At 32.7% G+C, this 121896-nt stretch overlaps 2 protein-coding genes across 7 annotated transcripts; one reads left to right on the top strand and one right to left on the bottom strand.

Moving 5' to 3' along the window:
• Positions 1-41364: 41364 nt before the first annotated feature.
• Positions 41365-83679, bottom strand: LOC118201385 (uncharacterized). Of its 5 annotated transcripts, XM_035373483.2 has the most exons (9): positions 83596-83622; positions 83347-83451; positions 78494-78876; positions 76441-76631; positions 59293-59459; positions 56372-56603; positions 51986-52108; positions 48977-49129; positions 45934-46648 (listed from the first exon to the last, which is right to left on the bottom strand). In XM_035373483.2, the coding sequence occupies exons 3-9, from the start codon at positions 78666-78668 to the stop codon at positions 46073-46075; spliced, it is 1617 nt and encodes a 538-aa protein (XP_035229374.1). In that variant the 5' UTR covers positions 78669-78876; positions 83347-83451; positions 83596-83622; the 3' UTR covers positions 45934-46072. The 5 variants fall into 5 exon arrangements, with proteins under 5 accessions (XP_035229379.1, XP_035229374.1, XP_035229376.1 ...); XM_035373488.2 differs by lacking the exons at positions 45934-46648; positions 83596-83622 and adding an exon at positions 41365-42403 and having other exon boundaries at positions 83347-83588; XM_035373485.2 differs by lacking the exon at positions 78494-78876 and having other exon boundaries at positions 83596-83679.
• A 267-nt stretch (positions 83680-83946) lies between these two features.
• LOC118187105 (SH3 domain-binding glutamic acid-rich protein homolog) lies at positions 83947-121618 on the top strand. Of its 2 annotated transcripts, XM_085813906.1 has the most exons (5): positions 83961-84200; positions 108269-108451; positions 112374-112535; positions 118520-118562; positions 120261-121618. In XM_085813906.1, the coding sequence occupies exons 1-5, from the start codon at positions 84156-84158 to the stop codon at positions 120263-120265; spliced, it is 438 nt and encodes a 145-aa protein (XP_085670032.1). In that variant the 5' UTR covers positions 83961-84155; the 3' UTR covers positions 120266-121618. The 2 variants fall into 2 exon arrangements, with proteins under 2 accessions (XP_085670031.1, XP_085670032.1); XM_085813905.1 differs by lacking the exon at positions 120261-121618 and having other exon boundaries at positions 83947-84200; positions 118520-119174.
• The last annotated feature ends 278 nt before the right edge of the window (positions 121619-121896 follow it).

A 121896-nucleotide genomic window follows, 5' to 3' on the forward strand; every position in this document is an offset into this window, starting at 1 on the left:
TTACGTTTCCGTCTGTGTCCGCTAGGGGCGGGGCTAGCGCGGCCATCTTGGGGTCAGAGCGTTGCGCAGCTCAGTCTGCATCTAGCCGTGCTAGTGAGAGGTTCGTGCTGTGCTCCGTTCAGATACTGTGACGGTTTGAAATGTCTGCGTTAATTGAAAATCCCGCGAGCTGCGAGGTGCGCTCAGTAATAAGGTTTCTGACTGCAAAAAACTGTAAACCGATAGAAATCTATCGGCAGCTTCGTGAAGTGTATGGGAACAACATTATCACTGAAGGTGGAGTGCGTCAGTGGGTCATAAGATTTCAAAATGGCCGAACCAATGTTCACGACGAAGATCGAAGTGGGAGACCCAGCATAGTGACCGCCGAACTTCTCGAAAAAGTCGATGCTAAAGTCCGTGAAAATCGAAATTTCACAATAACGGAACTTTCTTTGAGTTTTCCACAAATTTCGCGAAGTTTGTTGCACGAAATCATCAGCGAAAAGCTTGGTTACCACAAGTTTTGTGCAAGATGGATTCCAAAAATCTTGACAGAGGACCACAAAAATCAGCGAATGGCTGCAGCGTTGAACTTTTTGGACGCTTACCATAAGGATGGTGACTCTTTACTCGATCGCATCGTTACTGGTGACGAAACATGGGTGAAACATGTGAACTGTGAAACGAAATTGCAATCAATGCAGTGGGGGCACACAAGTTCTCCCCAAAAACCCAAGAAATGCATGCAAACAATGTCGGCAAGGAAGATGATGGCGACTGTTTTTTGGGACAGAAAAGGTGTAATTTTGGTGGACTTCCTGGAAAGAGGCACTACAATAAACTCTCAAAGGTATTGCCAAACTCTCCAAAAACTCAGAAGAGCAATTCAAAACAAGCGCAGAGGAATGTTGAGCTCTAAGATCTTGTTGATTCACGACAACGCCCGGCCCCACACGGCAAATGTCACTCGTAAAGTTCTTGAATCTTTTAAGTGGGAGTTGTTTCCTCATCCGCCGTACAGTCCCGACCTGGCACCGAGCGACTTCCACCTATTCCCAGCAATGAAGAAGTGGCTGGCTATGCAGCGTTTTGATGACGACGCACAGCTGCAAGAAGAGGTAACGAAGTGGTTGAAGGCGCAGGCGGCCGAATTTTTCGACGAAGGAATTTCCAAGCTCGTACATCGCTACGATAAATGCCTTAATTTGTATGGTGACTATGTAGAAAAGTAGTATTTGAGTGTGGCTTTCATCTGTATATAATAAAATTTGTTTCCTATACTTTGTTTATTTTTTTATTCCAAAACGTAATCTACTCGTATAACCTATCTGAAACTATTAGTTGTTTGAGGGTCTCGAAGTCAGTTACCTTCCTTAATTTTAAATAATAATCCCATGCAGTTACTAAGCGTGAAGCAAACTGCACATGAGTTTCATGTGGTTGTTTAACAGTTTTTCTGAAGTTTTCTAAACACGAATATGGTGTTGGCTGAAACTCCTTCAGAACTACTTCTTTTACTTTTTCATGATTCGCGATATCCTTATCATGTAAATAGGTTATTATATTCGAAGCTTTGTCTCCTAACAGATTTAACAGAATTTCTGCTTTATAGTCCTCCGAAACATTTTTTGTAATAAACGCTCGTTCTAATGACGAAAAGAAAAATCCCCAACTGTATGCGTGGCCGTATAGGAATTTTTACAGTTAAGGTTCTGATACTTTTTATTAATTGATCTAGTGACTCTGATTTTGTCTCGGTTTCGCTTACACCACCAAGTTTAGTTTCTGCTTTAAGCTTAGCCAACTCTAACTCATTCTTTGATCTCTCAAGTTTTAATTTTTCTAACTGGACAAGTTTTTGCTCTTCCTGTTTTCTATTTTCGATAATAGAGTTTGCTATCTCTTTTACTAAATCTTGTTTAGTTTTAAAAATTTCACTATTCTCAATAATATCAGTAAAATCTGCTATAGTCATTTTTTCTTCAACATTTAGATTTATTTCTAAGGCAATAAAGCCTTAAATCTTCTTTTTTAGCACCCTTAAATAACATTGTTATTTATAACAGAACAAGCACAGAAAGCACAGAATTAACAAGAGAGGAATCTCTTACCTCTGCAGTGATTCACTTTTGATGAATATCCGTATCCAAAATCAGCGATATTCGTTGAAAAGAACAAGCTTGGAATACTGGCAAACACAAACACTCCTGTGTTCTCAAAAACGAAACACTATTTACTCACGCTCCGGTCGACTACGACCAGATATGTTTGGGTCTCGTCCCAAATAACACACACTAAATAAATTCGCTGGTTCGATTCTTTATTAAATCTCATAATTAATTACAATTAACTTATAGCTGTGACCAGCCCTCTTACACCGTCGATGGCGATTCTCAAACTCGTCTGATCATCACATTACAGATGCGCATGCGTGGATTACATTACAGATGCGCAGGCGCGAACAATAAGGGTATATATAATCAGGATTTTGCGGCCAGACATTCCCAGCGAAATAAATTACAAAAAATTATCTATGTAGAATTAATGTATATTCCGTTTAGTATTTTAATTTATCAGTGTTATTAGAAAAAGTAAGTGGACGACACTCGGAGATCAATAAGGAGAAGATTGACATCCATGAAACCTCTAACTTGGGAACAATATTGACAAAAACGAATGACGGAGTTTCAAGCATCGAAAACTCAAAGATAAGTTAAAACCTTCTATAATTTTTTTTTTCTCTTTTGTTTCGAAATGTTATGCATAAGTACGAAGTTCTATGTTTTGACGAAAGTCAATATGTCTCGGTTGAGACTTAGTTTTGTTTTACTTTATTTAGCTAAGGCAAAAGTATTATTTTCTTTAAGTGTAAAAGCTAAAAACAAGCATTTTCTGTTGGTCGAAAGACTAATTCTGTTATGTTAAAGCCAAAATTTGGCCGAAGATAAAAATAACTTCGTATTCTTGTATTAATAAGAATTTTAGTTTCAGTGCCGCCAGATTGGCGAAGAATGAGTAAAGTAAAAATTTATTTTCTCTTATTTATTTTATGGTAAATTGTAAAAATCATATATATTAAAATTTTGTAAATGTACGTAAATACTTGAATGTTATGTAAAAGTAGAATTTAGTCTAGAAGCATAAAATTGTAGATGCTAAAAGTGAATGCTTAAAAGCAATGAAGTCAAAATTTAAGTATTAAATTGTAGATAAAGTCATGCTTTAGAGCGAAAGCCTGCATGTTTAAAGATGAATGAGGGGGAAGTTAGAATGAATGTGTTTTGTAGGGTTCTCCACCTACATTTGAATTTTTAAGAATATTAAAGTAGCTCATTGAGTTGTAGAATGTCGAGTAAGGTGTGTCTATTTGGTCGTTGAATTCTAACAAATCATGGTGGTTAGGGGAAGTGTTGTAAGACTAAAACACGAATATTCCCGTTTGACACCACACACGGTGGAGAGCCAGGGTAAAGTTAAATTAATGCTTGAAAAATTGAATGAATGTGAAGTAAGCAATAACTAAGAAAAACGAATCGTTAAAAACAAAAATTTATTGTGTTAAGAAAGTGTAAATTATAATGTATGTACAAAGATACTGATACTTATTCCTTCCAGATGCTGGAAGGAAAGACCAAGATTGATTGATGAAGTCCAGGAAAAGTTGCTGTAAGAAGAGAGCTTTATAACGATCAACAGAATTTTAGTATACAATTTGTTACATAAGATTTTTTTTTTTTTTTTTTTTTTTTTTTTTTTTTTTTTGTGTGTGTGTAAACGAGGTTCTCGCCAGTTAGTTCAGAATTAGAGAAACTTACAACAGGTCGTTTGTAGGACCTGCTTCCAAGTTTTCCAAATTCTGGGAGCGGCAAATGTAGGGTTTATATTTATTTTAACTAACATTTATTTTAAGTTTAAACTATCTTTCCTGTCAAGCCTTACTTTCCCCTGGAACTGCCAATGCCAGAATATGTAAATTTTAGTAGAACGCGCAAGGATTCAAATTATCAGTGGAAGTATTATGATTTAAATAGGAAGGAAACGAGTTCGGGGTGTGATATTCTTACTTCACGAGCGCGGAGGTAGTTAGCGAGAAATTGAAGAACCCCGCGTTTCGGCCTATGTGCTTGGCGGGAAGTAGTGTTAATCGTTCAAGTGAGCTTCAAGTCTGCTGAATTAGCAGCGGTATTGTAAAACGCGGTGAGTTAGTTATTTTAGAGAGCTTCGTAGTTAGAGTCTTGTCTTTAGTTTCTTTTCAGGTTATTATTTTTATTTGACCGCCGAGTTGGCGCAGTCTGTGAGCGTCAAGAGCACGCAATTGTAATTTTTACGTTGAATAAAAAGGGACTTAAACCCTTCACAAGACTCTGTATTTTATCCAGTTTTCACAGTCACCTCTTGGTTGCGTGCAAGTTGGAGGCGCGCAACGTTACAAGGAAAGCAAGAATTTTTAATTTGAATCCATAAATTTATGATACACTGAAAACGGTTTCATGTTATAATTCCCTTTCTGAATATCTTGAATGTATATGAAAATGTAAAATGCAAATTTAATATTAATATTACCACCCTTAAAAACACCCAAATATTTCGTTTATTACTCTCTTAAAACTACGTAATAATTAAGGAAAAAGAAATTATTTAAAATAATTATTAGTTGCCTGCAGTTGAAGAATATAGGAAAATGCAGAAGGTTTTAAAGATTTTTAATTAATGACAAAAATACAGAAAATCGGAAATAATACGAAATGTTTCAGCAATATCTCAGAAGGAATGAAAATTGCACCAGATATTTGTCAGAATATAATTTTTGTGATAGCAGTTTAATCAGTCTGCATCGAAATTCCTGTGATAATCAGTGACATACAGATTTAGGTTACTTAGGTTAAAAATGCGTAATAATTTAAAATTTAACCGGGTAAATTTTAAAACCAATTTGTTTGAAAACTATCAGCTTCGCTGCGAGCCTTCGTCTGGCTTTTAAATGTACCGGAAAAATGGCTGAAGGGAACTCCAAACGTTAAATTTAAAATCTGCGTAGGATTTTACTCTGCAGAACAACTTCATAAAAAAAGTTATTACGTATAACAAAATTACAATGAAATAAGCAATGTCCCTTAATACAAATATTAATTATCCTAATAAATAAATTAACCAAATTCCCTTTGCAAAATCTTAAGAACTCAAATAGTATAAAGGAGGTTAATAACTTTGTTTCCTAAAAAAATCAGTCAAAACTTTTCAATATCTTAAAAACAGTGAAATGAGCAATAAATAAAATAAAGGAATGCAAAAAACAAAAAATTCTGAAAAGCAAAGTATAATTAATGATATTTTATCTTATGTTTTCAAGGAAAAAATTACAATGAAATAAGCTATATCCCTTAATACAAATATTAATTATCCTAATTAAAAAATTAACCAACTTTCCGTAGAAGAACAAAAATCGTGTAAAACTTTTCAATATCTTATAAACAGTGAAATAAGCAAAAAAAATGACATGAAAGCAACTCAAAAAACAAAATTCCGCGCAGAATTTTACTCCACAGAACAACTTTATCAAAAAAAATCAATAAAAATATATTATATTTATATAAAAATGACAATGAAATATGCCAATCTCTTAAAAACAGTGACATAAGAAATACGATGAAAAATTGTTGCCAAACCCATATTTCTAAAAGAATGAAATTATTCAAAATGATGCGATTTCTTCAAAAATCTATCAACAACAATAAGACAGGAAAATTGTTGCCCAAATCACATTTTTAAAGATGTGAGATGTGAGAAATGTACTCGGAAGCTTCATTTAAAAAATCTTTTAAAAATACAAAATATTATCATTTTTGCAAAATTCTTTTTGTAAAAGCATTCGCAAGGATGAAAGTTTAACGTGTCCAAAAATCAAAGAAAAATAATCTGTACATTTTTAAAAATAAACTTTTTTAGAAAAAATCCCATTGAAAAAGTGTTAAGCTCCCTTTGTTAAATAAATTCGTATTTAATCGATTTATTGAAACACGAAATTTATTTTAAGTTCGTAAAATAGCTAAGTGCCTACGTTTCATGACGATTTGAAAATGGAGTCTGTAGAGTAAAATCTCACTTTCCTATAGCCCATTATGTTTCAAAATGACACGATTTCGTTACAAAACATGAAATAAAAAAAATTCGAATTCGAATTTCGAAAAAATCGCTTCGAAGTGCACTGGCTCTTGTGTAGATGTACCTATGTACCAAATTTCGTAGCCGTGGGTCTATTAGCTTACGCGCAGCGCGAACGAAAGGCGCGCACCCACAGACAGACTCTTTCTTTTATTATATGTAAAGAAGATATGTAGAGATAAGATTGTTTAAGAGAAGGAAACTTTCAAGTTTCGCAGCTGTAGCCTGCGGCATTAAGACGATCATCATGGAGAGTCTAGCCTTTTGCAATTCTCTTGAGAGCTCACAGGTACTGAACAATATATAGCAATCAATCTCACTTAGCGGAATCATTGAAGTAAAATTCTGGGAGGGATGGGAAATAACAAAAGAACTGCTTGACAATTTTCAGAGGTTTAGGGTTATTTTCGCGACATTTTACGGGAAGTTCGGTCCAAAACTAGCGACAGTTTTAAAGAGATTCGCAGATAATCACTCGACAGGCTAAGGGTTAAATACTGTACTATACTCATCAAATTTATTTAATTTTCTCAATTTTCTCGTAGTAGCAAAGAGCCTCTTTTCTGCAATATGCCAGTTAGAGGGAATATCAGGAGGGAATTTTAGAGCCCAAGGTAAACTCACGCAATATCTACCATCTCCGGTTCTGCGAAGGCCCCTAAGAAACTGTTCTTTCGCTGCTTGATCTTCTGCGACCTTGGAAATGCTTTGCGCATCATCTGCAATGACGAAAGTTTCTAACTTCCACATAAAGGAAGGTTCCATGTCTTGAATAAGAAGATTAGTTACTAACATAGATGGGGTACCCTCAAAACTTTGGATAATCGTTCCTATCAATTCCCCGCACAGCGTCCATCCCAGTTTAGTATTTATGGCTGTCAAACCACCCTCAAGCTGAATTACTTCACCAGTAAGTATTTGCCCATAAATATCACTCCCTATGAGGATTTCTATTTCCGGGTGACCCTCACCGACATCTGAAATCCAAATTCTGTGTCTTTTTAATTCCTTCAATAACGGTCCTTTAGGTATGCGTGGTATGCCTCAACAAATGGTATTTTGATCCAGAAAACTAAATTGGTACACTTTGTTTTTCCCAACCGGGCTTAGACCTATAGAATATCTCTTGTGAATTTTTGACACTGTCTTTGTTCCGCCAAATAACGCGTGAGTTAAAGTATCAGAGGAAGTGCTTTTCAGATTTAAAGCTTCAACTGTGGATTGTAAAACGTAAGATCGTTGGGATCCACAATCCAAGAGGCACCTGGCCACCTTCTTTACAGTGCCTACAACTATTTCAACCATTAACGTCATAAGAGTGACTTCATTCATACATAAGGGAGAGGACATTGTACTTTGTACCATTACTGACTCGTTTCGTTTTTCCTTATTGTCAGCATTGTTTTCTGATACCTCCGGGCATAAAATTATAGGGTGAGATCGCCTACACAAATAGCATTGAATAAATTGTGGACACTTCTTCGCAAAATGCCCTGGTTTAAGACAGCGGAGGCAGCATTTTAATTCCCTTAATTTGTCTAATCTTTCCTTTAAGCTCATCGATCGAGCTGTAAAACATTCTTTGCTTTCGTGAGATTTTCCGCAAAAAACACATTTATGTTCTTTGGCAGCAACTAGACTTGCTGCGCTAGCGATTGGTTTTTTGGTCTTAACTTTTACATCTTTAGAATGTTCATTGCGCGAAGTAGAAGAAATTTCAAATCCAGACCTAGCTAGTTTAACTCTCTGCTCTCCTTCGACCTCTTTACGCAAAAATTCAAGGAGATTTGTGAGACGTGATCCTTCTTTACTGAACAAAACGCTTCTCTGCCATACTCGAAGCATCTCAGCAGACAGACAAGACTCGACCATGGGATATAACCAGGAAACATTAGTATCCAGGGCTAAGCCTAAAGACTTTAGAGATCTGAGATGGAATTCGATTTTGTCAAACAGTGACACTAGCGGCAACCGATCCTTCCCTTGTGAGCGTACATTTTGGATAATTAATTTTAACAATTCCCTCACATATATCTCAGTTAAAATTTCCTTGTTTCCAAAACGCTCCTCAAACGCAGAAATGGCTTTCGGGTAATTTTCAGCCGTTAAAGTTTAACTGTCTATCAACTCACTAGCCCGAGTTCCGGATAACATTGATTGAGCTAAATAATGGAATTTGTCAACGTCATTAAGCTCCTTATCCTCATGGATCTTTTTAAATTGACCCCAAAATGTAAGGTAACTTAATAATTGTCCATCGAATTTTTTAATTTGAATTTTCGGCAACTTGTACCGTTTTCCATTAGAAGCACTTATGCTACTATCCGTGTTAGAACTCGTATTGACACTACGGTCAACCGCATTATCTATATTCTCTTTCACCCGACGATTAAGTGTGATAAACTCATCTGAATATTCTTCGCAGCCTATGACCTCTGTTTCCATATCATCTTCAGCGGCTTTTCCCTTAATCATTGAATCTAGTATTTCTGAATCGCAAGATCTCAACTCAGCAATTATCATCTGCAACTTCAAAATTTTGTCTTTCAATACATCTCTATCCGCTTGAACATCTTTACAAAGTTCGGTTTTTAGAATCTTAGCCGTCCTAGTAAAGGCATTGCGTGCCGTTGCACGCTTTTTCTTCAACACATCAACATCCATTTTATCTTTAAATGCAGACCCACTCAAAACTCAAAATCTGTAATGTTATCACCAATCCGACAAATCCTCAAAATTCGTCTTCCAATTCCAAAAATATAACTCAATATAATAAAAATGAATAACAATATGTCATAACATTCATAATACTGCAAAACAAAATTATTTTGAATATCACCGCAGAAGATTTAACGCATAACCTTTTCTACGTTTACACTGCAGACGATTTAACGCATAGCATTTCGATTGAAAATTGAAACTAATTCGAATACAAATACGAAATTCAACATTGCAGACGATAAAACGCATTACGTTTCCAAATAACACTTAAATTAATATTTACTTCTACAATAATATAATATAGCAAACACAATACTTTCTCAACTATATTAATATAATAATCCCAACACATTCGAATCAGGATCGCAATCCTGGCTGGCTCGCCATTTTGTTATGTCGTGGAGCAAAAACAATTTTACTTTACACCTGACTGCCACTGGCTCCGACATAGCAATGTGAATATTCTACATCTAAAATTTTAAACACCATTCCAGAATTTTAAATGTTTATTTAATAGAATTCTATTCATATATTTGCAAGTTATACACTATAAACACAAAAAACAAAATTTGAACTTATCTGCACCAGCGTGAATAAGCCTGGCATAATATTTTGAACTCGACGCAACTTTAGCAGGAAAAATACCGCAAATTCAAACACAAGGTTTCATCCTTTCCAACGCAGCTAATTTTCTAAATATATTTTATTAATATCCGCAGCGGGACAGCGGATTCATTTCATTCACCCAAAACTCAAATGTTTTAACGCAATAGTATCGCAAAGGAAAACGTCGACTCAAAATCAAAATATTAAAATCTATAGAATATCATCCGCTGTTGCCATTCCAGTACTGCCAAATTTTTCTTCCTGCAGCTGTTGCCAGACTTATCCTCGCTGTATGATGAGAGGTACAACAAACGTATTCAAATTTTATACGCTGGCCATTTTTGGACGAGTTATCGCTATTTTTGTGATTTTTCCTTAATTTTTGGAAACCAGTGTAATTTACTTTCGTAAACCAGTGTAATTTACTTTAAGCGATATTTGGTTTCATTATTATTATTAATAATGCTTTAGTCTGTTCGACAATGTGATCATTATTTACAGATTAGAACGCTAGTGTTTTAGAGGGGCGTTTGCATTGCAGAACTGTTAGCAGACTGATTTGCATTTAGGTTAGGTTGCGTTTAAAACTGCCCATTGAACAAAAAACACATTTATTATGAATCTAAGGGAAGCTCTATTACAAAGCGGGTAAGTCTCTCTAGAAGAGAAATATTAGAGAGTTGTAGGTACTTGCTCAGTTTAGAACATTTTGCAGACCGAACCAGTCCGGTCTTTTAAATCCTTCGGTTGTATTTTAAGTCCTCTGATTCGTTATAGTTGAAGGTGATATCAGAGGAGCTGAAGAATTATTGGTTGGTAAGCCCCCTGAATTCGAAACGCTTTATTGACAGGCGCAATGCAAATCGTTAAAATTTCTGACACTGATCGTGAAGTCATGGCTTTTATAATGTCAAATGGAAGCATTACTGAACAAGTTATTACTTTTGTAATGTCATCTAATCACACCTAGTCATAGTTCGAAGATTGCAACTTGCAAGGGGACAGCATACATGAATTCGTTATCTTTGTGTGGTCCACCGCAAGATAAAACTGATTTGTTTCTCCCCAAAGTTTCCAGTATTAATTTTAGACATTTTAAATTCTACTCACTTTTCGATAGCACTTCGAATTGAAAATTCTATAAAATTAAATTTTATGATTAAATATTGTTATGAAATGTCCAAGCGCAGTAAGATAGCTTTCCCGCAAAGCAGGTTTAGGGTTGCCAGAAAATGGCAAAGGAAGGCAGAGTTGCCACATTTCGCGACAAAATTGGTGATATGCTATGGACGGATGGAGAACTTCTGGAACGAATTCTTACCGGTTTAGCCCAGAATGTTCTTGAACACAAGCCGAAAGCTATATAAACCCTGCTGGTACATCGAGTTAAATAGTCAATCAGTTAGTTAGTGCCTCGTCTAGCGAGTTGACAGTCAATCATTGAGCGAGTGTCTCCAAGTCTAGCGCCGAGTTGGTCGTCGAGTGCATTGAGAGAGTCTTTTAGTGTATCGCGAGTTAGTGCATCGTCGAGTTTTTTCTTAGAGTGTGCTGAGTCGAAAGCTGTACTCTTGTGTATCGTCGAGTGCATCGCCAGTTGTAGCGTGGAGAGTCTCAAGAGCACGTGGAGTTCCGAGAACGACCGACCAGAGTCGGGAGCTGTACTCTGGTGTTTTGCAGTGAAGCTGCCTCGACCGTTATAGCCTTATAGTGTGAAGGCTGTGTCGTTGATTCTGTCAGCGTGTTTATAGTAGTTCTTCGACGACTGTGAAACGTGATTTTGGAGCTGTCCTGATTAATATTGGCTAAATAAAGTGTGTTTCGATACTTCATTAAGTGTCGTCGTAATTCACTCAGAATCTACAAACCCCGTACGAACGTGAAGGAATAAAATAACGTAACAACTGATGTCAGAAGTTTGATTTGAGGGTGAATGGCAGTGACAGGTGCAATGGAAGAACTATTAAGACAGCTCGTGACTGCCTTTGCTGAATTCCAAGAAAAGATGGAAGCTGGACAGTAGGAGTTAAAAGCCGCATGTGTTGAGATAAAGGCCGGATATGCTGAGATAAAAGCTGGATATGAGGAGATGACGGCTGAAATAAAAGCCGGACCGGAAGAGATGAAGGCCGGACGAGAAGAGATGAAAACCGGCCGATAAAAGGTGCTAGAGCAACTACAGAGGATGAAAAGTCGAGCTTGCACAAGAAACTGGATCCAGAAAAGAAGATCTGAAAATGACAGTAGTGGTATCTGGAGAATCCAAGTATGAAGAAATGAAGGAAGTAGCTAAAGAACTGCCTGAGAAAGATCCAGAAATGATCGATGAAATATCAAACGGGATGAAATATCAAACGGGAGAAAAAAAAAAAGAAAATGAAAACATGAAGAAATACACAGAAAGTGAAAATGCGACTGTCAAGTTCGTAGAAACTGATAGTGAAGTTATGAAAACGCAGTCAGCAAGTGTTGAACCATCTGAAAGTGTATGTGATGCAGAGATGGGAGAAGTTGATGTGCAGCTTAAGCAGTGCATTCCAGTATTGCAAGAAAATTCACCCACTTCACAAACTCCGTGTGTGCCTCATAGTGCAAGTTTTGCTGACAAGAACTTGATTCTAAACCTGGATACTTCTGCTTGTAAAGGATCGGACTCTACCCTGGTGCAAACGTTTGAACTTACTTGGTGCAAACGTTTGAACTTACTTGGTGCAAACATGGAACATCTTGGAAATAGAGGTAAATAAACATACAGCATCTGCTAAAAATACCGAGGTGAACTGTATACATGGTGCGAATAAACTACAGAGTGGAGAACGCACTGTTTTAAATCTTTCAGTGGATGAAAAATCTGAATCTTCAGAATGTGATATGCAAAACAGAAATGCGTCTGAGAACTGCAGTGGAAAAGTATTTGACCCCGATATAAATTAATGAAAAGACTGAAACTGAAATTCATTCTGAATTTTGAGGGGTTCCATAAGAACTGCATAATGCTTGAGTCACAAATCATGACAGACCCCTTTCGAATCTATAGAAATTAAAAATTGTTATGTATTTAATTTGTGTCTATAACTTGAACATAGTGTAAATATTTCTTTCTTTAGATATGTTATTTGTTTATTTATTATGCTTTGTTTGTATCGAATTTGGCTTCTGACCAAGGGTTGTACTACCCGGGACGTGCAGTCCTTGCGAGGGGGCAGTGTTACGAAATAAGGCGCGGTAAGATAGCTTCCCCGCGAAGCAGATTAGGGTTGCCACATTTGGCGACATGCCATGAACGGATGGAAAAACTTCTGGAACGAATTCTTACCGGTTTAGCCCAGAATGTTATCGAACACAAGCCAAAAGCTATATAAACCCTGCTGGTACATCGAGTTAGTCAATCAGTTAGTTAGTGCCTCGTCTAGCGACGAGTCAGTCGTTGAGCAAGTGTCTCGAAGTCTAGCGCCGAGTGCACTGAGAGAGTCTTTTAGTGTATCGCGAGTTAGTGCATCGTCGAGTTTTGTCTTGGAGTGTGCTGAGTCGAGAGCTTTACTCTTGTGTATCATCGAGTGCATCCCCAGTTGTAGCGTGAAGAGTCTCAAAAGTACGTGGAGTTCCGAGAACGACCGAGCTGAGTCGGGAGCTGGACACTGGTGCTTTGCAGTGAAGCTGTCTCGACCGTTATAGCCTGATAGTGTAAAGGCTGTGTCGTTGATTCTGTCAGCGTGTTTATAGTAGTTCTTTGACGACTGTAAAACGTGATTTTGGAGCTGTCCTGATTAATATTGGCTAAATAAAGTGTGTTTCGATACTTCATCAAGTGTCATCATTATTCACTCTGAACCAACGCACCCCGTACGAACGTGAAGGAAGAAAATAACGTAACAATATCTTTTTTAAGTGTGCAGCAAAAATAAAATTGCTTTTCTTTTTATCAGAGACACTGAAGCATCCTTTGAAAAATGACAATTGTCACTGAAATTCAATATGGTATAATCATCTTAAAAAATAAGTAAAATTAGCAAAAGTTATAAAATATTTTTAATGTACCAATGTGAAATTTATCATATTCAGTAATTCTGCCTTAGAATAGCAACAGTTAAGGCTCAAAACGTGCTAATTCCAAGCTCTAGTTTCTATTCATGACTGTAGACAATGAGTAGTGGCTGACGTGACGTATATTCCATCTTATTTTGTTGTTTTTCTTATATATTATTTTTTCCACACAAATAAATCATGAGTAGATTAAATAGATTGACGTTTTTCATAAGCTTCAAGCACTCAAGGCCAACTCTTTTAAATAAATTCTATGAAAAGAAAAAATAAATAAATAAAAAGAGGGGACTTTGGAAACTACAAGATTTATCATCAAACTGAATCCCGAAGAACATTTTAAGAACAATCTGATATACTTCGAGAGAAAAAAGTCGTGGAAATAATGGTTAAAATGAACTAGCGAGCTGGACATCTAATTGATGGGCTGGTTTCAGAACAGTTGTACATTCAGCATGGCTGCATAACATGAATAATCTGACTTTGGACTTGGCATTATACTCGCTGCTGGAAAAATGGGTAACGTAATATCAAAAATAGTGCAGAATTCTATTTTCTCAAAACTACTTGTCAGGTTCACGTGTGTCTTGAACTCACGGTATTTCTCTCTATAGCTGTAAAGACAGCACCAGGCAACAAAAATGTCTAGCATCAGCCCTGCTAATCTGAACAGATAAACAATAATAACATTCCTGCTAATCCCTATTCCTGTTACTCCTCCTAATGACGACAGTTGCTGTGGTTGGCGGAGGTAGATATCTCAAGATAAAATTTCTTCAAATTTAATTTGGAACTATTCAGTTGTTTCTTAAACCACTTTCGAATTTAGGTAATACCATCTTGAAGTGCATATTTCTTATAAAAGAAATCAAAACTTACAATCCAATCAAACATTCATAAGGTACAAACATATTCTTGGAAAGCTTAATAAAATGACCTTTCAGTATAAATGATAAAAATGACATTTGTTTATTCATTTATTTTCTTAATATTTTTGTGCATGGATATAGAACTCAAAATTAATTCTATTAAAATGACTAGCTTATATCATAAGAGTTAAATAGAAAACCCATAGGTGAATCTATTTACTTAATACATTCACTATCGGATTAATTAATTAATTATTGACATGAATTCCAAATAATAATCCAACTTAAGTTTAATATATTCAATTTAACTTTTTAAAATCAAAGTGTAACTTTTCCCCTTGCATTTTGAAATTAACATGGGTTATCCCAGACAAAATAAGGTGGAGATAAATATAGACAAAATAAAGTGGAGATTTTTGTCCCTAAAAAAAATTTAAGTGAAACGTTTTCGACCTAAAAAATTCTAAATGAATTTTTTTCGACTTTTTTAAAATCAAAGTGTAACTTTTTCCCCTTACATTTTGAATTTAACATGGGTTTTCCCATAGACGAAATAAAAGTGGAGATTTTTCTCCCTGAAAAAATTAAAATAAAACTTTTTCGACCTAAAAAAAAAAAAAAACTACATTTTTTTCCACTTTTTAAAATCAAAGTGTAACTTTTCTCCCTTGCATCCTGCCTAAGGGTTTTCCCACAGATAAAATGAAAGTAGAGATTTTTCTTCCTAAAAAATTAAAGTGAAACATTTTCGACCTAAAAAAAAATCTAAATGTATTCTTTTCAATTTTTTAAACTCAAAGTATAATTTTTCTAACTACATTTCTTGCATCCGAATGCATTTCGTATCTCACATATGCTCGTTACTTATGATTTACCAAAATTACAATCAAGTTAGAAGTTAAGTGAATACTTCCTGAAATACTGTACATTACATTCCGGAAAGTATCCTCATTTTGAATCCTCTAATGTGTTTTTCCATGCATCCCAAGTAAATTTTGCACATAAGATGTTTAGTTTTGATGGAAGTTATTTGCGAATGACTGTGATGTTATCGTGATTTCATAAACCTTTTGAACACTTTGAATATTACCAGTTTTTACGTTACGGCGACTGCAAATCATTGAATTTTCAAGTATTGTCTTATTTATCTTTTACAACACCTTGTAAAGATTTGGGAACAAATTTTCATCAAATAGTTATATTGTTTGATTTAATAACGTTTTACACGTTTGGAAGATTTAACTTCTATAACACTACAACGCTGGATCAGAAAATTAAGAAAAGAAATGGAGTTTTTATCTTAGTATACTATGGGAATAGATTAATTTTCTCTGACACTAATGTATTCGAATGTAGATAACAGAGACTTTTAACCCAGCTCATACAGACTTGGAATATTTTCTCTAAGTCACCACGATAACTGACTTGTATTGTCATAGATTTTCTCGTGAAGTCTATTTTTTTCTTAAAAGTTTACATACTAATTTCATTAGAAACATGCCTAAGAAAATCATCTTCATAAGAAACATCAGCACTTTGATTTCAATTAGTAATAAAATATGAATCATTGTTTTGTAAATATGTTTCTCTTTGACTCAAAAGTTTCTTCTTTATCATATTCGAAATGAACAATTAACTGTACATAACTAATATATTGTATTGATGAACCAGAGTTATATTTTAACTCACTGCATTACATTTCAAGTGAATGTGTTTATTGCATCTGTAGCGAAGCGGTATCTTAACTTTAAATTAATAAACCTAAGAATACATCACTGCGAGTGGACTGTAAAATTAACCTTTATTCGGCGGTTTGAACTTTCGAACACAACACAGCACAAAGTAAAACGACAGAGTTACAATGATCGGTTTTAAGAATGCAAGAACAAAATGTGAGCTACGCATACAATCTGCGCATTGCGAAATAATATCTCACAGACTGGCAGAGAGCTCTGGTGGCCGAAACATTCCGCCCGGCGTTGAAACATCGTTTCAAACTAAATAGCTAAATAGCAATTTCAAACTAAATAGCTTCCTTGCCTAGATAACCTTAGGTGTATAAGCTTACTTCCTGTTTTGGGTAAGTGCTTGGAAAAACTTTTTATTAACAGAATTTGCTGGTATCTCCGCCATAGAGACCTTCTTTCTAGTAATCAGTATGGTTTTACACCTCAAAAAAGTTCTGAAGACGCTCTTTTACGCTTGAATGAAATTGTTGAGAGAGGAAAAAAGAAAAACTTGAACACTATTTTGGTCTTTTTGGATATTAAGGGCGCCTTCGACTATGCGTGGTGGCCTTGTATTCTCAATCTTCTCAAAAATGTGGAACTTCCAATGAATATTTTTTCACTTGCTGCTGATTTTTTAAATGATCGGGCGGCCAAATTGCAATTGGGCTCGGCTTCTGCAATTCGTCACCTTGAAAGGGGTTGCCCTCAAGGTTCTGTTTCAGGACCTACGTTTTGGAATATTATTATTAATGATCTCCTATTAAAACTGGAAAATCTTGCTTGTTGTGATACTATAGCCTTTGCGGATGATGTTTTGTTTTGCTTCCAGAGTAGGGACCTTTCTGCTACTTTTTTACAGGCACAAGAGACTTTAAATTTCTCCTCCAACTGATCAAAAGGTTTTAAATTAGATTTTAACCCTGATAAAACCAGGGTTATGATTATTGAAAAGCGAAACATCTGTTATGATGCATTTCAGTTATCTCTCGATGGCACCCCTTTGACTGTGGTAAAGCAAATGAAATATCTTGGGGTTTTTCTTGACTGTAAATTTTCTTGGAAACAACACTTAACTTATGTATCAGAGAAATGTGATAAATTACAGCGTGGATTAAGTCGTATTGCACGCAACACATACGGTATTAATTACAACGTTCATTCGCTCATCTATAAACAAGGAATTGCCCCCTTCATTATGTATGGCTCTAGAGTCTGGGTATATCGCTCAAGAAGAAGATAAATTATAGATATTTACGACGTGTTCAAAGGCGAATACTTCTGCGGGTCATATGTGGATATCGTACCGTAAGCTATGAGTCTGTTTATGCAATTTCTGGCTTTCCTCCAATTGACATTGCCATTCTTCATTCTATTGCTTATAAGGAAAATATTTCTGCTTCTACTGTCTCTCAGTATGATTGTATATTACCTCTATCTGATCTCCCTCATCCTTCAGAAAGAAATGCTGTTAATTTTATTCACTTTAGCAATAAAGTCGTAGATGATTCGCCTGTAACTTGCTATACTGATGGCAAGGTTGGTCTCGCATTTGTTGTCTTCAAAAATGGTCTTGAATTTGAGCACTTTCAATTTAGAATCAGAGATGAATGTACCGTTTTCATAGCTGAACTTTTGTGCTTAAACTTCGCCCTCTAAACAAAACAGTGCTGTTTCAGACTATCTCATTTGTACTGATTCCCTTTCATCCTTGGAGATCTTAAAATGTATTTCTTCTTCTAATAATATCATTATTGAGATTCAAAAAGAACTGAAAAATCTAAAGGATAAAAATATTTCGGTTTCATTTTCATTTGTTCGTGGTCATACAGATGTTGTTGGGAACGAACGAGCCGATTTCCTTGCTAAGACTGCGACTAAGCAGGAAATTGACACTTTTGTCAATATCCCTAATTCCTTCTATAAGAAGTTCATGTATAAAAGCATTGTGGAGTCGTGGAATCACGAATTCATTAATTCAAATAAAGGGAGTTTAACTAGAAGATTTTTCCCTTCTATTAAAATGAGATTGTTGTGTCATCATTTCTTCACAAATTATAAATTAACCCAGTTTCTTACTGGACATGGGAATTTTAAAAGTTATTTGAACAGATTTAAGTTGAGTCCTGAGTCTGTCTGTGACTGTGTCCTCGGCGGCGAGGAGAATGTAGAACATGTGCTTCTTCTATGTCCTAAATATGAGAACGAAAGAAAAGTCTTGAAACTGGGACTGAAAAATTTTAATATTAACTGGCCTCCAGAGTTTTACCAATTTATTTCCGAGAGAAGTGCTTTTAACACTTTTTGTCAATTCATTGTAAAACTGTGTAATCATCCTTAATTTTATTTCAATTTTCTCTTCTGTTTAGTTTGTATTGTGTTTCTTACTTACTTCTGTAAGCCCCATGTGATACTATGTGGTATATGGGGAACTTGTGTTTCTTTTAATAAAAAAAAAAAAAAAAAAAAAAAAAAACTAAATAGCTTTTACAAAATGAAATTATCATAATATTAAATTATGCAAAAATGTATCATTAAAATATTCACAAGAAAACATACTATGAAATTATGCAATGAAACTAAATTGTTCTCAAAACAGATGCACAGAAGCCTTGATACAATTCAGGAACTTAATTATAGCTAAAGCAAAGTACAAAGTTATAATGCTTTAGGAAAAAAATTTAATCAATGATAGGCAAAACACTAAGTTTGTGAATTGGCCTTTTGAAAACTCCGTTAGCAGTTTTGATCTTCACGATACGCGCAATATTATCTGAGCTAGGAAAAACTTCCAGCACCCTTCCTAATTTCCATCGTAGCGGGGGTAAATTGTCTTCCTTTATGATAACTAAATCATTAACCTTTAAATTAGGTTGCACTTTCAACCATTTTGAACGTCGTTGCAAATTAGAAATGTATTCATTGGACCATCTTTTCCAAAAGCTTTGAAACATTTTCTCAACAAGCTTCCAACGTTGCAATATAGGAATTTTTTGATCATGTAAACTTTCTTCTGGTAAGGTAGTTAGCGGGATACCAATTAAAAAAATGGCCTGGCGTAAGTGCAGAAAATTCTGATGGATCTTCAGACAGTGGACACAACGGTCGCGAATTTAAACAAGCTTCAATTTGAGCTAGCAATGTCGTAAATTCTTCTTGCGTTAGAAGTTGTTCACCTATGGTTCGCTTGAGATGTAACTTTGTAGATTTGATTGCAGCTTCCCATAATCCTCCAAAATGTGGCGCTGCGGGAGGATTAAATATCCACTTAATACCTTCAGTAGAGCAATATTTATTAACCAATTCATTTTCCTTCAAGGAGTTTATTACTCTTTTCAATTCCTTATCTGCAGCAATAAAATTTGTGCCACAATCGCTATGCACTTCTGTTGGTTTTTCTCTTCGAGATACAAAGCGCTTCAAAGCGGCAATAAATGATTCTGATGTTAGATTACCTACTAATTCAATATGTATAGCTCTTGTAGTAAAACACACGAATACACAAATGTAGCATTTCATTGGTTTTACTCCTCGACCTTGCCTGGGCTTCACTTGAAATGGCCCGGCGTAGTCAATTCCAACTTTGGAGAAAACCTTTGACGGAACGACTCTAGACGATGGTAAATCAGACATTATCTGGGTAGATGTTTTAGCTCGTACACAATGGCATTTCACACATTTCCAAAGCTGTTGTCTTACAACTGACCTAGCGTGAATTATCCAATATTCTCTTCTAATTACTGATAGCAATAGCAGGGGGCCTGCATGAAGATGGGATATATGAAAATGATTCACTATAATCTGTGTTATGTGATGTTTCTTGGGCAACAAAATAGGATATTTTCTGTCCTGCGCGATGTTGGATTGTCTTAATCTTCCTCCAACGCGTATAAGTCCATTCTTATCGATAAACGGGTTCAAAGAAAGGATCTTACTATTTGAGTTTAACGGTTGATTCTTTTTCAGAAGATTATATTCATTAAAAAACTCATCCATTTGAACTACTCTGACAATTGCATTTCTAGCGTATTGCAATTCTTCGGTTTTAAGGTAACCCTTAATTCTTGTTGCGGTATATTTAGCTGAATTATTCGCAAACCGAAAACACCAAGCGATGATTCTTTTAAGTTTCAAAAATGATGAAACTTCATTAAGGACTGGAATTTGCGAAGCGACTGTTCCAATTGAACAAGAAATATTTTTCCGTTGTTCCCTTAAAGACTCTTCTGAAAATGGTAAGTTGATAGAGAACGGAATATTATTTGAATTAAGCCACTGAGAACCTGTCCACCACAAGTCATGAGTAGAAAGTTCTGAAGGCAAAAGACCTCTTGATGCGCAATCAGCTGGATTCTCCTTTCCTTTTATATAATTCCTATGCGATGAAGGTAAGACTGATTGAATTTCTGAAACGCGGTTGGCTACGAAGGTTTGCCAGCGTGTTGGTTCTGATTGTATCCAGGACAAAACTATCATTGAATCACTCCATGCATAAATACTGTCAACATGAATTTGCAATGAATTCTGCTCAGCTTGAACCAAATGCACTAATAGAACTGCAAAGCAGAGTTCTAAACGAGGAATAGAGATTACTTTCAGGGGAGCTACGCGAGTTTTTGATGTTAGTAGCTGCACCGAAATTGAAGAATGATTTAAAGACTTTAAATAAATCACTGCGGCATAAGCTTTCTCTGATGCGTCACAGAAACAATGAAGTTCTATATTTGTAGATTTGGGCAATAATACTCTCCTAGGAATATGAATGCATTCAAGATTTGCGATATCTTCACAATAGATTTTCCATCTTTGATTGATTTCATCTGGCAAGGGATCCATCCCACGAGATTTGTAATTTCCATATGTCTTGAAGCAAGATTTTTGCTGCAACTATAAAAGGTGCTAACCAACCAAGTGGATCAAAGATTTTCGAAATAGAAGATAAAATTATTCTTTTAGTAGAACACTCTCTGTTTTCGAGATTTCCAAAGTGACAAGTAAACTCGTCTTGCGTTGGATACCACTCCAAACCCAACAATTTTATTGATTTAGTATCAACTACTGTACATGAAGAATTTGATTTCTGAGCACTCAAAGCAGTTTTCAACATCGAGCGATCATTTGTACACCATTTATGCAATTGAAAGCCACCTTTTTGTAAAAGTTCACTCAGTTGTGAAATTAACTCTACTGCGTCTTCTACTGTGTCTGAACCAAATAGGACATCACCAATATAACAATTGTGTAATATTATTTCAGCTGCCTTTGGGAATTTAGTTCCTTCGTCAATTGTTAGTTGTTTGAGTACGCGAGTAGCCAGGTATGAAGCGGAAGTAGTGCCGTACGTAACTGTGTGTAAGTTTTAATCGGCTTCGATGGATCATCTCTCCAAAATATTTTTTGGAAATCGCGATCTTCATCATGAATTTGAACTTGTCGATACATTTTCAATAAGTCGCTAGTAATGGCTATGGGATAGCATCTAAACCTCAAAAGAATAATAGTAAATAAGTCGTCTTGCACCTTGGGACCATTCATTAGCGTGTCATTAAGCAATATCCCTGATGTAGTTTTGGCACTAGCATTGAAAACGACGCGTAATTTTGTGGTAAGACTGGATTCTTTTAGCACGTGATGATGAGGTATATAATAATGAAAATTTACTTTATCTGGATTATCATCGGATAATTCTTCCATGTGTCCAAGTGATAAATATTCGGACATGAAGTCTTTATACTGTTGATATACTTCAGGAGTTTTTATTAATTTTTGTTCCAGACTAAGAAACTTGCGAAAGGCTGATGGTCTGGAATGACCCAACTCATTTCTTTTAGGCTTGAATGGCAGTTTTACTGAGTAACGACCCTTTTCACTACGCACGTGATTTTCCACGAAATGATTTTCACACAATCTTTCCTCTTTAGTTAAAGGTTTCGATGTAGGAATTTGTTCGAAATCCCAAAATGATTTAACTAATTCCTCCGTGTTTACGTTTAGCGTATTGACAGAAACCTGCTTACGGTTTGGGAATTCAAAATGTGTAGTTCCAGCAATTATCCATCCTAACTTAGAACAACATGCAAATGGAAGATTTTTGCCCCTTTTAATTACCTCGCCATTGATTAAAGTAAGGAATACATTAACTCCAAGTAAAATATCAATTTCTCCCGATTCATGAAATGTAGGATCTGCTAAAGTTAAATCTTGGAAACTTTCATATAAATTCAAAGGTAATGTTACACTTGGAATGTTTCCTGTAATTTTGTCTATTATGTAAGCGGACGTTGAAATTCTGTAATTAGTATTAAAATGAGGTGTAAACAACAACTCAACTTCTCCAGTAGTAGTTGTATTGAAAGTACCTAAGCATGACACTAATATCTTCGAATCCTTTATGCTCAATCCTAAATTGATAGCTGTTTTTCGACGAATGAATGATTTTTCACTACCTGAATCTAGTAAACATCTACAATTTATGAATTCATTTTTTGAGTTTTGAACCTTAATTAAAGCAGTACACAAAAGTACATGACTACGTTTACCATTAGCATGAGCTCCAAAATGTTGATTTTCATAGTTGTTTGCACAAACAGTTGGAGAAACCTCACTCAAGTTGTTTTCTGGTTTAATTTGCGATTTCGGAACAAACACTTGTGCTTCCGGTGAAGGGAATCTAGATGCATTTTTTGGTTTGAAATTATTTTCTAAATGCAAAATGCTATGATGATGCTTAAAACAATGCTTGCAGGTGTTTGCACTCTTACACATTTTAACTTTATGGACATTAGACAAGCAATTAAAACAAAGTTTATTAGTCTTAACAAACTCTATTCGTTTTCGAACTGGTAAATTTAAAAAATTAGAACACCTGTATAAAAAATGATCTTCTTTACAAAATAAGCAGGTAGAATTAGTAATCAGAGAAGTAACCCTATTATACACTGGTTTATCTGATTTATGCGTTTTACTAATTAAAGGTTTACTGTTCTGTAATGTTCTAGCGTAATTCTTCAAAAATTCTATCAAGTCATTCAACTTTGGTATTTCGTCTTTTTTTAATTGACGCTCCCACCACAACTTTGTCGAAACGTCAAGTTTTTGCAAAATAATATACAACAACAAAGTATCACTAAAATTATCTATCCTTTGATCTAATATTTCCAATGAGCGAGTTATTTCGTTTACGTTATCTACTAAACTTAATATCGAAGATGCAGATTCCGTTTGTAATTGTGAAACGTTAAGAATTCTTTTAATAAAGGCAAATATCTGTTCTCTCTTATTAGAAAATCTCTCTTCTAGTAAATTCCAAGCAATACTGAAATTTTGATCAGCTATGGGAATTGACTGAATAATGCGATAAGCATCATTTTTCAAAGAACTCTTTAAATATTGTAATTTTTGAGCTCCAGAAAGATTTGGATTGTTGCGAACACTAGCGTTAAATAAATCTTTAAATGTTATCCATTCAGTTAAATTTCCGCTAAATGTGGGTAAAGATAATTTCGGTAACTTTAAACTTTCAGAGATTGATTCAGGTACGACAGGTTTATCGCCATTTGCATTTACGACCTTGTAAATCTTTAAATTACGAATAATTTTTAAGTGAACCTCCTCATTTTTCTCTAAAATCGACTGTTCTTCCTCAACGAAAGTGTCTATTTTTTCATCATCACAATTTGTATAAATTTCTCTAAATAGAGATTTAAAATCTTCCTTAAAGATTTTACATTTTTCTAAGATTAATTCAGCTTCATTTATCTAAGTTATCATAATTTATTCTCTCGATAAATTTCGTTAACTGCGTTTTCAAAATTTTCTTTCGCTTTTTTTCTATATCTGACATTTTGAAAATATTCTAAATTCTCGATTTTACTAATACTTTAAACACAACAATAGTAGCAATAAGGAAATCTCAAATGCAATTAAAATGCGTTAACTATTTCACTCACCTCGAACACTGTATCTATTCCGTAACTCTTGAGAATTATAAACCGAAATTGCATTATCAACTCCATTACGGACACGTAGAATTCTTATTCACAAGCGCGGGTTTTTCTCGAAGCTCCGGCTCGACGGACCAAATAATGTAGCGAAGCGGTATCTTAACTTTAAATTAATAAACCTAAGAATACATCACTGCGAGTGGACTGTAAAATTAGCCTTTATTCGGCGGTTTGAACTTTCGAACACAACACAGCACAAAGTAAAACGACAGAGTTACAATGATCGGTTTTAAGAATGCAAGAACAAAATGCGAGCTACGCATACAATCTGCGCACTGCGAAATAATATCTCACAGACTGGCAGAGAGCTCTGGTGGCCGAAACAGCATCTTTTAATAAAATCTTAAAGGCTGAAATAAGTGTTTCATTACCAAATTTATACTTTCTGACTTCCTTCTACTGAAACGAAAACATTCATAACTTATTATGAAGAAAAATTTGTACAAGTTATACTTTTTGATTAATTTTCATACCACTTGATTATCTTTGAAAATTTGTTTCCTAGTCTAGTGCTAATATATTGATAATTTTCGCTTTTTCAATGCATTTTGTATGTGACAAAAAATCAGTTTAGAACCTTTTCTTACTTAACACCTAGTACTGCATTGCTGAATTGGGGCCATGCTTTCATTTTTATTGCATAACTTAATTTCTAGTGAAGTATCAAAATGATTATTAACTATCCGCTTTCTGCAAAGAATTTCGTAGACACATGTGTTCAGTACAAAAAATGTTTCTAACTTACCAGTATTATTACCAAAATAGAAAACATGCAAAATTTCCCTAAAAATGTATATATTTTGTTTCTTTAAAACATGTACACGAATACCCACATTTAATAATTTAATGAGTATTTTTCTATATCAGAACAAAAATTTTTAAATAATGTCATGTTCCATAAAATTTATGTATTTGTGATGTCGTTGCCTTTTTGCAAACGTTTTGAGAGAGTGTGCTCTCCGGCACTCTTTTAAACATTTCGAAACTGTTTTCTCTTTGCTATTGGAAACTATTGTTGCGTGCGTACGGGTTCGTTATGAAATGAATGCACAAGTCCGATGAAAAATGAACAAAAATTTATTATTATCACAACAAAAAAAAATGCTTAAATTTTCTCAAATTATCATGCAGTATTACAATATCTCACAGTAGTTATCTTTTAACTACTCAAATGTCTAATAGAACGTAATTCAAAACAGCTAAAGAACGCTAATCCGCGAATTCGCTACAATCAACAAGAGCAGTTTTTCTAAACAACAACAAACTGAGATGTTTTCCTCCTTTTATAAGATTTTTTAAAATCACGCGCTAGAATTTTCCAGTACTTTCTCGAAATCAAAAAGAGATATTTATTTATTTAATGCACGCGCTCTTGTATTTTCAATTTTCCGGCTTAGCTTTCTTTTAATATTCGTCACGCGCTGCACTGCGCGAGAAATAAAACCATTTAATTTATAATTGAACTAACATTAGCTTTTTAAATACCAAATTCGTAACACTGCCCCCTTCCCAAGGACTGCACGTCCCGGGCAGTACAATCCCTGGAGAGGAAGCTAAACTTACAACTGTGGCATAAATGCAACTGAGGCATAAACATTACATTACAATATCAAACAACATGAACAATAAATGCAACAACTAACTTAAACAAATCAAATGCTATCAAATACTAAATACAAAACAAATACTAAATACAAATCAAATACTAAATACAAATCAAATCAAATACACATTTAAAAACATAAAGGACCATGGTCTGATACTATTTACAATTATTTACATTACGTACTATGGCCATAGTAATGAGCTAACCTGTCGTAATGAACGACTTTAGGTTTAGAGTTCGAAGACTTACGGATCCGAACCACGACGTCATTCAGCCTGTTTAGGACTGTGTACGGGCCATCCCAAGGTGACTGTAATTTCGGACAGAGTCCCTTCCGTCGAGTCGGATTCCACAACCACACCTTGTCTCCTTCGTGGAATTGATGTTCAGTAGCTCTTGTGTCGTATCGGGTCTTCATCTTCTCCGTCGCCAAGTTGACTCGCTCTCGTGCAGAACGGTGCATACCCTCAAACCGGGCCTGGACATCTTGGGTGTGTTCCTCAGGCGATGAAGGCGCATCCGTAGGGCGACCAAACAGGCGGTCACAAGGCAGACGAAGGTCTCGACCGAAGAGCTTCTGAGATGGAGAATAGCTGGTAGTCTTGCGTTTCTTTTCGACCCTAGCATGGTTTCGGCGGCTTCCCGAGCTGGGTCTTTCGGACAAGGCGTCGGCATTTCCAAGTGAGGATCTCTTCTGAGGATGGATAGTCATGTCACCAGATGCTGAAAGCAGTTTGTTGTTTTTGAAGTCTAAGGAAAAATTGTATTTCCTTAAAAAGTCCAATCCGAGTATGCATGGATCTGTGATATCCGCCACATAAGCCGTGTGATGGTAGGCGGCACTTCCAAACGTGATGTTTACCTTTAACTTCCCAGATATGTCGATCTTATCACCAGACGCAGTCTGAAGGGTAACACAGGATGGCGTCCAAATAAGTTTATCTTTAAACTGTTCAGCTAAATCTTTCCTAATGATGGTAACATTAGCTCCTGTGTCAATGATCATATCGCAAGGAACTCCATCGATATTCCCATTAATGGACATTCCGTTACTGTTGCCACTCACTGTATAAATTTTAAGCGCTTTAAAACAAGGTTTTTCGTTATCTGGCAACCTCCGTTCCTCGATATGGTCACTAATTTGTTTACTGCGTCGTTGCTGGGAAATGGTCTTATTTTCCGTACCTCGAGATGTTCTGCAATTTCTTCGTATGTGGCCTTCAACTCCGCAGTTCCAGCATTTTAGAATTAGTTTCTTTTCCGTCCTGTTCCGTCTCAAGCCACTAACTTGTCTGGTAAAATCATCTGCTTTATATTTCGTACCCTGGGGTGTTCTGCAATTCCGTCTTAGATGACCTTCACTACCACATCTCCAACACCTTAGAGCCACTTTCTTCTCGCTCCTACTCCGTATCAAAGCGTCGACTTGTCTGGCTAAATCATCTAAACGAGCCATCAGTTGATCCACTGGCTCATGGACTCGCACAGCTCTAACTGGGTAGCGATCTCTACTAGTTGCTTGCTGGGCTGCCTCGAACTTCATGGCGTACAACAGAGCGCTTTTTATGTCCTTTACATCTGCCATTCGAACAGCTTTCTGTATTTCAGGATCCCGGATGCCGTCGATGAAATATTGCAGCGAAAGGATTTCTCTTGTTTCTGTCGGGCACTCCGAAAAGGCGAGGTGGGACAGCCTTTCAACATCCGTGGCGAGTTCCTGGAGTGATTCGGTGGGCTTCTAATGTTGACTTCTAATGCTTCTGTTGACGAGATTTTAATTGAAGCCTGCTGTAGTCTTTTAAACACTTCTCCCCAAAGCGCAGCTCCAAGACGCCGGACAGAGCTTCGAAATCTAACCTTTTGTTTTCGGGAAGAGTCTGAAGGATATCCGCTGCGTCTGCTCTCAAAGAAGCGGCGAGATGACAGGCCTTAGTTTGGGAATCCCATCCATTCGCATCCGCCACTATAGCAAATTGTGTTTTATACACTTGCCAGGATGTCTTCCCATCATATGTGGATAGCTTCAGAGATGGACGAGTAGGCATCGGTAAGAATTTAAAACCATCACTATTATTCCCTGCCGTCGCTACGAATTTCTTTAAAATATCCACTTCTTTGGCTACTGCAGAAACCCTATCATCAATTTGTTGTTCGATTTGGTGTTGGACGGCACAAACTCTTCCTTCAATTCGTTCCTCCACAGCAGAAACTCTCCCTTCTATATGTTCTTTTACAAAAGAAACTTTTTCTTCTATTTCTTCTTTCACCGAAGAAACTCTTTCTTCAATTTGATCTCTTACGGAAGAAACTTTTTTTTTTTCAATTTGTCCAACTTTATTTTCAACTGTGTCAATTCTGCCTTCTATAGCTTCAAATTTATTTTCTATTATGCAGGTAATTTCTCTTTTCATTTCTTCTTGACCAGCTTGAACGGCTTTCATTTCGTCTTTAACGGATTCCTGGCCCAATTTCATTTCTTCCTTAACGGATTCCTGGCCCAATTTCATTTCTTCCTTAACGGAGTTGACGGCACCTTCCATCTTTTCTTGGAAAGCAGCAAATGCAGTCATCATTTGCCTGAATTGTTCTTCCATCGCTCTTGTTATTGGCATTCAAACCCCACTCCTGACACCAAAAATTGTTGCGTGCGTACGGGTTCGTTATGAAATGAATGCACAAGTCCGATGAAAAATGAACAAAAATTTATTATTATCACAACAAAAAAATGCTTAAATTTTCTCAAATTATCATGCAGTATTATAATATCTCACAGTAGTTATCTTTTAACTACTCAAATGTCTAATAGAACGTAATTCAAAACAGCTAAAGAACGCTAATCCGCTACAATCAACAAGAGCAGTTTTTCTAAACAACAAACTAAGCAACAACTACAAACTGAAATCGAAATCGAGTCAATGGCTAGGCGGCAATTAGTAGCCAACCGCTACTTTAACCGTCTCTGTTGGTAAATTGCCCTAAGGCGTTGGTACTTAAGTTTTTAATTAAGGCGATTTACGCCGCGCCAACTAGGCGAAACTTGTCAAATTTTGTGAAATGTAGGTGGAGTAAGGGAGATGATTGGCAGGAGCCTGTCACGCGGGTGGTCACCAGCTTACGCGTACAATGAGAAATATTGGAAATATTAATAATTATCAAGTTTTGAAACAGGTTATCTAGATTGGAATAATTAAACTAATATCACGATCTAAATGAAGACAAATGGCACAACTAAGTGCAACAGATTAGCTAAACAAAATATTCAAATTCATCCTTTCTGTAAAACACAGATTGGACAGTGGTAGTCACCCTCCCGTGAACTGTCCACAGCCCAATGCATCTTGAAATAGTAGATATCACAATTCAGTGAAGTCTTGGTCTGAGAAATTAAACTCTAAAGTTCTTGTACAACACTGAGGCACATGAGTTACTGTAACTATACACAACTACAAACTGAGATGTTTTCCTCCTTTTATAAGATTTTTTAAAATCACGCGCTAGAATTTTCCAGTACTTTCTCGAAATCAAAAAGAGATATTTATTTATTTAATGCACGCGCTCTTGTATTTTCAATTTTCCGGCTTAGCTTTCTTTTAATATTCGTCACGCGCTGCACTGCGCGAGAAATAAAACCATTTAATTTATAATTGAACTAACATTAGCTTTTTAAATACCAAATTCATAACACTATTTTATCTTTGATGTTGGTATATGCCAATGAATTCTCGATACTTTTCCTCTTGGTTTATCTTCAGCTTACGAGTTATTTAAATACCTAAAAATATATTTGTAGATCGTTTATGTTGACACTTGTTGATAGATTTCTTGGGCGTTTTTGAAAAATGTATTTATTTTATTCACATGAATGAAACTGACATTTTCTTAAAATTTTATTAATCAGAGTATAAGTCAATTATGACAGAATGCCGGATTTGTTCCCATTATTCAACATACATATGGACTTCAGTATTTCAAATCTCTCATGTAACTTTTATTTTTCCTATCAGTAATAAGAAAACGAATGGAATAAATGCAGATTATACAGACATAAGGTAAAAATCTGGAAGTAAAAGAAATTCTTTAGATCTAGGAAATTCAATACGATGTGCAAATATTCTTTCTATTCAAAGCTTATTTTTGGAATAACATAGCATAAATAATATAAATTTACTAAAAAGAGATATAATGGAGACCAAGTACTGCAAAATCTGGACGGTAATTATGCAAAACTAGTTATATGGAAGATTTCCATAAAAAGTGATTTCAGAGAAGGAAACATGCCAGCTGTCTCCTAAAACTCTAAGTGGGCCTTTTATCTTTGCTCTTACGTAGAATTGACAATTCTACTTAACTTTTGTAAGAGCAAAGATCATGTGCTCACTTAAAGTTTTAGGTTAAGTTCTAAGTTTTCAACTTTACGGCGAGTTTGGGATAAGCGTTGACAAATCAGAGCGAAGCTAAAATTAAGCAGCTTTCTGCAGACGATTTCGCTGTCACATTGAATTTTTTTTTTTTTTTTTTTTTTTTTTTTTTTTTTTTAATATGGAGCACATTGTATCCGAATGAAATAATGAGTTGATCTCACAAGAAATCTACGATGATGGTATGCATTTTTTAATGAATTTGCACAATAAATTGAAAAATATGGATGAAACTCGTAAAGCAAAAGAACTCGAAACTCTTTTCCAATCTATCACAAGTTAAGCTCAGGATCATGCATGCTTAGTATGATTCTGTAGATGATTATTTTTCGTTTTATTATGAAAATTCTTTTGCAAAAATTTTATTTTTTCTGTATAAATTATTATTATTACTTTCTGTTTATTTATTTTTTTGTATTTAAGAACAAATTTATTGAAAGAGCTGGAAATATTGTATTGCTATTTGCTTCAAATGCTAATTTTCTTTCGAAACAAACTTCATGAATTAATTTCACTAAAATATCAAATCAATATCAAGAATCTGCTGGTTTTTCTTGGGGGGGGGCAGTAAAAATATTACTTTAAAAAAAAAGAAAAAAATATTTTCACTTATTTAAGAATAGTCACAATAGTCAATTCAATGGTGTAAGCTTTGTATAAGTAATAAAAAATTAATCTTTTGAGAAAATGCTCTTATGAATTTCAAGAAGGAAAAAATGTAGTGAAGCAACAGTCTAGACATTTTGTCTCCTGATGATGTTCTGTTCTGTTTTTCAGGGTTCGTACACATTTCTGCACACGGAAATTAACTTAAGGACTTTTAAGTTTTAAAGACTTTTAAGGACCATTAATGAAAAAAATTAAGGATCTATGAGCAAATGGGAACTGAATAAATTCAATTAAAAATATTATTCTAAGCCTAAATTTCACTTTTGTAATACCATCCTAAAAAGAAAATAGATCCCTAAGTACTATGCATTACTACTAAACATGAATTAATTAACATAATAAGTTTGAGAATAAAATAAACTTCATGCAGTTTATCAAGTAGCATTAAATATTTTACACTTATAATAGGCTGGACATATTTGAAAGAAGATAATAAGTGACATTTACGTTTTACTAATAGTTAGCTTTATGTTGATTTTTTTTATGTCTCATTTTGTCACATACTTAATCAGTCTAAAGCAGAGGTTCTTAACCGGTGGTACACAAGAAAAAAATAGGTGGTACACAAAGAAGCAAAGTATTTTTAACTATTTATTTCAAAAATTATAATCCCAACATCCTGATTCAGTTTTTTTCTCTAACACTCATAAATTTATGCAATTTGAGATTTGTTCAAGATTGGTGGTGGTAGTAGTACTTTGTAGTGTTGGTACTAAAGGTTTTCAATTTTTGTTTAGATGGTACACGTTAGTCAAAAAGTTGAGAGCTGCTGATCTAGAAGTTTAGAAAATAGCAGGTAGATTTTGTGTCAAACAGCATAGGTTAAAATGAGATGTAAGATCATAACTGGCATGATTCATAACAAAAGACTGAATGTTATCACCGCTGCTGCTTGTCTAAAGAGATTGCTAAGTCTAAAGAGATTGCTGATTAGAACTTGAAAACTTGAAACTTGAAAGGCCTGATGGAGGCACGGTTAGCAAGAGTTGAAAGTTAGTCAGGCTCTGTTTGATGCAGTTAGTGTCATAGCTTTGTGCAGAATTCCAGGGGTTGTAACCAAGTTAATATACTTTCAGGTTCCAATAAGCTATTCAAGCACCAAAGGTAATAAGTTGTTTTGTATTATTTTAAGTCTCACTAGAAGCAAAGAATAAGTTTTACTTGAATTTCTACATTTTTGTGTTTTATCTTGTGAACACAGCAAGTATTAATGAAAGGCAATAACTCGCTTTAATATGTAGAGATAATTTTTAAGGGTAAGCAGTTAGTAATAAGTAATTAAATTACATAAATAGGTAACCTTAGTCATTATGGATTTACATGGCCACTATTAAATTTTATTTTTTAACAATATTTGTTAAAAAAGCCCTATTAAAATCTAATTAAATTTCACAGTTTAAAATACATGTAATTTATGACACTGATTCTTAAACGATATTAGAATAATTACACATTAAAAACTACAAAACATTTTTGATATTTATGAATCATTTTAATTTGAAGCCTTCTCAAAAATTTTGCCTAGTTTATATCGATTTCCTTCTCTTTAAACATCTTTTATAACAATAATTAGAGATTTGCCTCAATATGCAAACCAATGCTCTCACTAGTTTCTGCGAGCTTTATCTCCTAACTTGTCAACCACTCCACAATGTACCTATTAGAGTTTACTTGACCTGGTAAAAGTTAAATAGTCCAAAACCCCCCGATATATGTGAAGCAAAATATCACTATGTCTGAAAGTAACTACAATATCAGACAAAAATTTAAATAAGCCTCTTATTGAAAAAGAACTTAGAACAAACATTAAGGCATGTTCTGATGCTAACAAAGTCAATCACGGTGACGTAATTAAACAAGAACAGTCAAGTTCAAACTAAAAATGTAAACTAAAAAACTAAAAATTTGACTAGTGGTCAAAGATTATACAATTTAATTTAATCTGGCTCAGTAACACTATCATATGAGAAAACAGAAATGGAAAATTATACACTGACTACTAATAAGTATTTGGACACCTATGCAAATGACGATACCTGCGGTCCTAAGGTAGGTCACGGACTCCGCCGGTATATATCATGTAGAAAACAGCATCGGCTTAGTCGCATGCAAGATTCCTCGCAGTTTGGAGCTCTCTGATTTCGAAAGAGGTATAATTAACGGATATCACAAGTGTGGCCGATCCTTAAGGGACATATCTAGCGATCTGAAGTACCCAAAATTGGCAGTGCCCTATGTGATTAAGAAGTGGAAGGTGAGCGGTGATTGTCGGAATGTATCCCGAGTCGGCAGACCAATGAAACTGGGAGATAGAGACCGACGAGTGCTGTCCAGAGAAATTCGGAAGAACCACCCCCAACCGATGGCCCTCATCCGCGAGGAGTTTCAACAGGCATCCGGGAGTATTGTTTCAATGAATACCATCCGTAAGGAAGCACATCTGCTTGGTTTTCATGGTCCTGCTGCTACCCATAAGCCTTTGATCACAAAGTCCAACCGTGCTGCTCGGTTAATGTGGTGCAAAGCACATCGAAATTGGACATAGATCAGTGGAAGCGTGTTCTTTGGAGTGACGAATCAAGGTTCACCTTTTACCGTTCGGATGGCAGGGTCTGGGTCTGGCGTCTACCTGGAGAACGTCTCCTGCCAGATTGCATTGTGCCAACAGTCAAGTTCGGCGGAGGTGGAATTATGGTCTGGGGGTGTTTCTCCTGGTGTGGGCTGGGACCCTTGGTCCCCATTCATGGTAAGCTCAACTCCGATGCCTACTGCACTATTTTGGATGACAATGTGCTTCCTACGTTGTGGCAGTTTTATGGGTTGGACCCCTCTTACTTTCAGGACGACAATGTCAGTTGTCATGTTTCGACGTTAACCAAGGCTTGGAATGGTGCCAATAGAGTTCATCGAATGGACTGGCCTGCCCAGAGTCCAGACCTGAACTCTATCGAGAACCTCTGGGACGAGTTGCACCCCCGAATTCAGGGGTGCACTACCCGTGCAAAATCAGTGAAGGAACTTCTATGTCTTCTCCAAGCCGAGTGGAAGAAAATACCACTAGTTGTCATACAAAGACTTGTGGAAAGTATGCCCCAGAGGGTCCTCATTGAAATTATCTCTCGTGGAGGCTCTACCAACTATTGATTTTGAATAAAGTTAGTTTTTCTTTTCTATCACAGGTGTCCAAATACTTATTGGTAGTCAGTGTAGTAAAGGCTGAAATTATAAACATTTGGGTAATTTACATAATAATAACTGTACACATCTTTGAAGAATAATTTTCTTTATGTATTCAGTTTCTTTCTTCAGCACGTTTCCTTTTCATTTTAGAATTTTTGGATTTAATTAAAGATTTCTGTTTTTCTAAAAAACACTAAATGCATTTAGAATGTATAGAAAAAGTGACTAATTTAATTTCTTTAGTAATATGAAATTCAGAAGAAATATGAAATATACATAGTAAAGGCCGGTTACAGAGCTGGTGTGGCAGAATTTTTAGAATTTAGTGCCACACCAAACAACAAAATCTAGAAATGGCAAAACTTTTAGAATTTAGAGCAGGCGTTGGAAGCAGAATTTAGAAAGGTACTATGCAGTTGAATTTAGGATCCACAGAGATTGCATCAGATGAGATAATGCCTAGTGCCAGCTCTGTGTATGATGCATTAGGATATATTAGATGGATCTTTTAAATTGTAAGCTTTCAATTTCTTTATTATTAAAAAATCCCTAAATCCCTTTCTATAATGCCTGCCCAAGTGATAAGATTAGAAACATTTTTGATATTTTCCATGCTTGAGTCTAGTGAAAAGTAGAGAAAATAACGGGAAGATAAACATGTTAAGAAAAGGATTCTAGTATCAGGAGTAAAACATTCAAATATTATGCCTTCATTGTTCTTCCAGACATTCTCCAAAGAGCAAGAAATTCATCGCAAACTTTCTGTAAAATATATCCATTACGTGTTGATACCATGGAGACATTTTTCATTTTGTCACATATTTCTCGAATTTTCTAGAACCGTGGGTCTATAAATCTTGCCTTCAAATCCTTCTAAATTTTTCAAGCTGCAATGTCAAAAATACTAAAGAAAAATCCTCCCAACCAATTCTGTAACAGCAAAAAGCCAGAAATATTTTGGAAAAAAAAAAAAAAAAAAAAAAAGGTAATAAGTGTAAAATTAATTTTATAGAGAAAACTGATGCATCTTCTGAGAATTTTGAATATTCTGAGACAATTACATGGGGAAAACGCGTACTATGAAAAACATAGCTAATTTTGCTTTTGCTAAGAGCTGTTTCTCAAATTATGCTTTACAGCATTAAACCTTGTTTATTTTTCAGATTCAAAATATTGTACAAGTTGCCAAAATGAAACTTTATAACATGACAGCAAAAATAAAAATGTTTGATTTTAATGTTATTTTTCAAATATAATTCCAATATATTACCATTATTTTAACGAAATTTATCAATGTTATGATGTTTAAAAAAATTGTCAAAAAATTCTCAGATTTCGGAATTAAAAATTTTCTATAGAAACTGATCTTAAAATCGCCAAAATGTTGACAAGTCACCAAATTTAGAACCGTTTAATAAAAGAATTCACATCCCCAAAAGCAAAAATTTTTTAAAAGCTCTTTATTACGAAAAATGAATTTCGAAATGCTTATGTTTCACTTCTTGCTTAGAAACTCAAGTATCCCATGAAAACGAGTAAATATTAGAAATAGAAACAAATTATAGCCCATGAACCCATTCAAAAGATAACCATATATGTCAGTGAATCGCCAAAATTATTCCTCCAAAATGCTAATTCACACTCAAAATGGCAGTTGTAAAAACAGACAGAAATTGCAGATGATTAAAATTAAGGACCTTCTACTGATTTTGGCTAAAATTAAGGACTTTTAAGGACCAAAAATTGATTCCAAAAAATTTAAGGACTCTTAAGGACCATACGAACCCTGTTTTTTAATTATGTTCTCCATGAAAGAGATTTACTTTTAATGAAACTGAATAGCACACATAATTCATAATACGGATTATAATTTAATGAATAGTATTTGTTATTATTATCCACTCTTTATTGATATCACTTGAATGGAATTTTGATAATTAAATTCATGCTATTTCTCTGCTAGAAATTCCTGGATAAGGTATGAATATTTATAATTTTGTTGCTAGACTTGGGTACCTAAAATTTGTCAATGTGAAATTATTTTTGAGATATCGGTCGTAAACAAAAATGACAGCATATGTTGAAATTAAATTCTTTGTCATAATCTGTCAGTAAATGAAAAATCATTAAAAGTAATTACTTCTGACAACAGATGTGGATGAAACTTACATCTATGACATAGTAATTTTATAGCAACTATACACTATAGTAATTTTTTTTATTTCCTCGTTCCCCCCCCCCCCCCGTTTTTCTCCATGGAGGTAGGAAGTAAGATGGAGTCGCCCTAAACAAGTTTCTCCGTACCCTGCTCTGAAGCACCGGCGATCCCTACGTGGTGACCAAAACATTGGGTCATTTACCATTGAGTTCTATGGGATTTGACGCGTTCGGGTGTAAATATTTTGTAATTACGTCGCAAATATACATATAAATGTATATATTTTCTTTTCCTACAACACTTCAGAGTCCTAAGTATGTGAAAACAACATATTTTTAAACAACAATTCATTCTGAACGAAATTAAATGCTATACTTTTCACAGGACAGTTTTCTCAGAATGGTTTAATTTGAATGAAATATTTTCACAAGTTTTCGTTAATTACATTAGAAAAAAAAATTAAGGTAATTCGATTTTATTCGGTTAAGGTACAAAAATTAAGATCAAAGTTTATTGTATTATTAATATTAAAATTATGCATTATTTCTTTTCTATTTATAGAGCTTCTTCCTAAAATACTTTCTTAAATATGACATGAATTTTTGGCTTCTTTTAAATCGAAAAATGTAAGTCAATTTATAATTAATGCTCTGTTCGGTTCATTTTAAATTAGAGAATTATTAGGAATTAGCGAAATACTTTAAATAAGTATTTCGCTAATTCCTAATAATTAAATAGGTATTAAATAGTATTTGACTTTCTCTGAACATTTCTGAAAGGGAATAAAATAAGTTTTTTTTTTTTAAGTATTATTTAAAACTTGTAACTGAGTTATTATAAAATGTAAAGGGAATAATTCTTTTAATTATACTTATCAGATTTTTTTTTTTACCCTTCATTTCAAGAATACATATTCCAAAACTCTTTATTACGTTCTTAAGTGCGCATCTCATAGCATTTGCTTTACAATACCTTTTAACAGATTGCTTTCCAATACGAACAATTCTTGCTTAAATAGTTTTATAACGTATTTGTCAACAGGATTTCAATTTATGTTTACAATTCAATATTAAGGTTATATATTTAGATAACATTTATAATCATTATAAATTAGATACATTTAATCATTAGATTTCTTCACAGTACTTTCACAGTTGTTTATAAGTGAATAAATTCTTCATTTCAAATACATTTATAAATAATTTAATGAATATTTAAGTATTTTGTCAAAGGCAGATACATGGTTTTTGCAAGCACATGCATAAATACCCATACATATTTCCTATTTATTATTTCCGGCATGTGCAAATCTTTAATTTCTGTGCATTCACTATATTTTTCGTGCAAAGTAATTTACACTAATTTAGCATACACCCGAAAGTTTTACATAAAAAATATATATGAATATAATTTGAATGAAAATTATAAGTATTATTTTTAATACCCACTCAAAGGTCAGTTTTTCTTCAAAATTCCTCCACGATGGCATCTCTCTCTTTAGGCAGATAGCCCTTGCATGCGTTACTCTATTTAATAAAAACTTAATCTGACCTATGCCTAATTACAAATATTTTACCATACATAATTTTATATTTACATTTAGCCATCAAGTTTTAAACTTTTCAAATCTTCTAGAAAATAAATTTTGGCAGAGCAATTTTTTTAAAATCTATATTTTTGTAGTGCAACAGCTTAGAATTTTATAAAACAAATTCATAATCAAAATCGCTGTTGTTAGTTATCGAAAAATAACCAAGATGTGATTTTTGCGTAAATGTCAGTAAACTATACAAATTGCTATTATCCATCACACTATGTTTCTTTCATGCGAGAGTGTCCCTTTTTCGATTTCTATGGAACTGTCGTGTGTCGAAATACTATCAGAATCTTGTCAAGCGAGCTTCTGAATGTAAACAAAGAACACCCCGTCTGGTGACCCAAGCTTCAAAGCAGTGCTTCACTTCTAGCGCAGAATGGCCCCTCCTCCCTTTCCTACCTCCATGTTTTTCTCTCTCTCTCTCTCTCTCTTTTTTTTTTTTTTAAGGGGGGGGGAGATGTTATTTTGTACATTATTTCCATAGGTTCACATACATCCATACATATGTTAGCTTGATTCAAAATATGCAAAGCATATTAAAGCTATCTGCTGGAGAAGGGATGATTTATTTGAAGTATACTTTACTAGGGACACTAGCTTGTATTTACATTACACATAGGTAAAAATATAAAAAAAAACTATATAGCCAGCCCATTTGCTGGTATTCAAACCCATATCAAACTATCAGTATTCAGTGGACTTCACTTGCCCACTGGCAAGTTTATACAAACATGTCTGATAGATGTTATACATATGTAGTATTATGGGAATCAATGAAAACAAAAGCTATTTTTATGATACTATGTCAGTATGATTTATGATAAACTAATATATTATTAACAGATATGGACTAATTTACTGAAATAAGCTGCACAGCATGATTTAATGTAAAAGCAACAAGAAATACCATCTCTTTTATGCATGATAATAAAACCATAGTTTACATAAAAGTATATGAGTAACATAGCAACATGATATAAATTAATATTTATTTCATCTTCTTACGGTTATGATTACTGTTCTATATCATTTTTAACACTGACTTCTTGAGGTGATAACAAGTTTTTAAATGTATTTCTGAAAATTTCATCATTTCAAACAAGGAATAATATTTTATTATTTTTTTAAGCTCTCAGATTAGATGACAAATTTTTGTAACACTTTATCAAATAGAACATGTATTATTGTAAAAGGTTATTGTCTTCAATCAATAAATAGCTTGAGTAAGACACTATATCCATTATTATTTACACTGGTAGAAGTGAGTTTCCAATCATACCAAATCTTACTTTTAGTTGTTTAAACTATCTGCAACATACAATATTTAGGGTCTTGAAGCAAAATATTACATTAAGACACAATAACACGTTGAATAAATACTAATTCAGAAGTCAAACAACAAAAATCAGCGTTATATTTACAAAATTTTCACAGGACTAGTTTCGATGGTTTTACCGAACCACCATCTTCAGCTGCAAAACCGCAAATGAACAAGATAGGAAATAATGATTAGATAAGATAAGAAAGCCTGGACAAGAATAAGCAAGTGGCGCCATCTGTTGGTGAAACCAGAACTAAAACATAATTTCTTTAAAGGCCGAAGGCAAATTTGGATTGGAATTCCACCACACTTTAAATCATGTCATCCGACTAAACAAAAGTTAGCTTCATTTTATTCCTATGTTTTCCGTGCTCTTCAAGTTTGCTCCTCTAAACTAGCCCTTGATGAAGAACTAAATTATTTAAAAGCAATAGCTATTGACAGGGGCTTTCCACCCAACATTATTAATCAAGCAGTTAAAAAATTCTCATCTCAACACACTAAAAGGCACACTCTTGTTTTAGGAGATTATAAAAATTCTGTTGTTATTCCCTTCTTTCCATCAATTAGCTATAAAGTTGCACATATTTTGCAGAAATTTAACTTTCGGGTTGTTTATTCTCCCATCAATAAAATTCCGAGTTCCATACTCAAGGACCCCATTCCGGATATGAATTCCTGGGGTATTTATAGGATTCCTTGCCAGTGTGGTTTAATTTACATTGGCCAAACTAAGAGAGCCTTAAAATTTTGCGTCAAAGAACATGAGGCATATGTTAGAAAAAAGGAAACACAGAAGTCTTCTGTTGCTCAACATTGTTGGTCCGAAAATCACGCTTTCAATTTTTCTGCTGCCAAAATTATTCAAAAAACATCTTCCAATTGAGAACTGAATTTTCTAGAGGCATTTCACATTCATAAAAATCTTTCTGTTCTAGTTAACGATCCTAATTCCAATCCAAATTTGCCTTCAGCTTTTAAAGAAATTATGTTTTAGTTCTGGTTTCGCCAACAGATGACGCCACTTGCTTATTCTTGTCCAGGCTTTCTTATCTTATCTAATCATTATTTCCTATCTTGTTCATTTGCGGTTTTGCAGCTGAAGATGGTGGTTCGGTAAAACCATCGAAACTAATCCTGTGAAAATTTTGTAAATATAACGCTGATTTTTGTTGTTTGACTTCTGAATTAAACTATTACATGTTGGATAAATTTCCAAATACTTCTTCTCTAAAAAACCTTCAAACTAGTTGGAGAACATGCTGCTAAGAAAAGTTGTATCTCCCATTTCACATGTTGCAGTTAAATAGTAGCTTAACAGTTTTTTGTTCTTCAGTTTGCACTGCAAATGTGCCATTTTATTTTAGCATTTGAGTTGAGCTGAACTGTCAAACATTTGTTAATGGAAAGTATAGATAAGAAAAGCATAAAAGGAAAAAAAAAAAAAAACTGTTAACTGCTAATATCTCACTGCCATTTGCATATACCAGATTACTGCAACTTAAATTTATATTTCTGCCTTTTCTAACAAAATTCAAGGTTTGTCACCTGCCCTACCTAACATGAAAGGCTTGAAATGTGACAATATCCTTAACAGCATAGACTGATATAATATTTATCACACAGTTCTTTAAAGGCAATTAAAATGCTCTATAAAAGCTCTATAAAATATTCATATTCTTCTTTAAATTTCATTCATTGCACAGGGGGGCAAAAATTGATTTAGATCTTTTGTAAAGGTGAAATGGCATAAAGTTTTTGGACAGCTGAACATATATATCTGTTAACTTAGAAGTCAAACAACAAAAATCAGCATTATATTTCCAAATTTTCACAGGACTAGTTTTGATGGTTTTACCGAACCATCATCCTCAGCTGAAAAAGTGCAAATGAACAAGATAAGATATAATGATTAGTTAAGATAAGAAAGCCTGGACAGGGAACAAGCCAAAATTATTCAAAAAACATCTTCCATTAGTAAACTGGATTTTCTAGAGGCATTTCACATTCAAAAAAATCTTTCTGTTCTAGTTAACGACCCTAATTCCAATCCATCTTTGCCTTCAGCCTTTAAAGAAATTATGTTTTAATTCTGGTTTCATCAACAGATGGCACCAATGGCTTATCTCCTGTCTAGGCTTTCTTATCTTACCTAATCATTATATCTTATCTCGTTCACTTGCGCTTTTGCAGCTGAGGATGATGGTTTGATAAAACCATCGAAACTAGTGCTGTGAAAATTTGAAAATATAACGTTGATTTTTGTTGTTTGACTTCTAAATTAATATTTGTTCACTGTGTTAATGTATATTAATATCTATCTGTGTACATTATTTTGTAGCTTCTAGATACTTTCTATCACCTACACTAAAATATACATTACATTTACTTCTTTATACACAGCAGAATTTCAAAGTTAAACTGTGATTAATACTTAAAATTACTAGAATTATGCACAGAAAAAAATTTTGTAGAAAGAAGTGAGATTGCAAAATTAGGATCATACAGATACTAAAAAATATTTACTTGCACAGAAAAATTTCAGGTGGAACATTAGACATTAAAAATAAAAATTATTAAGGTACTACACTCAATAACATAAGTCAAAATTGAGCAGAATTTTATTCCTAATCAAAATAATTTTATTTTGCTTACTAGTTGGACATTAATAATTGGTGAAAAATTTAACATATAACAGAAGTTGAGCATTAAAAGGCCCTTTTGAAACAAAAAGAGACCTGATTTGCTTCTTTATAAAATTAGAAATTTGAGCAATATTTCAAAGTATTGATGATACAATGTTTTTAAGGAAAATAGTCTCTACTGTTACAATTGATACATGATAATAGTTCAAGCAAAAATAATACATAAAAAGTTAGGAGACTAATCTATGCTAATACAGACATTTAAATTCTTTCCTTGATTTTACTATAGTTTCTCCTTTTTCTGAAGTAATTCTTAAATTACTGGCCAACTAAAAGATATTTAAAGTTCAGAGCAATTCTTAATTAGAACATACTGTTTTTTATTATATAATACACTCACTTCATTTGAGTCAGAATATCAGATTACAATACATGAGGCATTATGCAAAAGACTGCAGCTATTCAGAACTATATAACATACATTCAGGAATGCAAGAAAGAATATGCATACATTATTGTGCACAAATAAATAATTAAAATTTTCTATAATTTCATACAATTAATGAATAAAGTTAGCATTTGTTTAACTTCTAGCTTTGTTTTCTTTAACTTCTTCCCAGGGATATTGAAATTTCCCTTTAGATCTACGACCATGGAGTACTGCATTTCACTGTGTGCCCTAGCATAATTTGCAGTTAAGCCTAACATGGAAAAATAATTCTAATTAAATCTGCTTTCAATCCAGCTATTTGAATTCTCGCATATGTATTAACTAAATGTCATTTTTATAATATAAAGCAAAATTCTTATAATGAAAAATAATTTTTTTAACTAAATTAAAATGTAGGATTAGTAATAATGATTACATTTACGTATATAAATTACTTCTGTTAGAAAATGAAATAAAAAATTTAAGAATTTAATTATCTGTGCCTATTACATTCTATTTTTATACTTATATACAAATATTTATGCTGTCTGCACTACATAAAACACCTCTAAATCCTGAACATGCATTGTAAGCATTATGTGTTTTAGATTTATAGAATAAAATATTAAATAATCCTCATAGTAACAACATTAGGACTCAAGACATTTCATTGAGTTAAGATTCACAGTACTCTCACATCATTTATGGGCATTTAAAATGTAAAAATGAAACATTCTATTTCAGCACATGAGCCATGATACGGTGGGTCATCAGTGACATTTCATTTGCATATCACATTTGATACAGTCAGCCCAACTGAAACATATGATATATGATAGGCTGGGAGCAAAAGATGTTAGATGATCATTTCTATAAACATAGCTGAATATACACTTTTCATTTTTTATTTTTTCATTATGTTAAATAGTAGTTTTATGCAATACAGTCAATTCTGGTTAATTGGACCACATCGGGAAGCGATCGTTTTGGTCCTAATAAAAGACTGGTCCGATTACACGAACATGTCCTATGTTGTAAGACAGGATGTGCTATAAGTAGCAAACAGTAAATGTACATGTAAATCGTGTACTAAAATGTAATTATGAACTTTATGTGCGATACACACGTATGGCAAACATATATGTACAAAAAAGAAATACAGTCGAACTTTTTTTCATTGAGAAAATTAATTTAGAAACAAATTCTAAGAAGCAATCTCCACAATACTCAACATGTGAAGCAGAATAAAAACAAGTTTTTACCAAGTTCCAGTCAACATTTGAAGAACTTATCCAATGTGATCTGACGTGTTCTTTTGACAGATTGCACGTGAAAGAAATCACCACAAACATCTAACGCAGCAATGGGACTGCCTTCATTTCCCACCTGCATGAAGTACCGACGCAAAGTTTCAATGCATTTCCTCGCATCCTGTGTTGTCACTTGCATCAACTTATTAGTGGCATCATCATCATGATTTTCTTGGTCTTCTGATGCTGTCGTGTGTTTTGCTGCAACTCGAGCAACGACTGCAGATTCGTAATCTTCATTTTCATTGTAGCATTGAAGCTCGTTGTCAATGGATAAAAATTCTTCTCACTTTTGTACCTGTTGAAGTTCCACAGGTAAATCATCACTTTCACTTTCAATGAGCATGTCTACATCCATCTCCAAAACCAAGTGCTTAAAGCCACAGTGAGAAAAACAGTTCTGAATTGTCTCACTGCTCACTTTTCGCCAGCTGTCGGCCACAAATGTAACTGCTTGTATGATGTTGACCTTTTCACTGACTTTTAATGATGAGGTCAGAAAACTTTCTTCAATTGCTTCAAGGATGTAATTAACCAACCTTACAAGATAAAGGGTCTTCAAATTTTTTATGATGCCTGTATCCATAGGCTGGACCAAAGCTGTGGTCCTGGGAGGTAAAATTTCCAGTTGGACATTCATCAAGCAATCTAAATGAGGATGTGCTGCACAATTGTCAAGAAGAAGCAGCACATTTTTCGACTGGCATTGTAGCTCTCCGTCCCAATCTTTCAGCTATTCTTTAAAAAGTTCAGAGGTCATCCACGCATTTCTATTCGCACGATACACAACTGGTAAACTCTCCATCCTATGTCTTTTAAAGCAGCAAGGCTTAGTGCTATTTCCTATAACCAACAGCTTCCTCTCGTCCGTTCCTGACATGTTTGAGCAGCACAAAACAGTTACGCGATCCATCGCTTTTTTGGAGCCACAGAGTGCAACATGTTTGTAACTTTAACATGCTGTCCGGTGTAGCACAATAATACAGCCCAGTCTCATCAGCATTGTAGATGTCATCTGCTGAAAAATTTTCAAAAAAATCAGGCAGTTTTATTCATTTCCATTCTTCAGCATTTGCACTATCAGCACTTTCTTTCTCGCCATGTGCTTTCTTGAATTTTATGTCATATATAGATTTCCATCGAGACAACCAACTGTCCGTAGCTTTAAAGTAATCGTGGGCCAGCTTTTTAGCACATTCTTCTGCTTTGCATTTTAACATTGGGCCCTTACTTGCACAGATTGTCCAATAACAATAGCAAACCATTCATTAAGGGCCTCATCGACATCTGGGTCCTTGCCTTCACGCTTCCGTTTTTTGGAAGTTCCTCCTCGTCCTTCACATTATGTCCATTCTTCTCACAGAATTGATCTCACAGAATCTCACAGATCTTCTCACAGAAGACACATTCTTATTCTTGTTTTATCAAGCACGAAATTGTAGTCTTTGCCAATCCGGTTATTTTCACCAACTGATGCTGACAAGTGTTTCATGGTTGTTGCTTGATCTTATACAGGAAACCAATTTTTTCAGCTAATGTCAAGTCCCGTCATAGCATTTTGGCAGGGAAGATTAGACATGCGCACAGTTGACTGACTAAAGTGGTCTGAAGAAACCTTGGTGTTTCGGGTTCAAGTTGTTGAGGTCAAGAGGGAGTTAAATGCTCGCCATTCAAAGCTTTGGCACTAAAATCATCCAAAAAACGTGATCCTTTCTCGTGTAAACTTTAATCATGATTGACAGGCCGGAATTCCTTTCAGGTGGAGCCGGACACTCTATTGTTCATTTCCTCGAAACTCGGAGGCGCAGGTCAAAGAAAATGGTGCGTATGTTCACCTCCCACCGGTTTTGCTTTTGTCATGTACTTTAAGGAATTCCTGACCTTTCATAAAGCATCTTCCTGGAGAGCCACAACTACAGATCCTCCCATATGTCGCAGACCACCTGTACATCCGCTGTACACGGCCGACTTGTGGTTTCTGTTTCTTATTCACTCTCACGTTTTTTGGTCCGATTAAATGGAATTTTGGTCCAGATATTAGGCTCATGTACATATGATTTGTTTCGGTTCTTTAAGATTTGGTCCGAAAAAGTGGCTGGTTCGATTATTCGGTGGTCCAATTAACCGGATTTGACTGTACTAATGTAAGTCTCCAATTTATACTTTTATACCATAGCATAATAATGAAATTTGCTCACAAATGAAACAAAAGGTCATAAATATATTGAAACTAGCATAAATAACACAACAGCAAACTAGTGCAATTTTAATAATATATTTTATTATTAAAAATAGAACTTGGAACTACACAATAGAATTAGTTTCGGATTATCTTTAGTGGAATATCAACACATAGTGAAACAAAATTACTGTACAAATTCCAAGACAATGGAAAAGCTATAAAAAAACTTTTCTGAGTTTCCTTTGAAGCATATTAAAAATATGAATATTACTGTATAAAATAGGATTACAGTATATTACAAACACATAATGCATTTGATATAAAAACTTTAATAGCAGATTTAATATGATTAAGAATATTTCTGCAAAGTACATTAGTTTATAACAATATTTAAAGAAAACTATGCAGGATAATGATATATATTTCTGCTTAAACAATGCATGCAATATCATAATGTATCTCTATCTATCCATTCAGCTGACTTCCCTTCTTTCAAGGATATGGTAGAAGCAAAATGTTTCTCATACTTTTTATCGCAATGTATTAAAGATTGCCTCACACTTTTTCCTGTTAATATTGTATTAGTATCAAATATTCCTTCACTTATATAATCTAAATTTACTGTATCTTGCAAGTGTAATTTATTCTTTAACGACAAATTTTGCAATGCATTCTTATCATTAAGATCTTCAGCCTGTAAGTAAATGTTATTAGATGATGAAAGCGGTTTATTTATATCATATACATCTGAAAGTGGAAAAAATACTTCTGTAATATCTTCTCTATTATTTTTTGTAGAAAATGACTGAAGTGGTTTCAAAGGAGTAAAGGCAAAACCTGTTCGCATCCTTCTATTAGTCTTGTGTGAACTTGAATCATTCGATGAACATGAAAATTCCTCATACTGATAGTTAGATAAATTTTGGATATTCATACAGCCATCTGTTTGAATGCTTGCATTCTTGAGCATGATAAAATTGATGTTACCTTTTACATTCTGAGTACTGATAGACTTTAGGCCATTCTAAATAAAAGTAACAAAATTCAGTTTCTATTCACTGCACAAAAAATTTATAATCTTCTGATGAAATTACAAGTGAAGATTTATTATAATCTACTATAGTTATATCCAGACTAATCCAGACTACAGAATTCCTCTAAATTTGTAACAAAATCTGTAAATCAGAAGACAATTTAAAATCATTTCATTTGGCTTATTTGATTATGGCAAAGCACTTGGCTACTGTTATAAAATGGATGGACATATATGGAACAAAAAAATTACATACACCGTAGTTGCTAACCTTGAAATACAAAAGCAGTGAGCAACCTCATGCTAAACCATGTGTTTTTAGGAGATTTTCAGCTATATGGCAACATCATTTCAAAAGAAATCCAAATTGACTTAAATTCCTGTTATAATACACAATTTAGATTAATGAATTATTTGTAATATGATTTTGATATAATATCTTGATACTAATATCATTCTAAGTGTTATGTTTTTCAGCTAATTTTATTTTACAGTTTTGTTTCTCTTATACTGAGAAAAATCCTGAGTGGGGAAGGAGAGATTTCATCAAACAAAATTATTTCAAATGTGATGAAAATAAATTAATAATTAATAAATATATTATTGTGTGAGTAAAGTACCATATATTGACATAAAGAAAAATAATTAAATACCAGTATTAACTGATTAAACATTGGTTGAAACTTCAAAAAAGTTCTACAAATGTCTACAGAAGATTAAAACAATTCAGGTCAAATAAAATTTAATAAAAAAAATTAAGCTAAAAATCACTAGGGGTAGAAGAATGGAATTTCCTCTTTTTAAGTTCTATTAGTTCTATAAATTTCATTTATTATTGTGAAACGTTTTCCTTTGCAGTTCTTTGCCGTAGTAAAGACTAAAATTAAAAACCAGGATATTCAATGATCTAATGGCAGACCAGGAAATCTGATTCAAAAATGGGACAATTAGCAGCTATTATTTAATATATATCTTAAATATATTTCTCATTAAAGACATGTGCATTAAGTTTATTATACTTCATATAAATATTATTAAATGTTTTAAATGTAATTATGTTAATTTACACAAGTAACATTTAGAATTAAGTTACATTTAGAGATGCTGTACAGAAATATTTCAATTTAATATGAGGATAATTTGGAGAGTAACTGCCATTGTGGCATGGCACTTGTAGTAATAGTTGAAGTGCCACTTTTATTATATCATGTATGTAATCCACGATTTCATTAAGTTTTTCCACTGCTGGGAGCATCATACTGCCATGCATCTGCTGGTTATAACATCACAAAATGTGTGCTACTATCAAATATCCCAGCAAATGCAAGGTAACAAAATAACATTTCATTACGAAAAAATCCGATAGCTGCAGACATTCATCATGAAGTGTGCAGTGTCTATAGCCCAAACATTATGAGGGAAGGTACTGTGCATCAACAGATCAGATTTTTCAAAGCAGAAAGAACAAACATTCATGATGAATTTAGAAGCGATAGGCTTTTTGTAGTGAGTAATGATCTCTCTGAGGATTCAAATAACAAAGTTCATGAAAACTTCCGAATTTTCTGAAAAATTACGAAAATTTCTCAGACTGTTTTACGCAAAATACGCACTTAAAAATGAAGTCACCAGAAGTTCTGCATTTGACAGATCCTGAAAATTCTCACAGAGATCTAAGAAACCCAGTGAGCTTACCTTAGGCTTTCTTTGTCATTACAACACAGAAGGGGAGGAGTTTTTGAACAGAATAGTAACTCATAATAAGATTTGGGTGGCAGATACGAATCCTGTGATAAAACAATAATCAATGGCAAGGAGATATGGAGAACAATGGAACAATCAATGGAGAACAGCACTTTTAGTACTAACTATAAGGATCTTCAAAATGCTGTAAAAGGTCGGTTGAAATCCCAGCTGGCTGTATTTGAATTTGTAAGCTGATGAAACACTACAATAAGCACTTGAATTTATATCACAGTTGTCACGTAAATGACTTTACCACTATATTAAAAAAGAGAATGCAGCTGCACTTTTCAGATGTTAATAAAAAATTGTATCTATATGCATTTTTTATTTATTGCAAAATGGAGGTTACTTTACTAAATTAATCTCATAAATTCCATTTACAATTTTCTCCATTTTGTTCTCAATTAATTAAATGTTTCTTTCCATATATTTTATATTTATTTAATAAATCTCCAATAATTATATGGTATTAAAAATTAATTAATTTTCAATAAATGCTTAAAATGAATAAAACTGTTTCCTTATGCATTCACATAATTAAATATAAAAAGATGCAAAGAAATGCTCACATACATTTTGTTCTTCATCTAACGCTGATATATAGTACACATTTAAATTTTCATATTTTGAAGGTGAAGTCTGTTTATCAAAGAAGACAGGAACTTTTTCAATATCTGTTTGTGTTCCTACGGAAACTTGAACACACTGAAGAGCTTTCATAACAACCTGAAATACCAATTACCATTGAAATTTATGCAATGCCTTCATATTTTGATTTACTAAACTTTTTAACAATTTTAGATGCTGCATAATATTTAACTCTTTAGATATGCCATAGATTAATGCTTTTATGGCAGCTAAGACATATTCAAAGCTAAAGAAATACTGATATTGCAAAAAGATAAGATTTTTGTTAAGAGGAAATTTGGATTAGAAGTCAGGTAGTAAAAGGAATAATTGTTAATGTGCATGAAATGCTTCAAGAAAATTTAATTCTTGCCCCCCCCCAAATTTTTTTAGTTAACTTAAATTAAAAAATTATCAGTTTATGTCTTTATAATCTATTTAGTACTGATCAGTAATGGAAAAATTGAAGAAAACAATACTTCATTAAAATAGCTATTGTATAAGGCTTTGATAACATTTAAAACTCACTAAATCAAATAAGTTGAACATTATAAATTTGGCGATTAAGTGTGCCAAAATTGGTGACACAGAAGCCTCTTTAAAGAGATAGTATGAAGAAAATTAACCTGCAGATACTAGAGTCTGTAATATAAAAACTTATCTAAAAGTTAGAAATCATCAAATATCTGTGTTTCAGAGAATTTTCAATATACAGTAATATGATTAGCATTTGAAATATATCAAATCCCAAGCTTTTATAGAAATCTTAGTACAAAAATTTTTAATTGCAAGTATGTCGCCTAGATGGTGCTCTTGTCTTTCTCTATGAGAAATGTTATAGCTGTCACAATGTTTCTCGGTAAACTTAAAATCATTGTTTAGACGGGAAACAAGCTTTCCTTCGATATGCTTCCACTATTTTCTGATATTACAGATGTACCACCTGATATACCTGGAGAATGATTACAGAAACTTGTGATGTCTACATGTCAGCTATTACATTAGCAGAAGGATCAACATATCCCTTCAAATCTATATGATGAATAGGTACTATAGTCTAAGAATATTTAAAATAAAATTTAATGGATAGATGGATATGTAATTCATGAATGAGATAAACAGAAAGTTTTAATAAAAGCAGTTGTACTCAAAAGGTTGTCTTCAAGATATTTAACCGAGTGCTTCTGTTATCTTCCTGTCAGTGCACAATTGTGTCATTACTGATAATTAAATAATAAAAGTGTATTTTTCTTAAAGGAGGAAACTGCTATATGTTAATTAAATAAGATTCTCCTGCATTATTGCAAATAATATCATGATCAGGTAACAAAAGAAAATATTTGTCATAATTTCTTTCTAGTGTGGCTGTAACAGAAGATGTCACAGTTCTTTACCTCCTCAATATAAGAAAAGCAGGGGAAAACTTTTCTTTAAAACTTAAAAATTAAACTCTTGTTAAGACTAAAATGCAGTTTTAGTTTTAACAAGAAAAAATTATCACAAAGGGACATTCTGGGAACATGGGATAGCCGAGTACACACACTTGTTTTCAGACAAAATATTGCACTGGAAGGTATGAAAGTGTTTTGCCATGCAGTATGTAATGTTTAAATGATTTTTAACTGAATAATATAAAATGCCGCACTGAAAATCACTTGCTTCATTCTCAGCACTAAATATCATCTGCCTGAGCCAGATGACAAACTAACTTTTAAAATGCAAAGCAATTTTGACCCATCTGTTTTACAGATAGTTAAAAATAAATAAATAAATAAATAAGAGTCTCATTATTTGCTACACTGTTTATTTTTAACTAAAATTCATAATATCACATTCAAATTAAATCAAGTATTTAATAAAATGTTTAATAATGAATTCATAAAATACAAGGCTTTTTTTAAATTAAGTTTTTATATGGAAGCATTAAGGGACTGTGAAGTTCACCAACTGATGAAAAGAAAGAGTTGCATTTCTTCAAAAATATGGTGTTTTGCAGTACAGAATGCAAAAACTCTCATACCATGACATTGTACTTGATAAATAATTGAATTTTAGGAATCAAAATGTGTGCAATGTCAAATCTGTATAATTCTTTTAATTTTTTTAAGCAGATCTCTGTATATGAGAAGATTAGCAGTGAGCATAGCATCAAGTTGTGTGCTGAATTCCCCCCACCCCTGCTGTGTATATGAATACAGATAGACAGAAGACATAGATTGCTGTATACGTGTAAACAACAACAACAACAACAAAAAAGTGTTTCATTATGGATGTTTCTTGCAATAATTTTGTTATATGAATGTTATTTTATGAGGTTCTGCTTGTTATTTGAATGTTGTTTTATGTGGCACCATTTCTGAAAATTGCTGTTGTCTTTCACATCTTAGTTTGATGAAATATTAGTAGACAATGTCCAGTGAACTTTGAGGAGGGGACTGTGGATAATAAGAAAGTAATGAGTTTTCTACCTATTTTTTAAAATTAATAATACCTTTATTATCATACTGGAGATAGCTACATATCAACTGTAGTTCATTATTATAATAATAACTGCTGTATAATGATTTAAAATTCTCTTGAGATCAATCATTTCAGATTCATGTAGAATCAAAATTTTCACAGACTAGTTCCCTCACTATAAATAATTTATTACATGAAAGCTGATCGTACCTGAAACAGAAGGTCACTGAAATAATTCTTGAATTCTTGCACTTGCTAACACAACACACACACCAAAAAAAAAAAAAAAGTTTATAGATTTAATCAAGCTATATTTATTCCAGAATTCCAATGGAAAAAAATGAGATCTTTTCTGGACCTATATCACTGTTAAGTACATTTAAAAAAATTAATAGCTTTCATTTTAATATAATAATTTTAATTCAAATGAAAAGCACAAGCATTAATTCAGTTAGTAGCATACATGTACTTAATTAGAAAAGGATTTTCAGTTACCTCATTTTGTGAGAGTTCTTCATATTTTTTTTGCAGTTTGTTCAGATTATCTTTGAGTTGTTCTTTAAGACAATTTTCGTTGCTCAAATTTTCTTCTAATTTCAGAATTACATTTGTCATTTTCTAGAAGCAGAACATAGTCTTAACATTTAAGTATGCCCTTATTTTTAAAATATTTAATAAAAAATTTTTTAATTATTAAATATATGAAATTAATAATAAAACCTTTATTTCTCAAAAAGTGGGTTATGAGCTGATTTTTAGTGAGGTACAAAACTAAAAAATTATATTGAATAACAAATTTTTAAAAATGTGCCTGCAATAAATAATTAGACTGAAAAAAATCCCTGCATCTTCACACACATTACAATCAAGCTTATGAAATTCCTTTTAAATTAAAAATTGCTTTGAAATTCTAAGCCCTTTAAAAAGCACCCACCATATCAATCTATTAGATTTGCTTTTTTTGATTTTCAACTTCACAGTTTATTATTTAATTTTCAGAGATGTATCCTGAACTTTAAAACAGAGTATGATGTTTTAAAACCATATGCATAAAAAATTATATTAATGAATGAATACTATCATTATATGGTTTCAAAATTTGTTTATATTATTTGTGTACTTACGTTGTAAAATATACAGAATGTTTCAAACTGAATGGGACAAAAAGAACAGCACAGTACAAATTCAGTAACTGATTTATGAAGCCGAAACAAATTATACAAGTTCTATCTGGCAACAACAACAAAAAATCTTCCGGTTATGAAATTACTGCTGGAAGCAGTGTTAATCAAAATGGTACTATGCATGCAGGAGAAAGTCTACTGTGTTTTGGAATACACCAAAACATCATTGTTTATCATCATTCAAAGACATTTTCACCTAAAATTTGGTAAAGAACTATCGTCACAGCATCAAATGATCGATGAAGCAGTTTCAAGACAGGGCTGCTTGTGTAAGGAAACCAAGCCAGGGCAAACAGCAGCCAATACTGAAGTGGTTGGAAAAATCTGTGAAGTTCTTTTAATATGAAACAACTGATTAAGGCAACAGAAAACCTTTCATGAACATTATAAACTATTAGTTAGCTAATTTCTTTGCAGTATGTAGTTTAAAAATGCCTTGCATTTATATCTTTATACTTAATGCACATGCTATTAAGACTTATTATTTTTAGTAACTTCTTTACCAGAGAAAAATCTACTGAATTAGGTTCTTTAAAAGCATCTATATTTCATTTTGATTCATGTTTCAAATTTCTAAAAAAAGATACGCTGCCTAATCCCATAGATTAATACATCATTATATGGAATTTTTAAAAAAGACCCAGAAGTAATAACAAGCTAACTTCTAAACTAAGTGTGCAGTAAAACATAAACCTCAAAGTGGAAAAAAAAGGCATGATTTTTAACAAAAGTAAAATGAATGCATATGATAATGTGATTGCATGTAACTGGGGGGAAATTCATCCATTCTCATATGTGGAAGGAAAAAAGGGAAGAGAAAAAAGTTTCCTTTGCCAGCGTAAAATATATTGTCAAATGCTGAGCACACTTCACAGCATGTAGTCCTCTTCTGAAGGCTAAAAATAGAGAACTTGACAGATGTAACTTGGTTTTGCTTTATATTTCTAATTCTAAGGAAAATCTGTGATTCAGTTCAAAATTATATATTTCAAATAATTAATAAGGATTTTATTGTATGATTGAGTTAAAAAATTAATAACGCCGTCTTCAAAACTTTATAGGCATACATCTTTATAGGTATGTGTTGCATACAACACATACACATAAGATGGTATCAAAACTAATTTTATTAAGCCTAATTTAATATAATAAAAATGCCTACTACTATAACTTTTCATTAATATATCTAACATCAACACTCAAAAACTAATCTGTTATTCTATATCAGTACTTTCTAAGTAGTTTTTTCTACATCAAGAATCTGATGCAACTTAAAATCTATATTCATATTTTATAAACTAAACTTCATAAAAGCTCATAGAAAGTTTACACACACACACACACAAAAAAAAAAAAAAAAAAAAAAAAAAAGATTAGTTAAGTGGAAAAAAGCAAATGGAAACGCCCACATGAATATATTGTATGCACAGAAAATAATTTAGCCATTATTTTCAGTTTATGCAAAGCAAATTCTTAATTCAAAATTTATCACATTTCATGAATTTCAAAGCAGAAATAAATTCCTAAAATCAGACATTTTATTTTAATTTCTATAATTATATCATATTTATTATTGTATTGAAACCATGAATAAGTCTGCGATGGAAGTACTCTGGGTGTGATTTTTCTCACCACTTTTCTCGAGCTCTACAAAATTATATGGTGTATAAAATGCATGTAAACATATGCATCACATATGAAGAATAGATATCATTCCATAATAAATTATTTAACAGTTTCAGAACAATTTGTGCACACTAAATTTAGCCCATCAAAATAAGACGTGAAACTGCATGTTTTCTGAATGAAAACAATAAAGCATACTACTCTTGATTATGAATGTTTGCACAGTAAGAAATACCAGCATAAGAGTTAAAAATAATAATAATTATAAATGAACTAATTTAGTTCATTTATAATTATTATTATTTATTTAATTATGCTTTTACATTATTTAGCATCATTGCAACTTGAATTCTCATATCGAAATTTTTTCGTTTTCAATAACCTCTCTGTCACTTTCTTCACTACCCGAAGCAGTACATCGAAACATGCTTTTGCTTTGTAGATCCTTTGGTAGCTCCAGAATCAGAAACTCTTTTTGACATAATCGGAAGTTCAAGCTTACTTTTTATAAAATTGCTCTAACAGTCTGCAAAAAATAATAAGCCGGATCCAATTAGAAGATTAAGGAACAATGCAATCTGCAACATTAACTGAAATAGATAATTAGATAATTTTAGCCTAGCTTATACCGTCCGTTATACATTTAACGCGCATGCGTAAATGTATTATGCGCATGCGTAAATGCATATGTATAATACGTTTACGAATGTTTTAAAGGTACTATGTGCATAATACGTCTAAAGTAAAAGATATTATGCACATGCATAATGCATTTACACATGCGCAGAAAGTTTACAGCTTTGAGGTCCAGATTATGGACGTTCGGATTAAAGATTTTGTAATGTATTATTAGCAAAATCCCCATTCCCCTCAAAATGTGCACAGGATATATTTTCTGAACTTATACTACAGTTAAAACAGCATTTCGTAGATCTTGATAAAAGTGCAAAAGATATTTCAGTGTTTCAAAATCTATTTGAATGTATATTTGAGAAGCTTCCATCAGACCTTTCACTGAAAGTGGCATTTGCAAAATGATGAAATGTTAAAAATTATGTTTAAGGAAAAGATCTAACTCATTTTTATAAACATCTTTCAGAAGATAAATATGCTCAAATAAAATCACATGCATGGGGATGAATATCTGCATTTGAGAGTATTTACCAATGCAAAAAGACATTTTTGAAAATTAAGTATGTAAGATCATAGTTCAGACCATTGTTAATACGTGACCATTTGCAAACAAATTTAATGGTAGGAAATAGTAATTTCAAACTCCAATATGACAAAATATTACCTCAAAGAAAAAAAAAATTGTATTCTTTGCATTAGAAATTTTAATACATTTCATAACATTTTTAATATGCAAATGTGAATTTTTCTTTTTCTTCTTTTTACTACCTCTATTTTTACTTTTAAAAATTGCACAGACATTTAATGCAGCCATTTTGCTTTATATAACAGTTTTTAAGAGTAATTATTTGGAAGTTGAAATTCATTCATGAGATGAGATAACAGCAAAAATTTTAAAACAAAAATCAATGTGAGAATTCGAATTAATATTCATCCATATATTATACCTGCAATATTTGAGAAAACAGTAAAATTTTCATTTCAATTTATACTTTGGAAAAAATGATTTGCAATTTATCATTATGCAGAAGGCTTTCAGAATGCTCACAGAATTTTCAATTGGATGTTCAAATAGACTGTTTTACACAGGCCTTTACTTCTTAAATCATTAAGTCAATATTTTGCCTAAAAAATATTAAGAATTTTATAAATTACTACATATTCAGCAATATTAGTGAGCTGAGAAGTTTCTTGAAGACAAGTACATATTCCTACAAAAATATCTCCGAGTGCTAAAATTTATAACTCTTTGCTTTAAAAATTATTTAATTATTTCTTGAATTTTAGCAAACTTTGGAAAAGAAGTCTGATTTTGTATCTTTTAAACAAAATTAAGGATTAAAAAATATTCAGAATATATCATTTTTCTTAGTGTTACTTCATGTAGTTTAAATTTATTTTCTCAATAACAGAATGTAATAAGTAAAAAGAAATTAACCTGAGTTTTTTTGTGCTCTTGTTCATTTTTAAATTTAAGCTCTTCATTTTCAGCTATTAGTCTTTTGTTTTCATCATCAAGTTTTATTTTTTCTGATTTAATTTCTTTATTTTCACGATTTGCTTCTCGCAATGCTTTCTCATTTCTTTTAAACGTAACATTTAGTTTATCAAATTGTTGATCTTTCTTTAAAACTATCTCATTTCTTGATTTCAATTCCTTCTGGCAATCCCTATAAATAAAATTTCTGTTGAAAATACAGTATATACAGAATTCTTACTAATGAACATCTAGAAAGTTGTCTAACTATTAAAATCATTATCAAGCTTAGACTTTCACTGCTTTGTAACTTAAGAATATTCTTATATAATGCTTTTTTCTTTGGTGGATTACTGGAATGATAATTTTATTGATAAGCAAAATCTTATATTACATTACATAGGAGAAAAACTCCTTAAAAAAAGAAAAATACCAAAAATTTCATATTAGAAAGAAAGCAAAATTAAAAATCAAAGATAAGAATTTTAATCATTAAATTTATGATTATTTAAAAAAATTAAGTATCCTTCTCGTATTTTTACTGAGATTAAATACATAAATAAATACAAATCATACAGTTTTCAATTCAGGAGCACTAATACTTAAATTTTAACCATTTTCTATTGAGTACAGTCAAAAGTCGTTAATTCGGACACCCATAATCCGGAATGATCTGTAATCCGGACCTCAAAGCTACAAACTTTCTGCGCATGTGTCGCGTTCATGCATGCGCACAGGCGTTTACGAGTGCACGTAAGATTCTTACGGCTGCGAATATGCTTGTGCGCATGTGCGTTTAATGTGTAATGGTCGGTATAACCTAAGCTAAAATTATCTAATTCAGTTAATGTTGCAGATTGCGTTGTTCCTTAATCTTCGAATTGGATCCGGCTTATTATTTTTTGCAGACTGTTAGAGCAATTTTATAAAAGTAAACTTGAACTTTCGATTATGTCAAATAGAATTTCCGATATACATTTACTATTATGTAAAGGATCTAAAAAGCGAAAGTATGTTTCGAAATCCGAAATCTGTTTATCAATTTCATGCCGCCGCGCGCAGTGAATTGGAAGTTGATCTATCAGCACTATCCTTATCTTCAAGGCAGATGTTTTTATTTTATTTGGCTTATAATTCCTTACTAAGTGTAGTATTTCATCTTGATGTACTCCGTCTTTGATATGATTTAAATCAAGTTCCTTGTCATTATAATTCGCTTCCGATAGTGAAGAAAGTGACCCAGAGGTTATTGAAAACTAAAACATTTCGATTGACAAATTATTCTCAACACAGCAATTATAGGACTTGAACAGCGGAACTTTGTAACTAAACAAGAAATTATGTCTGTTTAATAGAAATTAAAGAGAAAGTATTATCACATGAAACGAAGCAACTTAAACAACTTACATTGAAAGAAATGTTTAATAAAGTAAACAAATAAATATTAAGCTTCTTCTTTTTGTAAATTTTGATACCCTTTAGATCATAATTGTTCTTTATTTCATAAATTACGGTTTCATATTTTTAATTTTGTAATTTCTGCATGCCATCTTACCAGATTTAAACCGATGATCTATAATCCGGAATCGCCAAAGTCCCGACGAGTCCGGATTAACGACTTTTGACTGTATTACAATTCAAATATTTTGCACTTAAAAGACTGAAACATTCAATGATAGTTTTTAAACGTATTTTCTAGTAATATCTGCTGTTTATATCTCAATTTCTATATCTCAGCCACTTAGATTTTAACTTAATACAAATAGAAGCTCCTAAATCATACAAAAAATCTGAGTTCTAGTTAATTTTTTTCTAATATGACAATTAACCTTTGAACTGTCAAGTTATTTTGATGATTTGGGTGCATAAATTGTCAATTTTTTTTATTCCAAAAATAAAATGTTTGCCTCAAAGTCAAAAAATCAAAAATATGCCGTGCACTTTTAACTTTAACCTCTATCCTTTGAAACCTTTAGTCAAATGCTGCCATCTGTTGAACTGAAGCCGAAATAAACTTCTCACGATATATATTCGGGTATAATAATATGATGCACTCAAAAAAAAAAAAAAAAAAGAAAAGAAAAAAAAAGAAAAAATCTGAAATGTTTCAGATTTTAAATTACGTCCAAAGGGGCGTTTTTTAACATTTTGTGTGTTACCTTTCTTTATTAAATATCATGTTCCTCGCACTTAAACCATAAGATCCAGTGCAACAGCAATATCACAAAATAGTTTTAAAACGAGCATATCTTTAGAATTTCCGATACAGAGACTCACGCGCTGGAGATAAAAATGTTTTTTCTGCACAACGTTGCCATTGCTCGCTTTGAAATCCTTGAGTTTGTTAATCAAAAATTCGTCAAAGTTTTAAAAAATAGGAAAGCGATCATAAAACAAATTTCAAATTTGGTCTTCCACATGCTCATATTCGTTGGAGGATTACGTTATTCAAAATTCGATGACTCTATGTACTGTTATTTTATGACAATGTGAGAAATATACATACATTTACGCAGATTTTCATTATTTAATTTCTTCAAATATAATGCAGGACTCTAACATTTTATGGCAACAGTTTGAAAAGTGAACCGACATTTATCCATCCGACGCAAAATGCCAAAACGAAACTAATAGTCCTTCGGGATTCAAATCCCTTTGGACTAAAAATTAGCCCAAGTAATATTTGGGCGTGACATTTTGGAATACCAGTGCTGTGCCCGAGATTATTTCAGGCATGAGAGTTAAAAGGTTAATAGATTTTACTTTTATTAAGATCTTGGATTTAAAATATATACTAAGATATTATGTGAATTTAAATATTAATAGGTTACTAAGAGAAACAAAATATGCCATAGCTAATAAAAATATAAAAGAACACTTACTTCAATTCCTTACGAAGTGTGTTAATATTAGATTCTAAAACTTTTACTTCTTCTTTATGTGACTTTAATAGTGCAGGAATATCAGCAACACCCTCTTTGAATTTCCTCAATTCTTTCTCTTGTCGAACTTGTACATCAGATAGTGTTTTATTTTCTAGCTTTAGGCACTACAAAAAAGTAATGATAAATGACAGAAAATATTTATACTAGCTAAAAAGGGTACTATTCCATTGGAGCCACATCAGTTTAAAACAAGCCACCTTTTTTGGCCACCAATTGTTGCCAAGTATAAAATTATAAAATAATAATAGAGATGAAAAGACTAAAAAAATTATTTCCGTAAAAAGTAATTTTTTTTCCCAAAATTTCTTCATTCTTAAACAAAGTAAATTTTTCTTTTTAATTTTTTAATCAGCAATATTCTACACAAAAGTAAAAAATAACAAAAAAACAAAATTCAATCTTAACAGTGGCATAAAATTAAATAAAATTATTCAGCATTACAGAAAAAAATTTCAGTTTTTGAATATAACCAGCAGCACATAAACTTTTATCAAATATGACTCTAAATGGCCGTAAGCAGTGTCCCGCTGACGTTATTTTCTCCATTTACTGCCCCACAATCGCTCCATAGTTTGGATATGGCATCCACTTTCAGGGTCTACAAAATTATAACTGTGATTCATAGTGAAATGTTCATACACAGCATTTCTTAATTCCTCTTTCTTATGTCCTATATAGCAGTCTGAAAATATAACATTTGCCATCCGCGATGTTTTCCTTAATGCCACTGAACAATGTTGTAGCACAACGATCACGAACGGTGACCAGAAAACATTCTTTGCTCGTTTGGCATAAGCCCTCAAATACCCATGCTTCCGAAAAAACACTTTTTTTTTTGTTGTTGTTGTTGTTGTGAAAAGACTTTCAAGTAGTTATTCCAATCTATTGTTGAGCCATAGTTGATTTCTAACTGAAGTTGGCAAAATTCAATCGATGTCAATTCTTGACATTACAGATAAATAAAACCAACAGCATTGAGGAAAGAAAGACATGAGCCTTCAAACCATGTTTTGGTTCTCAATCATTTTTACTTCCTTGCACGAAGTAAAAAGAATAATTGTAATTGGGAAAAATTTCAGGCCTCATATTTCAACAAAAATATCCATTTTGACCGCTATCAAATGCAATTTAATGATGTTTTTGAATGACATTTGTATGTAAGGACAGAATAAAGGACACTTTTCCCCTAAAAAAATTATAAAACTGATTTAAAATGAATTACTGAAGAGAATTTTTTGTGGCGTATGTATGTATATATCTCGCATACCTCAAAAAAGAGTAGCCTCAGAATATTGAAACTTTGTATGTAGAACTGTTTTAACATGTAGATGTGCACCTCGTATTTTGGTTGCAAAAGGCTGCACCAAAAGTATATAAATATATGTATATACATATATCCACTCTGTTACTTGGCTCAGTAAGCTATTTTTTTATTCTTATATGTTTGTAAATTGTGCATTTTTTGCTTTAAAAGTGATTGAATTATGGGTTCTTATCTTTTGCTTGTTTTTATTTTTTTTAGGAAATCTGCAAGCAATATTTGTAGAATTCTGAACAATTTAAAAGTTGTTTAAGTGTGGCTAAACCTAATTTTTTATTACCATGGCAGCCATGCTTGTTTACATTTGAAACAGCAGAATAGTGGATTTGTTGCCAATCTAGAGAAACTAAGCTTCGCAACAAAAAAGATAACACCTTCATTTTATTGTGAATTAAATCATGCTTAATCCATTCTGGATTTATTCCAGGAAATAAGTGTTTAAGATTTACTTCATAATTTTTAATATAGATATTTTGAGTTTTTATGTATTTTTGCCTTGTTGTGAAGTGAGAACTGCATTAATATAATGAGAAATACTGAATCATCTGTGAAAAACTGTTTCTTTTCTTTTTTTTATTTGTTTAATTTCTTTTATACATCCTTATAGATTTATTATAGTATTTGAACAGCACATGTGGCAACAATTAGATAATTCTTAAGATGATATAAATTTTGTGCATTCTGAGTTATAAAATGAATGAAATGTAACGCTGTTAAGTCAACATAGTGCCAGAATGTCGCTATGGTAAACAAATAAAGTGAATTTTAAAGAGTGCATTTATTCTATTGTGGTTTATGTGTTATCAACAAAGTAGATTTAATTCAATCCAATAAGCTTAAATTAAATGCAAGAAAAAATGTGTATAATTTAATATTCCGTACAAGGAAGTCATGTGGTCTACACATCATATTTTTTTTTCACAGTGAGAACATATACATAACAATGCCATGTAGGAGCTTTAATTTAGTCAAAAGTTAACTTCATCGGATGGTTTTGAGAACAAAGTCTCTTGTTATGAATTATTCCTTTGTCCTGAAACAATTCTAATGGCAGCCTTGTCATCATTAGGTAATTGCAAAATTGTGTAACCCATTGTATTAAAAAAATGGTGAAATGTGGCAAAAAAAATAATAAGTGACCATATTTCATATAGAAATCTCAACTCGCAATATTTTAAATGTTAAATTCTCGAGTCATGATATTTGACGTGTTGTCGTATCATTATTTTCTCATTATTTTTTCTTCATATTTGACTGACACCACTCTAATGGAATAGTACTCTAAAAAGAAATGTGAAAAAAGGGGGGGGGGAGGCAGTGAACTTAAAGACATACAAAATTTTAAAGATTTAAAAATGTAATGCCTCACAAAGAAAGTCATGTGTAAGGTCTAACTGAAATTACTACTTTGAAATGAAAAGTTTTTAATTAAAACAAACAAACAAAAAAAAAAAAAAAAAAAGGTACAACAAACATTATTCCATTGACTCCATATATTTGCTCGGAAGTATTAAAACTATCTACAGAAAAGTGCTTTCATTGCATGAAATTAAACTTCTTACAACTAAAAGCTTGACTTAAATCATGAAAATGATTATATTCTTTTGAGTATGAGCTTCAGTGGCAATAAAGCGGTGACACATAATTTCTAAATTCAATACTAATTTTTATAACCAAGAATGGAAACTTGGAAAACAAAAAGCACAATAAGCAAAGTAATTTATTATTAATATCAATGCAAAGTATAGTGTTAATTATCACTGTATTAGAATAAAATGATTCATTGTCACTATATTACGATGAAAATAATTCATTCAGATAAGCATCCATGATAAAGAAAGGTAAATTAACTGAAACCTAAAATTAGTCAGGACAGGAAATATAAATATTTACTTACAGAACATTTACAGTATACTTAATGTATATAAATGTTAGAATTTATGTTTATAAATTTGTACATTACACGATAATTCATTCATATTCTGCAACAATTTATCTTGTACAGATTTTTTAATTTATATTGATTTTCTGTATAATGTAATGCTGCTTTCTGTATACAACATAAAATTGTAAGGGGATTAATGGCTGTAGAGACATATTATAAATTTCTTAAAAGCATATCAATATAGTACATTTTAGTTTGACAATTCATAAATATAAAAATGTTATGTGTGCTGTTCTTTAGGTTGGGACACAAAATTTTCAGAAAGACAAAAATGGCACAACATAATATTTTTACTTTAATTTTCAGCTTGAACAATTTTTAACTTGAAATTTTAAAATGAGATATTAAAACTATGCAATCAATTCTAAGAAAATTACTTATTTAGTAATATCTAACTTCAGCTTTAAATTTTACAGCATTTGTAACTGATGCCAAAGATTATTTTTAATAATAATATTAATGAGTACTTTTCTGTTTCGCAGGTGCAAATCTCGCGAAGATTTTATTGGTGACAACATACAGTACACACATAAAAAATGTTAGCATATGTTAGTTCTAAGACATTTTGAAGGCAGAAACATTTTAATATTGCTTATAATTTTGTAAAAAGACATTAATTTACGAATTTACTATGCTTTCATGGTGCTACATCCTGATTCACTATTTCATATCACGTGACCCCAAGTGATCTCATCTCATGTAAACTACACTACAAAAATCTAATTCTCTCAGTAATTATCTACATTAATTTCAAGTTAAACCTTAATTTGGATTACAAGTTTAAATGCAAGAATTATTTCAATTTGCACGAATAGCTTACTTTAAAAGAAAGTGTGTTGCCATTATATGAATTATATATTTTTATCTTTTAAATAGTATTGTATTGTCATGGAAATCTACATTCTCCCTTGTAGTTGTGCAGTGCTGAAAAAGTGAAAAGTTCAATGTTATATAATCCCATCATAGAAGCTAAGCAATGTGTGACGACTGTGTGTCCTGATGTGTCTATCCAGTGTGTGTGTGTTGTCCTGGTTATCGATGTGGCTGTTGAAGACTAGAATATCAATCTAGCAGTGTCCCAGACAGCATTCATATGAAATATCACATGGAATGGTTGCAGCTTAGCACCTGCCGGCAATTAATACTAATTAAGTTAATTACCTGTTATTCATTATGTTTTTTTCCCTTCATGTCATAGCTTGACATATAACATTCATCTTTATTATTAAGCTCAAGGCAAGCACCAGTAAACGTTGATATTTTACTTACATCAAATATATGGGTTAGAGTAGACTGAAGGGTGCTCCTTATATTATCGAGAAGTTGTTGTTTCATTTATGGTAACCTGAGTAGTTGAATGCTATGGAAACCCTATTATGACATAATTGGTTGTATGTTTGCAGTACATTGGGAAAAGATTTGTAACGGCTTGTGGTGTGTATATTGGTTAGGAAATACATTGCTTGTTTTGTGGTTTAGATGGTAGAATGGCTGAATGTGGTAAGATTAATTTGAAGTTTCTGTATGATTTGGAAAGAAAGGGGAAAAGAGCATTACTTGACTGGTGTGTAAATGAAGGTTTACTTAGTAGCCATTATGAAGTGTCCTGTTTGAAGAAAGGAAATGCGTATGGTCGAACGTCGTTATGAAGGATATTTTTAACTCTTGTTTTGTGAATTTATGTGGCGATGCCAGTAAACAGATTCTAGTTCAGATAATTTTACGAAGTTTTTGGATGCTGTTAAGGAATTTTTTTTGACTGAAGAGGTGTGAATTCGTAAATAAGGTAAGCAGATATTTTCTTTGTGCAGTGCTAAGATGAATTTCCTTTTTTATGTTATTTCATTGTTTGATTTAAAATGTAGTTTATTGAGATTTTATATTTTTTGTTGGCTGCTTCTTTGACTTTTTAAGTGAACATAGATCAATGTATACCTGGTCAAAGGGCCAAATACAATGCCAAGTTTGTGCAATTCTCCGATTTTTTTTATGTGAAAATAAGTTGATGTGTACATGAATACAGAGTTTGTGCAATTTTTTTATTTGTTATTTCGTCTTTGTGTAGCGGTGATTTTTGGAAAGCCAAAATAACAAGTCAAAGACTTGCACAAACTTGGTATTAATGTGCTGCGAAAAATCGCCAAAGGTGAACCGTAAATATATTTTTACCAATATATGCTCCTTTGGTGTGCAACCACGTTTTATACCATGCAAATACTCTCACCATCACCAAAAATTAAATCAACATTAACAAACTAAACAATTTATAACTAATAAACACAGATTAATTTTAATTATTATTAATTACTAACCAGAACCATGAAATTACACTAGCTGAATTCATTAAAATCATCTATACATGTATAAAGAAGAGAGTTCATTTGATAGTAATTTACACGGTACAAAGTTTCAGATCTGAAATCGGTAGCACTTCACTATTTCTGGATTTTAGATCATCAGTTTAAATCAGTTAGATGGCATGTAAAAATTATAAAATTAATGTCTATGAAATAATAAAGCCTTTCTGACATTAAAGAAATCAAAATTTGAAAAAAAAAATATTAAATATGTCTTTCAGTTAGGTCGTTTAAACTGTTTAATTTTTTGCACTTTCTCCTTAATTTTATAGAAGACATATGTTTCTTATTCAGTTATAAAGTTCCACTGTTCTCATCTTGTAACCAGCAGAGTAAAAATTCCTATTAAACTATTAAGCAATCTAAATCTCTACATCCACAAAAATCTCTGTCACTTTCATCACTGTCCCTAGCAATATGTTCTGCGTTTAAAAAACCATATTACAGACTTTGCCATCCATTATTTCACTGCTGGTTGGGGCATTGTCCTTACAATGAAAAACTTCTGTTATATCATTCTCATTTGTTATTGCTTCCCTATATTTCTTCACAAAGTTAATCAATTGGAAAATTTCACCTTCTGTAGCATTCAAAATATATGCCAAAATAAGATTGCTCTTTTGCCTAATTTGGAAACTGCACTTTTTTATGCCCGAATGGTTCCAATGCCATTAAAAGAAGGGAAATATTCAGATATATTGTTGTGTTTATCCCACTTTTGATACCAGTTGTTACGTTATTTTCTTCCTTCACATTCGTACGAGGTTCGTAGATTTGGAGTGAATAACGACGACAGTTGATGAAGTATCGAAACACACTTTATTTGCCAGTATTATCAGGACAGCTCCAAAACACGTTTTACAGTCATTGATGAACTACTATAAACACATTGACACGATCAGCGACACAGCCTTCAGGTTATCAGGTTATCACGGTGGAGACAGCTTCCCTGCAAAGCACCAGAGTACAGCTTTCGACTCTCCTTGGTCGTTTTCGGAACTCCACTTACTCTCGAGACTCTCCACGCTACAACTCGTGATGCACTTGATGACACACAGAGCACAGCTCCCGACTTCCAGTTGTTCCCGGAGCTCAACACGCTCTCTCGACGATGCATTAAGAGACTCCTTCGGTGCACTTGACGACCCACTCAGCACTCATTGCCCAGCTGTCAACTCGATCGACTCCGCAGGGATCGACACGCTAGACGAGACACCAACTCGATACTGACTAGATGAGGCACACTCACTCGCCCTCTCGATGAAGCACACACTGATTGACTGCGGACCAGCAGGGTTTATATAGCTTTCAGCCTGTGTTCAAGAATTCTGGGCTAAACCAGTAAGAATTCGTTCCAGAAGGTGGTTCTCCATCCGTACATGGGATATTGCCAATTTTGTCGCCAAATGGGCGATTTCTCAATAATTGTGGCACCCTGCCTTGCCTTGCAATTTATGGCAACCCCAAAACTGCTTTGCAGGAAAGCCATCTTACCACACCTGTACCATGGACCTTATAAGAGATAGACTAACCCAGTGGGCAGGGCGCGCGTAACCGACATGTGGGCAAGAAAGAGTAGGGACGATCTGGTTTACTTTAACACTGAAATCTATGGCGTTTGTATCACATAACGCTTTTTAATTATTAAATGTGATATGTTGTATAGTGATGAGATTATGAAAGCCACAGTTTTTTTCCAAATAGGATTTAATATATCTCATTAAAGCACTTTTTACTGCATTTCGTGCATTTTTGTCACGCGTAATTCTTGTACAAACATCTTTACTTTAGTAAAACGGTAAAAACTCTAAGCACAAAATTTATGAACTTAATTTTGCGTACAAATAACGTAAAATTAAATAAGATTGATAGTGCGTGATGCTTTGAAATAAATAAGGTAAAATTAAAAAAGATCTGATAATTTTTTTTAAAAAAATTTAATGACCATTTTCAGGCAGTGATTTTCAAAACTATAATAACATTACAAAACAATCATTTATTTGATTATATCATCATTAACTTATTAACAATAAAGTGGAATATTTATGTTAGTAATTTATAAAATTCGGAGCATAAAATTTTCTGAATGTAATGAAGGGGGGGGAAAGTAAAATAAAATCTAGAAGCATTCAGATGTTACATTACGCCCAAAAGGAACCTTTTTTTAACATTTTGTGTGTTACCTATATTTATTGAATATCATGTTCTTCGCCCGTAAACCCTATACATTTGAAAACAGCATATCTTTAGAATTTCCGCACTGGAGATAAAACTGTTATTTTCCGTACAGTGCTCGCTCTGAACTCGTTGAGTTTGTTAATCAAAAATTAGTTAAAGTTTTACAAAATATGAAATAGATTAATACAAATTCGAAATTCGGCCGTCCAGATGCCCATGTTCGGATGGTGGATTACATTATTCAAAATTTGATGGCTCTAGATACTGTCAATTTTGTCACAGTGCGAGAAACACACATGTATTCATGCAGATTCTTCATTATTTAATTTCTTTAAATATAATACAGGGCAATAATATTTAGTAACAACAATTTGAAAGGAGACACGGACATTTATAGTAAAACCGCAAAATGCCGCTTCGAAACTAACAGTCTTTCTAGGCTACCGTCCCTTTGGTCTAATAAATTAAATTAACAATAATACAAGCAAAATTAATTATTACGGTTAAATACAATTTTAATATTAGAATGAAATGTATAAAAATTTTTAAGGAGTCAAAAGTGTTTATCACTACGATGTATTATGAAATATAATTGAAAAAAAATTCCTTTATAGAAATTGTGCTATAATACTCATCTATAATTTAAAAAAAGCAGCACAATTCAGAATTTTAAACAAAACAGCATAAAAATTGCAAGAGAAAAGTGCTTGTTTGAAAGTTTCTATTAGTTCAGATTTAGAATATTATTTTCTAAAAGAAGTAGTTACAAATTTCCTTACAGCATAGGAAAAGCTAAAAAAATATCCAGCCCTGAAAGCATGCAATAGCATTATAATTATTTGGAACGTTAATTATGCTTGATAAATATGCTAAATTTTTAAAAATCAATCTCAATTTCAAAAATAAAAATATATAGAAATTCTAATTTGTGAAATGAGGCACTACAACCAGCTTTTTCTTGACAATTATACACTCTCCAATAGGCAACCACTGTTAAATTTCTGCAAGATGTCCCTACTCCTCCGGATGTGATCAAGGTGACAGCCAGGAATGCCTCAGACGAGGGAGAAAACCTATTTGGGTTAGTCTATTTCTTATAAGGTCCATGGCCTGTACATTTCGTAACAATACTTTTCAGACCCTGCTCTAGAGCCAGATTTAGAAAATATCTTTGATATATAATCAAAAATCATCTGCATCAGCCAGTAATTAATTGAACAGTCTTATCAAAAATATTTCCTCAAATATTGATCCTAGAATCTCTAATAAGTTTTGAGTGCAATATTAAACAAGGAGCCATGCCAAAGCATTCCCTTGTCTCACTCCCTTCTTGACCTCAAGTTGTTCTGCAAGGTCACCTTGTAAATGAGTTCGCATCTTGGTTTCTTTAAGAATCAAAGCTATCAACGCAACACGTTTTTCAGAAATATTTAGTTCACATATGGCCTTATTGAGTAATTCCCTATTAACGGCAATCATATGCAGTTCTGTAATTGATAAAATGATTGCATGTTCCAAATTCTTTGCAGGAATGCCACAGCGCGCAATGAATTGGAAGTTGATCTGTCAGCACTATCCTTATCTTCAAGGCAGATGTTTTTATTTTATTTGGCTTATAATTCCTTACTAAATGTAGTATTTCATCTCGATGTACTCCGCCTTTGATATGATTTAAATCAAATTCCTCAGCAATATAATTCGCTTCCGATAGTGAAGAAAGTGACACAGAGGTTATTGAAAACGAAAAAATTTCGTTGACAAATTAGTCGGTATTCTCGACACAGCAATTATAGGACTTGAACAGCGGAACTTTATAACTGAAGAAGAAATTATGTCTGTTTATAGAATTAAAGAGAAAGTATTATCACATAAAACAAAGCAACTTAAACAACTTACATTGAAAGAAATGTTTAATAAAGTAAACAAATAAATATTAAGCTTTTTTTTTTTTTTTTTGTAAATTTTGATACACTTTAGATCATAATTGTTCTTTATTTCACAAATTATGGTTTCATATTTTTAATTTTATAATTTCTGCATGCCATCTTACCAGATTTAAACTGATGATCTATAATCCGGAAAAATCGATAATCCGGAATTGCGGAAGTCCCGACGAGTCCGGATTAATGACTTTTGACTGTACTAAGTTTCCATTCCGTTTGGAGTGTCTTATAATCCCAGATTAAGTTCTTGATTAGTAGAATGCAACTACTATTAATAGTTTACTTTAAAAAAAATTGTAATGTCTAAAAGCATTGCTCTTTATTTAAACTTTTATTTATTAACCTTTCCACATGGGCTCGACAAATAGTTATGTTCCTTCACTCAGCTGTTATGGAAAGGGGGAAACATTTTTCAGATAGATTCTTAACGACGAGGTGATTAGTACTCTTTTGCTCGCAGGAAGAGTTAGGGTAGAGGTTTGTTAGCGGTCAGTATTTCTTCTCGGTCCAGTTCCAAAGCTCTAGGCGTTAGAATGAGGGAAGTATTCTAATCGCTTTCACACTGCAGGTAGATGTATGCAGTTTTCCCACGAAACGCAATTTATTGTTTTATTTTCAGACGAAATGTTTTATGCTAAAACTAGGCAATTTTGTTCATTTTTTTGGTTAAAATGACTTTTTAAACTTGCACATAGGTTATATACTGAAAAATAAGCGAAGTAACCAGAGTTACCTATATTCACTTGTCACAGTATAGAAAATTTAGTGATTTAAAATATTCAAACATATCCTTCAAACAATATATAGATTTTCATTTTAAGTATTATAATTATCCTAATACTGAAGAGCAAATTAAATACAGTTTAATTATTACAAGTGTCATTTAGAAAGCATTTTCGAGTTCCCAAATGAGTGTTATTGGATTTGCACTTCTGTAAAATTCATTTCTGAGGAAAAAGAAATTGGTAACTGCATTTGTGCTGCATTGAATCATTATTGAACAACACTGACAAACATGAACTAACAAAAATTTACCAATGCGGGAGGTAAGAATTTTTTTTTTTTTTTTTTTATTTTTCTTCCATGTGACATTGCAAATAGCGTTCCCAGGCTTGATCTGCTTTCATATCAGGGATATAAGATCTTTAAGTTTTTTAACTGCTTCACAGTTTTTGGTTCGGTAAAGAAATGCAGAAGCAAACACTGGAGGTTTAGAAAATAAAATCCTTGTTGAGTTTCAATGTATTCAATAACAAAAATTTAGGTTTACCACTTAGAGATATTATATATTACTCTTACCTTAGAACAGAAAGGAAATAGTTGTTCATCAATTTATATTGTTGCTGCATTCTCACATAAAAATTAATTACTTTCTGAACACTACCTGTGACTGAATGTTCAGAAAAAAATACTGGTACTTGAACTTGGGTTCGAGGCCAGGCGATCGGGTTGGCTGCATGGTTGGTTTTCGTTATTTGCCCCATGTGAAACATGAATACGAGATAGTTTCCCTTAAAAGTTCTCCATGAAGGCATCCTTTCCCTTAGGAAGGCAACCTTCGTGTGTTTTCCCATATTTAATTAATCTAAACTAACGTATCTACTTTCTGAAAGAATTGATACAGATATCATATTATAGACACAAACATATAACAACGAATAAATTAATAAGTTTAGAAACTTTTTAAATTTTGAATTATAAAATGTTCTTCACTAACTGCTAAAAATTCGTGTTTCATTTATCACACAGTCGAAATTCATTTTGTCATCAAAATTATTTATAAAAGGAAGGGTTTCTAAATATAGTTATGAGACGCTCATAAATATAGCTTTCTTATTTCAAATATAATTTTATTTTTATTCGTCTGATTAAAGAAAAGATTATCTGCCTAATCAAAGGGGCTTTCGTGGAAGATGCTCGAAGAAAACTGGCTCATATACGTGAATGAATACGTTCATGCAGTCATTCCGTTCATTGAAATTTGAACCCGGGTTGAATAATCAGTGTTAAAGAAATTTTATCTGCTCAGCCGCTAGTTATAATTTAGAACATAACAAACCAAAATTTCACTCAAGTTAACAGTAGACGTGGAATGTATGTCATTTAGAAATAACATAAAAATTAATTTTTATCACCTGAAACGTTTATATTCATTACACTGCCTTTGCATGCACATTAAAAAATGGAATAAATTGAAATAAACAATTACAAAAAGAATGAAACAAAGAAAATTTCTTTTATGTTTATCCATTATTTAATACTGAACTCGAAAAAATGATAAATATCAACTCAAAGAATTTATATAACGGTATTTGCAAAAGAAAAAAAATTGAAGAAAGATCTTAAAACACAAACGTGCGAGAATCGAAGTAACAAATTATTCTTTTTATTTTCTCCTCTTAAGAAAATATTTCCCGGAAGACACCGAATTCACAAACAAGCCATGTGGGTTCAAATTACGGACAATTACCCTCACCCATTAGCGAAATCCCACAAAAGAACGCAGTCGTTAGGGTGTCGTAAAATAATCGTCAAGCCTCAAGCGTTAGAATTCCTACCCCTGCGACCAAGGAAAAACTGTCCCGAGCCCCTAGTTGCCGTACACTTTGCTCGGGACGTCCCAGCCCCCAGAAAAAGATTAAACTTTTTTTTAAATATTATATTTAATTTTTCAGGATATTTATGGGAAATTATTTACTTAATAATAATATAAACTAATATTTACTTTAAAATGAAATATCATAAATAAATAGCTTGTGATTTGAAAACTTAGAAATCACTATATCACAATTTAACACTATGAAGAAACTTTTACTTCTAAATTCTTTTAAACTTAAAAAAATAATAATAATATTGTATTTACTTGCATATGTCTACCCCTAGTTTCTTTTACCATGTGATTTAGAAACTTCTGATTTATGGTAACAATGTAAAATGCAGGCATAAATAGGAAGTTATTTTGCATAAGTAAAAAGAATATAATTGAAATTGAGAAGTCCTTTGAAATACATAATATAATAACATAAATGCATTCTTTATAAGTGCTCTTTAATGTGATATGTTTATAACTTAAGATGTCTTCTTAGAAACAGTATACTCAAGCATACTTTCCCTAACCTGGTTTTCAAATGATAAAATTAAATAGAAAATGGGAAAGCAAACATACACAAGTAAATATGGTAAAATCTATTTCACTAACTCATAAGATTAAATCTTTACTGCTGAACAAAATATAAACTCTACTCAAAAAGAATTTCAGTTTTAAAAGCTCTATTATATATATATATTTTCTTAATTTATTGTGAGCATGTATAAATTCTGTTTTTGAAAGCAAGAATAGTACAGTGAAACCTCAATTCACAAATTTAATTCATTCTTGAAGGCTATTCTTTAACTAAAATGTTTGTAAACCAAAACAATTTCCCCATAGGTGTTAATGCAAAATAGATTAATTAATTCCTGGACCACAGATAATTGTTTATTTAAACTTTACAACTGTACTTTGTGAAAAGGTTCAGGACCCAAAATGAATAGAAAACATTAAATGCAAAATAAAAAGGTAAAAAATATTAAACAGTTTACTGTTTCTGTAATATTAAAAACAGTTAACTGTTTCTGTGTGAAGGACAGTAAACTGCATAAGTGGAAAATGATAAGGAAGATGCTGTTGTTGGATGATACTATAACCTTTCATTAAATCATCAGGTAACTGCATTTATAAGGCATTTTCCTTTTATCTTTTTATATACCCTTAAGACCTTTCATTTATCTTTTGAAGACCCATTTAACTTCCCTTTTCCTCAGTATTTGTCCAATGGGATTTGCTGTTGCTTATATTTAAAAATTTTCTAAAGTGAGACATGTGATTGTCACTGAAATTGGTTGTTTTACAGCCTGCTACTTCTTTATCAGAGCAATATTCATTGCATGAAAATTTTCCTTCTGACCTCATTTTGACAAATTTCATAAATTAAAAAACAAGAATAATCTCTTTGTCCTTCCTTTTCTTTCAATTATTTTCACCATAATTACTTTTTAGTATTACTTTTAAGTTGCTGTCATTCTTTCTTGCTGAGCTCATTTTTATGATCATCTAGTAAATACCATATTTGAAGGCATATAAGATGCACTTTTTTTCCTAAATTTGGTCTCAAAAAAGTTACCTGCGGCTTATATGTGAAGGACACAGGTTAACTTTCAATACTGAATGCTATTTTTAGCCCTGATAAAGGTCTAGATACACATAACTTTTTCTATATCTGCCATAATTATTTTGCGCATGCGTGGAATATCTGTCTCCCAAAAGCGCCAAAGCTCGAACAGGTTTGATGGTCACATTACGTCAATGGAGCCTTTCCTTCTTTACATAGACTTTCTTTGACTCAGCCGACACACGTTTCGGTATCAGTGCTACTCTGTATAAACGTGTCGGTATCGGTGCTTAAAACTATTTGTTTAAAAGAAATACCCTGGAAAATATGACTACAGGAAACGAGATTAAGCTACACAATTCAGTATAAACTAGGAGTGTTAAACTAAGCCAAAGTGCATGGAAACAAAGCAGCAGCAAGGCATTTCGGTCCACCACCTACCGAAAAAATGATATGTACTTGGCGACGGCAGGAAGATCAACTGAAGACTGCTAAAAAACAAAAACATAATCTTTGATACCCAGCTCTATCTTGGCCTGAACTTGAAAATGTGGGTGACAGATAAGAGGAAACCTGGGATAAGTGTTTCAACCAAAATGATAACTCAATGAGGCCAAAGGATTTGCAGAAAAACATGGGAATCAGAATTTTTCAGGGTCTGAGGACTGGTGCTACAGGTTCATGAAAAGGCAAGGCTTATCAATGCACACAAAAACAACTATTGCACAGAAAATGCCAGCAGATTATGGAGAAAAAATACTAGCATTTCATAGGTTTGTTATAAATGCATGCAAGAAAACTTCTTTTGAGCTCGGTCAAATACGAAATATGGATGAAATTCCACTCGCATTTCATGTACCATCCAACAAGACTGTGAGTATTAAAGGGTCTAAATCAATAACCATGTAGGGTTTATATTTATTTTAACTAACATTTATTTTAAGTTTAAACTATCTTTCCTGTCAAGCCTTTACTTTCCCCTAGAATTGCCAATGCCAGAGTATGTAAATCGTAGTAGAACGCGCAGAATATTCAAATTTTTAGCAGAAGTTATAGAAGGGAAACGAGTTTGTAAGTGTGCTTCTTGAATCACGAGCGTGAAGGTTGCTTGGTAGAAAGTTTAAGAACCGCGCGTTTCGGCCTGTGTGCCTATTTCAATAGTTCGTTGAATCTTTCAAATTCTTAATCAGAAAGTTTGCTGAATCTCAGCTGTATCTTAGAACGCGGTTAAGATAGTTATGATTATAGAGCCTCATAGATAGTGACTTCGTTATTTATTCATCCTGTCACTTATTTTTAGTTGTACTTTTCTATTTTTGTTTAACCGCCGGGTCAGCGTAGTTTGTGAGCGTCAAATGAATGCAACTGTGATTTCTAAAGTGAAATAAAAAGGGAGTTAAACCCTTCCTAAGAGTCTGTGTAATTTCCAGTTCATAGCAGTCACTACTACTGTTGCTGACAAGTTGGGGGCCCCCCAATATCACAACCATAAAAACCGCAGGTCATGAAAAAACCTGATATACGGTAATTCTAACATGTTGTGCTGATGGCACAAAACTACCGCCGTTTTTCATATTAAAAAAAAAAAAAAGCTTCCAATGGGTGTAATTGTTCATGTTCATACGAAAGGCTGGATGGACGAAGCTAGAATGAAACAGTGGTTACAGAACGTATAGGCAAGGTGACCTGATGGACTTTTAAAAAATCCTCTCTTTTGCTTTTGGATCAGTTTAGCGCCCATAGAACTGAAACCATAAAGAATAAAGCGAGAGAATTAAAAACCCAGATAGCTGTCATTCTTGGTGGACTGACTAGCCAATTACAGCCTTTAGATGTATCGGTGAATAAGCCATTTAAGGAAAAAGTGCGAGAACGATTGAACAAGTGGATAGGAGAGCCACATCACACCCTCAGGTAGAATGAAGCGGCCCTCTATTTAACAAGTATGTGAGTCGGTAAAAAGATCTTGAGAGGACGTAAAGGCTGAAGTAATTGTTACGTCCTTTAAGAAGTGCGGAATCAGTAATGCTCTTGACAAAACAGAAGACAACGCATTATTCGAAGAAGGTGATACTAGCGATGACGGAAACAGTAGTGATGACGATATTCTTGTTTTCGGTGATGATGATAGTGAAAAGGATTTTTATGGTTTTGAAAGTGTCATTCTTGGTAGACTTGGTATTCTTGGAAGTCTAATTTCATGATAGGGCAACGTTTTCCTTGAATCTGTGTTTTTTGTTGTTTCTGCTTTATTTTGTATTATGTTTCATTGCTTGTCGTTCATTCATTTATTCATTATTGAAATTTACATATCATGTTCAAAATAGCTTGCCGTTTGTTAATTTTCCTTAATAAAAATATGTTTGGTAATTGCATTCAATGATTGTTTATTTGGCTTTTACAAAACATGAGAACCAAAAGAAACCACATTTTAAGTTATTGTGGTACCACGCTGTCGCGTGGACAATTGAAACTTTTTTTCCTTGTGTGTGGCCTTCTAACTAAGGGTGCGTCTTATATGCCATCAAGTACGGTACATCAGGTCTTAATAGTTAACTTCTTAGCCTATTGTGTTTCCTAGACACAGACTTCCTAAATAACAAAAAATGTCCTAAGGGTTAAAGCATTTAAAGTAACTAAACTTGCAGCCCCGTCTGGCCATAATTTCCACCAGGCTGAATTCATTATCCTGTAAGTCACTTGCTGCCAGGCTTCGTGAATAAGAGTTAAGCAATAGAAAATAATAAAGGTGCTTTCAGATACTTCTGAGTATTAATTATATCGCAAAATTTACCACAAAAACCATTTTGCTTACTTAAACTTTCACATTAAACACCTTTCATCACCTGAGATGTTTTTTATTCAAAGAATCTGTTTGTGAACCAAACTGTTTGTGATGTGAAGTGTTCATGATCCGAGGTTGCACTGTAGAAAAATATCAAAATAATATAAATATGCACTGAAATGCATATTCATCATATCAAACATAAATACAAGATCTTATGCATCATCAATTAGCATAATGTGCCATCATAATTCTGATCTTAGTAATAATGGACAAAATATCGTTGTTAACTGGAAACAATAACACTTCCTCAAGGTGTTAAAGACAAATAAGAAAAGTAGAAAGTGGGAGAATTATCAACACTTCAATCCACATTGAAAACAGAATAAAAAAATTTTGTCTCACCTTTAACTGATTTTGTAAGTAAACAACCTGACTCTCTAAATCCTTAATTTCAACTTTTCGTTCAAATAATACCATCTCAGCAGATGAATTCGACAATCGAACACAGACTGGTGCAGATTTTCTTTTCACTACTTGTGGTTTAAAATATTTGCTTTGATATATAGATTTATTTGTGTGAGAAATACCATAACCTGAAATAAATTCATTAGTTGAAAATGATACATTAGCAATGACATGATAATACAAACCTTATAAAAGCCTTTATATCATTTTGTTATAAAATTAAAATTTTTTTAGTCAGCTGTGGAAGGAAATGTTTATTTCATTTTTAGATTTTAGTTGTTAATTCATAACACAGATTTTTAATCTAACTTTATAGGTACTTTTCTGTTTTGCTGGCGCAAATCTCACCAAGCAGACTTTATTGACGACAACACACAGTATACCCATAACAAATGTTAGTTCTAAGATTTTTTTATTTTGAAGGCATAAACATTTTAATATAGTTTAAATTTTTGTAAAAAGCCAATAAATAAAGACAATAAATTTGTAAAAAGACATTAATTTTAGAATTGATCCTGATACTTGTTTTACCATTTTGTACATAATATCCCATTATCATGATCAATAAGAGTGCATTTTTTATTAATTTCCAGGCGTTCCATAACTGGCAGTTGCCAGGTCAGCAACTGTAAATCTTATGCTTAAACATCTGAAAATCTAGATGACAAATTCATGGATTGAAGTTCAGTCTTCTTTAATATTTGCAACTACATCATTACACAGCTATTTATGATAACAGATAAACATGTTATTGCATTTGGCAATACAGCATACATTTTCTCTACTGTATGCAAATTATGTGAAAAAATCAGCAATCATAAAAAAAAAAAAAAAAAATAGCAGAGGAAAGCCACCATTCCATCTCTAAAAAAGTTTAACAGATAATCAGCTTCAATATTTAACAGCTTTCCACTTAAAATAATTCAATTTTGAACTCTTAAATCAATAAGTACACTTTAAAAAGTAAATGAAACCAATTAAAATCATAAATAGACATTTCCAAACATAGGTAGCCACCTAGGTTGTCAGTTTTCAGAATACTCAGTACTAAGAATCAGAATACTAAGTTCATTTTACAGGCAGAAAATAAATAAAAGTCCATTTTCTCCTGGAATTGTCAATACATTTAACTTATGCATGACACCAATTATATTGATCACTTAGCCTAAGGAAAAATGCTAGAGCCAAGATTGGAAAAAATAACAGTAGTAAAATATAATTTGAAGAGTAATTTGGTATGTCAAAAGAAGTTTTTCCCAGAGTAAATATTACCATCAAAATCAGCATTTGTACTCTGTAAAATTTAAGGATTCAGAGCAATAAGTAAAACTTACAGAAATATTCAGAATTAAAACTGGTACTCACGTATTATCCCATCAGCCGCGAAAGTTAGCAGAGATCCTAGCAAAGCTGTGACAAATGTTCCTGGGAAGTTCTCAAATAACTGATGCCACTTCACTAATAAGCTATCAGAATTTAATCCATTTCATTTTCCTGAATCAGAAAAAGGCTTTCTTTCACCGGTTTCTACTATTTTATACGCCCTCTGATTTTACCAGAAGCTCTGTTTATAATGGTATGAGCACAAAATTCCTGCTGGTAATTGCTCCAGTTTATTACTGTTTTGTAAGCAACTGGCCAGATCTTGTCCATTAAGACATACTTCTTAATTTTGAAAATAATCTTGTAGAAGGTTTGGCCTGTAGAAGGCAGGACCAAAACTGTATTTATTCATTTTGTTCTTTTTCAAAATGCAAAATAAAAAAATACAGCACTAAGAGCTAATTTATATCCTAATTTCATAAAATCAAAACATGGCTTACTGTGAATCAATTAGAGTTAAATTAGATGAAAGCACAGATGTTATGAGTCTGTTGGTTCATCATGCTTATGAATAACTGGTGCTAAATCGCGCTGCTTGGCGACAATTTTATGGTCAATGGGATAATATGTAAGTATCAAAACTAAAGTATTCTGTTGTTCCACTTACAGGATTTTTGAGCTCCTTTACACTTTTTTTCAGTTATGGGCTTTAAATTTGAATTTTCTTTTGAAGTCTTCAGATAAGAATTTTTCATATTTTTGTTGGTACAAGTAGCAGTTTCTTGTTCGGCAACAGAATCAGCTAACTCATTTAAAAGTGGAAGATCTCCACACAAATCCATTTTATATCATAGGCTTCTTCAATAGAAGTAAAACAAATTCAAGTCAAAAACTTAATAATTCTTTCAAAAATATTGGCAAGCACACACTTATAATCTTTTAAAAATAATTCATCTGTTTGCACTAGAATAAAACTGCAAATTGAACATGCTCTCCAATACCTGTGCCATAGATGAATAAAAATTCTGTTTTCCTTTTTGAAGTAAAAATCTGTAAAGCAAAATCCTTAGAAGTAATGACACTAAACATAACACTCACAAATATTCACAAGAAAGCAAATACTTTATTAATTATATATTCATTCAATATAACCAGTAATCAGCTATAAGAAGCTTGAGGAGCCTTGTACAAACCCTTTCTCAAATTTATCTTTAATTCAAGAGCCCCTTTCCCTTTTGTTAGCTTGTTTATTTATTCCAAACAAAACACTTGTCTAACATTACATAACCATACTTTGACTTAAATTAGTTTCTCTTTTATGTTAGATTCAAGAAGCTTTTGGCTCAATAAACAGTATTTGAAATAATTAAAAATGTTGTTGACTATACAACATATTACAGTTTTAATTGTATGTATTTAAATGAAAAATCTATAAGAGAAATTATTATCAAACCTTATGTAAAAACATTTTTGAAAAATCATTGCCCAGCCTTAGAATCTCCAAAAGATCAACTGACGTGCAAAATTAAAAATAACACACAGCCGTTTCTAACTAAATTATGGCTCATGACTAAATTCATTCATTATTTTACATAATTTCTATAATATTTTGTGATTTCTTTTTTATTTGCGCAAATTTTAAAGATTTTTTAAAAATTTAAACATAGTTTCCTGTTCATAGAAAATTAATTGTATTTTCTGTTTTATAAAATGCAAGAAATGTAATTAGGCTCTGATATTTTGTTTTTACAAAATAAAGTATGAACTTTGTTAAAATTTTCATAATTCACCACTAAATGCAATAATATTAAAAATAAGGGGAATGTGCAGAATCACCCACTGCTCGGCGCGTTTTTAAGAATTGCACATAACTCGGTATCCATGTACACATCGACCTGTTTTCACTTAAAAAAACATCACAGAATTGCATAAATTCCACATTGCGCACTCCCTTTACTTTCCATGTACACATCGATGTATTTTCACTTAACCCATTAGCCGCTGGTATTGCGTTGTCGCAACGGTCAAAATAAATGGGTATATAAATATAACTACCTAAGATACTTTATACCAGCAGATGATTTTGTGTAGGGAATATTATGAAGATTATTTCTGTAAAAAATATTTGCCTTCAACAATTATTTTGTTTATAATAATTAATCTCATACTTTAAGCAAAATTTTCGACCGGGTATTTTGCTGAAAATATTTAACGAAAGAATCGCCCTCTTTATGAGTGATCTATTTTTAGTCAAGGTCACCGTTTATCAGAACATTACATCGGTCAGATGTTTATATTTGTGTTGGGAAGGAAGGGAAAACAGGTGTTGCGCTGATGCAACGTCAGCAGGAAACAGGTAGTCAATCTCCATTTTCACTCATTCCTTTCGATGTTCTGGTTATTTAAAAATGCCTAGAACGAGGTATCTTATATTAGAAGAAGCCCTTGAAAGATTTTTTGATAAAGAAACAGATGATGATAATGTTAATAATGACCAGAATGAAACTGATGTTGTTGTTGTTCCCCCAGAAATTGCAGAAGCTAGTGACAAAGAAGAAAGGAATGACACTGTTTTAAATAATGATAATGATATTTTACCAAATGATACTGCTGGGGAAGTTGAAATTCGTGGAAGAAGTACGTTTCAGCCTTCAAAAAGCAGTTATAGTCGTACTAAAAAGTTTAAAAAGCAGAAGACTTAAATCTTGAAGTGGATAAAAAAGGAACTGTTAGTTATGTCTCAGGAAGAACATTCTTGTTCTTCCTGAGATAGAAGAGAAATTTTAAAAGACAAAATACAAGGTAAAACTAGGGCACAGATTTTCGATTTTCTTTTTGGTTTAGAAATTTACTCTCTTTTTGTCAAACAGACAAATATATACGCTCAGGGAAAAAAAAAAAAAAAATGCCCAGAATTTATTGCATCTGAAGCCTATATGAGAAGATTTATTGGAATATTATTGCTTACATGATATCATTCTTTACCTCAAGAAAAAATGTGTTGGTGTTTTGATAAGGACATTTCTGTTCCTGTTGTACGAGAATCGATATCACGTTTGCAGTACAGGAATATGAAGCAGAATTTGCATTTGACAATACTGATAAATTACAGTCAAAAGTCTTTAATCCGGACTCGTCGGGACTTCGGCGATTCCGGATTATTGATTTTTCCGGATTATAGATCATCAGTTTAAATCTAGTAAGATGGCATGCAGAAATTATAAAATTAAAAATATGAAACCGTAATTTATAAAATAATGAGCAATTATGATCTAAAGGGTATCCAAATTTACCAAAAAAGAAGCCTAATATTTATTTGTTCACTTTATTAAACATTTCTTTTAACGCGCGGATGCGTAAAGCATACCTTACTCATAGCCGAAATTAGAAAATTGCAACCAGAAAACTATGTGATTTGTATTCGTGATATTTATAATGACGAGGAATTTGATTTAAATCATATCAAAGACGGAGTACATCGAAATTAAATACTACATTTAGTAAGGAATTATAAGCCGACTAAAATAAAAACATCTGCCCTGAAGATAACGATAGTGTTGACAGATCAACTTTCAGTTCATTGCGTGCCGCGACGTGCCCCCCCCCCCTGCGCAGAGCAGCGTGAAATTGATACAGATTTCGGAACGGTTAGATAAACAAAGGATATGCTTTTATCCATTTTTTGTAGCAATTCATTTTTTGTTTGATGGACATCGAAACATACTTTCGTTTTCTAGATCCTTTGGGAGCTCCAGCATCGGAAATTCTATTTGACATAATCAAAAGTTCAAGCTTACTTTTAGAAAATTGCTCTTACAGTCTGCAAAAAATAATAAGCCGGATCCAATTTGAAGATTAAGGAACAACGCAATTATCAACAATAACTGAAATAGATAATTAGATAATTTTAGCTTTTACCGTCCATTATACATTAAACGCGCACGCGAAAACGTATTCTGCACTTGCGCAGATGCATATGCCAGTCGTAAATGTCTTGCGTGCACGAGTAAAACGCCTATGCACATGCGTCAATGCGGCGCATGCGCAGAAAGATTTTAGCTTTGAGGTGCGGATTATAGATCATTCCGGATTACGGGTGTCCGAATTAACGACTTTTGACTGTATATGAGGTAAGACCGTATCTAAACTTACTAAATATCACCACATTTTACTACTGGAAATATAAAGTCTCTTTCAGATTTCAGACATGAGAATGCATTATTCCTTTTGTAAACTCCTATTGAGAGTGTAGAATTAGCCAGAAATAGATCAGCAACAGGAAGACCTAGTAAATTCAGCATTCAAAAACCATTGCATGGAGATGGTAGACATTTTATCATAAAGTCCGTTGATAACAAAAGACTTTGTTGTAAAGAGTATTATAGCCAGACTGTTTACAGATGCAAAGTATGTAATGAAGCTTTACATCATGATTGTAATCAAGCTTTTCATGCTTGAATCTTTCAGTTGAAATAATCTGTATTTGTAAAAGAAATACAATGTATATTTTAATATTAAATTAATTACAAGTAAAGTGATTTGTAGATTTATAAAACGTTATACAGCTAAAAAGTAATCCTGCACTCCACTCAAAAAAAACATCACACAAGTACAATCCTACTTACTAAACATCCGTAGTCTTATTCCGCTGACGTTGCGCGGACGCAACACTCGCTTTTTCCACAAGTAAGAGCATTTTTTTTATTTTCAATTTAAATTTATGTTATAAATGCTTAATTTAATATTTGTTATTATTTTCATGAGAAAAGAAACATTCCTTGTAGTTTTGGTGGTTAATGGGTTAAAGCGTCATAGGAAATTGACAAAAATCCAATTCTTCTTACTGTTGTAAAAAGTGCCAAACATAACGTGCCAAATAAGTGGGCGATTCTGCACTTCACCCCAAAATAATGGCATTGAATAGTACGAATAAAATAACAAGATGGCATTTGAATGTCATTTTAACACTTTACAGGCTTTTATATTCATAAATTTATGCAAAGCATTAATACCCTATTTATCTGAAATGCTTAGATAAGTGTTGAAAAAGGCTTATGTAAACTAAACCATTCTCTGAAATCTTAATCTTAGCTATGGCTCAATTTTCAAAATTTATTAATTAACAAATATATATATATATATTACATAATGTTCCAACAGCAATAATCAATATTGTTTTAAATCATTCCAAAAAATATGTACATTCACTAAAAAACGAAATAAATTTGCACTTTTTACCCATGAAAAAGATTTTTAGGTGCCTTAAATTAAAAACAATTAAAAGCATTAAATTTTTAATGCATGCTTTGCTTTATTTTAATAAATCAAAATTTATAATATCTATCAATACGTAAAACGGTTAAGAAAAATGATACAAATCATAAAATAACTTCAAAATTTTATACTACATAAAATCTACTATTTTTTGATCGCAAACATGCATATTAAAGAAAATGGAATTACAAAAAGCTATTAAAATGGACAGCCTGAAAGTCAATTGAAAAAAGGAGTATACTTTACTTTCCAAAATCATCATGTTTCAAACAACAGTCACGAGGTTTCTAATAAGATCCTGAATAAGAATCACGATGCATCATTGTGATCGCACTGCACGAAGTAAGGATCCTGAACATAAAATAATGAAAAGATGTAAAACAAGAGAACATAATTTATTGAGACAGTAACTAGGTAAAATTTCATTTCCATATTTTTTCTTGCAATCATAAACAATTAAAACATTTAAAGAATCGTTAACTATAGATTATTTACTTCAGTAAAACGATGATCGCTAACGGAATTTAAATTTCGGACAATAATCCAATATAATTACTTCACTTCGCATCTTTCGCGGATAAAAACATTGCATGTATTTTCAACTTGAAGATTAAAATAATATTTTTTTGATAAAACAGGTTATAGATCCCTTGAATATAACTTTAAAAACGGTTGCTAAGAAAGCTGATAACTTTGTAAACTTTGAAAATGTATTTTTCATTTCTTGTAATTAGAAAAGTTTTCTATCATACTTATTAGTTTCGGTTTTACTTTGAAAATATGTAATTAAAGATTATTATGTTATATTTCCTTATGAAACAAATCTGATGAGCATAAGTTATCCTGCACTGTGCAGCCTGGTTTTGGAACTTAATTTGAATCAATGATTTTATTTTATTTTTTAATCGTGTCCCACTTTCTTTTTACCTTTTTTTTCCACTCTGCTTACGAAGTGAAAGTTGAGAAGTTAAGATATCCCAAGGTTTACTGCGATGTGTAGGGTAGTGTAGTGTAGTCGAGTGAAATCGAGATACTTACACTTTTCATCAAGAAAAATGACTATCAAAGTTTATATATCGGGAATATGTGGAAGTCAAGAGGTAAGATATATAAATTTTGGTAGTTTTCTCTTTGAAATAGGATAAAGGCGTGACATCAGGCGGCAGTGTGATGCTGTCAGTGTAAAAAATCGAAGTTTTTATAAGGATAGTTTATTTATACAAAGTTTAACTTTTGTAACTCTTGTTAACATGAGCATGCGCACTATATTAAATAATTCTGAAGTATTTTTTGTAATAAAATTAAGAGCAGTATATTTAAAACGACTTTTTTTAAGTAAGTACTCAAATTTGAATCTGAACTGCAAATTTGCATGAACATTTTTTACTGATATATGCTCCAAATAATTCTAATTTTTTTTCTAAGAATAATCACAAGCACTTCCATTATGGGAATCGAGATCTTAAAATTGACTCTATTGCCAAATACTTGCATAAATGCTGTAAAAAATGTTTACTGCAATGTGATTAACTCTGAGATAAATAATTGCAAGTACAAACATCTTAGCCCTTTTGCAGCTCATTTGAGGTTAACAGTTTCTTTATTTAAATCTTTTATTGCAGTATCAAAATATAATTGTCTCATATCTGCTTGTGTATACTCATATTTGTATATATTCTTTTTGCGACTGCTTATGTGTAAAAAAACTCACTTGCCATGGTATATTCCATCCATGGAGGTAGGAAGTAAGAGAAGAGGCCCTAACCAGCTTTTCCCCATACACTGCTTTGAAGCACTGGGGATCCCTTCGTGGAAACCAAAACACTCAGTGACTTACCATTAAGATCAATGGGTTTTGACACAATAGGATGAAAACATTTTGTAATTATGTCATAAATGTACATATAAATGTATATATTTTTTTCTATAATATTTCAGAGACCTAATTATGTGAAAAAAGTGGTTGATCTTTGGATTATGGTAACTTGGCGATTTTTTGGCGACCAACTCTGCTACAGCAACCCTCTATTTTTTTTGGCCGCCATTTTGTCTTCACCAAGTAAAGACGGTTGATCTTTACAATATGGTAACTGGTAGTTTGGTGACATTTTGGAGATAAAGGTTACTACCTGGCACTTTGGTAATAATGTGAGCAGTACTCAGTTTCGATTACGCATTATTTTGTGTGAGGGAAATGAGAGATCATGGGATATGTCATGTGATATTAATGGACGAATTACGGTTCTTTAATCGGAAAAGGGGGGAAATCGGGAAAAAATCTGGAAATTTTGTATTTGGCTTTATTCTGTGTTGTCTGAAACAGTGTTCGTGAATTTTTGGATCCCATGGCCGTAATTAAAGTGAATTCGAAATGGGTATTTATGTATGTATTAATTTAATGTATGTGCTCATTTATATTTTAAGTAGTGTTTTTGCATTTAATTATATTTTAATTAAATGATAGTTATTTTGTGAATTTTATGTTTGTAGGAATTTGGTATACGTTTTAGTTGAAGTAAACGTGCATGGAAATAATTTAAATATCTGACAATAAGTATTTGTAATGGTTGCGGTATGAATTCGTTGGTGACGTGTATAAAAGTAATAGATGATTTAGAGGTAAAAGTTTTTGGATATTTTATTTATTTTATATGTGGAAATATTCATTACTTTTTCATGATCAGGTAATTTCATATATGTTCTTTTTACCGGGTTTAAAGATTGAGAAAATTGTCATGCATTTTCGTGAAACTTTTCTAATTTATGAGAAAAAAGCAGTGTACATGGATATAGTGAAGAGTGTGCGCAGTGCCATTTTTGTGCAATTCTGGGATGTTTTTTTCAGTAAAAATAAGTCGGCGTGTACATGGTTCAGTGATATTTTAATTAAATGATAGTTATTTTGTAAATTTTATGTTTGTAGGAATTTGGTATACGTTTAAGTTGAAGTAAACGTGCATGGAAATAATTTAAATATTTGATACTAAGTATTTGTAATGCTTGCGGTATGAATTCGTTGGTGACGTGTATAATGTAATAGATGATTTAGAGGTAAAAGTTTTTGGATATTTTATTTATTTTATATGTGGAAATGTTCATATTTGGAAAGGGTAAATACTTTTTCGCGATCAGGTAATTTCACATATGTTCTTTTTACCGGGTTTAAAGATTGAGAAAATTGTCATGTATTTTCGTGAAATTTTTTTAATTTATGAGAAAAAGGCAGTGTACATGGATATAGTGAAGAGTGTGCGCACTGGCATTTTTGTGCAATTCTGGGATGTTTTTTTAAGTAAAAATAAGTCAACGTGTACATGGTTCAGTGATATTTTAATTAAATGATAGTTATTTTGTGAATTTTATGTTTGTAGGAATTTGGTACACGTTTAAGTTGAAGTAAACGTGCATGGAAATAATTTAAATATTTGATACTAAGTATTTGTAATGCTTGCGGTATGAATTCGTTGGTGACGTGTATAATGTAATAGATGATTTAGAGGTAAAAGTTTTTGGATATTTTATTTATTTTATATGTGGAAATGTTCATATTTGGAAAGGGTAAATACTTTTTCGCGATCAGGTAATTTCATATATGTTCTTTTTACCGGGTTTAAAGATTGAGAAAATTGTCATGTATTTTCGTGAAATTTTTCTAATTTATGAGAAAAAAGCAGTGTACATGGATATAGTGAAGAGTGTGCGCAATGCCATTTTTGTGCAATTCTGGGATGTTTTTTTAAGTAAAAATAAGTCGGCGTGTACATGGTTTATGTGTATGTGTTATTTTGAAAAACGCGTAAGGAGTATGGTATTGTGCACTTTTTCCCAATTTTGCAGTGAATATTTGTCATGATTAAGCAGTTTTGTTAGATAAAATTTCTAGCATAAGTGTAATTCGGCTAGTAGATTGTTGGAAGAAGTGTTCGGTAGATAAAAAGAAAAGAAACATGTCTTTACTTCGTGAAGACAAATGGCGGCGGGAAAAAAAAATAGAGGGTTGCTGTAGGAGAGTTGGTCGCCAAATTTTCGCAAAAAAAATGCCAAGTTACCATAATGTAAAGATCAACCATAAAGACATATTTCTTTTCTTTTTATTTACTGAACACTTTTTCCAACAATCTGCTAGCCGAATTACACTTATGCTAGAAATTTTATGGAACAAAACTGTTTAATCATGACAAATATTAACTGCAAAATTCGGTTAAAGTGCAGAATCGCAAACTCCTTGCTGCGTTTTTCAAAATCGCATATATACAGTAACCATGTACACGTCGACTTATTTTTACTTAAAAAAAATCCCAGAATTGCACAAAAATGGCATTGTGCACACTCTTGACTTTATCCATCTAAACTGCTATTTTCTCATAAATTACAAAAAATTACACGAAAATGCAGGAAAATTTTGTGAATCTTTAAACTCGGTAAAAAGCACATATATGAAATTACCTGATTGCGAAAAAGTATATACCCTATCCAAGGATGAACATTTCCACGTATAGTATAAATAAAATATCCAAAAATTTTTACCTCTAAATTATCTATTAAAAACGTCACCAACGAATTCATAACAAAACATTAAAAATGGTTACAAATACTTAGTGTCAAATATTTAAATTATTTCCATGCACGTTTACATCCACTCAAACGTATACCAAATTGCTACAAGCATGTAATTCACAAAATAACTATCGTTTAATTAAAATATAATTAAACCATGTACACGTCGACTTATTTTTACTTAAAAAACATCCCAGAATTGCACAAAAATGGCATTGCGCACACTCTTCACTACATCCATGTACACTGCTTTTTTCTCATAAATTAGAAAAGTTTCACGAAAATGCATGAAAATTTTCTCAATCTTTAAACCCGGTAAAAAGGACATATATGAAATTATCTGATCGCGAAAAAGTATGTACCCTTTCCAAGGATGAACATTTGCACGTTTAAAATAAATAAAATATCCAAAAACTTTTCCCCCTAAATTATCTATTATAAACCTCACCTGCCAATTTCTAATGCAAACATTAAAAATGGTTTCAAATACTTAGTGTCAAATACTTAAATTCTTTCCATGCACATTTACTTCTACTCAAACGTATTCCAAAATACTACAAACATTATAACTCTCAAAATCACGATCATTAAATTAAAATATAATTAAATTAAAAAACACTACTTAAAATATAAATAAGCACATACATTAAATTAATAAAAATTAGCTTAGAATCCTAATTACTTTAAACTAAATCATTGCTAATAACAATTTTCCAATAATACCATATTAATTTATTTACTCCTTACATTTAGAACAATGCATAAAAATAATATCCTCAAATAATTAAAAATACTAACTTACCTAATCTTCTGCAGAATCTTGAGTGCATGGCGGATCACAAAATGTCCATTTTCACCAGATTTCTTGCACTGCCATTCAAACTTATCTATAATATCCTTCCTTTCACACAATCTCATTTCATACCCACATGCTGGACATTCATACTTATCCGCAATTAAGCAATTCTTTTCAGTTACACATAAATGCAATAAAAATTTCGGATTTACTTTTATATAGGGCCATGGGATCCAAATATTAAACAACACTGTTTCACAGAACATAGAATGAAACTAATGCTGTAAAGCAGATATTTTTACAAATTTACCCCCTTTTTCCAATTAAAGAACAGTGATTCGTCCATTAATGTCACATGAGATATCTCATGATCTCTCATTTCCCTCGCACAAAATAATGCGTAATTGGAACTGAGTACTTCTCACATTATTCCCAAAGTCCTAGGTAGTTGTCGCCAAACTACCTGTTACCATATTCCAAAGATCAGCCAAAAAAATACATTTTTAAACAAATTTCATTCTGAATGGAATTAAATACTATGCTTTTCATAGAACAGTTTGCTCAGAACAGTTTAATTTGAATGAAATATTTTCACAAATTTTCATTAATTACATTAGAAAAAAAAAATTTAAGGTAATTTGATTTTATTCGGTAAAGGATTACAAAAATTAAAATCAAAGTTTATTGTATTGTTAATATTAAAATTATGCAGCATTTCTTTTCTATTTACAGAGCTTCTTTCTAAAATACTTTCTCAAATGTGACAGGATTTTTTAGCTTCTGAGGTATCTTTTAAATTGAAAATCTGAGTCAATTTATAATTAATGCTCTATTCAGTCTATTTCAAATTAGTGCACATTTTATTTTATTAGTGGAATACATTAAATATTGGTTCTGATTTCTATGTACTTAACTTTCTCTGAATATTTCTGAAAAAAATAAAAAAAAGGATTTTTTTTTAAAATATTCTTTAAAACTTGAAATTGAAATTTTAAAAAATATTCTTTGAAACTCATAAATATTAAAACAATTATTCCCTTACATTATAAAATGTACATTATAAAATTATACATTTTATAATGTAAGGGAATAATTGTTTGAATATTTATGAGATTTTTTTCATCCTAAATATCAACAATATATATTCTAAAACTATTCTTTTCTACTTCCTTAAGTATGCATCTCACAGAATTTGCTTTACAGTACCATTTGACAGATTGCTTTCCAGTATGAACAGTTCTTGCTTAAATAGTTTTATAAATGTATGTGTTGACAGAATTTCAGTTTATGTTTACAATTAAATGTTAAGGATATATTTAGATAATATTTATAATCATTATAAATTTATATATATTTAATAGCTAGATTTCTTTACAGTAACTTTCAGAGGAGTTAATGTGTGAATAAATCCTTCATTTCTAAATAATAAACATTCATGTATTTAGTAAAAGGCAGATAAATGCTTTTTTCAAGCATATGCATAAATACCCATACATATTTCATATTTTTCATTTTCGGCACGCGCAAATCTTTAATTTCTGTGCATTCACTATATTTTTCGAGTAAAGTAATTTACAATAATTTAGCATATACCAGAAATTTTTACATAATAAATGTATAAATATAATTTCAATGAAAATTACATGCATTATTTTGAATACCTACTCAATGGTTGGTTTCCTTCGAAATTCCTCTACGACGGCATTTCTCCCTTTAGGCAGATAGACCTTGCATACTTTACTCTATTTAATAAAAACGTAACCTGACCTATGTACCTAATTACAAATATTTTATATTTACATTTAGCCATCAAGTTTCAAATTTTTGACTTAAAACACATTTTAGGGTACATTCATTATAAAATCCAAATCTTCTAGTAAATATATTTTAGCAGAGCACTCAATACTTCTTTTAGCGATTTTACCCAGTTTAATAATTTTCTGATAATATAATAAATACGGTCAAGAGTCTTTAATCCGGACTCGTCGGCGATTCCGGATTATAGATCACCAATTTAAATCCGGTAAGAAGGCATGCAGAAATTATAAAATTAAAAATATGAAACCATAATTAATGAAATAAAGGACAATTATGATCTAAAGAGTATCAAAATTTACAAAAAAAAAAAAAGCTTATTATTTATTTGTTTACTTTATTAAATATTTCTTTCAACGCGCACATGCATAAAGCATACATTACGCATAGTCGAAATTAGAAAATTGCAACCAGAAAACTATTTGATGTGTATTCGTGATATTTATAATAACGAGGAATTTGATTTAAATCAGATCAAAGACGGAGTACATCGAGTTGAAATAATACATTTAGTAAGGAATTGTAAGCCGACTAAAATAAAAACATCTGCCCTGAAGATAAGGATAGTGCTGACAGATCAACTTCCAGTTCACAGCGCGCAGCGACGCCCCCTCCCCCCTCAGAGCAGCATGAAATAGATAAATAGATTTTGGAATAGTTAGAGAAACAAAGAATATGCCTTTATCCATTTTTTTCAGCTTTTTGTTTGAAACATGCTTTCACTTTGTAGATCCTTTGGCAGCTCCAGAATCGGAAATTCTTTTTGACATAATGGAAATTTAAAGCTTACTTTTATAAAATTGCTTTAACAGTCTGTAAAAAATAATAAGCCGGATCCAATTAGAAGATTAAGGAACAATGCAATCTGCAACATTAACTGAAATAGATAATTAGATCATTTTAGCTTAGCTTATGACTTCCGTTATACACTCAAGAGCCAAAACATTATAACTAGCCCTATATTTTGCAATGAATGCGCCTAGATGACGTGGAAGGCACGTGATCAGGTTAAAGTGGTATTTAACTGCTGCTGGAGAGTCTGAAGAATCATTCTTTCACTTCTGTGTGTGATGGGAAAGGCTGCGAATCTAAGCAACCATAGAGGCCAGATTGTAATGGCTCGAAGGCTCGGAACAAGTATTTCCGAAACTGCATGACTCGTGGGTTGTTCGTGATGTACAGTTGTTAGTACGTATGAAAAGTGGATGAATGACGGTGAAACCAGAAGTAGACGACATAGTGTTGGACGTCCGCACGCTATCAAAGAAAAAGGTCGTCGGAGACTGTCTCGCATGGTGAACCGGAGTCAGACAGTGGCTCAGCTGAAGCCTAATACAATGCAGGGCCAAATAGAAAAGTATCGGAGCACACTGTTCAGTGGACATTGTTGAATATGGGGGTACGCAGCAAACGTCCCACTTGTGTGCCTTTACTGACCAAGCGTCATCGCCAACTGAGCCTGTGCTGGGACCGGGAATATAGCAACTGGTCCATGGATCAGTGGGAGAGAGTTGCCTGGTCAGATGAATCATGGTTTGTCGCCGTGTCAGGATACGCCGTCTTCCAGGCGAACAGTAGCAGTAGGTCATACAATGCACAGTAGGTCATACATGTTGGCAGTGGTGATAAAGGCAAAGCATATTGTTACGAATTTGGTATTTAAAAAGCTAATGTTAGTTCAATTATAAATTAAATGGTTTTATTTCTCGCGCAGTGCAGCGCGTGACGAATATTAAAAGAAAGCTAAGCCGGAAAAATTGAAAATACAAGAGCACGTGCATTAAATAAATAAATATCTCTTTTTGATTTCGAGAAAGTACTGGAAAATTCTAGCGCATGATTTTAAAATCTTATAAAAGGAGGAAAACATCTCAGTTTGTAGTAGTTGCTTAGTTTGTTGTTGTTTAGAAAACTGCCGTTGTTGATTATAGCGAATTCGCGAATTAGCGTTCTTTAGCTGTTTTGAATTATGTTCTATTGTACATTTAAGTAGTTAAAAGATAACTACTGTGAGATATTGTGATACTGCATGATAATTTGAGAAAATTTAAGCATTTCTGTTGTGACAATAATAAATTTTTGTTCATTTTTCATCGGACTTGTGCATTCATTTCATAACGAACCCGTACGCACGCAACAATTTTTGGTGTCAGGAGTGGGGTTTGAATGCCAATCACAAGAGCGATGGAAGAGCAATTAAGACAGCTGATATCAGCATTTGCCTCGTTTAAAGAAGAAATGAAAGCAGAGATGAAATGTAATCAGGAAAAGATTGAAGCAGGACAGGAAAAGATTGAAGCAAGACAAGAAGAGATGAAAAGAGAAATTACCAGCGTAATAGAAAACAAATTCGAGGTTATGGAAGGCAGAATTGACGCAGTTGAGAATAAAGTTGGAAACTTTGAAGAAAAAGTTTCTTTGGTAAAAGAAGAAATAGAAGAGAGAGTTTCTGCCGTGGAACAACAAATTAATAATAGAGTTTCTGCGGTCACCAAAGAAGTTGATGATTTAAAGAAATTCGTAGCGACGGCAGGTAGCAATCCAGAAGGTTTCAAATTTTTATCGATGCCTGCTCGTTCCGTTCTGAAACTATCTACATATGATGGGAAGACCTCTTGGCAGGTGTATAGGACACAATTTTCTATCGTTGCGGATGCGAATGGATGGGATCCCCAAGCTAAGGCCTGTCATCTGAGAGCAGACGCAGCGGATATCCTGCAGACGCTTCCCGAAAATCAAAGGCTAGATTTCGAAGCTCTATCCGGCGCTTTGGAGCTGCGCTTCGGCGAGAAATGTTTAAAAGACTACAGCAGGCTCCAATTAAAATCTCGTCAACAGAAGCTCACCGAAACGCTTCAGGAGCTCGCCACAGATGTTGAAAGGCTGTCACATCACGCGTTTTCGGAGTGCCCGACAGAAACAAGGGAAATCCTGTCCCTGCAATATTTCATCGATGGCATCCGGGACCCTGAAATACAGAAAGCACTGCGAATGGCGGATGTTAAAGATCTGAAAAGCGCTTTAGTGTATGCCATGAAATTTGAGGCAGCCCAGCAAGCCACCCGTCGAGACTGCCATCCAGTCAGAGCTGCTCAAGTCCAGGAGCCAGGGGATCAAGTCACTGCTCGTCTAGACGATTTAACTAGACAACTGAATGCCTTGAGACAGAATATTGGTGACACGAAACTGACCGTAAAGTGCTGGAACTGCGGTGCTGAAGGACACATCCGACGAAACTGCAGAACACCCCAGGGCACGGATGCTAAGACCGCTCCTAACAAACAGCAGGGAAACTAATTAGTGGCCATCTCGCGGGGCGGAGGTTGCCAGATCATGAAAAGCCCCAGTTTAAAGCGCTTCAGATTTCTGCAGTGAGAGGCGGCAGTAATGGACTTTTCATAATAGGACATATTAATGGAGTTCCCTGCAATATGATGATAGATACAGGAGCCAACGTTACCATCATCCGAAAAGATTTGGCTCAACAACTGGGAAGCAAACTTATCTGGACGCCGCCCTGCGTTACCCTACAGACTGTGTCCGGTGAGAAGATCAACATCGATGGAAAAGTAAATGCTAACATCACGTTTGGAAATGCCGCTTACCATCACACGGCATATGTAGCAGAGATCACTGATTCTTGCATACTCGGATTGGACTTTCTAAGGAAATACAATTTTTCCTTGGACTTTAAAAATAACGAATTGCATTCTACATCTGAGGACATAGCGTTATTTGGAGTCAATGATGAAGTTAAATCTGTTCATAAAATCATAGCACAAGACAATATCACAATACCGGCAAGAACAGAAATTTTACTTCCTGGATCCATAGCCGAAAACAGAAATTTCCGCTACGGCATCATAGAATATCCCAATAACTGTAATAGCCCAAAAGGAGTACTAGTAGCCTCAACACTCGTCGACCTATCCAGAACGGTTATCCCGGTGAGAGTCGCCAATGTAACTGAGAAGGGGAGAATTATTAAGAAAGGTGAAGTGGTTGCAACATGTACTCCAGTAACCACTGTTGAAAGAAAGAGTAACATCCAAGAATCCGTGTCCTCGGAGAGAATTACATCGGAGTTATTGCAGAATGCGCAATTAAACGATAAAGAGAGGAATGCTGCCGATCGCGTCATTAAAGATCTTCAAGTTGTTTTCTCCCGCTCGTCTTCTGACGTGGGTCGAACTAGTTTGACACAACATAGAATAGATACCGGCGATCATCCCCCGATCAAGCAACATCCAAGACGTCTACCGTTTGCTAAACAGGAAGAGGTGCGAACACTGTTAAAAGATATGAAAGAAAGCGATGTCATCGAGCCTTCAGTAAGTCCATGGGCATCTCCCATCGTCCTAGTCAGAAAGAAAGACGGCTCAACAAGATTTTGCGTCGACTATCGCCGGTTGAATGAGGTTACGAAGAAAGACAGTTACCCTCTTCCTAGAATTGATGACATTCTAGACACTCTTTCTGGCAGCAAGTGGTTCTCAACACTTGATTTAAAGAGTGGGTATTGGCAGGTAGAAATAAAGCCTGAAGACCGAGAAAAGACGGCATTTACTACGGGACAAGGGCTTTGACAATTCAAGGTGATGCCGTTTGGACTGTGTAATGCGCTGGCAACATTCGAACGTCTTATGGAAACTGTTTTGAAAGGCCTTTCCTACGAAGCCTGCCTCATATACCTGGACGACATCATCGTCGGAAAGAGTTTTGAAGAACATTTAGAAAATCTTAGGAAGGTGCTTCAGAAACTGAAAGAAGCCAATCTGAAGCTGAGTCCCGCTAAATGCAAATTGTTCCGAAAGGAAGTGAGTTACCTGGGACATGTCATCTCTGCAGAAGGTGTGCGCACGGATCCTGAAAAGGTATCAGCCGTTAAATCCTGGAGACATCCCGAAAATGTCCATCAGCTGAGAAGCTTCCTAGGGCTTTGCACCTACTATAGGAAATTCGTGAAGGACTTTTCTTCCATCGCAAGACCCCTACACAAGCTGACAGAGAGAAACCAAAAGTTCTTGTGGACAAAAGAATGCGAGGATGCATTTAACAACTTAAAGGAGGCTTTAATATCTGCTCCAATCCTGACGTATCCTCAGCTTGACCAACCATTTATTCTCGACACCGACGCGAGTAATGAAAGTGTTGGTGCTGTTTTGTCCCAAGAAATAGACGGCCAAGAACGTGTAGTGGCATACTGGAGCAAGTGCCTGTCTAAACCAGAGAGGAATTATTGTGTCACCAGGAAAGAGTTGCTTGCCATAGTCAAAGCTGTAGAACAGTTCCATCACTATCTATACGGCAGAAAATTCCTGCTCCGCACGGATCGTGCATCATTGACCTGGCTTTTAAATTTCAAGAATCCTGAGGGTCAAATAGCCAGGTGGATACAGAGACTCCAAGAATATGACATCACTATCCGTCATCGTAAGGGATCATCACACGGAAACGCCGACGCCCTGTCTAGAAGACCTTGCCAAGAAAGCTGCCGATATTGTTCCAGGGTGGAAGCGAAATACGAGCTGCTGACTCCGGTCGCAAGACAAATTACAACATCAACATCGGCTGATCGAGAACCGTGGAGTGATGATGAAGTCAGGAAAGACCAGCTGGAAGACCGCGACATTAAACCCATAATTGATTTAATGGAGTCATCAAACAGAAAACCTACCTGACAGGACATTTCTATCTGTAGTCCTACAACCAAACAATATTGGGCACTCTGGGATTCACTTCACATTCGAAACGGCGTCTTATACCGGAAATTCGAATCGGATGATGGGAAGACATTCCGATGGCAACTTATACTTCCAAGATCCCGCATTCCTGATGTCCTTAAAGAGTTACATAGCACCCCTACTGGAGGTCACTTTGGAATAATGAAGACCTTGCAGAGAGTTCGTGAGCGCTTTTACTGGAATAATGCAAAGAATGACGTGCAAAAGTGGTGCCGATCTTGCGATGCCTGTGCAGGTCGGAAAGGACCGAGGAAACGCAGCTGAGGCAGACTGCAACGTTACAACGTAGGTGCACCTTTTGAACGTATCGCCTTTGATATCCTGGGACCTCTGCCACGAACTGCTGATGGCAACAAATACATACTCGTTGTCATTGACTACTTCACCAGGTGGCCTGAAGCTTATCCTATTCCTGATCAAGAGGCAGTCACAGTAGCTGAGGTAATGATACAGCACTGGATTTCCAGGTTCGGAGTGCCTCTTCAGTTACATTCCGATCAGGGAAGGAATTTTGCCTCGGCAGTAATCAAAGAACTATGCAAACTACTTGGCATTGACAAAACTCAAACGACGCCATTGCATCCCCAGTCGGACGGCATGGTAGAGAGGTTCAATCGAACCATCCTTAATAACCTCTCATTAGTGGTTTCCAGTAACCAACAGGACTGGGACAAGAAATTACCACTCTTTTTACTGGCTTACCGCAGTGCTGTCCACGAGACTACCGGCTATTCTCCATCACAGATGCTCCTCGGTCGTGACCTTCGTCTGCCTTGTGATCTATTGTTTGGCCGCCCTCCGGATGCTCCTTCATCGTCTGAGGAATATATTCAAGATCTCCAGGCCCGGTTTGAAGTGATGCACAACTTTGCACGAGAGCGAGTCAACTTGGCGACGGAGAAGATGAAGACCCGCTACGACACAAGAGCTACTGAACATCAGTTCCACGAAGGAGACAAGGTGTGGTTGTGGAATCCGACTCGACGGAAAGGACTTTGTCCGAAATTACAGTCACCTTGGGATGGCCCGTATACAGTCCTAAAAAGGCTGAATGATGTCGTGGTTCGGATTCGTAAGTCTTCGAACTCTAAACCTAAAGTCGTTCATTACGACAGGTTAGCTCATTACTATGGCCATAGTACGTAATGTAAATAATTGTAAATAGTATCAGACCATGGTCCTTTTGGTTTATAAATGTGTATTTGATTTGATTTGTATTTAGTATTTGATTTGCATTTAGTATTTGATAGCATTTGATTTGTTTAAGTTAGTTATTGCATTTATTGTTTATATTGTTTGATATTGTAATGTAATGTTTATGCCTCAGTTGCATTTATGCCACAGTTGTAAGTTTAGCTTCCTGTCCAGGGATTGTACTGCCCGGGACGTGCAGTCCTTGGGAAGGGGGCAGTGTTACAAATTTGGTATTTAAAAAGCTAATGTTAGTTCAATTATAAATTAAATGGTTTTATTTCTCGCGCAGTGCAGCACGTGACGAATATTAAAAGAAAGCTAAGCCGGAAAAATTGAAAATACAAGAGCGCGTGCATTAAATAAATAAATATCTCTTTTTGATTTCGAGAAAGTACTGGAAAATTCTAGCGCGTGATTTTAAAATCTTATAAAAGGAGGAAAACATCTCAGTTTGTAGTAGTTGCTTAGTTTGTTGTTGTTTAGAAAACTGCCGTTGTTGATTATAGCGAATTCGCGAATTAGCGTTCTTTAGCTGTTTTGAATTACGTTCTATTGTACATTTAAGTAGTTAAAAGATAACTACTGTGAGATATTGTAATACTGCATGATAATTTGAGAAAATTTAAGCATTTCTGTTGTGACAATAATAAATTTTTGTTCATTTTTCATCGGACTTGTGCATTCATTTCATAACGAACCCGTACGCACGCAACAATATTTTGCTTTCCTTAAATAAAGCTAAGACTAATCTAAATAAAATTCATGCTTTGTTTCGTAAATTAAAATAAAAAAGCTAACACTGTAGCCTTTACATTTAAAATCAATTGATTGAAAGCAATCTAGCATTATACTAACTCATAATAACACAAGAGAACAAGACATTCGCCGATACCAGCGGACATATATATAATACTCGGCCAACCTGCTGATCTTGACGTCATCGGCCAATCAGCGGCAACCACGTAAGCTTTGATTGACCTCAGATTAAAATTTCCATGTGGAAAACTAAAGCCAACAAACAGGCCTCGTTTCCTCATCCAAAGACAAAAACAAAACTTTCACAGAATTACGGAAGTTCATTGTTCATTTCTATTATACGAAAACACTTATTGTCTTTAAACGCTGAAAACATCTAAACAAAACTCTCTTAAATTAACAGCAGTCGCTGCTTTTGTAAATAAGTTTGCAGTATTTAATTTACTGGTGATAAATTCAAGGTCAAACACTCCATCATTTACTAGTCTTTTAACAAAGTGATATTTTACGTCTATGTGCTTAGTTCGGCGATTTTCTATTGGCGATCTATAAAAATCAATGGCAGACTTGTTATCATAAAATAGTTTACACTCTCTTAAATTAAACTTTAAAATTTCATCTTGTAAGACATTTTTCGTCCACATTAATTCCTTCGTTGCTTCAGATAAGGCGATATACTCCGCTTCCATGGTTGATAAACTATACATTTTTGTTTAACAGTTTTCCAGATTACCGGTACTTCATCTAAATATAATATAAATCCTCCCATGGACGCGCGGTCATCTCTGTTACTTGTATAATCAGCATCTGAATAACAATATAAATTTAGACGTTTAATCTTCGATAAGTTTAACTTATATAATTTAGTACTATTGAGATAACCAAGCAATTTCAACAATGCTTCCCAATGCTTAATTCCAGGATTCTCCTGAAATTGTGATAAGATATTCACTGCATATGTAATATCAGGCCTTGTCCTGTTAGCTACAAAAACTAAACATCCTAACAGATTTCTAAAGGGTAATGTATGCATTTCCGCAATTTCTGCGTTTGTAGATGGGCAATCTAACTTTGTAAGAATAGTGCTTTTGGCTATGGGAAGTGAAGTTATTGGTATATGGAAATGTTTAATTTTTTCAAAATTTTCTTTGATATATTTTTGCTGATGTATAAAAACCCCATTCTCATTCTCTAAGAATTCAATTCCAAGTAACGTTTTAGTTTTGCCTAATACTTTAAGATAAAAAAACTTACTCAGCTGTGAAATTACTTTATCTATACTATGTTAATCTTTACTAAAAATCACAATATCGTCTACATATAACAAGAGAATTACATTTGAACCCTTATAAACACAATTACAACATTGTATTTTCTTAAAATGTAGATTTTTCTAAAGTACTTTCAAATTCACAAAGCCATTCACAGCCGCTTTGATGTAGACCGTAAATGGCCTTGTGTAATAAACACACTTTATTTTTCTCTTCGATAAATCTCTCTGGTTGGGTCATATATATTTTTTCATTTAGGTTTGCATATAAATATGCGTTCTTTACATCTAAACTGACAATTATTCCATCCATATAAACATACCAGGATAGTGAAAAATATTCTTTTGATTCTTATGACTTATCTTTTTCAAATTTAATATTTCTTGCCTCACAATACTTTTCAATATCATTATAAGATCTAAAACAGGTGTCTGTTCCCTCTACATAATGATATATGTCTGTACGTGTTCCATCTGGCCTTTTAACTGCTTTTCTTTGCCAGTTTAAGTCTGATACTTCTTTCGGAGTAGATTTGTCATCTGACAACTTTATTTCTTCTCTAGAAATTTCCTGTTCTTCATCTGATTCTGCTAATAGCTCAGATTCCTCTAGTCTTTTAATTTAGGTTTTGATTTCAATTCCAGGATGCCATTTGCTGCGTTCAGTTTTTCATCGAACTTCACATTACAAGTTTCTATTAATCTGCGTTCTTCTGGTAGCCATATCCTATAACCCCTAGTTTCCTTCGCATATCCTACCACGATTCCTTCTTTGCACCTTATTTGTAATTTATTTCTAATTTGTTTTGGCACGCCAACATAGGCTTTACAACCAAATATTTTAAAATAAACAACACTGGGTTTTCTATTTAGGAACATTTCATCAGGGGTTCAGTTGCTTTTATGACATACTCTATTCCACATATGAACAAAACAGCCAAGAACTTCTGCCCAACATTCTTTTCCCATTTTACCATCATTAAGCATAGCTTTAACTGCGTCTAATGCCGTTCGGTTAAAACGTTCACACACACCGTTCTCTTCTGGGGTATACGCGTTTGTGCGTTCAACACTAATTCCATTTTCGGCTAAGTACCCTTCGAATTGCCTGTTACAGAATTCCCCACCATTATCGGTGCGTATACTTATTAATTTTCTATTCGTCAGTCTTTCCATTTGCCTATGATAATTCTTAAAGTTGTAGAACGATTAATTTTTATTTTTCATACAATACACTGTTACTAATCTACTATAGTCATCTACAATAGCAAGGAAATATTTACTCCCACCCTTAGATGGAACTGGAAGTGAGCCACAAACGTCTAAACAAACCAACTGCAATGGTTTATCTGATCTCTTCGGAACAGTTTTAAAAGTTATTCTACTAGATTTAGCAATAATACATGGTTCACACCTCTCCATTGGTTTTACAATTTCTGGCAACCCTTTCACGTTTTGGATTCTTACTAGTTTTCTTAATATAATCAAAATTTACGTGGCTAAATCTCCGATGCCATAGCATTGCATCGTGTACTTTATTTAACTTTCCAATTTCTGTACCGTAACCAGCTTCCCTTTTACCTGTTGCATATCTAAATGGTTTTACATGATAAAGTCCGTCATATCGTTTAGCGTAGCATAATCTATCCCAATTATTAAAGTATATCCACATCTTCCCTTTTGAAATCACAAAATGAGCATCTGCCTTTTCTAACCTTGCTCCCGATAATAAATTTCTTCTTAGATTTGGATTATATAACACATTATCTAACTCGATCCAATTTATTCGATTGCCTACTTTTACTGCAAATTTGACGGTACCCTTTCCTAGTACTTTACTTTCACAATTTCCTACAGCTAAAGACATACGTATATTGTTTATTTCTTCAAAATTTGTCATTAAATTTCTATTATTGCAGAAATGAGTTGTAGCTGCAGTATCTACAACCCAATTAAATTTATCTGCGTTACCTCCTTTATCTGTAGTTGTTACATAATTTTCTACTAACATTAATTCTTTATCTTTAAACTGTCCATTTTTATCATCTATTTTAAACTTCTGATTTTTACTTACATTTTCTTTACATTGAGCGATTAAGTGCCCAAATTTATGACATCTGAAACAAGGTCCTATTCTCATATTCCCCACTTTTTTCTTAGATTTAGTTTTATTTTCAACTCTATCTTTCCCTGCATCTGAACCAATAGTATTAAACACGCTTACCTTGCTGTCTTCTAAATCGGCATTTACATGGCGAAGTCGGCTTTCTTCCCTTACCAGTTCTTCAGCAATTCTTTCCAACGTAAAATCTTCGTCCTTCCACCTATAGATCAACTGTACAATGCCAGAGTATTCCTGGGGTAATCTCCTTATTGCCTGGAATCCTTTAAAAAGATCTGCCAAGTTGTGACCAGCTTCAGCCAACTTCTTTGCAGTCATTCTTATCCTCGCGATGAATAATCCTATTTCTTCATTTGATGTATATCTAATACTAAAAAATTCATCCAGTAACTGAATTATCCTTGCTCTTGTTTTGGGTTCGAATTGCTTCTGTAGAACTTCCCATGCTTCTTTACCACTTGAACATTCTTGTATCAACGGCCTGAACTCAGTTTTAATTCCATAATATAATGTAGTTAAGGCTCTGTTCTCTCTCAGTGTGAACTCCTCCTTTTCACACATTGTTGCACTTTTATCTAATTCTTCTTCTTTGTCCTCTATGAAGCTCCAACAGTTTCTATCCAGTAACAGCATTTTCATATTGACTTTCCATCGATCCCAGTTGTCATGGTTTAACAGCTCAAAACCTTCAGGTAGTAATGACATCTTCAATTAAGTGTGAGCACAATGACTTGAACAAACTTCTAAGACAGGTCAGCTTCTTTTCGTGGATAACGGCCCTCTTCACTTACATTCCTTCAATGCTGAGTTGAACTGGATGACCGATTAGTTGTTGGCGCTGGGCCCATAACCCTGTTGGCAGTGGTGATAAAGGCAAAGCATATTTTGCTTCCCTTAAATAAAGCTAAGACTAATCTAAATAAAATTCATGCTTTATTCCGTAAATTAAAATAAAAGAGCTAACACTGTAGCCTTTACATTTAAAATCATTTGACTGAAAGCAAACTAGCATTATACTAACTCATAATAACACAAGAAAACAAGACATTCGCCAATACCGGCGTACATATATATAATACTTCACCAACCCACTGATCTTGACGTCATCGGCCAATCAGCGGCAACCATGTTAGCTTTGCTTGACCTCCTATTAAAATTTGCATGTGGAAAACTAAAGCCAACAATACACAGGCCGGTGGTGGCGGTATTATGCTCGGGGGGACGTTGTCTTGGGCGTCTCTGGAACTAGTGGTTGTGGTAGAGCAGACTATGAATGCTACATGATATCTGAACATCATTGCGAACTAGTTGCACCCTTACATGGCCTCTGTTTTTCCAGCTGGAAATGGAATGTTCCAACAGGACAATGCACCGTGTCACAAGGCTACAATTGTGTTGGAGTGGTTCCAGGAACATGATGCTGATTTCCAGTTAATGCCCTGGCTGCCTAACTTACCGGATCTCAATCTGATAGAACACATTTGGGATGTCATGGGATGGCAGCTCAGAGGTCAAAGACCACCAATTCGCAATATCTTGGATTTGCTTGACCATTGCTACAACATCTGGTACAATCTGTCTCCGGCCATCTATCAAGGACTTGTGGCATCCATGCCAAGGCAGGTTGAAGCTGTGTTGCGCCAAAGGTGGCCCAACTCGTTATTGACAGGTGGTCATAATGTTTTGGCTCTTAAGTGTACATTAAAAGCGCATGCGTAAACGTATTATGCACATGCGTAAACGCATAATGCTTTAATGCATGCGCAGAAAGTTTGTAGCTTTGAGGTCCATTCCGGATTATGGACGTCTGGATTAAAGACTTTTGACTATAGTAACTATCCATTTCACATTTAAACATTAACCTCATTGTCTTAAGATCGCAATCCGTCACACAGTGACTGTTTCTTTTATGTGGACGTGTCCCCTTTTTTTATTTGTATGGAACTGTCGTATGTCGAAATACTATAAAAGCTGTCAAGGGAACTTCTGGACGTAAACAAAAAAACATCCTATCTGGAGACCAAGGCTTGGAAGCAGAGCTTCATTCGTAGTGCAGGGTTGTCTCCTCCTTTCATTCTTACCTCTGTGACTAATTATTAATTCTTACTTCTGTAATCAATGGTAGGCTGTGAGTTCTAGTTTTGTATTCAGTTTTGTGTATTTCTTAATCTGAGTTATATCTTCTTGTCAAAAAGTATGCTATCCTAATCTTTATTTTCATATACTTTTAGCATCATTGTTTTCCACCAACCTGAAATTAAATCTATCAAATAGCGTGTTTAACCAGCTAATTTTTACTTGCTTAATGATTAATATGATGCTTTTCTGCTAACTTAATTTAACTGAACTAAATATGTTTAACAAGCTAAATTTGACTTCCATATACTTATTATATTAATTAGCTAATTTTAGCTAAATTTTACATATACAGTCAGAACTCATTAATCCGGAATGATCTATAATCCGGACATGCGCATGATACGTTTACGCATGCACGTTTAATGTATAACAGACGGTATAAGCTAAGCTAAAATTATCTAATTATCTATTTCAGTTAATGTTGAAGATTGTTGCGTTGTTCCTTAATCTTCGAATTGGATCCGGCTTATTATTTTTGCAGACTGTTAGAGCAATTTTATAAAAGTAAGTTGGAACTTTCGAATATGTCAAATAGAATTTCTGATGCTGAATCTACAAAGGGAAAGCATGTTTCGATGTCCATCAAACAAAAAGTGAAATTGCTGCAAAAAATGAATAAAGGCTCCTTTGTTTTTCTAACCGCTCTGCGGGGGGGGGGGGCTTCGCTGCGCACAATGAACTGGAAGTTGATCTGTCAGCACTATCCTTATCTTCAGAGCAGATGTTTTTATTTTATTTGGCTTATAATTCCTTACTAAATGTAGTATTTCATCTCGATGTATTCTGTCTTTGATATCATTTAAATCAAATTCATCATCATTATCAATATCATGAATACAAATCGAATTGTTTTCTGGTTGCAATTTTCTAATTTCAACTATGCTTAATGTATGCTATATGCATGCACGCATTGAAAGAAATGTTTAATGAAGTAAACAAATAAATATTAAGCTTTTTTATATAAAAATTTTGATACCCTTTAGATCATAATTGGATTAATCTTTGGATTATGGTAACTTGGCGATTTTTTTGCGAAAATTTGGCGACCAACTATGCTACAGCAACCTGCTAGTTTTTGTTTTAACGCCATTTTGTTTTCACGAAGTAAAGGCATGTTTTTTTTTTTTTTTTTTTTTTTTTTTTTTTTTAACTCAACATTTTTTTTCTACAATCTGCTACCTGAATTACACTTATGTTAGAACTTTTATGGAACAAAAGTGCTTAATCATTACGAATATTAGGCGCGAAATTGGGAGAAAGTGCAGAATTGCAAACTGCTTGCCGCATTAAAAATTGCACATACATGGTATCCATGTACACTTCGACCTATTTTCACTTAAAAAATATCCCAGAATTGCACAAAAATGGCATTGCGCGCACTCTTGGCTTTATCCATGTACACTACTAAAGTCCTAGCTAGTAACCTTTATCGCCTTACCAAAATGTCGCCAAACTACCTGTTACTATATTCCAAAAATTAGCCCATAATTGCTCTTTTACGGTTTCATATTTATAATTTTATAATTTCTGCATGCCATCGTACCAGATTTAAACTGATGATCTATAATCCAGAAAAATCGATAATCCGGAATCGCCGAAGTCCCTACGAGTCCGAATTAGAGACATTTGACTGTATATGCTTCATATCATGCTAAGCACTAAATATGTTTAAAATGCTAAATATAACTTATATATACATTATATCGTATTTTATTTCGAAACTTAAGTGTATATCGCGAAAACTATTACTGCTGGCCAGCGTGCCGACAGAAAGGGCACTGTCGCCAGCAAGTTCTTTATGGGAGAAAACCCATCTTACTTTTCCTGCATCTCTTTCACTCATCATCTTTTTACCCGTAACAGTCATCTGTAGTAAGAAAGTAATGGTTTGAGGGGAAGCTAAACATTTGTATGCATTAAGGTTTCAAATATATTTAAAAGAATTCACATTGAATTGTGCATTACACCTTCTAATCTGCATAAATGTATGTATGTTTCTCGCATTGTGATAAAACAATGGTACCTAGATCCATCCAATTTTGAATAACGTCGTCTTGATGCGAATATGGGCATCTGAAAGCCGAAATTTGGAATTCGTTTTATTATCGATTTTATATTTTGTAAAACTTTCTTGAATTTCTTATTAACAAACTCTACGATTTAAAAGCTAGCAATGGCAACACTTTACTGGGAAGAAGGACCTTTTTATCTCCAGCATGCGGAACTGTGCATCGGAAATTCTAAAGATATGCTTATTTTAAAATTATTTTGCGACATTGTTGAACTGAATTTTATGGTTTAAGTGCAAATAGCAAGATGTTTAATAAATAAAGGTAACGCACAAAATGTTAAAAAAAGGCCCCTTTAGACGTAATTTAAAATCTGAAACCTTTCAAAAAAATTTTTTTTAAAAATTTGAGTTGCCTAATTTATTTAGGAGGTATTTTACAGCCATGTAGTCTTTATCTTTTAAGTGGCATAATAATCTTGCATCATTGTATGGTAAAGGTCAAAATAAATTATTGTAAATATTTCGTGACAATTTCATTTTGATAGATGAAATTGGAAAACATTCTGTGTCCTATAATAAAAGGAAGCATTCTTATTTGATACATGATTAAAAAGATCTTTATTCCTTCTTTTTCTTAACCAAGCAGTTTTACATATTATGCCCTAAAAAATGGATGTGATTTCTAAAGTGTAACATTAATTTTGATTGGTGGTTCTTGACCTGTTTTTGTCCCAACCACCCTCCCTTCCTTTCCAAAACTCGAAAAATATATACATTTATTTAGATTTGGATTCTTTTTTAATGTGTATTACAAATTAAACAACAAGAAGTTTAAAAAATGTTGATAAATATCAAAACTTGAGTAAAAGCAGTTTTTTATATTCATAAACAGGCTCGTGCCAGATTTATAAAATTTTTTCACTGCTGAAATTCATGAGGAAATCTGTAATAAAAGTAAAAAGTTCTGTTAATATTTTGTGCTGCTATTAGCTTCCATTTCTTAAAAACAAAATCTAAATTATGTTTAATTTATAGACTATCAAGTTATATTCTTTACGTCTTTGAAGAGAAAAAGTCCTTATGCAAGTATTTTAAGGATATAATGTATGCAATATTTAAGGATATAATGTATGCAATTTCCAGTTCTGAAATGTCTGTGATATATGTTGTGACTTATCTCACTTGTCTGACTGCAAAATCAGAATTAGACCAAGAGATACATCATGGCAAGGCATGCAAGATTGTGCCTGTCGTTGGCAAGAGCCTTAAGCCCCATACAGATTACAGTACAACTTCGCTCAGTTCCATCCCCAATTTTGATGGAGAGCATGGAGGGGGGTCCAAGGATCTCCCATCCCTCTATCTTTACCACCAACCTCTGAAGAGGACTCGCAGCTTGCCACGTATTAAAGTGCCCTCATGTCGCACAGACATTATACATTTACAAACATCCATACCTTCTCAGGGATTCAAACCCAGGCCCTTCAATACGACAGTCAGCATCACAAATCACTATCCCAGTAGGGTAGCTCCGCAATGTCTGTTGAAACCTACTGTAGTAATGCAAAGTTTATAATTTTTATGCATGTTTAAATGCATCACATTCTTTAGTCTCGGTACTTTTTAAATACTCACATTCTTTAGTCTCAGTACTTGTGTTACTGTAGTTCTTTACTCTTCTAAGTATTTATTAGGCAAAAGTGTTATTACTTAATAAATGTAAGGTACATTAAAAACAGTTTAGTAGTAGAATATAACATACCTTTTTCCTTTTAATAGAATATACAAACCTTTTCAGTGTAAATGTAAGGTACATTAAGAACAGTTTAGTAGTAGAATATACATACCTTTTTACTAGTAATCTTACTAACAATTTTTATGATAAAACAATTTATTTTGACCTTTTTTTTTGGGGGGGGGTATATGTATATTAATACATAGTCTGCAGCAGTAGCCTTGTCAAGAATGCTGATTTGACACTTACGTTTCTTCGGCTGGTAAAAATTTTCACTTTTAAAACATTGCAATTTTTCAATGGTTATCAATATGTGTATATGCATTTCTTTTACTTTCAATTTTAAAATATAATGTTTTTTTGTGTATGTAATCTTACTAACAATTTTTATGATAAAACAATTTATTTTGACCTTTTTTTGGGGGGGGGGTATATGTATATTAATACATAGTCTGCAGCAGTAGCCTTGTCAAGAATGCTGATTTGATACTTATGTTTCTTCGGCTGGTAAAAATTTTCACTTTTAAAACATTGCAATTTTTCAATGGTTATCAATATGTGTATATGCATTTCTTTTACTTTCAATTTTAAAATATAATGTTTTTTTGTGTATGTAATTTGCAGTAGTTTTTTAATAAAAGTTACAATTAATTAGCATATTTTAGACAGGTGAAAGTGGTTATTTTTTTTTCTGATGAATCAATCAATTTACACACTAATTAGTGAAATCATCCATTTTTTTCTTTTTCAGATTGGATATAGCAAATCAAATATTGCTTGCTTGAAGTTCGTTATGGCAGGTTTCGACTGTATTTTAATAATGCATAATGTTAGGAATTTCAAATATTTCATACATATAATGTTTTAAACACCATACAGTAGATCTGGTATTAATTTAATTATCTGTATAATTCAGTGAATCTAAACTTTTTCATTATATTTTCTTATATTTGTATTTTTATTAAAATTTTATGGGTATGATTGGATATCTATTTATTAGTCTAAAACTTAGTTATATATATTCTTCAGGTAAGAAAACAGCAGCAAAGAGTGCTGTTTATTCTTCAAACAATGCCAATTGATTTACAAATTATTGATGTAACTGAGCCTGGTCGTGACGAGGATTTAGCGTTTATGCAAGAAGAGGCAAAAAAGCATAACAAGAAAACACAACTTCCTCCTCAGATCTTCAATGATGATGTATACTGTGGTGTAAGTCCTTTAAATTTTGATTATTCTATAGTCTAATTACTATGTAGTAGTGATTAAATTGTGAATATTATTTGATTATAAAAACTAAAATACTGTTAAAGTACTTTACATTTATTTGTAATTTATGTTTAATGTAGGACTTCTAATATGCAATGTTACGTTATTTTCTTTTCTTCCTTTATGTTACATACGTTTGTGGGGTTCATGGAGATTTGGAGTGAATAATGACGACAGCACTCGATGAAGTATCGAAATACATTTTATTCATCCAATATTAATCAGTACAGCTTTAAAGACACGTTTTACAGTTGTCGAAGATCTACTATACACTCGCTGGAACAATCAGTAACCCTGGTTGTCAGATCCAGATTTAAATCCTAGCAAACAAAATGGCTACATGTGAGGTTTCTTAATTCTCCCCATTTATAAAGTAACTACAAGCTACTTTCTCTTAAAACACTCAAGACACCACTTCTCTTAGGTAGATTGTCCTCATATGCTTTCCTATAAACCAAGGAATCCAAACCTGTAATTCATTTCAAACAATAAAAATATTAAATTTTTAAATCCTTTTATATTCATTTAGACAGAAAGAAATGGGTGACATTAATATTATGCACCAATTATCACTCCTATTTATTAATCATATATTAATGTATAATTAATGAAGTTTAAAAGTAATGTTTGATCCAACTCATCAGCAAGAAAACATGAATTTTACCTAGGAAATTAATCCATGAACTACATAAAAGTAAAAATCTAAGATACTAAGACATTGATCTGAATGTAGAAATTAATAAAGAAGAAAATAATTTTGCTAAAATTAATCTCCCTTGTTTGGAGCTTCATAACAGAACTTGTCAAGTGTTTTGAAGCTCCATACCTGGTCAAGAGCGGCAAGACAAATTTCGCTCCAACTAATTCACTGAGACTCAGAAATGTAATACTTATCAGTTTGTCAACTAATTAGTAGAATTAAGAGTCTCATTGAATTGTCTCTTTTCCCTGTTTGTCTTAGATTTCTAACATAAAATATGAAAAGAGAAATATTTTACAAAAACAAGTTATAAAAATTTTGCTTCAAAATATACAATTAGTAAAAAACTGTGAACTCATGAAAAAATTTTACTATGTAAAAAGTAAAAATGGAAAAATTGAATTTTAGTTGAAGAATTAAAAGAGACAGTCCTGTAAAACAACTTAAAAAAGGAGTGTCTCGAAAAAGATGAAGAAAACTGCTTAGAAAATTGTAAATTTAAAATGGACTAGAGACTATGTAAGTGAATGAACAAAAAATTGGTAATAATTTTTAATTATGATCTGTGAAAAGAAAAAAGAAGTGGCATCAGAGCAAAGTGAAATCGACTAGTTACGAGGCAGCTTTGCAAAAGTAAAAACTTATTAAGCGAAAAAGGAATAGTTAAAATGAAGAGGTTCTAAGACAATAGAAACTAAAAGTGCTAAATGAAAAATGAAATTGTAAAAGTAATACAGTAATTTAAACTTACTGTATACAGTAATACAGTAAGTTTAAATTAAAACAGTCTGAAAAAGGAAAGAGAAGTCAACTTACTAAACACGAACACTGCTTGGAAAGAAGCTTGAAAATTGAATGTAGGTGAAGGTTTGTTATATAGCGTTGTGTAGTAAGGTTACTATAAGTGAAAAACGTCATTTTAAGCAAATAGGAGTTCAAGCTGCAAGTGGCGTGTCTTTGTAAACGGGTGGGTTCCTCTTAGTTAGAAGAATTATATTTCTAGCTATTTATTCATCAAACATGTATACATTAACAAAAACATTTTAAATTTATAGATAAAACTAAATGTTTTCATAGTTAAAATTGAGCAGTATTTTGGGTGTGTAACTATTTATAAATATTTTATCTTAATTAAGAAAATATCAAAAAATCCTTTAATCTAGTTACGAGTAGGGACTTATGTATTAATGCAACCCACTATTTATTTATTTTTCTTTTTACATATTACATGCTCCCCCCTTAGGCACTACACGGGAAGGGAGGGATGCCCCATGGAGGTCATTTAAGGGAAACTGGCTCGTATTTACGTTACACATGGGGGAAACCACGGAAATGCCAATGCAGCCAGCCTTTTCGCTGAGACTCGAACCCCGGAGCGAATTACCAGTGTTCAGCAGCTTTTTATCGCTCGGCCGCTGGTGGGCCTAACCCACTTTAGCTGAAGTGCCAAATTTCCCGAATGCATCAAGCTCTGGTAACTATGCACCATTCTTTAGTTTTCGAAAAGCAGTGTCATCATTTTTGTGTTCTCTCCTCCCTCCTTCTCACACTGTAAGTTTTCGCTGTTTTCATCTATAAATTGGGATATTTTTGTCCTAAAATATGAGCTTTTAGAATTAACCTGCACAATGAAAAACTGCTGCTGGAATAGAATATTTTGCTGCAAAATCATTAAATAAAAACTTTTTTGAATCTGTTCTTAGAATGATTGCCCTGAATTTCCACCTGAACAAAACAAAGGTACTGTTCTGTTATGGGACCATATTCAGAAATGTATGAATGTGTGTTTGTAGGTATGTGCATGTATGTGTATTTACAGTTATATGTTTGTATGTACCCTGTATGTATTTACACTTATATGTTTGTATGCAACTTGTATGTTTGTTGTACATTTCTGAACCCGGTCCTGATGTAACAAAACGGTACTAAAACAAATAAAAGCCCACTTGAAATAGATAAATGCCTAATTTATACATAAAATAGGTGTATATAATAAATAATTTTGCTATAAGTTGTCATTCTTTTGTTTCTGTAAAAACTTCCAAAACTATGCCATGCTAATATGTAAGTACTCTGATTTTGTATTGTTTGCAAACTTATTTACTTTTAAAATGCTCTTGTATGTTTCTTTATTAATAGCTTATTTTGCAAGTTCATAGATAATTTGAAAGGAATGGAGTGCAAACTGCATTCCTTCAAATTATATATCTGCAACACTGTATTATACAGTGTTGCAAAAATAATCTAAAATTCTTAGTTTTTAAAACTATAAATACTTATGTTTTTGAAACTTAGGAGAGGCTTCAAATGATGATCTAATATTGTGATAGTCTTTTTAACATTAACTTTTATAATAGGTGAAATATTTATACTGAATTAGTTAATAGCGACTTGTGTTTTCTTAACTCAAAATAGCATTTAATATTTTAGTAGTTGTGTATTAGCTGGTTATCTGCCAATGCATTGCTAACTATGTTTTGGTAATGAAATATTTCCAATATCTGTATTTGATTTCCAGAAGTTGATCTGTGATAGTCATATTCAAAATTACATAAAATTGTTATTCTTTGTAGTTTGGCTTTGCTTCGATAAGAACTCTGCTAAGAAGGCAAGTTATTTTTCTCAAACCTATGCCCAGTTCTTATTCTAACACTTTATCAGCTGTTCCTAACATTACGTTTCCATCGTGAATAGTTTCATTACATAGGAATTAGAACAGTCATGATTTCTTGGTAAAATACCATAATCACAGAAATAATGGATTGTTTTTGTTTCATGTATTTCCAAATTAAATAAATATGCAGTAAAAACTAATGAGATGAACAAGCATTACCCTCCAAAAACTTGCCTTGTAAAAGGATTTTCAAAAAATGACGCAGTGCAGTTATGCACTTGCTCTTATATGCCCTCAAGTTGGCATTGACATGAAGACGACCATCCCCACCAACTCTTAACCCCTCAAAAGGAGAACATTAAGAAGAAAAATAAAAGAATCTCATCTTTCTATAAGAATCTGGAACAGTTTCTAAAATTGCTAAATGCTCACAGGAATCAGTCAAGGTAGTATTTTTGGCAATGTAAAAATCAATTTCGTGGTAGTTAATACACAAGTACTTATTTTAAATATTATTTTTGATAAACTGATAACTTTAAATTCTGTATCAGGATTATGCAGACTTTGAAGTGGCCAATGATGATGATGATATCATGAGGTTTTTAAAACTTGAAACAGGACCTACCAAATCTGAACTACTGAATAATGCTGCACCTGAAAGTGACGTAATTACACAAAATGGTATTAGTGGTCATGAAAATGGAGAAACAAAGGTAATTTCTTTTCCATCAAGCATTTTAAATTATTCTTTTGGGCTGTGTCTTTATTTGTATTGTCTATATTCCCATATTTGCAGAGAGAATAAGGCTGCTACTTTTTTTAAACTTAAGCTGTGCAAAATTATAGAGACTTAGAGAATAAGGCTGCTACTTTTTTAAAACTTAAGTTGTGCAAAATTATAGACACTTTAAAATGCAATACGTTTTTAAATACCTCTCTTGCACCTTTCAACAGGCAAGAATACTGAGTCTAAAGTTTTAAAAATAAATTACATACTTTGTAATTTGACCTATTTTCAAATTGTGCTGCTGCCTAGCATCAAAAAGTGTGCACTGTATATAATGTTGGCTTTAGTTTTTAATGTAAGAAAGACTATCATGCATTTGTTAGTCCCCCCCTCCCCTCTACAGCATATTTAAATCTTTAGCAGGCATATTGGTAACTTTCTTCCTGACAAATTATAGTATTTTTCAATTTGCAATAAATAATGTTTCAATGACCTGCAAAGTTTAATTTCTTAAAAAGAGGGAACATAAATCCTCATATCAAGGGATATCTGTTTTGTTCACTGGAAATATTTCATTCCAGTCAAAAAGAATTCTTAAAGGTAGGCTAATGAGCTTCATTGCATATCTGTTATAATTTTTAAATAATATTTTAATTGATTTAATTTTTAAATAATGTAAGATTTTTCATTCTGAGTAACAATTAAATGTGGACATGTAAACTCTCTTTTTGTTTAAAACTTGGTTTTGGAAATCTACTCCAAAATTATAAATACAATTAATAAAACAGAAATTAAAGTTTTAAAATATTTTAACTGGCAGTAACAAAAGAAGAAAGTCATGATAAAAATTGGACATATTTTCAAACATTTCTAAAAATTGTAAAGTTAAGAGTTATATCAGTTCTTAAGTTTTCTATTAGCATGACTGGAGTGTATAATTTTGTACAGTCTTTCTCATCAGTTACACATTTATCAACTTTTTATGAAAAAAATGAAGGTTAAAGATACTTTCTTTTTGAAAAATTGATTTTATAGTCCGGAAACCTTTCTTTTTTTTTTTTTTTTTTTAATTAAATTTGCACACTTAATGAATAGCTTTTCTCTCCTTTGAAATCTGATCAAAATAAAATTCTTCACAATCAATAAAGAATCATCTAAATTTTGTTCAATCTCATTCATTCATCAGGATAAAATTCAGCTTTCCTTGATGCATGCATAACTATTCAGGGTTAAAGAGAAGGGCTACGTCATTCCTTTGAGTGACCTCTCGCTGGCGAGATTCTCGTAGAGGGGGTTAACAGGAAATAGTCTGATGTCACTAGGTTGCATCTGTTTTGACTTAGTCTGTTTAAAACTTTAGTTACATTCTACTGTGAAGCAATATTCTAGCAATGTGGACATCCCAAATTAATTTTAATCGCATATATTGTTTCCTAGTAAAGCAGTATCAAAGTCCAATGGTGACCCACGGATTGCATGTGGCCCTTGAAGTAATTTTATGCTACCTGTGCATATGTATATAATACTTATATATAACTTTAAAAAGCTGTTAATCTCAGATAGAGTAATATAATTCTTCCATTTTGTATGTAGATGATGATAAGGTATTGAATGCCATAGTTTTTTCTTCATGATTTAATAATAAACACACAGGGGGTAAACCTACAACTTTTAAGAAAACAAAACTGTAGTGTATTTTATCAATTATATCAAAATTAATAAATAGGTATTATAAACTTTTTAAGTGTTATATATGCATACAGTAATAACATCTTCTCTTCTATATTATAGCTATTTTTTCAGGCAGTTTTCTCAAATTTAAAATAATTTCTTTTCTGCAAATTGCATCTTTGCAATCAGTGTCAACATGACTATGTCAACACTGCTCACTTCCTGTTTTTTTTTTGGGGGGGGGGAAGCTCTATGAACCAGAAACTAGAATGCCTGATACCTTAGAATATATGCTCAACAATAAAAGCAGTAATCATATTATTTTATTGAAAATATGCTCTTGGAGATTATCTAATTATTATCTAATTATCTATCTAATTATTTCTAATTTCATGGGACTGTGTAAAAGGGGAGAATATTATTGAATAATATAAACATTGTGTAAGAACTAGAGCTTTCATAATACATACAGTTTAGAAAATTCTATTAGGCATTATATCAGATGGCCTCCAACTCATGCTGCTACTCTCATCTCTACATTTAGCAGAATAGATAACACTTCCGGCACTTAATATAATATCATGACACAACAAAGAGTTCTTGGAACACATTGCAAGGGTTGGTTGACTCTCATTTTAATATCAAAAAGCAGAAGATATTTAATTATAAATAGATTATTAAGACTTAATTTTATCTCCATGTATTATTTTTTAAGAATGGTTAATATATAGAGAGAAGCACAAACTTTAAATGTAAGGCCCTGGTATAGGAGGATATTTACAGGCAAAGAGAGAGAGAGAGAAAAAATTACGCAAAGATTTTAGGGAGATAACTGTGGCTTGGATGCAGAGCAAAAGTGGAACAGCAGAATCAATATAATAGAATGTGTTACATTTTCCTGTTAATATTGTTGTTTAGTAGGTAAAGGACAAAAAGTTATGAGGGTTGCTATCTTATCAACAAATCCTAATAAAATGAATTGAGGAAGTGATACAAAATGGCAGCAAAAGCTAATAACAATTTTGACATTTTTCTGTTGATTTCATCACCTTAGCATCTGTGTACTCCAGCACCTTCCTAATTAGCATAATTTCCAGTTTTCATTGAAAAAAAATAAATAATTCTTTTAATCACACTCAAAAGTATAATTCATAGATGTTAAATGTAAGATAGGCATGCTTAATTGTACTAAAACCTTAATGGCACAATTTTTGCTGCATTTGGCAAATAAAAAATGTGGCATTTAATTGCTGAAGTTAAGATTTGAAGACACCCACTTCAAAACTGCATATAGTAATTCTAGAATTGTATATATTATATTATGTTGGTCTCTAAGTCTTAAATAATTCTTAGATTATCTCTGTATACTTTGGTCTTTAGCAAGCACCATATTAAAAAAAGTGAAACACCTGAAAAGCTTCTGTCCTTATGAATTGATCTGGTCATTGTCATTATTGTTGAGTAAACATTCCAAGATATCTCTAAAGCATAAAAAATCATTTAGTGTCAGTGTAGCATGCAAATAATTGCAAACTATAGTATAATAAATTAGAATCTTTTTGTAATATAAAAATTATTCTATTTGATTTTTCTTCTAGTATATTTTATTAATAATAAAAATTAATTTTTTTGCTACTAATTACAAGTCTGTTGTTTTCCTTTAATTGAGAGACTAGTATTGCCTAAAAGTTGGTATAAAGTTGCTTTATCTAAATGTAATTATTGAGTGGTACAGAATTGAAATAAATGGTTGCAATTTTTTTAATTGAATTTTGTTTTAAACAAGAGCAATCACCCTGCATCATCAGCAATCAAACTGTTCATGGATTTTGAATGCAAAAGTTACATGGCCACTAATTAATATATAAAAGTGAAACATTGTACCTTTGTTATTCAATCCTACAAACAATATCTTAAAGATGTACTCAAAATTACACTACACGACATTGAAAATGCAAAATCAAGAACGAGTGGCTCAAAAATTATGCAGATTTCATGATAGACGCATGCCACTGAGTTATGCGAATGATATGAAATGCACAGCTGTCCAGCGCACATTAAAGAAGATAATAGGGACAGAACCTGCAAAATGTTCAATTTCCATGCTGTTATTTCTGCTAGGTAAATCATTGTAGATGTTTACTTGTCTTGGAGGACATCTGCTATAGCAGAGAATGTCAAGCCATTATCAACGGAGGCAGTTCCAGCAGACAGACAATTTTACGAGGGTCTTGGTACTCGGACTGAGAAGGGCAAGTTGGTCCATACAGTAAATCTCAGTTGATACACATCTGGCGCGCCCTCAGTGTACCGGCTATGGCGACAATGGTTGGAACAAGGAAATGCCCTTTATCAGCAGGATAATGCCCTTCCACACCCTGCTTGAATCAGCCAACGTGCTCTGCAAGATGTATAATTGCTTTTCTGGCCACCTTTTTCTCCTGATCTCTCACCAATCAAACACGTTTGGGATGTGATTAGATGCCATTTGCAGACTCTGCCATTACTGCATTCAGAAGATGAACTGTGGCAAATGGTTGACAGAGAGTGGAGGACTATTCTGCAGGATATCATTCCTAGGTACAGAGTCAATGAAACACTAAACTTGTTGCTTCTTGTATCGCCATCCAAGGTGGTCCTATAACCTGCTAAGCAGACGTTGTTCTCGCTCTGTATTATGCATAATATTTCAAAATAAAGATCACTTATTTTTTGTTGCTGATCCTCTCTGTTTGTTGAGTTTCATCCCTTTCTGGCCACTCCTTCTTTCTTGGTGTTGCATTTTCAATGTTGTGTAGTGTATATAGGTACTAAGTTTAACCTATTTGTCTGTATCATTTACCTCAATGGGAGGCTTCCAGAGCCGCAACACAGTGAAATTATGTTATGCTGTAGTCTATTAGATATAAGTAGAGAATATTCAAAGTTAAAAAAGAATTCTAAGGATATTTTAATTGATTGATTGCCTCCTCCTTTTTTTTTTTTTTTTTTTTTTTTTTTTTTTTTTTTTTCCAGTTGCCAAAAAACGTTAATGAGTTTATATAACATAGCAGCTTTCAGCTCAGAGTATTTTCGATGTCACAAATTTGTTATACTGTCTAAAATGTCTGTTATGGAGCAAACCCTGTAGCATGCTGGGCAAACTTGTATTTGAGAAATGTTGCCCAACTGATTGCCACTTTAACCTCATTAGCCATATGGTATCTGTTTGGGCAAAGCTGGGTACAAATTGTTCTCTGTTAATAACATTAAGATATAAATGTATATTCAAATGCTTTAGTTTAATGTTTAGACCTAAACAAGGATGAGAAATGAATGCATCTGAAGTATTAATTTCAGAATTTATTGAAACAGTATTTGCCCAAAATTTCCATGATTGAATATACTTACTATTTCAAAATATATATGCCTTGCTTCATATTTGAACATGTTAATGTTTCTTAATGTTATGTTAATATTTATCACTTTATAAAAAAACAAGCAAATTTTGTTGTTTTGAGATGTAGCATAGTCTGCATATGAGACTTCTTTTAAAGGCTGCTAATATACCTATATTCTATATCAGTCATCTATTTCTTTTTTCAGATTATTTCAATTTGTCTACAGCCTTTACATCTTAATTTTTTTATGTTTTATATTCTTTAGAGAGCAGCATTCATGAAACAGGAAAATTCATATTGTTCAGAAAATAAATGAAGAATGGTAAAAGAAACACAAAGTATAGAATTTATGATATATGTTTATGCAAAGAAACCTCTGCCAGTTTCTTCATAAACACTATAAAGGATGCCATGAGGGATAGAAATGATTCTCTCTTATTAAATCTGTTACAAAAAGACAATTTGTTTTCATACAAAGTTTCAGGTATTCTCTGAATTAGGGATAAAGTTTGTGATAATACGGTGGGTAGCCAATCTACTACCGAAAGTTTTTTTTTACATCCCCTCCTAATCTGTAATGTGAATACAAGATAGTATCCTATAAGAAATTCTTCACAAATACATGTTTGTCTCTTCCAAGGCCAGCCGTGCTTTGCCACTGTAAATAGTAACCTTACATAACGAAATCCAAAATTGTTCTGTAAACTGCATTCCTTAATAGAGCCTTAAAATATTATATACTGCCTAGGTTCAAATATTTGTCTCTCTCGCACATGCCCGATTTTTAAGAGTTAACAGTGATTACAAGCCTCAGTTTTGTACCACTTTGTGTTTTTTAAAAATCAAATCTTTGACAACATACATATGGATCAAATGTTTAGTTATTTTTGTGTACTTGATTGTGGTGTTTCACTTTTAGGAAAATGCTGAACCTTTGGGAGAACATGAGTCTAATGATACAGGTGAGATTATAAATGAATCTGAACAGAACATTTTAGCTAATGTTGAATCTGAGGATGTAAAGGAGGACATGGAATTGTTAGAAAAGGCAGATATAAAAGATAATGAAGTAAAATCTGAAATATTAGATAACAGTAATGAAAAATTAAATCTTGATGCAACTGATAAGAAAAAAGTTGAAGAATCATCTGAAGAAGAAAGTGAAGAAGAATCAGAATAATAAATTTTTGAAGAAAAAGTCAGAATTACTTATTGACAAATTTCTGTTAGATTTTTAGGTGGCTATTCATTTTAAACTATTCACATTATAATATATTCTGAAACATTTGAATATTCACAAAAATAAAAAAAATAAGCTTTTATATTTAATCTTTGAAATTTAAGTTAATGTTGCATGCTTATAGAAGTGAACGAATATTGCAAGCTGAAAAGTGCAGGTGCAGATTTATTATGCTATTGAGTATTAAGAGTCAAACTAAATTTTAGACTAAAAGATTTGTAAATTACCAAGAACAGAAATCCAGATGTTTTAGTGAAAAGTTGTGAATTTTTATGATTTTTATGTATTTTGTTACAGAATTTCCCTTTGACTTTTTTCCAATATTGTTATAGGATTAAAATCAGATCATTATGTTTGAAGAATAAGTAATATTTACCATTTATATTTATAAAAGTGTGAAGAACTTAATTATTGGATGTGTGTGTTTATTAACCATGGTTAATTAAATCTCTCGAAGTATTAATGTTGAATACTAAACGGATACTTTCAAGTATTGTTTCAAAGTAGATATATTTTTAAATAGCATATTTTAGAAAAATACGAAATAAACAGGTTTTAGATTTAGATATAAAAAAAAACCTTATTGTAATTTTCTGGAGATTCTTATTTTTTTTTTTTTTTTTTTTTTTTTTTTAAGTAATTTTTTGTATAAATCTATATTTTGGATCATTATACTGTAAAAATTTTTTGGCTGTCAGGCAGCATTATTTTGAGGTGAGATGCTATTTTGATCTTGTTCTTTTGCTAGAAAAAAAGTTTATAATTGAAAGAGAATCAGTGAGTAAATTATTTGATTTCTTATAGTTTTATAATCACGTGTGTACTTTTCCATTACTTGCATTCTAATGAGATAAATGGCATATTATTATAAGATTAATTTGTAACCAGAATTATCTGGTTTTGATATTTCAATTGGAATGAGTTTTGAAAATTTAAATTGTGTTATTTATTTTTTTTAAACTGACACATAAAATGAACAGATGAAATATACTTAAATATCAGTTGTCATATTAGGATTGTTCTCTCCCCCCCTTTTTTGTGCATGTGTAATAGTGTAATTCATATACACTGACTCATTGTCATTGGTTTTGTGTATTTAAGATACATTTGTGTATAGAAATTTATTCATATCTTAAAATTTTTAATTATGGTATTTTATACCTTCATTTTAAATAGTCAGGTTTAAGTGTCTCAGTAATTTTGAAAGTATATAAAACTGTAAAATATTGAAATTTGTATATACATTTCTATTAATGTAAGTACAAATGTTTGTTATTTGGAGTAGGTCAGAAAATTTTATATATGTTTTATGTAATAGTAATTAATTGAATATTTTGAATAAATGTGTTTAATTCTTGATGTAAAATTATTTGATCTCAAAACATTTCATAAAATGGGTAATTCTTTTTATTAATTTCAGCATGAAGACTAAATTTTACCTGATCATCATCATTTGAAGATTCCCATATTAACACTTCCATTTGCATGATTTGTTTGAATAACAATCTCATTTGTGTCCGCAAATATGCTTTGCTTGATTCCTGGAGCAAATCAAGTAATGAGATATAGCAAGAACTGCATATATGTCCATCAAATTATTTACATTTTTTTAAAGCTGATATTCAGTATTTTATTTCAAAACATTCAAAGCACAAATTTTTATGCAGTTTTGCAGATGTCTGTGATATACTATAAATTCAATTTCTAATGTATATTTTACATTTCAACCAATTAGGAAAAAAATTTTAAAGTTATTTTGTTAATATATTATCATCTTTTAAAAGTGTGGCTTACTGCTGGCAGTAGTTTTTTTTTTTGCACTCATGTGTATATTGACATTACATTTTCTTAAATTTATGATTGTATCATCTAAATGGTTTGCTCTGGTAATAGATTTTATGTTTAACCTAATGCATGATTATTAACATAATGCAAATATTGTATGCTTGTTGACTGTGCAAAAAATATAATTGTTAAAAGAACATAGATGAATAACATCTGTTAAATATTATATCAAAAAATTTTATTCATATCTGTAATTAATATTACTGTTGCATAATATGAAACTGAGAATAACTCAGAAGTTATGTATCATGCTTGTTCAAACTGTGCGTACCTTTTGCATTGCTACTGAACTGCAATATTGAATAAGCAATACAGCACAGAAATGTAACAATTTGTATATTTATTCTTGTGTTAAAACAGGCAACAGTGCAAATATTGAACTGCATTCGTTTTAATGTGATTAAATTATTTTTATTCATATACTAGTATTTAAGTTAAAGTGTTGAGTAAAAAATTTTATTCTCTGACCTTTCCTTAAATTTCAGTTACTTCACTATGTTATTTTAATGTGAATAATTTTGTACATTAATTGATAGAATTTGCTGTGTTCGTGAGGATTGTAAAAATTTAATTCTACACTGTGTGTGGGGGGGTAAAAGCTAAATTCTGCTGCGTATTGATTGCACATTTGTATCATAAATAATGATAGAATTATGTGCATATATGACAACCTTATATTACCTATTAAATTTTTTCTTAATTTATGGAAGGTATCATCTGTAATTTAACTTGAAAGTAATCTTGTATTATTATTAATAAGGGAATGGTGATGTTTGTCTTTGGTTTTAGTATTACTTCTAAGAAAGGGTAACTGGATCAAAAGTTTTAATCTCGTACAATTAATTAATAATTGTTATAGTTTTTATTTCATTATAAACACATAAATGAAAATGTAATGAATCTGAAAATATTAAAATTTCATCTGTAATTTAACTTGAAAGTAATCTTGTATTATTATTAATAACTATAAGGGAATGAATGGTGATGTTTGTCTTTGGTTTTAGTAATACTTCTACGAAAGCGTAACTGGATCAAAAGATTTAATCTCATACAACTAATTAATAATTGTTTTATTTTTTATTTCATTATAAATGCATAACTGAAAGAAATGTAATGAATCTGAAAATATTAAAATTTCAGGTTATTAAAGAATTTAAAAATTCATTTTTATTGAACTTGTTTTAACACAGCTTTTTTTTTCCCTTGAAAAA

The sequence above is a fragment of the Stegodyphus dumicola genome, chromosome 3, assembly GCF_044657685.1.
Source record: "Stegodyphus dumicola isolate Sdum_Otavi_A_Nest chromosome 3, ASM4465768v1".
Classification (NCBI taxonomy): Eukaryota; Metazoa; Arthropoda; class Arachnida; order Araneae; family Eresidae; genus Stegodyphus; species Stegodyphus dumicola.

Excerpts from the sequence above, each read along its gene's own strand:
- LOC118187105 (XM_085813905.1), top strand. The coding sequence starts at position 84,156 with ATGACTATCAAAGTTTATATATCGGGAATATGTGGAAGTCAAGAG. Across the intron at positions 108,452-112,373 it reads ATGATGATGTATACTGTGGT|GATTATGCAGACTTTGAAGT; the intron begins GTAAGTCCTTTA and ends ATTCTGTATCAG. Across the intron at positions 112,536-118,519 it reads ATGAAAATGGAGAAACAAAG|GAAAATGCTGAACCTTTGGG; the intron begins GTAATTTCTTTT and ends TTTCACTTTTAG.
- LOC118201385 (XM_035373483.2), bottom strand. The coding sequence starts at position 78,668 with ATGGATTTGTGTGGAGATCTTCCACTTTTAAATGAGTTAGCTGATTCT. Across the intron at positions 76,632-78,493 it reads TAAAGGAGCTCAAAAATCCT|GTTATGGTATTTCTCACACA; the intron begins GTAAGTGGAACA and ends AATTTATTTCAG. Across the intron at positions 52,109-56,371 it reads AAGAGCACAAAAAAACTCAG|AAAATGACAAATGTAATTCT; the intron begins GTTAATTTCTTT and ends TTCTGCTTCTAG.